Here is a 144,179-nt window from a genome sequence, read left to right as displayed (position 1 = left end):
TCAATGACAACGAAGGCGGAGAAGATGGGCTTCGGTACGGCGGAGCTGGCGGAAGAGGCATCTTTTGTCTTTGGGTACAAAGAGAGTACAAGTTAAAAGTAGTGACTGAACCCTAGAGGGGTGGCTACTGACAGCGTCTGACTCATGGTGAGCGGCTGACTTTAGGCTGGGCATCCTACTGCTTATGTGGAAAGTAACGGGAAACTACCACATTACACTCCCAAGCAGTACATGTTATGTCTCTCCACGTGAAAGATTCTGGAGTTAAAACTTCCCCTCATTCGGGTCTCTGGGAGGGGAACACATTGAGAGTAGACATATTAGAAAGGAAGAAAGGGACAGTGAAAGGAGGAAAGATAGGGTATGGAACATGGAATGTGAGGACACTTCTGCCAGCAGGAAAGCTAGAGAATGCAAAACAGGAGATGAAAAGGAACAGATTAGATGCCCTCGGTTTGTGTGAAATGAAATGGGGAGATAGAAAGTAGAGATTATAAACTCTTTCACTCAGGGGAAATCAAGAGTGGTGAAAACGGAGTAGGAATATTGATAGGGCGAAAGTTGAAAAATAAGGTAATTAAGGTACAATATATTGATGGAAGACTGATGATGATACGATTGAAGAGTAGTTCAAAAGATTTGGTATTAACACAGGTATACATGCCAACCGGCCAGCACAGAGATAAGGAAGTGGAAGAATATTACGAGAAAATACAAGAACTCATCGAGAAAGAAAATTGAAAAGCCTGCATTATCATCATGGGGGACTGGAATGCAGTGGTGGGTGAAGGAAGAGATGAAGATACAGTAGGAAAATTTAGATTAGGAATAAGAAATGAGAGAGGTGAACGACTAGTTTCTGTAAAGAAAATTCATTAGCAGTGGGTAACACACTATTTGGACACCACAAAAGGAGACGTTACACATGTATATCAAATTTGAATAGGGAAAGATATCAGCTGGACTACATTCTGATACAAAAAAGGTTTAGGAACTGTTTGAGGAAAGCTAAAGCTTATCCAGGAGCGGATATAAATTCAGACCACAACCTAGTGATGGGAGAAATACAAGTGAAGTTGAAAAAAGTCTTTAGAGGTAAAACAAAGGAAAGACTAAACATAGAAAGACTCAAAGAGGTGGGAAAGACATAAGATTTGGAGAACAAATTTATGGAAAAATGGCAAAGAGGTAGTGTTGATGAAAGTGTTAATGACAAGTGGATAAAAATGAGAGAACTCATGGACTCCACCAAAGAAGTACTAGGAATTAGAGTATCCCAAAGCACCAGGAAAGAATGGATAACAGAAAACATGTTGAAAAAGGTGGAAGAGTGCAGAAAGTGGAAAAGTGTAGAAACTGAAGAAGGCAAAAAGAGGTACAGGAAACTGAATAATGAATTAAGAAGAGAAACTGAAGAAGCAAGAGAAAAATGGAAGAAACAGAAATGCGGCGAAATAGAGAAAATGGAGAGAGAGGGAAAGTATGAAATGACGTATAGACTGGCTAGTACGATAGTTTTTGAATGTAAAAGAAAGAGGAACAACATGGAAATAGAAAGAACGAATGGTACTCTAGCAGAAGAACCACAGGAGGTTTTGAACAGATGGCAAAAATATGTTGAATGTCTGTATAAGGGGGATGAAATGCAAAGCAAAATTAAGGTTGAAGAGGAGCAATATGTGCTGGAAGATGGAAAGGGATTTACCATCTTGGAAGCAGAAGTAGAAAAGGCGCTGAAGGAGATGAAGAATAGGAAGGCATGTGGAATAGATGATTTGCCAGCAGAACTGTTGAAGAGTCTGGGAAACAAGGCAAGAAAAGAAATGGTCTACATCTGTAACGAGATATATTACAAAGGGGAATGGCCTGAGGACTTTGCTGCAACAGTTATGATACCAATGGAGAAAAAGAGAAATACTAAAAATGTGAAGAGCACTGGACCATCAGTCTAATTTCTCATGCAGCTAAAGTCTTGCTGAGAGTGTTTAATAGAAGTTTATATGGCAAGCTGGATAGAGGGATTGCAGAGGAGCAGTTCGGGTTTAGAAGAGGAAAAGGAACAAGAGATGCTATTGGCCTGCTAAGAACTGTAGGGGAAAGAAGTATGGAAAAGGGTAGGGAAATCTTTGCTGTTTTTATAGATTTAGAAAAGGCTTTTGACAGTGTTCAGTGGAACAAGCTAATGGATATCTTGAAGAGGAAAGGAGTAGATTGGAAAGAGAGATGACTGATACAAAATCTATATTTACACCAGAAAGTAAGGATAAGGATTGGAAATGAAATGTCAGAAGGAAGCAGCATTGGACGAGGTGTTAGACAAGGTTGTTGCCTTTCCCCACTGTTGTTTAAGGTATACCTTAAGGAGATTGTTGCGAAAAGCTTGGACGGGAAAAGAGGAATATGTATTGGTGGAAAGAGAATAGAATGTATAAGATTTGCTGATGACTTGGTATTAGTGGCAGAAAGTGAACAGACAGTGAATAACATGCTCAAAGATCTGAATGTAGCTTGGGTGGAATATGGGATGTAAATAAACACAGCAAAAACAGAGTATGGTCATCAGTACAAGACACAGACTGTCCAATATTGAAATAAGACAATCTACCATCATAGTGAAGGAGGCATTCAACAGAAAGAGGAGACTCTTATGTGGCAAATTAGATAAAGGACTAAGGAAAAGGCTTGGAAAATGTTTTGTCTGGAGTGTGGCACTATATGGGGCAGAAACATGGACACTGAGACGAGAGGATGAAAAAAGGTTAGAAGCATGTGGATGTGGAGGAGAATGGAGAGAATAAGCTGGATGGAAAGAGTGAGTGATGAAAAGGTATTGGGAAGGGTTTGTGAGAGATGTCTGCTGAAGGTTGTAAGAGAAAGGAAAAAGAACTGGTTGGGACATTCATTGAGAAGGGAGTGCTTGCTAGTAGAGGCTTTGGAAGGATTGGTTTGTGGGAGAAGACTGAGAGGAAAAAGGAGATACAAGATGATAGATGACATAAAGGGAAGAGGAAATTATGCAGACCTGAAGAACTACCATGTGAAAACCTGCATTTAGGCAGAACACTGATGATGATGATGATGATGATGATGATGATGATGATGATGATGATGATGATGATGATGATGATGATGATGATGATGATGATGATGATGATGATGATGATGATGTGAAAGATGTGACAAATAAGTCCTGTGACTGACTGGGGGAGGAAGGAGGAGATTAGTATTCAACGTTCCATTAACAAGGTCATTAGAGATGGAGCCGTCCCAGCATTTGCCACCAAAAACCTAAATCTGGATGACTGGATAGATAGGGGATAAAAACCTGAGCCAATGGATCCATCATTTGACCTCTCGGGCACACTGAGAAACCAGAACATTGACAACTACTCAGTTCAGGATAGCTTGTATGTGTCTGATGGTATGGTGGGCACGTGACACACAAAGGGAAGAATATAACTGGAGCAGAGATAAAGGGCAAATCATTCTAGCATTGATACTAACTGCGAATGGGGAAATCTACTGATACAAACTACTTTTAAAAGGGCAGATTGTTATAAACCATCTATGAGCATCTTGGACACATTGAAACAAGTTGGCTATCTGCTTGTTACTGTCATTGGTCATCTATGGAGAGCGGTTGGACAGAGAAACCACAAGTGAATGACAGGGTGTTGGATGTCCACACCTCATTAGAGAATGCGGATGTTGGAGGCTTGCCAATTTGGTAAAGCAGGATCGATAGCAATCTGTGGCAGACCTCATGATGCTCTGCAGCAAATGACCCTTGCATGGTCTCTTGTTGACCCAACAACACTGTCAGTTATGACTGCAGTGGGTATGAGATCACTGAAATTGAACTGTGGGTTAATCAAAAAGTCACCTGGTCAGATGAATCATGTTTCTTGTTACACCAGGTTGATGGTTGTGTCCAAACATACTGTCGTCCAGGGGAACAGCTGTCAAAAGGTGCATGGTTGCATGTGAGTGGGGCAGTATTAAGCTATGGGGCCAGGCTTCCATGGGACCTGTGATTGAAGCCAGCTTGACAGCTGTGGACTATGCGAACATTGTGGACTATCTGCAGCCCTTCATGCTTGATGTATGGAAACCACCAATGACTTGAATCACTGCCAAGCAGAATCAGTCATGTAGTGTTACGAAGGTAGACCAACATGCTGTTAAGTATTTGGCTGTTGTGAGCACCCTCTTGCTTATTATGTCTGGACTACATTTTTGTGGTAATGTGCATCCTGGCTCCTTGCTCATTTACCGTATACGCGGGTGAAACCAAATTAGATACTATGGTTAAAATACTAATAATTAATTACCAAGATGTACTTCATAAGACTGTAGACTGGCAATGGCAAGGAAAGCACTTCTGAAAAAGAGAAATTTGGTTACGCCGAGTATAGATTTAAGTGTCAGGAAATTGTTTGTGAGAGTATTTGTATGGAGTGTAGCCATGTATGCAAGTGAAACATGGACGATAAATAGTTGGGACAAGAAGAGAATAGAAGCTTTCGAAATGTGGTGCTACAGAAGAATACTGAAGATGAGGTGGATAGATCACGTAACTAATGAGGAGGTATTGAATAGGATTGGGGAGAAGAGAAATTTGTGACACAACTTGACTAGAAGAAGGGATCGGTTGGTAGGACATGTTTTGAGGCATCAAGGGATCACAAATTTAGCATTGGAGGGCAGCGTGGAGGGTAAAAATCGTAGAGGGAGACCGAGAGATGAGTACACTAAGCAGATTCAGAAGGATGTAGGTTGCAGTAGATACTGGCAGATGAAGAAGCTTGCACAGGATAGAGTAGCATGGAGAGCTGCATCAAACCAGTCTCGGGACTGAAGACGACGACAACAACAACAACAACAACAACAACAACAACAAGACAAGGTACTGGCAGGATTGAAGCTATGACAGGTTGTGTGTTGTGCTTAGGTAGCTCAGTTGGTAAAGTGCTTGCCCGCGAAAGGCAAAGGTCCCAGGTTCGAGTCATGATCCTGCTCACAGTTTTAATGTGCCAGGAAGTTTCATATCAGTGCACACTCCACTGCAGAGTGAAAACCTTGTTCTGGTAGGTACATTGACCTAGGTTTCGACACTTACTAGGGATGTCTTCATCAGAATAAATGTTCCTAAATCTGACAGGAAATGAGGTATAACCAAAAACTCATTAATCAAGATGACAATTTTCATGACACACACAGGTTACCTAGGGCAAAATTACATTGCTAAATAGCAGTAGTCAGAATATGGAGCAGCAATGCTCCTGTCCAAAGTAAAATATAACGTTGTAGCCTTTGCCGCATAAGCCCAGCTGGGAACAATATCAGACACTAAATAAATATCGTGTGAACAGCCTGGTGTGAGTGTACAAAGGACACAGTATTTTGGCAATCGACCTTGTTGCCATCGTCAGGTGTGCTGATATACTGCCAAAAGACGGCAGGCATGACGTATATATCAAATTTCCCCTCCCTTTATGTAAATCAGGAGTTTACAAAATACCACACCAATGCGGTAGGTTGAAAACTTTACCTTTGGTCTAATGGTCACCATCACCCTCGAAACTGTTCCCATCCGCATGTACACACCAGTCCCAGCGCTTCTGCCACTGGTCAAACGTTTTCTGGAAGTCCTGTTCTTTGAGGGTGTTTATCACCGCCAGCAATGCTTTTTGAATCCTCGCTAGTGTCGAACTGACGGTCTTTCAACTTGAGTTTCAGTTTTGGAAATAGCACAAAGTCGCAAGATGCCAAATCTGGTGAGTATGGTGGGCGGGGTACATCCGCCATGTTGTTTTTTGCCAAAAAGGTTCTGGTGAGCAAGTACGTGTGACAGGGCTCATTGTCATGATGCAGCAGCCAGTTTCCTAGATGCCAAAGTTTGGGCCGTCACAAAACATCACAGTAGTACGCAGAATTCACTGTTTGACTGAGTGGGACAAATTATTTGTCCACTATTCCCTTGATATCCAAGAAAACGATGATCATCCTCTTCACTTTGCGATGATCATGCTCTTCACCTGTGTTGCTTTTCTGGGTCTTGGGAAGCCTGGGCTCTTCCACTGGGATGATTGTTGCTTTTCCTCTGGGTCATAACTGTAAATCCAGCTCTCGTCACCGGTGATAACCTGTGACAAGAAGGTCGGATCATTGGACACACATGCTGTTCTGTTCACAGATCCACCGTAAAATCGCCACACACCAAACATAGCATATTACGGAACTTACTGTGGACACACAACACATTCTCCCGGCTGAATGTCACTCCGCGCACTGACTCATCAGATATGCAGCTCTCACCACTTAGCAGTGCAAAGATCTGCTACTACTTTCCAGATGGCAGCACCAGACCCGAAAATTTTGGATTCACCTCGTATCCTACCCCATCAGAGGCTGAACCACCTGTGAAGGGGATCATGTTATATACCATTTCTGATGCAGTCATTGTTCAGCTTTTTATAATGGTATGACTACCAACCATCTAAATGGCCACCAGTAAAATGTGGCCAAGAGCAAAGTAGACTACCTGGTTGCAGAACATATAGCTGTACATAACATCCTTCATTTCAGTGGCTGCTTCACAACCCAGGCCATCTGGATCCTCATTGTGTGCTGCTCTCTCCTGCTGCATACACTAGTCTCTCCCACTCCACTGCTCCACTCCTCCTCTCCCTCCCCTACAGCCTCCGGACACTATGCCTGTATTATTTGACAGTTACTTGCTTACAGGTTAGCTATAGTCTGTAAACTAATGAGTGAGCAGCAGTCTCTCTGGGGGAAGTGATCATTCCTAGAAGAACCTTGCAACTCTGTTACGGGCACACCCAAAATCAGTTGTCTGTCTCCCATCCAGCAATATAGTGCAGTGAGCAGTGATTGACATTGATTCTGTTGCTGCGATTTTAGTTACCATTGTCAGTCATAACAGTTAATATATTATGTGATATACTTAATTATTCATAAGTGATGGACAAGCATACTACATTGCACATAAATGTACACACTACAAGGCAGTATCTTTGAACTAAAGAGAGTTCAGTCATCTATAATGTAATTACAGCTTTTAATAAAGAGTTGGCACAGAAAGAACAGAGGGCTAATATTACCAGTCCCTCTACAAGGACTGCAGTTTATACAAAAGTCAGCCTAACCACAATAGGATGCATCAGAAGCAAAAATAAACCTAATGGTTTATTAAAATTTCGAAGAACTTTGGGAAGAAATCCATCGTTGTGAAACAGCTTCCCGAAATTGGTAATGATTGGGGACTTATGCATAGATAAAAAAACATAGTGCTGTCATTACACTAATCACTTATTACTGTTGTTGTTGTTGTTGTTGTTGTTGTTGTCTTCAGTCCTGAGACTGGTTTGATGCAGCTCTCCATGCTACTCTATCCTGTGCAAGCTGCTTCATCTCCCAGTACCTACTGCAACCTACATCCTAATCCATTTTCCTAGGCAGAATGATATTTTACAAAAGACATTGCTTGAAATGGGATTTACCTGAAATAGACCTTTGAAGAATTCCGGTAGAGAGAACTAATGTAATTGACTGGTGGTACAGATGCTTGATACAAGTAAGGTAATTAAGAGAGAGAAAGACTGTAACTTATTTTATATAAACTGTTAGGTGGAGAACAAACAACATTACTCTTGGAACATGTTGATAGGATCATGACGTTGCAACCAGTGTGGACAGTGTTAGTGGGAGCAACAGCAGAGAAGAAATGGCAATAAGTTTGTAAGTAATACTACTTATTGATTGTTTCACCTTCCATCAAGATGTTATGATGCACTATACTGTTAAAATCAGAGAACACTATGAGAAGCATAACATTCACATTTGACCACATGTGTTGAACATTCATCAGTCTTGGTGATCCAGAATGCTGTCACTGAGAAAATTGAGAGTTAGTTTCAACTTTGTATCCATTAACTCATGTTTTGTTTCTTGTTATGACATGTTTCAAAACCTTCACCTTCTTTGGAAAGCTTATAGCAGTCATAAACCCTCATTTTACTGATTTTTCTAAAACTATGATGCAGTTTATTCTGTTCTTATAGCAAAACTTAATACAAATGTACTGATCCATTTTTTTACAAAATAAATAATTGCTGATATTCCTAAAACCCTTTTAAAAGCTAACAGCAAACAAAATATTCAATATACCTAAACTTGTTAGTGGAAACACAAAGAAAGAATGGGCCTTAAACTCTACAGTATAATTGGCATATGTTGTCTTCAAAATCCTGTCGGAATATATCAATCCATTTAGGAGGAGGTAGTACACGAACATGTACATAGATGGACAGGTGTTTGCCTCTGTATTTGTAATAGATGTAGGGACTGTAACAATGTTGGAATCCACAGTTGTAATAAACATCACATAAATAGGTGGAGATGGGACAAAGGAAAGGAACTGTTGTGAGCTGCATTGGGACACTTGAAGTGGAATTAGCAGGGGTGAGTGAAAATGTGTATTGGACCGAGATTCGAACTTGGGATCTCCTTCTTACTAGGCAGTTGCATAAACTACTGTGGCACCCAGACAGATTTTTTCAAAATTGGACAGACTATCTGGTCACTTTTCCACTTAGCACCACCCATCTGCAGTCCCCGTCCACGTCCTCCATGCTCGCTACTTTGAGGTCGTTTGTAATTGTGCACCCGCAATTCATTGCCCATTGAGGCATATCAATTATATCATATAATTAATTTGCCTCAATGGGCAATGAATCCATCATCTTCAATGCGGATGTACAATTATGTTCCACCTCCTGTGGGAATCTCAGAGTAGCAACATGGAGGATGTGGATGGGGACTGCCAATAGATGGCGCTAGGTGGGAATGTGGTCAGCCAAGAGGTGTGCCGAGATTGTGCAATTGGGACAAATGCCTTGTGTGGGTGGCACAGTGGTCAATGCACTTGGTTAGTAAGCAGGAGATCCCAGGTTCGAATCCATTTCTGGCACACATTTTTTACTTGTCACTGCTGATTCTGTCTAAAGTCCTGATGCAGCTGACATTAGTAGTTCCTTCCATTTAGTTTCCTTTCTCCCCCTTCACCTACAATTTACATAAGATAGAACATTAACTTATGACTCCTGTTTCAATGTTAATGCAATTTACTCTATAAGGTTGTGTTTCTGAAGAGGGAAATCTTCTTCTGTATTCCAGTAGCATTAGGGCATTTATCTAAAAATAAACGCTGCCTGGATGTGTCAGCACACTGCGTGACCACTGATTTAAAGTGCACGCTGTGGAAGGGCCAGTACAGTGTTCTGAAACAGGCAGTAAAAGCACCTTGTGATGTAGCTGGTAGGCAAAATGGGGACCCACTCGCTCACTCATGAGTTTACTGACAGACTATACCATAGCAACAACCTGTTAGATATACCTTACATTGCTGCCAATTCCATTTCCTGTTGTATGAACATCCAGTTGACAAAGTTATGCTGCGGACACATACATCTGATATTGTAACTGCTATTCATCATTATTGTTTCTCTGCAATTCTACCCCTGGATAGCAACTTTGACACCCTGTGTGTGGTGTTTCTGTCATGAGGATTGTGGAAGGTTAGTGGACCCAAACACACATTGTCAAATTGGAGCAAAGGCAGCTTTTAGCAAGTGCAAGGATGGAGGTGATGTCCTAACAGATGAACATAAGTGAAATTGAAGAAGCAAAGGTAATGGAATGCAACCAAATTAAATCTGGTGGTGTTGAGGAATTATGTTAGGGAATGAGACATTAAATGTAGTAGATATGTTTGTCTGTCTGAGACACAGTAGAGAGGGTATGAAATGCAACTAATTTCAGTTTTACGGAGAGTTTTCTTGCTGTATACATTTGTCTGGAGTGTAGCTTATATAGAAGTGATACATGTACAATAAACAGAACATATTTTAGAAGCTTTTGAAATGTGGTGTTTCAGAACAATGTTGAAAAAAAGTAGATGGATAAATAGAGCAACAAATGAAGAAGTATTGTTCAAGTTGAGGAGAGAAGAGCTCTATAGCATAGTGTCACTAAAAGATGAAATGAGTTGGTAGGACACATCCTGAGATAGTTAATTTGATAATGGAAGGAAGTGATGGGCTTAAACATTGATGAATGAGACCAAGACTTTGCTACAGTAAGCAAGACCAAGTGGATGTAGATTGCAGTAATTTTGCAGAGGTGAAGATACAAGTGCAGAGTAGACAAGCATAAAGAAGAGCATCAAATCAGTGTTCAGTTCATTTAGTTTTTTTTTTTTCTTCTGAAAGATTTTAATGTTTTCATTTATTGGCTGATTTTGTCATACCACAATGTTTTTATTATGACTTCTGCACATCTACTCGCCCCTCAGGAGACACTGCCCGTGTGGGCGAGGGGGTTTGTGCGATCCAATGAAGTGGAGGGCTATACCAGCAGTAGTGTAAATACCAGCAGGGCCTCCCAAGCCGGACAGGTCTCCATAGAGGATCCAGACAAATTGTGTCTCACAATGTCCCGTCTAGTGTCCTGTCCTGTCCTGTCCTATCCTATTCTATTCTATTCTATGCTATGCCAGCCTATACACTCCCTTCCTTTAGTTTTCCTCCCTGTGGCAGCAGACACAGTCCCCTGATGTGGACAGCGGAAGATCCTTGGAAACCAGGACAACATTGATGCACATAGGCCTTACTGCGAAGGGATGGATAGTGTTCTGAAGTCGTGGTAAAGACAAGCTATCTAAGGGGTAAGGCCCTGAGATAAAACCTTGGCAGGTGTCCAGGCCATGAGGTGGCAGCCCCACCAGGACACATGAGGGCTGTGGGCTGATAACCCACACCACCAAAAAAAAAAACACATATCACAGAAACTAAAAGGAGAAAAAGCCGGATGGATCTTAAGGATATGACCTTTGGCCTGAAAGGAAAATCCATATTGGTTTTTGGAATGTAAGGACTTTGAGAGAGAGGCTAAGACAGGCCAAAAAAGAGATGGAGAACTATTGACTAGATATATTGGGACTAAGTGAAATAAGGTGGTCAGAATCTGGGGAATTCCAAACACAAAATGGTGGAGTGTTGCTGTATGTGGGTCAGACAGGTGGGGATGCGATGCATAGGAATGGTGTAGGGCTCTTACTATTTAAAAGCAGCAAGAAGAGCTTACTGGAGTGGAAACCAGTCTCAGAACGGATAATAACCGTACGCTTTAAAACAAACGTGCGATATGTCACCTTAATTTAATGCTATGCACCTACTGAAATAGCTAAAGGGGAATTAAAAGATGCATTTTATACAGAGCTTAAAAGAGTCCTTAGACAAACAAATTCTAGGGACACAAAAATTTAATGGGTGATTTGAACGCAAAAGTTGGCTCAGAAAATCAAGGGCTTGAACATATCATGGGCGTGCATGGCGTGGGGATCAGAAATGTAAATGGTGAACTGTTGATAGATATGTGTGCTGAACATGACCTAGTCATTGGAGGCACATTGTTTCCACATTGTAACTGCCATAAGATAACATGGGTTTCTCCAGACTGCGTTATCAAAAATCAAACAGGCCACATAGCCACAAGCTCCGACACTCTCTGTTAAATGTCAGAAAAATGGAAGAGGGGAAGACATTGGAAATGACCATCACCTAGTTTTGGAGGAATTCAGACTGAAGATAGTGGCAAATAGAACCAAGCTCAATCGCAGGTGAATGAAAATGGATGTGACAAGGTTGAAAGACAGATCAAAGAAACATTTGCCCTTGAACTACAAACAGATTCCAGGTCCTCTCTGAAGAAAACTTTATGGGAGAGGGAATTGAAACATCTTGGCAAAAAATCTTAGGATTTAAGGCACATCAAAGGAAGGAATAGATCTCCAATGTTACATGGAATGAAATCAGCTACAGGAAAGAACTAAAACTTAAGTTAAATTTTTGAAAGACAAGGGCGCAGAAGAGCTATGCGCATAAAGAATACATGGGGGCGAACAAAAAAGCGAAAATATGGCTACGTCGAGATAAAAGGAAATGGATAGATGAGCAAGCAAAATTAGCAGAAGAGATAGCAAGACAAGGATATATGAAAGAGCTCTACAATACTACCAAATGGTTGTCAATGAAGAACTTCAGACATGAAGGACCAGTTAAGAACAAGGATGGGGTGATGCTTACAACTCAACAGGCACAACTACAGAGATGGGAGGAGCACTTCAAGGAACTGTTAAATTGTGAAGACAACCAAGAGGAACAGGTAAGAGATGTTCCAGAGGAAGTCAAAGAAGACCAAGATATAAATTTTCAGTGCCCCACAATGGACGAAATTAGGACTGCCTTGAAAACACAAAAACATAGCAATGGAGCTCTTAAAAGCCGATATTGAAAGTATTGTTAAAATGCTCCATCCCTTGCTGAAACATATTTGGCTTGAAGAGAAATCTCCAAAGGAGTGGAAAAATGATTTGGTGGCAAAACTTCCAAAAAAGGGAAATTTGTCAGACGGTAACAACTGGCGTGGTATTACATTGTTGTCAGTGCCCAGTAAGGTCCTCACCAGAATTATTTTAAACAGAATTAAATAATCTTTTGAAAAGCGACTACGTAAAGAACAGGCCGGTTTTAGGGCACAACACAGTTGCGTTGATCTTATTAACACTCTTAGGATCATTTTAGAACAAAGCAAAGAATTCCAAGTAACCATGTACCTGGCATTCATTGATTTTCTAAAGGCCTTCGGTTCTATGAAACATAAAGTGCTCTGGCAGGTGTTGTGAAAGTATGGCATACCACAGAAGATCTTAAACATCATAGAAGATCTAGATGATGGCTACAAATGTTGTGTACTCCACAAGGAAAATATGATAGAGCCCATAAAAGTAACAACTGGAGTCTGGCAGGGTTGCATTTTATCACCAACACTTTTTCTACTTGTTCTAGACTCAGTTATGAGAAGAGTCACAGCAGGCAGGAGACGAGGAATCCAATGGGGGATCCATGAATGTCTGGAGGATTTGGATTTTGCAGATGACATAGTTTTATTAGTTCAAAGGCTGACTGATATGCAACCTAAATTAAACTTTGCTGAAAGAAGAAGCAGAGACTGCTGGCCTCAAGATAAATACAGGCAAAACAAAGGAAATGAGAGTAAATTCAGGGAATATGGAGGTGCCACTGTTAATAGGTGAGCAATGGGTGGAGGCTGTCAACTCATTCCTGTATCTGGGTAGTATAGTGATGGAAGATGGTGGAGCTGGAGATGACGTGAAAAACCATATTAAAAAGGCAAATGCTGCCTTCATACAATTGTATCCAATATGGAAAAATAGAAATACCGCATACAAAACAAAAATCCATATTTTAATACAAATGTGAAGGCTGTCCTGTACACCAGTGAAAGCTGGAAAATGGATAATAAGAAAACATCCCAGTTACAAAGCTTCATAAATATATGTCTTAGACACATCATCAATATCTGGTGGCCAGAAAAACTATGTAATGAGGAGCTCTGGCAAGTAACAAACCAGATACCTATAGAAGACCAGATACGAGAGAGAAAGTGGGATTGGTTGGGGCACACCTTGAGAAAACCAGATGGAGCCATCAAGAAAAAAAGCATTGGAATGGAATCCCCAGGGAACAAGAAAGAGAGGAAGACCAAGGGGCACATGGAAGAGGGCAGTGGAAGGGGAAGCAAAAAGAGATGGCAAGACCTGGACAGAACTGAGGCAAATGGCCAAAGACAGAGAAGGATGACGAGTTCTCCTGGATGCCCTATGCCCACATGGGGGCCAAAGGCATTAAGTCAAGTAAGTCATGTCTACTCGGCCAGAACATTATGACCACTGATGTACTGTCAATACAAATCTGTCCAGGTGACAGCAGTGTCACCTTGTGAGGCTATGACAGCTAGTCAGACAACTGCACAGTGCATATAATATCAGTGAGCGTGCTGCCAGTGTGTAAAATAGGCAAGGGTAGATTGTGATGGCCTGGAGGCTCAGCATGAGCATTTTGGAAACTGCATTTTCAAAAAGTGCTGTGGTAAGTGTTTTCAACATGTGGTGAAACCAAAGTGAAACCACATCCAGATGTCGTGGGGTTGGGCGGCTACTTCTCATCACTGACACTAGATGTCGTAGGCTGGGCAGACTGGAAAAACAGGTCAGACAGTGAACCGTGGCAGAACTAATATCAGACTTTAACGCTGGGAATAGTAGAAGTCTGTCTGAACACACAGTGCACTGAACACTCCTAACGAAGAGCCTCCGCAGTTGATGGCCCATGCATGTGCCAATGTTAATACCATGACATTGGCAACTACAACTGAAATGGGCACCTGACCCTGGTGCAGTGTCAGAGAGTTCATGATCTAATGACACCTGGTACCTTCTTTTCATGCCAGTAGGAGGGTGCGAATTTGTTGTCTTCCAGCTCCTTGAAAACTGGTCTGTGTGACAGAGACAAGCTGGTGGCAGCTCTATTATGCTCTTGGGAACATTTATGTGGGAATCTGTGGGTTCAGTGGAGCTCATGTAAGGCACCATGATGGCCAAGGAGTATTGTACATTGGTTGTAGACCACATACACCACTTCATGACAGTCATGTTTCCGCAAGATAATGCATTGTGTCACAAGGATAGGAGTGTGATGGGGCAGTTCAAGGAACACAGTTGCAAGTTCCAATTGATGGCTGACCCCCTAACTTTCCAGATCTGAACCCGATTGAATAAAACTGGAACGGGACTGAATGTGACGTCAGAGCTCATCGCCACCTCCCCAGAATTTACAGGAATTAGGTGACTTGTGTGTGCAGATATGGTGCCAACTCCCCCGAGTGACCCACCAAAGTCTCATTACTTCCATGCCAAACATGTTGCTGCCGTTATCTGTGCCAAAGGTGGATGTACCGGCTATTAGGTAGGTGGTCATAATGTTCTGGCTGATCAGTGTATATCTGGTGGTTGTAATTTTTCCTTTCACGTTTCCCAGTTTGAAACTTCCAAAAATATATTGTTATGAGAAATTGTCTACATACTTCTGTATTAACATACTTGTTAAAACATTGCTTTTATTTCTGGAGGCTCATTTGTCATTGTAATCCTTCTTTTAGTAATAACACAATGGAGAAGAGGACATTGATGAGATGATAATATGACATCATTTTGACCTCTGCATAAAAAGTAGTGCTTCTCTTATTTTACATTATACCTTGTAGTTTTCAATATTACATATTAGCACATGGGACAAAGAATTAGTCCCACAGAAAACAGCACATCAGTACCATATAAAACCATCTCTAGCTTTGATGATGGCCTCCATTTGGTAAGGAGCCAGCAAGTTTCTTCAGGTATGCCATATCCAGCTAAAGCCATTCATTGACAATTAGATTGCATAAAGTTACCTCACTGTGGGGATGTTGAGGACCCCACTGTTCCAAATAGCCCCAATGATTTTCTGCAGGATTAGGATCAGGTGATGTAGCAAGTCAGTCAAGGTGCGAATGAGTGCCTGAGTCTTCAAGATGGGAGTATCCACAGCACTAGTCATGAAGAAAGTGCAACTGTTGGTCACTGATAATCTTGATATAAACATACCATTTCATGTTCACTGTAACACGAATGAGTGGGCCCGAAACATTGTAATGATACACTACTGGCCATTAAAATTGCTACACCATGAAGATGACGTGCTACAGACACGCGAAATTTAACTGACAGGAAGAAGATGTTGTGATATGCAAATGATTAGCTTTTCGGATCATTCACACAAGGTTGGCGCCGGTGGCGATACTTACAACATGCTGACATGAGGAAAGTTTCCAACCATTTTCTCATACACAAACAGCAGTTGACTGGCGTTGCCTGGTGAAACGTTGTTGTGATGCCTCATGTAAGGTGGAGAAATGCATACCAACACGTTTCTGACTTTGATAGAGGTGGGACTGTAGCTTATCGCTATTGTGGTTTATCGTATCGCAACATTGCTGCTCGAGTTGGTCGAGATCCAATGACTGTTAGCAAAATATGGAATCGGTGGGTTCAGGAGGGTAATATGGAACGCTGTGCTAGATCCCAATGGCCTCATATCACTAGAAGTCGAGATGACAGACATTCTTATCCACATGGCTGTAATGGATCGTGCAGCCACGTCTCGATCCCTGAGACAACAGATGGGGACATTTGCAAAACAACAACCATCTGCACGAACAGTTCGATGATGTTTACAGCAGCATGGACTATCAGCTCAGAGACCATGGCTGTATTTACTGTTGATGCTGCATCACAGACAGGAGCACTTGTGATGGTGTACTCAATGACGAACCTGGGTGCACAAATGGCAAAACGTCATTTTTTTTTATGAATCCAGGTTCTGTTTACAGCATTATGATGCTCGCATCCGTGTTTGGCAACATCGTGGTGAACGCACATTGGAAGCATGTATTTGTCATCGTCGCCATACTGGCGTATTACCCGGCATGACGGTATGGGGTGCTATTGGTTACACGTCTCGCTCACCTCTTGTTCGCATTGACGGCACTTTGAACAGTGCACGCGATTTCAGATGTGTTACGACCCGTGGTTATACCCTTCATTTGATCCCTGTGAAGCCCTACATTTCAGGAGGATAATGCACGACTGCATGTTGCAGGTCCTGTACGGGGCTTTCTGGATACAGAAAATGTTTGACTGCTGCCTTGGCCAGCACATTCTCCAGATCTCTCACCAATTGAAAACGTCTGGTCAATGGTGGCTAAGCAACTGGCCCATCACAATACAATAGTCACTATTCTTGATGAACTGTGGTATAGTGTTGAAGCTGCATGGGCAGCTGTACCTGTACACGCCATCCAAGCTCTGTTTGACTCAATGTCCAGGCGTATCAAGGCCGTTATTACGGCCAGAGGTGGTGGTTCTGGGTACTGATTTCTCAGGATCTATGCACGCAAATTGTGTGATAATGTAATCACATGTCAGTTCTAGTATAATATATTTGTCCAATGAATACCCATTTATCATCTGCATTTCTTTTTGGTGCAGCAATTTTAATGGCCAGTAGTGTACCATAATCAGTGTCCTTGCCAGTGAACTACCTAGCAGCAAGTGCTAATTGGTGAAACTTAACTTCTAGAACTTTGTGTAGCCTCCCGTCTTTACTGTCGGATACGGCATTGTAATGTCATCACAGTGCGAGTTAATGAGTGTGTGAGGACAGTGTGGGGCAGACTTGGTCAAGTGAAAATGTAGTGAAAGAGCTCTGAATCAGAAATATAATAGTGCACTGACGGAAATATTTGATTGGAATCTAAATACTGTGTGTGTGTGTGTGTGTGTGTGTGTGTGTGTGTGTGTGTGTGTTTTTCTTTTTGTTTTTAATGCGATACATTCAGTTGTGTTTTTCATTGTTTGAAGAAGATGTCATATTTTATTATAAAGGAACCTTATTGTATTTTATGATGGATTTTGTAGTAAACAATTATAGTTATGCCAAGTAAAGTCCAGACGCACTTTGGTTTTTTGTGCAGTGATGGCTGAAGTAAGTCCCTCCCGTCATTGTCTGATTGCAAACTATTGGAATCCACAGTGAGCCAGCTTAAAATTACAGGGGGAAGAACTTACACTATGGTATGAAAAATACTGTAAAATCATCACAAAACTAGCTCTGGCCTGAACTGCTCCTTCCACAGATGTAGGATTTAATGCCTCATTCTGCCATCAATGTACTTCATACTTTGCTTCAGTTGTGACTTGTTGCTCCACACTTGACACTTCCAGCCAGCTACTCTCCAGTTCATGTTGTTTGGACCACTGATGACATGCAGCTTTATGTGGTGCTGTGGGCAATACCCTTTTGCAAGCTTCTCAACACCAAATGTTCATCACATACTGTTTACTTTGCACTGGTTAATATAGACTTGTAATCACTGACAGCAGCAATTCCCGAAGAATCACAATTATCACAATTCCTGTTGGGTCTGTAACTGATTGTCGCTAAAAAGGAATTATACTTGTTCTGGTTCCAGTTAGTTGGGAGTTATTTTATTTTATTTATTTTTACAGCTGCTTTTCTTACACCCTGTTACATCGTTGTGAGTGGTACACAATTGAGTAGTCCAAGTTGATACACCAATAAATCAGGCAAAGCCATTCACAGTGCAGCCATGAACACATCTAAATTTGACAGTTCCTTTCTGCCATTCTGTCACATCAGCCCATTACACCATGCTGCATCCGTACAGCCAACTGACAGAAAATATGACATTTCATTGTGATGACATATCAATTGTGGAGGGTCACATAACAGTTTGGTACCAGTTCTACACCACTCATACTACTCCAAAGTGACCAGCATGCACTTTTAAGATTTTGTCTGGTGAACTTATGTTTTCTCGACTTCTTTAAAAATAATTTTTTATTTATTGCTCTCAGAGGTTTTATTCTTGATATGATTAGAAATTGCAGTATTTTTAATAAATTATTAGTTATTAAAACAAAATAGGTACTTTTTGTTCAAGATATTGTTTTACAGGCATAATTTTTTTGCATTAGGTTATGCCACTGTTGTTCATTTTCTGTTCCACTCACATTTTAGAAATTGGATTTTTATTTTACTTGTAAATTTTCCCCCATACAGTTCTGTCACATTTTTAACAGAAGTCTCTGATCTTATTGCCTTGAAGAGGCTGATTCCGTTTCTTCATTTCCCTTTGTGCAACAACTTCATCTTCAAACTGTAATGTTCCATGGGCTGTCTTTTGTTCAACTTCTTACTAATCATGTGTCAGTTGGTTATTAAGACATAGATCATCCATGAATTTATTGTTACTGTATATAATATACTGTAGTTGACACCACAATATGCAAACTTAGTAGCATATTTACTGGTCATTGGATCAAACATGTCCACCACATGTTATGTACTGTGCAAAATATACTTTTCAGTTTCTTCATTGCTTACCTCATCAAAAGCATGAAAGTGCTCAGAAGAGTGATGTTCTTAATTTTCTTTCCTTGATACAGAATCATGATTGCCAGACGGCCAGAAGGTGAGGAGCAGAGCACAATTCAGGGTTGTGCTCAAACTACTCAGAATTTTCTCAACAAGCCCAATTTGTTGTTACTACAAACAGCATTTACTACCCTTCAGTTTGTTATATGAAGAGACTTGTTCCTTGGTTTAGAAATAGCTCCATTACATACAGTCAGTCAACTCCAAATGTCTGGTTTTTCCATATTTGCTTTCTCCTAACTGTTCATATGAGAATACATTGCAAATTTTTACTGTAGCATTAAGGGTAGAAAATAAGGGAGGATCAAACTGACGTATCTTGTTGAAGATATACAATTTCAGAGAATTGGAATACATCATTGTAAAAGCTCCCCCATGAACCATGGACCTTGCCGTTGGTGGGGAGGCTTGCGTGACTCAGCGATACAGATAGCCGTACCGTACGTGCAACCACAACGGAGGGGTATCTGTTGAGAGGCCAGACAAACGTGTGGTTCCTGAAGAGGGGCAGCAGCCTTTTCAGTAGTTGCAGGGGCAACAGTCTGGATGATTGACTGATCTGACCTTGTAACAATAACCAAAACAGCCTTGCTGTGCTGGTACTGCGAACGGCTGAAAGCAAGGGGAAACTACAGCCGTAATATTTCCGAGGGCATCCAGCTTTACTATATGATTAAATGATGATGGCGTCCTCTTGGGTAAAATATTCTGGAGGTAAAATAGTCCTCCATTTGGATCTCCGGGCGGGGACTACTCAAGAGGATGTCGTTATCAGGAGAAAGAAAACTGGCGTTCTACGGATCGGAGTGTGGAATGTCAGATCCCTTAATCAGGTAGGTAGGTTTGAAAATTTAAAAAGGGAAATGGATAGGTTAAAGTTTGATATAGTGGGAATAAGTGAAGTTTGGTGGCAGGAGGAACAAGACTTCTGGTCAGGTGACTACAGGGTTATAAACACAAAATCAAATATGGGTAATGCAGGAGTAGGTTTAATAATGAATAGGAAAATAGGAATGCGGGTAAGCTACTACAAACAACATAGTGAACGCATTATTGTGGCCAAGATAGATACGAAGCCCACACCTACTACAGTAGTACAAGTTTATATGCCAACTAGCTCTGCAGATGACGAAGAAATTGAAGAAATGTATGATCAAATAAAAGAAATTATTCAGATAGTGAAGGGTGACGAAAATTTAATAGTCATGGGTGACTGGAATTTGCCAGTAGGAGAAGGGAGAGAAGGAAACGTAGTAGGTGAATATGGACTGGGGCAAAGAAATGAAAGAGAAAGCCGCCTGGTAGAATTTTGCACAGAGCACAACTTAATCATAGCTAACACTTGGTTCAAGAATCATAGAAGAAGGCTGTATACATGGAAGAAGCCTGGAGATGCTGACAGGTTTCAGATAGATTATACAATGGTACGACAAAGATTTAGGAACCAGGTTTTAAATTGTAAGACATTTCCAGGGGCAGATGTGGACTCTGACCACAATCTGTTGGTTATGACCTGTAGATTAAAACTGAATAAACTGCAAAAAGGTGGGAATTTAAGGCGATGGAACCTGGATAAACTAAAAGAACCAGAGGTTGTACGGAGTTTCAAGGAGAGCATAAGGAAGCAATTGACAGGAATGGGGGAAAGAAATACAATAGAAGAAGGGATGAAGTAGTGAAGGCAGCAGAGGATCAAGTAGGTAAAAAGACGAGAGCTAGTAGAAATCCTTGGGTAACAGAAGAAATATTGAATTTAATTGATGACAGGAGAAAATATAAAAATGCAGTACAGGCAAAAAGGAATACAAACGTCTCAAAAATGACATCGACAGGAAGTGCAAAATGGCTAAGCAGGGATGGCTAGAGGACAAATGTAAGGATGTAGAGGCTTATCTCACTAGTGGTAAGATAGATACTGCCTACAGGAAAATTAAACAGACCTTTGGAGAAAAGAGGACCACTTGTATGAATATTAAAAGCTCAGATGGAAACTCAGTTCTAACAAAAGAAGGGAAAGCAGAAAGGTGGAAGGAGTATATAGAGGGTCTATACAAGGGCGATGTACTTGAGGACAATATTATGGAAATGGAAGAGCATGTAGGTGAAGATGAAATGGGAGATACAATACTGCGTGAAGAGTTTGACAGAGCACTGAAAGACCTGAGTCGAAACAAGGCCCCCGGAGTAGACAACATTCCATTGGAACTACTGACAGCCTTGGGAGAGCCAGTCCTGACAAAAATCTACCATCTGGTGAGCAAGATGTATGAGACAGGCGAAATACCCTCAAACTTCAAGAAGAATATAATAATTCCAATCCCAAAGAAAGCAGGTGTTGACAGATATGAAAATTACCGAACTATCAGTTTAATGATCACAGCTGCAAAATACTAACGCGAATTATTTACAGATGAATGGAAAAACTGGTACAAGCCGATCTCGGGGAAGATCAGTTTGGTTTCCGTAGAAATGTTGGAACATGTGAGGCAATACTGACCTTACGACTTATCTAGAAGAAGGATTAAGGAAAGGCAAACCTAAGTTTCCAGCATTTGTAGACAGAGAGAAAGCTTTTGACAATGTTGACTGGAATACTCTCTTTCAAATTCTAAAGGTGGCAGGGGTAAAATGCAGGGAGAGAAAGGCTATTTACAATTTGTACAGAAACCAGATGGCAGTTATAAGAGTCGAGGGACATGAAAGGGAAGCAGTGGTTGGGAAGGGAGTGAGGCAGGGCTGTAGTCTCTCCCCGATGTTATTCAATCTGTATATTGAGCAAGCAGTGAAGGAAACAAAAGAGAAATTCGGAGTAGGTATTAAAGTCTATGGGGAAGAAATAAAAACTTCGAGGTTCACTGATGACATCGTAATTCTGTCAGAGACAGCAAATGACTTCGAAGAGCAGTTGAACGGAATGGATAGTGTCTTGAAAGGATATAAGATGACCATCAACAAAAGCAAAATGAGGATAATGGAATGTAGTCGAATTAAGATGGGTGATGCTGAGGGAATTAGATTAGGAAGTGAGACACTTAAAGTAGTAAAGGAGTTTTGCTATTTGGGGAGCAAAATACTGATGATACTCGAAGTAGAGAGGATATAAAACGTAGACTGACAATGGCAAGGAAAGTGTTTCTGAAGAAGAGAAGTTTGTTAGCATCGAGTATAGATTTAAGTGTCAGGAAGTCGTTTCTGAAAGTATTTGTATGGAGTGTAGCCATGTATGGAAGTGAAACATGGACGATAAATAGTTTGGTCAAGAAGAGAATAGAAGCTTTTGAAATGTGGTGCTACAGAAGAATGCTGAAGATTAGATGGGTAGATCACATAACTAATGAGGAAGTATTGAATCGGATTGGGGAGAAGAGAAGTTTGTGGCACTACTTGGCCAGAAGAAGGGATCGGTTGGTAAGACATGTTCTGAGGCATCAAGGGATCACCAATTTCGTATTGGAGGGTGTGGAGGGTAAAAATCGTGGAGGGAGACCAAGAGATGACTACACTAAGCAGATTCAGAAGGATGTAGGTTGCAGTAGGTACTGGGAGATGAAGAAGCTTGTACAGGATAGAGTAGCATGGAGAGCTGCATCAAACCAGTCTCAGGACTGAAGACCACAACAACAACAACAACAACTAGAGGAAAAAACTTGAGAAATAAAACAATGTCATTTAAATAAATAAAAAATTAAGTGTGTCGTATCAAAATAAATTAGAATGCAATCTCCGTAGGACTTCTGTTACCATCTACTATACAATCAACATAGCAGAATTCATTTACTTGATTGTCAGTTTTATTTCATATCTTACAGTTCACTCTTAATTGCCACATCTTCTTTTTATGTTTATGCTTAACTTGTGGTTATCCATGGCACTAGCCAAAATTCTAAACATATAATGTCAACTTCTGAATCAACTAAGATTACATCCCCATCTCCAGATGTGATGTTTTTAGTGTATTCACCAATACCTTTAATTCCTTTTGTGTTATTTATCATATGTTCCATTGCAATTTCTATAAATAACTTGAATGAATAGGTGGAGAGGAGACAATTTTTCGAAATTTGGTTTTACATTCCTATTTCTTATTACAATTTTATTTCAGTTGTCTGTCCCTCCTACACATATACACAGCAAATATTTGGTTGGTGTCTCACACACGTGTGTTTATTTCTTGTATGAAAGTCGTTGCTGCAATTGATTTCATATTTGTTTTTACACACATAAGGACCAAAAATTTATAAACAGTGTAAAAGCAATGATGAAGCAAGAAAATTTTTAGATTCTTTTTGAACCATCAAAGATGTACTGCTTTTTATTTCTGATGGCAGGCTGTTCGTATGGTCAAATACCTCTGTTAATTGGTGAATTTTTAAAGGCAGGTGTATGTATTTTTTGAAAATGGAGTTTCATTTTCTGTCGTGTACTATGATCATGCAGTTCACATTTTTGCTGAATTTTGCCATATTACACGTTTCTAACATGCTGAGGGGTAGAATGAGCTACTTTTGGAAGAGAGCTTTGCAGCTGTCAGTTGGCTTTGCCTTGTACATTACTCTCACAGCTCTCTTATGGGCAAGAAAATCATCTGAACTATGTATGGAGTGTCCCCAGAACATGATACTGTACTGCAGCACACTGCGTACTATGCTTCGATCTCTAGACTTGTGCAGTATGTGTGGATACATAGGGTGTAGCACAACTTAATCTGCTTTGGCTCTAAGCACTATGGGACTTAACTTCGGAAGTCATCAGTCCTCTACTAACTTAGAACTACTTAAACCTAACCAACCTATGGATATCACACACATCCATGCCTGAGGCAGCAGTCGAACCTGTGGCCATAGCGGTTCCAGACTGTAGCGCCTAGAACCGCTCAGCCACTGTGGCCGGCCTTGCTCAGCTTTCTATTAGTTTCGCTGATATAGATTTGTCATTTTAAGTTGTGCTGGATCCACAGGCTTAAAAATATTGTTTCTGATGTGGGGGATATTTCAGAGCCATGTAATTTCATATCAGGCCTAAGTATCTTGGTTCTCAAGTTGAAGTTCTGGAAAGTGGTTTTCTTTGTGTTGACTGTCAGGTTACTTCTGTCAAACCAATTATCCAGTTCACCTGTACTTTCAGTTGTAGTTCATCATCATTTCTGCTGGTAATGAGAATACTAGTATCATCTGCAAAGAGTGCACTTGTAATGGCGCTGATGTTCAACCGTTAGTCATTTATGTAGGGAAGGTGCAGAATTGATCCAAGTATTGAATCTAGGGACACACCTTGTGCAGTATCACCACAGTCTAGAGAAGTCTGTTTGGATATGTCCTTGATCATTGTTGCTTTTTGTTTCCCATTTGTGAGATGAGCAGAATCAGTTTAGAGGGGGTGCCACTGATGCCATAAGATTGCAGTTTATGTAGAATTTTATGAGGTAAGACATCAGACACTTTGACAAATCTAGGGAGATCCCAATTGCTTTCTGTCTTTTGCCTTGAGCATCTAGGATGGAGTGCCTGAACTCATATATAGCAGTTGTGGATTTAGTTCACTCCGAGAAAATTAACTAGTCTCTGATAAATTAATGCCTCCAGAAGTTTACCCAACACAGGTAACAATGATATGGGCCTTTAATTTTCCGCATTATTTTTTTCACCTTTCTTAAAGATTGGGATACTTCTGCCACTTCCAGTCAGAGTATATACACTTGTCATCATTAATGAATTGCACGTTTTAGACAGTGGGACAGCAAATTTGAGTTCCTGATAAAATCTGAAATGTCATCAATTCCAGATGAGAGCTTATTTTTGAGGCTCTTTGTGTTTAATATAATAGTTTCCCTGAAGACTGCAGAGTCTATTGACATTTTTTTTTTTGTCTATTTGGTGTGGGTTTGTTGACGCTTTATAATAGTTTCTTTAAAAATACTTCCATCATAATTGTTGAATATATTTGTAACTTTTTGTGGATTAGTGATTCTAAAGCTGTGGATCAGAGTAGTATTTTCATAATAAGATTTTCACTCTGCAGTAAGAGTGTGCGCTGATATGAAATATTTCATTATGTAAACATCCCCCAGGCTGTGGCTAAGCCATGTCTCCACAATATCCTTTATTTCAGGAGTGCTAGTTCTGCAAGGTTTGCAGGAGAGCTTTTGTAAAGTTTGGAAGGTAGGAGACAAGATACAGGCAGAAGTGAAGCTGTGAGGATGGGGTGTGAGTCATGCTTGGGTAGCTCAGATGGTAGAGCACTTACCCGCGAAAGGCAAAGGTCCCGAGTTTGTCTCGGTCCGGCACACAGTTTTAATCTCCCAGGAAGTTTTAGTATTTTCATGTTCACAAGACAGTTGATTTCTTATGATGCTCAACATTGCCTTCACTTTGTTCAAGAATGTTGCTACATAGTTGTCATTTACTACCTACTTGGCTCACACTGTAACTTTATTTTGACATATTGCTTAAGATACCTCTCTTGAGAAGGGGCGTGATTGTTATTTTTTAAGTACTTAAACAGTGCCTCTCCCGTCTTCAGGAAATCATTATACCAGTGTTACCCATGACTTCCTTTTGGGTTCTTTAGATTGAATATGTTTCAGTTTGAGATGAAAAGCATACTGAATTGGTATAGGAATGTATTTAAGAATAACTCAGTTTTTTTTTGTCCATATCATCTGCTTTGTGTACTTCATTCCATTTTTCTGCTGTTAAGGAATCATTGAGTTTTCATATTTTCACCACTGCAATTCCTCACTTTAGTTGTGTATTTTTCTGTAGCTATATCCTGTCTCCAAAGGTTCTATTGTCTGAACTGAATGAGCTTGTGAGATTCAATAAGAGTGTTTCCTTTTATAGGAAGCCCTTTCGAGTTTTGTAGTTCTTGCTAGTATATCTTTCCTGCATCTTTCTATATCAATTCTACTTCCAAGATACTAAAACTTGTCCATGTCTACAAGGGTCTCTTCTTGTAGTTTAACTTTCAGCCATGTAGCACGTCCATCTGCTTAATACACCATGACCTATTTTCTCTTTTGGTTTCTGTGCATATTGTAGCTATCAGCTAGCACATGTTCTACATCTACATCTACATAAAGGGTTATTACAAATGACTGAAGCGATTTCACAGCTCTACAATAACTTTATTATTTGAGATATTATCACAATGCTTTGCATACATACAAAAACTCAAAAAGTTTTTTTAGGCATTCACAAATGTTCGATATGTGCCCCTTTAGTGATTCAGCAGACATCAAGCCAATAATCAAGTTCCTCCCACACTCAGCGCAGCATGTCCCCATCAATGAGTTCGAAAGCATCGTTGATGCGAGCTCGCAGTTCTGGCACGTTTCTTGGCAGAGGAGGTTTAAACACTGAATCTGTCACATAACCCCACAGAAAGAAATCGCATGGGGTTAAGTCGGGAGAGCGTGGAGGCCATGACATGAATTGCTGATCATGATCTCCACCACGACCGATCCATCGGTTTCCCAAACTCCTGTTTAAAAAATGCCGAACATCATGATGGAAATGTGGTGGAGCACCATCCTGTTGAAAGATGAAGTCGGCGCTGTCGGTCTCCAGTTGTGGCATGAGCCAATTTTCCAGCATGTCCAGATACACGTGTCCTGTAATGTTTTTTTTCGCAGAAGAAAAAGGGGCCGTAAACTTTAAACTGTGAAATTGCACAAAACATGTTAACTTTTGGTGAATTGCGAATTTGCTGCACGAATGCGTGAGGATTCTCTACCGCCCAGATTCGCACATTGTGTCTGTTCACGTCACCATTAAGAAAAAGATGTTGCCCCATCACTGAAAACAAGTTTCACACTGAACGCATCCTCTCCCACGAGCTGTTGCAACTGCGCCGAAAATTCAAAGCGTTCGACATTGTCATCGGGTGTCGGGGCTTGTAGCAATTGTAAATGGTAAGGCTTCTGCTTTAGCCTTTACCGTAAGATTTTCCAAACTGTCGGTTGTGGTACGTTTAGCTCCTTGCTTGCTTTATTCATCGACTTCCGCGGGCTACGCACGAAACTTGCCCACATGTGTTCAACTGTTTCTTCACTCACTGCAGGCCTACCCGTTGATTTCCCCTTACAGAGGCATCCAGAAGCTTTAAACTGTGCATACCATCGCCGAATGGAGTTAGCAGTTGGTGGATCTTCGTTGAACTTCGTCCTGAAGTGTCGTTGCACTGTTATGACTTACTGATGTGAGTGCATTTCAAGCACGACATACGCTTTCTCGGCTCCTGTCACCATTTTGTCTCACTGCACTCTCGAGCGCTCTGGCGGCAGAAACCTGAAGTGCGGCTTCAGCCGAACAAAACTTTATGAGTTTTTCTATGTATCTGTAGTGTGTCGTGACCATATGTCAATGAATGGAGCTACAGTGAATTTATGAAATCGCTTCAATCATTTGTAATAGCCCTGTACATATTCCACAATCCACCATACAGTGCATGGCGGAGGGTACCTCATACCACAACTAGCATCTTCTCTCCCTGTTCCACTCCCAAACAGAACGAAGAAAAATGACTGCCTATATGCCTCTGTACGAGCCCTAATCTCTCTTACCTTATCTTTGTGGTCTTTCCGCGAAATGTAAGTTGGCGGCAGTAAAATTGTACTGCAGTCAGCCTCAAATGCTGGTTCTCTAAATTTCCTCAGTAGCGATTCATGAAAAGAATGCCTCCTTTCCTCTAGAGACTCCTACCCGAGTTCCTGAAGCATTTCCATAACACTCGCATGATGATCAAACCTACCAGTAACAAATCTAGCAGCCCGCCTCTGAATTGCTTCTATGTCCTCCCTCAATCCGATCTGATAGGCATCCCAAATGCTCGAGCAGTACTCAAGAATTGGTCGTATTAGTGTTTTATAAGCAGTCTCCTTTACAGATGAACCACATCTTCCCAAAATTCTATCAATGAAATGAAGACGACTATCCGCCTTCCCCACAACTGCCATTACATGCTTGTCCTACTACATATCGCTGTGCAATGTTACGCCCAAATATTTAATCAACGTGAGTGTGTCAAGTGCTACACTACTAATGGAGTATTCAAACATTATGGGATTCTTTTTCCTATTCATCTGCATTAATTTACATTTATCTATATTTAGAGTTAGCTGCCACTCTTTACACCAATCACAAATCCAGTACAAGTCATCTTGTATCCACCTACAGTCACTCAATGACACCTTCCCATCATCAGCAATTGCCGGACATTGCTATCCATCCTATCCAAAAGATCATTTATGTAGATAGAAAACAACAGCGGACCTACCACACTTCCCTGGGACACTCCAGATGATACCCTCACTTCCAATGAACACTCACCATCAAAGACAACGTACTGGGTTCTATTACTTAAGAAGTCTTTGAGCCACTCACATATTTGGGAACCAATCCCATATGCTCATATCTTAGTTAGGAGTCTCCAGTGGGACACCTAGTCAAACGCTTTCTGGAAGTCAAGGAATATAGCATCCGTGTGATACCCTTCATCCATGGTTCGCAAGATATCATGTGAAAAAATGGCGAGTTGCATTTCGCAGGACTGATGCTTTCTAAAGCCGTGCTGATGCATGGACAGCAACTTCTCTGTCTCAAGGAAATTCATTATATTCAAACTGAGAATATGTTCGAGAATCCTGCAACAAACCGATGTTAAGAATATTGGTCTGAAATTTTGAGGACCCGTCCTTCTACCCTTCTTATGTACAGACATTACCTACGCCTTTTTCCAGTCGCTCGGGACTTTACGTTGGGCAAGAGATTCGCGATAAATGCAAGCTAAGTAAGGGTCCAATGCAGTAGAGTACTCTCTGTAAAACCAAATTGGAATCCCATCAGGACCTGGCCCATGTTCCAGTTAGTTAAGCAGCCAAGTCATTTCCTTATTGCTTTTGGTAACTACTGCTGTGTTATTGTGTTTGTCACAGAATCATATCATTAAATCTCCTTCTCCCCCTCCCCCCCCCCCCCCCTCCACAATTCTTTAAAGAACCAGACTCTCATGAATAAAACATTGTATCTCCTGAATTCTGCAGGTAGATTCTGTGCTGTATGTGCATACTTTCTGCAAAAAGTATTGATCAGTTAGTGGTAAATAAGTAATAAAGTAATATGTGTTACCTGATACTGCAGTTTTACTGGATGAACAATGAATATGCAGAAAGCAATAAGCATTTTTCCCTATCATAATTTTCTGGGGATGTTGGCATGAAAAAGTTTTGCAAATGGTTTGAATATATGTGCAGAGATGTTGGAAGTCACCAACAAGGGATACTCCCCATCACAACCCACTCAGATATAGTGATAAAAGGGCCCAGTGGATAGCCTGTCAAAAACTGACACAGATCAAGCACGAGAAAAGGAAGGAGGTGTAATGGACTAGAAAGAAAATAAAAATAGTGAATGGTTCAAGGACAAGAAGTGCAATATAGAATATCCTAAAATAGCGACATGAAAGCGCGACCCTGTTGTGGTTAAGTGGTCTCGGTGTTGGTCTGTCAGGCAGGTGAGCTGTGTTCAAACCTCACTCGCACCATTCTTTCTTTCTTGTGTGTGTGTGTGTGTGTGTGTGTGTGTGTGTGTGTGTGTGTGTGTGTGTGGTGTGGTGGTGGTGGTGTATCGTCCGTTTGCAACAGTGATGTGTGAGGAAGGGACCCATAATGACAGTTAATTCTGTGCAACTACACTATTAGCAGACGAGAGGAAGTGGACTCTGAATGGAAACCGCAAATGTTTGACAACAAGGTGACAAGTCAACTGAATCCTTCCCCAAAAAACATGTCTGGTGTATCATATACGTCATTAGTGACATTGCAAGTGTCATATGATAGGAATCTCGTAATGTATTAAAAATAAACATTCCATGACTTACCAAGCGGGAAAGCGCCGGTAGATAGGCACAATAAAAAAACACACACACAAAATTTCGAGCTTTCGCAACCGGCGGTTGCTTCGTCAGGAAAGAGGGAACGAGAGGGAAAGATGAAAGGATGTGGGTTTTAAGGGAGAGGGTAAGGAGTCATTCCAATCCCGGGAGTGGAAAGATTTCCCCCTAAGGTAAGTCTTTCCGCTCCCAGGATTGGAATGACTCCTTACCCTCTCCCTTAAAACCCACATCCTTTCATCTTACCCTCTTTCCTGACGAAGCAACCGCCGGTTGCGAAAGCTCGAAATTTTGTGTGTGTGTTTTTTTATTGTGAAACAATTACTAACAAAGAGATAGAGGGGCTGGCCAGTACTTACCTCAGCTCAGTACAGCCGATAGAAACACAAAAAACAACCGAAAATTTAAGTTCCTAGCTTTCGGAATAAATGTTCCTTCATCAGGGAGGAGAGAGGGGAAAGAAAGGGAAGAAGGGAAAGTGGATTTAGTTACTCACAACCCAGGTTATGAAGCAACAGGGAAAGGAAAACAGGGAAGGTAGCAAGGATAGAGGCATGGTTGTCAGAGGGAAGCCAAAGATATTCTACTGTAGGTACTGTGCCAGCTTCAAACCAAAGAGGATGCATACAGAAGTAAAGAGGTGTATAGTATAAAGATGTAGGATTAAAAGATGCATGAATGGCTAAAGAGGAAAGGGAAAGAGGAGAAGACTGAAAAGTAAATGGGAGTGAGGTTGTTTAACGTAGGTTCAGTCCAGGGGGATGGCGGGATGAAAGGATGTGCTGGAGTGCAAGTTCCCATATCCACAGTTCAGAGGGACTGGTGTTGGGTGGGAGAAGCCAAATGGCACATATGCTACACCGTATACATTTATTCCGAAAGCTAGGAACTTAAATTTTCGGTTGTTTTTTGTGTTTCTATCGGCTGTACTGAGCTGAGGTAAGTACTGGCCTGCCCCTCCATCTCTTTGTTAGTAGTTGTTTTTTTATTGTGCCTATCTACCGGCGCTTTCCCGTTTGGTAAGCCATGGAATCTTTGTTTTTAATATATTTTTCCCATGTGGAATGTTTCTTTCTATTTTATTTGAAACTGTTAATGACATACCTAATTTGTATCCCTGGTAAGTGAGTAAGATATGCCTCCTTGTCCAATTAAGTTCTTTGTATGAATGTCATCACTCCCAGGGAAATGATGAAAACATAATAATTTGCCACATAAGTTGCAACAAATAAACTCAACAGTTTCACAGTTTCTGTGTGCTCTGTCAAAATATATGTGTTTAATATTTTTGAAGTTGTGTTCTGGTTTTGAAGTGTTGACTTGCCACATGACTTGTATTCTACAAATAATGTATAGCATGACGACTGTCAAGAGAACAAACATTTCAATGATGGGATGGAGAATTAATAATGTTGTAAAAGATTAAATGGTGTGAGGAAGTTCTGAACATGTCTTGTCTGCCTTGCAATCCAACATTGTGGCCCCTTAACCACATTGCTGTGGTGTTTCGAATTTTCTTTTTTTCACAGTTCAGCACACATTCTCCCTGTGTTCAGGTTTGATTGTGTTCAGCTTTAGATGGGCTATCCACTGGGCCAGTAACCCTTTGCTCTATTGCCATTTTCTGAATTCACTATTATTCGTGCTCTTATTCTGCCATTATCATCCCAAAACTCCCTCTTTTCTGGCCATCACTTCCCACACTCTCCTATGCCCAAAACCCCCCCTCTTCTGGCCGTTACTTCTCACAGTTTCCTATGCCTATCTCCATTCCTTCTATTTCTTAATTTAGGTTTTAATATAACACACTGCCTTAACATTCCAAGAGTACATTTTTGCTGCCACCTTCTTGCTCACATCTTGCTTGTACGGCTCGGTGACAATAAAAACAATCCTACCCAGTCTTACCAATGCATTTAATCATTTAATGTGTGCCACTGCCACTCATTACGACCTCGCCAGGTGAGTATATCAAGGTGGTTTGTGCTTGGTCCAGCAGCCGTTGCTGCACACCCTGAAATAAACTGGAAAATTTATTGTAATATTTATAACTGTCTGAAAAGTCCTCTGGATAATTTTTGAGCTGTTTTGAGAACTAGTGAAAGTCGCAGCAGTGTGGATGGCCGACATTAAAGGATCTACACTACTTCTACTAAAACTATTTTCTCGTTTTCAATAACCACATTTTCTGTGTGAAAGATCTACTATTATTGCCATCATGATGCATAGAACATTGCTTTTGCTTCATGCACTGCAAATAACCTATTCAACTAGCAACATGAATATGGTATCTTACAGAGACCACGTAGCCACACCAAAGTTGACAATGTGAATCGATACCACAGACATTAGCGAGCGCTCACTGCAATCTGCAGTGCTGTGTGGGAGGTGCTCCTAAAGACCACACACCTCCCCTATCAGTAATGCCACACCCTCGCAGTGAGGTCAACATAGTACTCGGCATGCAAGAAGTCGACCTCATTTGGAGACCAGAGCGACAGCAATCAACAGCATTGTCTAGGACCAATGAGTAGCAATAGTTTCAGATTAACTTGAAGTGATGTTAATGTTAAACACTGTCCCTAAGGAGAACTGTTTGTTAATTGGTGAATCAAGTGATGCTTTACTAGCCCACAACAATTGTAAATTATCCAGTACTCATGTAGTAAAGAAGTGTGTCAAGGTTAAGAAAATCTTTTATTCATTTACGTAATAAAGTGAACTAATACCAGGGTGGTTTGAAAAGTTCTCAGAATGGAACAGAAGAAAAGTACTTACACACTGAAACTTTTTTTATTTTTCAATGTAGTCTCCTTGTAGACTAATGCACTTGGGCCAAAGATGTTCCAGTGCCTTGATCCCATCTTGAAAATGAGTTTCCTCTAGGCCTACAAAATAGTTGTCAACTCCAGCTATCAATTCTTCATTTGAAGTGAATCTTTGTCCACCAAGAAAAATTTTCAGTTCTGGGAAGAGATAGGAGTCTGATGGAGCCATTACCATGTGCATAAACAGGTGTGGCAACAATTCATACCTTAGTTAATGTAATTTTGCCATGGCATTTGCACGTTTTTGATCCAGCGTCATGAGTCGCGGCACCCATCTTGCAGATAATTTTTTCATTTCTACTTCTTCAGGTAAAATGTGATATACCCTTTCAGGTGACAACTGTAAAGTGTGAGCAATTTCACACACTTTCAGTTGGTGAGCCCCCATCATCATTTTGTGCATTTTTGCAATGATTTCTGGAGTAGTGACATATCTTGGTGACTACTGCGTAGATCATCATCTAAGCTCCCCCAACCAAATTTAAATTCATTTGTCCATTTGGCAACAGTTGAATATGAAGGAGCAGAGTCCCCCACTGTATTCTGGAAATCGTCATGAATATCCTTTACTTTCATACCTTTCTATACGAAGTACTTCATCACTGCCTGAATCTCGATTTTTTCCATCTTTGCTAATCACTAAGCAGGAACAACAACAGAGCCATGTCACTGCCACAGCTCTCTTCCAAGAGCACTGACGTGGCACAGGCAACAGTCCAATGAATATCACACGAACAACTCATAGTGCTACCACTGACCTCTCGTGGTGAGTTTGAGGACTTTTCATACCACCCTCATATTTCATGTGTTATAGTGAAGCCTTCTCTCACAGCAATCGAAGAACCCACAGTTATGGCCAGACAAAAGTAGTTTTGCCTGGTCACAACAGTGGATATCTGCAGGGTAAAGGTTCCCAGGTAGAGGTGAGATCCCTGCACAACCATTAGCAGGATGTGCCAGCAGCGAGGCTGTGGAGTGGAAGTAATGTAGCTCCTGTTAAGCAGCTAGATACAATTTGTGAGCAGTGAGCCTGCAGCAGAAACATACCTTACCATAAAGTGCTTATTCTAATAAGCATTCCCTGCCTGAAGCTCTGAACTATTTTACCAGTGGAAAATTTTACGCAGAAGGAAGCAATCAGAGGATTCTTAGCAGAGAACTTGATGTACTTAAAAAAGGGATGGTTGTCTCCCATTGCTGTCAACAATGCAGTACTGCAACTGTTAATTATCCCCACCAAATCTGCAGAAAGCATTATAGTAGATATGCCATCTCTTTGATTTCCATAAACTGTGAGTACTGGAGAAACTGCTGTCTTCCTCCAACATACAGATTCTCTATGACTTAACCTCAGCAAAGAGGGCTGCTGCTTCCACTCTGTGAGCCATTTGGTATCCATTAGCCTCATAGCCTCTTACAGGCTTCACTGCAACTCTGGCGAATTTCTGAATGAGAAACCAGCTGCTTAATCTCTCCTAATATGAAGTGTTTTTAAAAAAAAATAATGGGAAATTAGTCATGTTGCACAGTCTATAGGTCTGATTCATGTAGTTTTTGTTGTTGTGTTAGTAAACATGCCTGAAAAGTGACTCCACAATGTTAGCCACATTCGCTATTCAGTCTGTTGTCAGACATCAAAAAGATTATATGTGTATTGGTGATTATTTATTTTCTATAAAAGTAGATCACAGAATTAGTGTTAAATATTAACTTAAGAACAGAAGTTTTAGAAATGAAAAATATTACATTTGCTGACTCTATTACAGTATAACAAGTGTTTACAAGTGGTAAAGCAATTCAAAGAATGCTGTGGAGACGTTGAAGGTGACAAGCACCTTTGACGCGCCAGCTTGTCAACAATGAAATCACGGAAAAAATGAAAGTAATGATTGTGAATGATCAGCAAATCGCAGTTGGAGAAGTTGCTGACAATGCTGGCATATCAACTGGCCAGTTCCATGAATTTTTTTCAGATTTGCTGGATATGAAATGTATAACAGTAAAGTTTGTTACAAAATTGTTGAACTTTGAACAAAAATAGCAGTGAATGCACACTGCTAAGCAGTCACAAAATCAATCAAGAACAATGTAGAACTACTGAAACTTGTCATAAGAGGTGATGAAACATGAGTTTACAGATATTGCATTTAGACTAAGAGACAACTGTTCCAAAGGGAGCATTCTGGATTGCCAAGACCAAAAAAAGATTGACAAGTGCATCCAAATATAAAGGTTCTGCTCACTACATGCTTCGATATTGTTGGCATTAGGTGCCAAGAGTTCTTGTCTCAAATCCATAGGCCAAATAATAAATAAGAAGCACTACTTATACATTTAACGTCATCAGTGTGAAGCAATTTAAAAGAAGGAATTTGAGGTGAATCAATTCATGACTTTACACCACAATAATGTACCTGCTCCCACTTTCTTGCTTGTTCATATATTTTTGGCCAGACATCTTCACCAGTCCAGACATTTTTTGACTAGGATGCCAAGCTGGAACTACTCAATGATACACTTACAAAATAGGTGCAATTCTAGTGCAAAGCCAAGAAGGTCCGAAAGAATGCTTGCTTAAGCCTCCAGTGTTCTCCCAAGTCCAAGAAGAATTCCCCTATGACAAAGTGTGTCTTGCCCTGGTCTGGGTGATTAGCTAGTTCCAACCCTATTTACACAGCAGACCAACCAATATTGTGACTCACCACCAGTCTTCCTGCTCACCGGCATTATTTATTCAGATGAGTCACAAGAGGCCACTGAAGCTTCCCGAACATAACAGCACAGTAGTATACAAAAATGGCCACACTCAAATATGTATCTCCCAGGATTCATTACAACATTACAGTGCTGATAATATTCCTCTCATTACCACACTAATGAACACTGCAACTGAACATACTGAAGACCATAGAGGGCTTACATAGAGGCCAGCTTTACTGAAGTATTTTCATGACACTCCGACATCAAGTCGTCTGAGATTTATGAAGGCCCTGAACTGTGTTAGAAGCAGGTACTGTTCGCCACTTCTCCTCCAATGTGTCATACATTGGATAAGCCACTGTGGAGAACTGAGCAATAGGTCTCTCGGGGGAAATACCAAAGTAAACAAATAGGAATGAATGGATAATTGTGTGCAATCACTACCTAATCCACCACACTGTCATCAATGTTCTAGTAACTGTTGAAGCTCTGACAATTGGCTGGTTTCTTGCACAAGACTTAAGTTTGAAGCCTGGATCACCACTTGTAATAACTGAGGACTTTGGCTAAGTGTTTCAGTCACGACTGGGGTCAAAAGTTATTTCGAAATGCACTGTCACTCTCCGGATGACAGCTGCCAACCAGCTGCATGTGAATGGCCTAACAGAGTTTTCAAAGAGACATTGACTGATACACTGTTAATGTCGAACAAAGGTTTTGGGTACAATACTGCCTGTAATAACATTTAAATACAACACAGAAAACAAAACACTACATGTTTCACGTTGTTCCTGACAGGTTGGGATACTGTATTATGCTTCCATTTCAACCTGAAGATGCTAGAGATGATTACATCAAACAATTCATCACCAAAACTGAAGAAGTGCAGGGCAGCTGGCATACATAAGGACCTTGGATGCACAGAGTAAAGATTGTGAACATTGTAATGCCAAATACTGACCTGTAAGCTATGATCCTGGCACCCCTGTGTTGATTTTAACTCCTATGCAGGGTGGGCTATCAGTGCTACGTTACTCTAAAATAAGTCACTTATCAAGTGCCAGTTACAAAGTGGATGATGGTGGTGATTGCCTCAACAGATGATTAAACCAGATGTCCTTTTGTCAACTAGAAACAGATCAGTGTCATGAGGGGAAGAAATGCTACCTGCTGTGCATCGTCTGGTACGATTTAGCAGTTATATTCAGGATGTGGCTCACTGATTTTCTTCTCACCATCTGCAATTGTTTATTGTTTGGTACCTGCAGTTTGTAGAATGTTCTGAGACAAGCGTGTTTATGGGAACCAGCAATTAGTAAAACATTTTATGCATATATAAATACATGCACACCCTAATAAGGCAAGGATTGCAGTTCCCTCAGTACTTTTGTGTGCTTAATAATTGCACCTTCAGTGTGAAGTGTTAGCTCATGATGACAATCCTGCTCTTGCAGCAAATACTCTATTTCCAATTCTAGGTAACAATGTGTGCTAAATGTATTGCATTTAACAAACATAAAAGACATGGCTTCTAGCCTTGTGCAAGTCTTTTGATTTTGATGTTACTTTCATGGCTTACATTTCAATTTCATCACATAATTTGCCAAACAGCTTTCATTTGACCCCACAGGACCTTTCCATACTTCATCATGGAAGGAAAAAATAGAATCACTTTTGATCAAGTGTGAAACCACAACCTCTCTGCTGGTTGCCAGCGATGCTTTTCATCAGCATAAGAAAGCTATATATTAATCTTTTCTATCATCAATCAAATGAGTAGGCTCAAATGAAATGAATTACTTTAACTTGTGCATTGTATTTTGTTTAAGACCTCTTACATCTTTGTCATTCTTGGTAGTATAACCACAGAGAACAGTAGGTGCTTAATAGAAATGACGATAAGGATTGCATTGGAAAAACAGTTATTTATGACTAAGAAAAGATATTTTAACCACCAAACATATGAATACATGTGTCAGAAAATCCTTCGCGGACTCATTTGTATGGGGTACACAGCTCTATCGACAAGAAAGTTGAACTCAGGGTAAATTGGAGAGGAATTGTCTTAATGGTGTTGAAATGTAGATATGGCAAGAAATACCAAGAAAGAGCTGGTAAAAAAAACTGGACATTTTATTGGAAGTACATGAAGAGAGAAGATTATCAAATGATTTATTGTTCACGTCATCAGACATAACACATTCATTATTAGCTTTCTTGAAAGAAAAGTGTTGAGAATGAAAGTAAGAGTATGGCCTTGGATAAAGACACCAAGAAGAGGATAGGATGTGACTATTATATGGAACTGAAACGAACAGCCAATGACAGAAGAGACTGGTTGCATTGACAAGGCATTAGCCTTTAGAATATGTATGTGTTTGTGTAAATAGAAAGGAAAATCTCATTTTGTCATTCAGCTTTAGCTTCACTTGGCATTGTGTTGCAGTTCTCAGTACATCACATAACTGTGATGCAACATGAATGCTTCTTTTATCAGAAGTCTCATGGGGTATTCTTTATGTGAAAAAAAGCACTGAATGGCTCTCAAGACATTTGCTCCAGTCTCCCTTTCTGTGCTGTATCATCCACTAACCAGATGAATGTAAACAGAACACGAAATAAAGTGACAGAAGACACCTCTTCAATCCCTGAGATGCATAAGAAATAGTAAAGTAGGAATGTTGTACAATGTGAGATTGAAATGAGACAGACATGAAGAACATCAGAGTAAGTTGATTTAAATTCTTTGGTTTCAGGAACTCTTTTTTTATTTTCCATACATGCAAGTGCTTGAGCTATTTGACAGCACAGATGTTACAATCAGAGTAACACGCAAAACAACCACTGGATTGTAACTCAATACATATTCTATAAAATATGCCTGGAATTTTGAGCTGTAGACAGCTTATGATTAACCATTCATCCTTATTACCAGATTTGAATAAGGCAGCTCCATGCAGATAGCTTCAGGTATGTTTGCACGGGAGTTCATGAAAATTTTAACTGTTTTACAGTTTGCAATCCTTAACAGTTATAGGTCTTGTCAATGAATGGATTACTTTTCAATAAGGTCATTAAATCTATGGGTATTTTGTACTTGTAACAAATGTGAAAATGTTTTTTACTGTTTAATGAGACCACTGTGGAAACTGGCTGTTAATGAGAGATAACAATACATGATGTGGCAAATGCTTACGGCTGGGGAGATCCCTATCAGCACAGCACTAAGAGTGAGCATGAGCTGGATGAACACCTGATGTTACCACAGAAATTCATTGCAAATAGTCCATTCTTTTAAAGCCTAATGTTATTCATAAAGAATAATTTATAGATAAAAAATACTATTTGTTACAGTAGGGATATAAATGAAAAATGACAAACAGAGAAATGATATGGAAAAGCTAAGGAACAAGCTATCCTGATGTCATAGTAACAGTATAAACTCAAATATTTTCATGCCTGTATGTTCTGTCTATGCAACTAAATGGAAGACAGCTTTGTTTACTGCCACACGCATTTCGCTTCTTGTACTTGTGAAGCATCTTCAGCGGCCTGTAACACACGTTTCTTTATGTACATTTAATAAATGTATTGTGTTACTATATTAAAGTTTGTCATGTTTTTTAGATTAGCATATACATTTGTAGCACAAATTTCGCGAGGTGAAATTATCTTCAATGGTAGTGCGCCAGCCTTCCAGTCTGAGGGAGAATCCACCGGGGTCCCAACACAGTCATTGTAGATTCAAGATATGACATACTGGGAACAAACCCATCAACAGCTCTTAGTCTGCATACAGAAAGTCTTTTACACAGTCTTTTGTAACTAGGACATTCTTTATTTAAAGCAGGTGCTTGAACTGGCGACCCTCTGACGCGACACAAGATTGGTAACTTTGAATGGCGTTTTGCCAGCCAAACTCTTTCAAAGATTCCTGGCATTGGCCTGATGTGATTAGCGGCATGTTGAATGCAATCCATTAATTCCTCTTCGTTTCTTGGTGGTTTGTGTCTGGGTAGGTGAACTAAAACCTCGAAGAATCCCCACAGGAAAAGATCCAGTGGCGTGAGTCCTGGTGATCGTGGCCATGTCTTATGAGCACCTCTGCCAATTACCCGGCCGTCTAATAGTTCATTTAAATATCCGTGCACAGCAAGACTTATATGCGGGCACCCCATCGTGCTGCAACCACATACATAGCCATAGGTCCAGCAGGCCGGGTGGAGTGAAAGTAATTTGTACTGGTAAATAGAGGAGGTAGATGGACCGATCCAATCAGACGGTCAGCCACAATTCCTGCCCAAATCGTTCCTTGTGTCCCTGCACGTACGTGATGTGAGGACTTCCTCTTGCCCAGTAATGAGCGTTTCAGGTATTGTAAAGGCCATCCCGATGGAAGGTGCATTCGTTGGTAAACTACACAATGGAGGGGATGTTGGAATCTCGTGCAACACATCACAGAAACCACCAGCAAAACCCTAGTATTGTTCATAGTCCACCACACAATTTAGGTCTTGGGCATGGTGGATAATAAATGTAAGCTGGCCGTCATCCCTCAAAACCTCCCAGACTAACTAAAAAGTGACCCCCATGTCATGTCCAACCACTCGAGTAGTTGTAATAGGTGCTTCCTCGAAGTGCTCGAGAACAGTCTCTGCAAATGCAGCATCCTGTTGTGTTTGAGGTCTTCCAGCATCACCATGGTATCCCACTAACGAGCCTGTTTCGCCAAGTCGCTAGTGAATTGCTGTAAATGTTTGCGAGTGTGGGTGGTGTCTCGCTGGGTACTGTTCCTCATACAACTGCTGAGCTTCATGCACATTACCGTTGGCTAGTCCATAAACAAACAGCATATATCATTGTTCATCAAACAAATACTGTGCTGCCATGCTTACTGTATGACTAAATCACAGGTGGTGTGTGTGTGTGTGTGTGTGTGTGTGTGTGTGTGTGTGTGTGTGTGTGTGTGTGTGTATGCGCGCGCGCGCTCACTCTGAAGCAAAGCTTACATGTTTATTTTTGGTTTTTGTTTCACTTTAGAGCGCAAAAACAACTGGAGTCATATGCACCCAAGTCAAAACTATAGAACACGAAGACAGAGAGTAGTTCAAAAACGATTATACATTAGTACCAACTGACATAATAAAAGACAGCTAAAAACAGGTATGTGGAAAAAGGGATAAAAAAAATTACGCCATACAGAATTGGAGGTCCAAAACTAAAAATTAAATGGCATTCACCATATTGTTTTGACGGATAAAAAGTAAGACGCAGTCGACAGCCTGCGCGTCATTTGCTAAAATGGCCAAGAACTCAGACGGCTAACCCAAACAGGAAAGTAAATTGTTAAAAAATGGACATTCCATCAGAAAGTGGCGGACAGTTAAAACTTGGGTGCAACGTGTACGAAGTGGTGGGGTAACGCCACTTAACAAATTACGATGGCTAAAAAAGCAGTGCCCAGTATGCAGCTAAGTTAAAATAACCTCCTCCTGGTGGGAGGGCCAAGAGGTGGTCATCCAAGCTGCTGGGAGAGGCTTAATAAGCTGGAGCTTATTCCCATGAAAGGAGGGCCATTGGTGATGTCAAAGGGACACCACCTCCTGACAGATGGCGACACAGAGATCATCGGACGGAATATAGGTACTTGCGGGCTCACATATGAGCACTGCAGCTTTTGCAGCAGCTTCATTTCCTGGCAGACCAACATGACAAGGAACCCACAGAAACATCAAACTGGCTCCACCAAGAGTGAGCAGTTGAGGACCCACTGCTCTAAGGGATGGGCGGTGTATAGCGAACATAGACTTTGAAGGGCACTGAGTGAGTCTGCGCAGAGGACACAATTGGAAAGGCTGTGTTGCCAGGTGTACCCCATGGCCTGATACAAGGCGAAGAGCTTGGTTGTAAATACTGAGGAGTGTGCCGGAAGCCGGTATCAAAAGACACGGGTGCCAATGACGAAGGCACACCCGACCCCACGGTCAGTCCGACAAGCCATCACTATATAAAATGGTACTATTGTGAGGTTCCATGTGAAGGTCGTGAAACTGAAGGTAATAGATCGAGGCTGGAGTAATGGCCTTAGGAAGCGAAAGAAGGCCCAGGTTAACATAGGCTGCTTCACAAAGCCAAGGTGATGACAGGTTCACACCCACCGGGAAAGCTGCAGGTAGTGTGAAGTTAAGCCACTGTAGCAAGTGCCGAAAGCAGACTCCAGGAGGTAACATAGAAGAGGGATGGCTTCATCAAAGAAGGGAGCATAGGATGGGTGGCCACACATGGCAGAAAAACGGCATACATACCTGCTGAGGAGAAAGTCACGGCGGTAGGACAGTGGTGGTTCAGCAGCTTCAGCATACAGACTCTCAACCGGGCTGGTGTAAAAGGTGCCTGTGGCCCAATGGATTGCCATGATGGAGGATAGTGTTGAGAGGGATGGGCATGCAGATGCCTAAACAAAGCACCCATAATCAAGCTTCGAACGGACAAGGGACCCGTTACAATCGGATGAAGGTGGTTCGATCAGCACCCCGGGAAGTACCATTGAGGAGAAGTAGGAAATTGAGGAACCACATACAATGTGCTGCCAGGCAAGACATATGGGAGGACCGAGAGTGCTTCCTGTTCAACAAACAGAAGGGCAACAGGCCCAAGATAAAGATGGTGGGAGAAACCACTTGGGTCGCCAGAAATTCATACAGACAGTTTTGTCAGTGGAAAAGCGAAAGCTATTGTTGATGCTCCAGAAGTAAAGATGATCAAGACACTACTCGGTGAGACAGGTCCATGGAGAACTGCAATAGATGGCAAAATCGTCAACAAAAAGGGAGCCGGAGATGCCTTGTGGGAGACAGGCCATGATAGGGTTAATGGCGACAACAAAGAGGACGACACTCAGGACAGAACACTGAGGCACACCGTTTTCCTGGGTAAAGGTGTCCGACAAGGCAGAACCCACACACACCTAGCAAACTCTATCTTTTAAAAATGCCTGAAGGAGATAGGGCAGGCGACCACAGAAGCCCTATGTGTAAAGCGTATGGAGGATACCAAGTTCTCGAGCAGGTGTTGCAGGCCTTCTCCAAATTGAAAAACATGGCCACAGTCTGAAATTTCTACAGAAAACCATTCATTACATGGGTGGACAAAGTAAAGAGATGGTCAACCACAGAATGACGGCCTCGAAATCCACACAGTGCATTCGTCAGTAAATTGCGAGACTCCCAGCCACCGTACCGCCCGGGCATGAATCATATGTGCCATCACCTTGCAAACACAGCTGGTGAGAGAGATGAGGCGGTAGCTAGAAGGAAGGTTTTCGTCCTGACCAGGCTTAGGTATGGGTATGATGATGGTTTCACGCCAGTGTCCGGGATGTGTGTCCCCTGCCCAGATGTGGGTGTACTTATTAAGCAGAAAGTGCTTGCTCGCAAGAGGAAGGTGGTGCAACATCTGAATGTGGATGGCATCTGGTCCTGGGGCAGAAGATCAGGATGAAGTGCAGGCTTTAGTGCATTTTACTCTGAAAGGAAAGTGAGATATCTTTGATACCTAATATGCTATGTTAGTTGAAAGTCATTGTTTGTGGCATAAAGTAAAGAATGTGTAGTGGCTCTTCAATTATTGGAAGTGCGTGTAACTTTTTAATCAAGTGCCCTATTTTGGTTCTGTCTGATGGAAAGTATTAAAGGAGGTATGTTGAATATTAGTGTATAAAACGTTTTCATTAATTTATACTACTGTGTGTTAGAAATCAATGTCAAATGATGTGGCTACATAATGGTCTTCCTTATAAAAAGGTATATCATAAATTAGCAAAAAAGTTACTATTTAACGTTATTCATGAATTTCCAACATGAGGAATATAGCTTATAATGTTCTTTAATACAATGTGAAAGAAAATTCTGCCAATCTCTGCCTCTGTACTTTTGAGATTAGAAATACATGGTACTGAGTCACACTGGGCAGCTGTTTTCATAGGTTAGGGTCGGCCACTACAACCACAATATAAAACATGAAAGCATGTTGGTAATGTGGAAACATGTAGCACCTGCCCTCTAGAGTGCTGCACTTCACTGGGGCTAGCAGAAAATAGTTTGAGTAGCTCCTATTTGTCTCAGTACAGAGCAGTTACTAGTATTACATTGCATGGTGTTTGTATTTTAGATTTGCATATTGATAAAATAATCTGCACCAGCTGATAACTATTTAAGGTTATACAGAACAATTTCAACTCCAACTTGTATGTACTAATTAAATGGTTGGATCAATATTTTGCAACCAAGATGAATAAATTGGTGCAACATTTTGCAACAAAGATGAAAAACTGCTGTGAAATGCTTGACAACAATAGACAATCTTGTTGTCCACACTTGAATGGAGACACAAATACATTCAAAGAACAACAGAATGGTTTCTTTAAAACAATAAAGAGTCACATTCTTCTTGCAAGATTACCAATGTGAGTACTGAAATTTGATGCAGAAATAAGGAAACTTCATTGTAACTGGTACAAAAAATTAAAATAGGAGTCAAAATTCCTTGCAATAATTCCATTATGTACACACACATTGTTCAGACGACTAAGCAAATGATTGAAGCAGAAAAGAAAAGGCAGTAATTTATGTTAACACAGTAAGCGAACTAGAATTATCGTTCGCTATTCAAATGAGCCTTCATTCTTCTGATGCCAATAATGGTACAGGGATCATCACAGAAATCATGACTAGTCACAATCACAAGCTGATAAATATAAAGCAGCATCATTAAAATTATCAGCAACTCCCCAGTCATGAAAATTTCTGCAGGTGAGGCATTGTCCAATGTTGTTGAACGAAAGTTATCTACATATAAGCACATGTTTATTATAAATTCAAGAGCGATTGATTTTTATATTTTATAATTTACACATTTTTTTAACTGAACACATATGATAGCTATTACCTTAACAATTTTGAAAATAATTATTTCACAATTGTAATATTATAACTGTCATAACCTGTTTTGAAATTATAATATGTAATTTATGACAGAATGTATAAGTGGGCAAGGAAAAAAAATTCCATGTTTTTTCCTGGTTAAAAAATACACATCCTCCCAGGCAAAAATATGCTTTTTCTGTGTTAAGTGACGATATACTATCCCTCGGGATCGTAAAACTTATTCATCCTTTGAATGGTTAAGGTTTTATACACTGGCGTAGAACATCCCACCACTTTAGGAATTGAACCAAAAACTAGCATTTTGGAAAGATCATTGATTTGCAGCAACATGTATGCTGCATATTTTCATATTACAACAGTATATAGTCTAAGTCCACCAAACACAGAACATTAGTTTCCAAAGCATTGAAATCGGAGATTGCGATGCGCTTTTGTAAGACAGACATAGCTCATGTCACATGATCTCGCTAACCGATGATAGTACATATTCATTGCATTTACATGGAGCTCCCAAAATCGGATTTTGTAAACCGATCTCCCAGTATCGCTCCTGGGTGCTCACGTGAACATTTCAAAATCGATTCTGGAAATCCGCTTCTGGTTGCCAGTTTTCCAGTACTGCGATCTATTTTCGCTCCCATGTAAATCTAGTCGGTATTGAAATGTGCTTTGGTTGTCAGGTTTAGTCTTGTTTATAAAAATTTTGCCTAATATTGACGGAGTGCCTTTTTGTACAGTGGAGGATAAGTATTACATGTGCAAACAAAGTTGACACTTGGCGTGGTGGCTGTTGGGAGCTACCGTAAAGCCATTTCCCATTTACAGTTGCTTCCATCGGCCACCATGCTAAGTGCCAACTTTGTGTGTGCATGTAGTGGAAATACAGGGCGACACAGGAAAGCAGGAACACTTCCATAATCCAATAAAACAAAGTTGATGAAGGAGAGAAACTGCATTCACAGTAATTGAAACCTTACAATTTTGCCATTTACGAACCATTGATGGCATTTTGCATTTTTTTTTAAATTCTGTCCTTTAGATGGCGTCGTCCTCTACGAATACATTTGTGAAATCTGCTGCTTGGAATCCTCATTGACCGCTGCAACATCACAGCTGGGATACTGTGAATTGCATCCCAAATTCTCTGTTTTAACTCGTCCAGCGTTCTTTGTTGAGCCATGTAGACTTTCCTCTTCCCCCCTCCTCCCAAACACACACACACACACACACACACACACACACACGGATAAATCTGGTGATCTAGGGGGGCAGGGAATGTTACTGAATCGTGAGATAACACAGTTGTCAAACAATTCTCACACAAATGCCATTGATTGCCTTGCAGTGTGTGATTTCGTTCCGTTTTGTTGAAACCAGGCTTCTTGAACATTTGGAAAGTTGTTCAGTGCAGGTGTAACAAAAATTCGTAACATCTCTACGTAACGATCAGCACTGACAGTTATTGTGCTTCCCTGTTTATATGCGAAAAAATGCTGTCTGATAATCCTATGTGATGAAACACCACACCATACTGTCACTTCACTAGCGTGTAAAGAGGATTTGTGTTTGCCCAGTAACAGCAGTTCTGTTTAGTCACATAATCTGCAAGATGAAAATGTGCCTCATCTGACATCCACAACTTGTTCAGAAATTCATTGTCATTGATTATTTTTGTTGTTATTTGTAGACAAAATCCTAGTCATAAAAAGTAAACATTGTCCTTCAATTGTTGCACCATCTGTGGTTTGTACGGATGAAATTTTAAATCAAGATGAATTCTGCAAACACTCTCCTGGGACGTTCCAACCACTGCTGCTTGCTTATGAACTGAACGCTGTGGGCTCCGTAAGACAGACTCGTATACATCATCAATGTTCACTGGAGAACGCACACTTCTTTGTCATCCTGTTGGTATCTTCTTCACAGATCCAGTCTCTTCAAAGTTATTAATCCAACATTTTATCATGTGTTTCGATGGAACGCCATCATGATGTCCTAAATTATAAAAACATCAAAACTCCCTCTGCACTGCTACCAAATTATCATTGTTTTTATAAAACATTTTTATGGTTAACGCATGCTGTCGTCCGTTTCACTGATCCATGATTACTGAAATGGCTGACTGTTTACTCGCTGTTACGAATCCACAGTGCTGCCACCCGCCCATGGCTACCACTACTCATTTCAAACATTCCCATTATTCTGTGTCACCCTGTATTAGACTGAAACTGTCTACACCTCGACTAATTGAAGAGAAATAGCGATTGTGCTGACTAAATTGTAAACTATATCCGCTGTTTTCCAGGCACAGTAGTTAAATGGGCTAGCAAATATGCTTCAGACCTTAACATGTGCACACAACAGTGAAAAATAGTTTCAGAAATTTGTGTTTTGTCTTTCAAAACACGTGTCATGTGTAAACTTAGTGATTTTGAGCATAAGACATGTGATGTAGTCAGCCTATAGCAACATCATTGTTAAGCAGTGCGAACACACAAATAGGAAAAGTTAATGGTTTAAATTAATGTACATAGTGCAGCTACAAGAAGCTTTCACATATATTATTTGTCTGTTTTGCGTATGTTTCACTTCAATACATCACAAATGTGCCAGTAAAATTTTAAGTACTTAAGTAAATGTCTGGTCTTATGGGCTCAAAATTCTTCTAAGTGGCTGGCCCTCAAAGAATTAAGCTTTAAACAAAAATCAAACGCTCTGTGAGTTAAGAAATTCAAAGCACCATCGCACACGTAACATAACTCCTATTGCGTAAAATGAAATGTACTTTGAAAGTAATGCTTTTCAAACGACCAACTGCAATAATTCCCGCGACTTGTTAGAATTCGTTTCAGCAGTTGCCAGAGAGCGTCAGGAAACGGCATTGTTATACTGTGCCTGTACCGCTACAATGACGTAGCATCCCACATGTTCATATGTATACGGCATTAAGAGATCTTACACTACGTCATTAACAAAACAGGACATCAGAGGGTACTCCAAGAGCATTGTAATTTCGTAAACCATACTAGGATGCATAATTTGGCTTAAAGGGAAAAATTCGTATGTCCAGATTCACAAAGAAGTATGCCCCAAGCTAATGATAAACTTTTCAGTGTGGTTTTCGGATGCAAATTTTCTTCGAGTACCAGTACTGTATTATCTCATGCTTAGTTCTTTATTATGGCATAATGCCTTACATACCAAAAGATAACAAAGTGCACTTTAAATTCTGCAGACAGTTGACATTAGCCAAAAGTGTTTCAAATAAACTGACAGCTTCTGCGGAAAACATTAAATAAAGCCAAATTTTGTTAGCATATCGACAAAAATAACTTCATTGTCTTGCAAGGCAATTAATAATCAACTACCAAAAACCTTGAAATAAAATCAGAAAATTGAAACTAACAACACATTTTAACTTTCCATAATTATGTGAATATTTTAATTCATTTTATAGCTCCTGACTACAGAAATACATTTTGATCTTGAGAGCAGCAAACCAAGAGGAAACAGCAAACTAATTAAACAAGGTCCACATGGAGACTACCTCCATCCCAACACAACTCGGACTGCTCTGCGCATGTGCGAATCTTGCAACTTGGGTGCGCCAGAAAAATGTTTTCAGGTAGCATCTGGCTACTTGTTGCTACTGCTCATAGAGCTCGAGTCTAGTTACCTTGGATACCGCTAATGGCCGCACTTCAAGTAGCCAGAAGTGGGAGAAGGTACTGCTCATACACAACTCGACTGTGAATGTGCATAACTGCTGAAACAAACCTAATGTTAACTGTTGTAACACCCATCGGAAGCAGTTTGTTGTTATTAAGTAATGCATAGTCTGTATCCCTAAAGCCTTTGACACATTTTGCTGTTGGCAGACTCTTGTGTGTGCGCTGTGTTTTGTTGCTGTAAATTGCGCATTTCTTTTGCAACTTAAGTTTTATTTTTTTCCCTTATTTATGTTTTATTGCTGCTGTGTTATATTGCAGTAATAGGCTTAAGTAAAATCCTTTTTCAGAGTATCAGTTCTTACCAGTCAAACCTACAAAAATTTAACTGAAAACTGAAACAACGAAAAATTCCCAGAATTCTTAAAAATTCCTGGGTTTTTCCCTGAACGTATACACCCTGTATAATGAACAACTTCAAAAACTCTTATACAACAATTTACATTTAAATCTAAAGCTTTTTTTCTACTTTTGGCCAAAATTTCTGAGATCAAGGCCACTGTCCGTTGGTGTATATCAATCTGTAGTAAGATTCATTATTCCACTTGACCTTTTTCCATGTTTCAGTCAGGCGACTGCAGTGTTCCTGCATTCAAGGCAATCTGTGTGTGTCCTTTGACAAGTTGGGGCAGTGACTTCTGTAACCATAGCAAGGTGGTTGTTCAGAACTGTATTGCTGCATTGTGGCCCATATATTCACTGCTGCTATACCTTATAGGCAATGGTGCCTCTGTCATTAACACAACTGCACACTTCCATTGAAACTGGCAGTCTCCATCTACCTCAAATCACAGTATGTACAGTAGACTCTAGACACAGTTGCCCATTAAGTCTAGTGCTGCTCAACCTCGGAGATGGAGTGACCCATGTATCATCCAGCCATGATCTGTCCACAGAGTTATATTTATGTTTTTTATTGTGTGGTCCATTCTAACCCTCGAGCAGGCATGCCAATTTCCATAACAAGAGCGGGTGAGCAGCGTACTTTGTACACATGTAAAGGATAGCTGTCTTTATGTGACCAAAGTAAACATGAATGAGTGAAATCACAGTTTAATCAGACCTCACCCAAATGTTTATTAAATAGCTAACTGTCTCGCAAACAACTGTAGAACTGTGCTGTTAGCTCTGAATCTGGGGCATTTTCTTGCGCAGTGGTAATTTTTTTCCTCACATACCTCAATGTTTATTTTATTAAAAACAAAGATTCCAAGACTTACCAAGCGGGAAAGCGCCGGCAGACAGGCACATGAACAAAACACACAAACACACACACAGAATTACGAGCTTTCGCAACTGGCAGTTGCTTCGTCAGGAAAGAGGGAAGGAGAGGGAAAAATGAAAGGATGTGGGTTTTAAGGGAGAGGGTAAGGAGTCATTCCAATCCCGGGAGCGGAAAGACTTCCCTGTCCTTTTTTTCCCCTAAGGGAAGTCTTTCCGCTCCCGGGATTGGAATGACTCCTTACCCTCTCCCTTAAAACCCACATCCTTTCATTTTCCCCTCTCCTTCCCTCTTTCCTGACGAAGCAACTGCCAGTTGCGAAAGCTCGTAATTCTGTGTGTGTGTTTGTGTGTTTTGTTCATGTGCCTGTCTGCCGGCGCTTTCCCGCTTGGTAAGTCTTGGAATCTTTGTTTTTAATATATTTTTCCCATGTGGAAGTTTCTTTCTATTTTATTTACATCATCAATGTTTATTTTATATGACTGCTGACATATAAACACGTAACTGATCACTATGTTAGCTGAAGCAGTAATGAAGAAATACGTATGGGTCCGCAATTGTGTAACAATGTAATGGGACAAGATAATGTACTTTGTGGCTGGCACACTTTATACATAGCTGCATCCTTCCAAGAGTTAAAGGCAATGGGCAATAAGCAAGGTCTGATCACATCCCTGTCACATGACAAGGAGCTTTTTCTTATTAATAGTAACATTTTGTGATTGCTATCAAACCTGAAACTTTCCACAAGAAAAGCAGAACTGTAAGGCCATTGGTAATAAACCATGATAGAAACTAACTGGCTTTTTTCCCTAATGGTTTAGGAATGATCTGTCAATGGAATCTCATTCAGTCAGTAAGAATATTTTCTTTTATTACAAAAGACATTAGTAGCCACCACATGGGTGACAATGTAAATACATCAAGTAAAAATCAAGCACTCAGTAGTAAATTCTTTCTAAAAAATTCTTATATTAGCCTAGCATTATTATTTCTCATGAATACAATCATTTATTTCTTTGGACCTTAAATACATGGTGGTTGTGCCTCTTCTAAAACACACACACACACACACACACACACACACACGTTTATGAAGATATAAAAGCTGTTCTGTGTACATATAAAAACAATGTTGTCTACTCACTACAGCAAAATTAAGTTTTCCAGTCACAGAAAGAGTTGAAGTGGAGCTCTTTCATCCAGTTCCACATTAGACCGAAATTTCAATCCACAAACACACACTTGCTGTAACAACAATTCACTCCTGTTCATTAGCACCTTATTTGCTAACTCACAAGTACTGCACGCAGCTATTCAAAATGTGATTTCCCAATAATGTTTACAGTAATTAAATGACACAGAGCCTTTTCTTCTATAATGTTAAGTGACAAGTTGCTGCCTGAAATGCTGCCATTTGCTTGCAAAAGGTGTGTATGATGGTTTACATGTCCTCTAGATCATGTCAGACCGGGATACGGTCCCATCTCCATATGGTACCATCATCACACACACACAGCAACACTGAGCCATCACGGCTAAGACTAGTTTGTCGGATTGCAGCAACACATCGAGGATGTGTTAGTGCTGTACAGCGTGACTGGCTAGGATCCGATACATCCAGATCCCAAACAAAAGTTTTCCCTACTTGATTTCCCAGTGCCAGAATCTGCAAAAGTAAGAGACCACAATTAACTATTTTGCCTTGCTATTCCAAAAATGTGGAAATATATTACCTGCAGAAATGATATCTTTACATATTGTATTTTAAAATAACTGCTACACTAATGCCTATTGTACATTTGTGCAAAGTGAACTCCAGTGGTACATTTATTTTTACACATTTGAAAACTCTCACTTATATGTTCGAACTCCTACTCAGTATTAGATTATGTGTAGTGCAATCTTGCAGCTCCAGACAAATTTAAGACACTAAAGCATTTCTTGCAAACAGGGATGAATGCTTAACTAAATGGAGTGTCAATCCAAGAATGATGACATACATGATAAATTAAAATAGAATGAGACAACATATAATATGGAATCTGAAGGGACTCTAGAATACTATGTAATATGGCTGGACATTGAGACAAGCAATAATAATGCAGCGGATAGGAAACCACACTGTTTTATGCATATTTCACCAATGGCCACATAATAATGCTCGGTTAGATTTCCACATCATGTCCAGGTGTCTCTATATGAATGCTGTGTGACACTGTAGTTCAATTTTAACTGATATCAAATATTAATCCTACACACAGAGCCTCAAATGGGGAAAATTTATCTGAGGAATGGTACGCAACAAAAATATGTTATCACAATTTAGAAAGATTTATAAACACAGTAATGGGAAGTTCTCGGTGAAATATACATAATGCAAGGAATAATGGTAACAACTTACCTTGTAGTTGAGGTATTGTAGGGTCGATGGGCACATCGACCCAAGGTTTTGGACAGCATGTCTTTCTTCAGAGCAAATTAGTACATATAACACACACACACACACACACACACACACACACACACACACACACACACACACAAAGGTTGGACAAAATTTTGGGAATTCCATGAGAAATGCAAGCTTAAACATAAATGCAGATGCTGGCCAAGCTTGTAGTTTGAGCTGTTGTATTTAACCACAAACAGCACCTGTGCAATGTCCTTAATGTGTTGCAAGTGTTAGTTGTGGTCATGAGCAGTGCTCTGTGCAATTGTGAGTGCATTATGCCGAAGATAAGTAAATTCGAATGCAGGGAAATTTTTGGTGCTTGTGTGCTGGTGGCTTCCACAACCAATATAGCTGAAGTGTTTGGTGTTTCAAGAGGTGCCATACTGAAGATTCATACCATATACAGGAAAGCAATAAAAACATTATCTGTTAAGTGACAACCCGGATGAAGGTGTGTGGAGAGACAATCGTTGAACAGGACTAAAATGATAATGAGAGGACAACTGCTGCAAAAGTCAATGCACAACTGAATCATGAACCCTGTCAGCACCAAAACAACACATAGTGAGCTCCATGAACATGGAACTGCAAAGCAAGCTGGAATTCCAGAACCACTCATCAGTGATGCAAATGCCTGTAACAGAAAAACATGGTGCCAAAGTCATAAAACCTGAACTATGGAGCAATGGAAGAAAATTATTTGGTCAGATGAGTCTCATTGCACATTGTTTCCAACTTCTGGCAGAGTAGACATCCAAGAGGTTAAACGTGGCAGTTCTGTCATGATTTGGGCAGCCATATCGTTGTATTCCACGGGCCCCATGAGTACTCTGCAAGGTTGCATTACTGCCGAGGATTCTCTGACCATTTTGGCAGGTCAGGTCCATTTCATGGTGTAATGCTTATTCCTTAGTGGTAATGCTGTGTTCCAAGATGACAGGGTGCCTTTTCACAAAACTTGCATCATCCAGGATGGTTTTGTGAGCACAGGGATGAATTGTCGCATCTCTCTTGGCCACCAGTCACCAAGATTAGTGAGCTTTTGTGGCCCGCTTTTGAAAGAAGAGTATGTGATCGCCATTCATCTCCATTATCATTATTTGAATGTACCATTATTTTGCAAGAAGCTGTTTTTAATGCCAATGGTTTTCCTACATCGAAAGAGGCATGTAATGTATTTTTTTCCTGTAATTTCCATACTTTTATCCACCACATGTAAATTGTCCTGGCCAACAGTTGAGCTGTAGTGTTACACTGTAATTGGATGGGACATTGCAGTCAGTGATACTCTCTTAATGGCTCTACCTCTCCAGAGGACAGTGCTTTGTAGAAGCACTATTCACAGAGGCAGAGGAGCTAACAGGGGAGTCTAATACTCCCACTTCTCAGAATATCCAGAAACAGCCGAAATGGGAAATAGGGAACAAACCCATAGCACTGGAGTTTCAGTTTTAAGGATCCAACTGGGACATCCACTGGTCACCACAACCACCACCACCTCACATGATTGGAGGGTAAACAACCAAAAGGTTGTACTGTTCAGCCAAACCCTTACAAGGAAAATCAGCACAAAATCCCTGGCTGCAGAGTGAGAACAGTGCCTGAAACTGTACTTAGAGTTCTCGTAGGTCTGTCAAGATAATAAAAGAAATAGAGTGACAAAGGTGCTAATGCAGGCACTGCAAGTATTACAGATAAACCAGCAACACCATGAAGGGACAATTGCTGTCCTGAATCACCTTCTAGGACAACAGTAGCCGGATGTGGCCCTGATCCACCAACCCTATCTACATAAAGGGAGCATTGCAATCTTTGAAAGAAATGGAAGTAAGTTGATTTATGCTAGAAATCCAAAGAACTCGAGAACATGTATTTCTATTAAGATGGTATTTCATACATGCCAATGGTGGATTTCTGCTCCAGGGAGTTAGTGACCTTCAGTATGAAACAACATGAAGAAGGAAACTGTATTGGCATCAGTTAACTTTCTTTACAAGGACAGTAATACTACTACTCAGCAAATAAGAAGAGTGGTAGTTGGCTAATCACAGTGGGATGAACAACTGCTGATTGGTTCTGATGCCAACACCCACAATCTGCCAACAGCAGAGGTGAGCACCTACTTTATTTTCTACTGAAAAATAATCTGAAAATCTTGAATAGGTACAGGGAACCTATCTTCAGAAACAGAAGAAGGGAAGAATAACTTAGATAACTTTTTGATCCACTCTAATGGGTAGTTATGTCATACAATGGCATATGGTGTTTCTAGCCATCCTTATTCGACCACATGTACACCGATAAGCCAAAATATTATGACCACCTGTTTAATATCGAGAGGGTCCACTTTTCAAACACAGTACAGCAGCGATTCTGCTTGGCATGTGCTCTGCAAGTACTTGATAGATTTCCAGAAGTATGTGGTACCAAATGTCCACTCACTAGTTACTAAATTCCTGCAATTGCAGGACGTGGGTTTTTTGGGCACGCAGCTAGTGCCCGATATGTGTTCCAATGGGTATAGATCAGGGGCATTTGTTAGCTAAAACATACATGTGAGTTCACTATCATGCTACTCAAACCACTGCAGCACTATTCTGGCTTTGTGTTGTGGAGAGCTATCCTGCTGGAATATGTCACTGCCATGAGAGCAGACTTCAACCATGAAGGGATGCAGTCGATTTGCAATAATGTTCATGTAGTTCACTACTGTCGTGGTGCCTTCCGGTACTACCAAAGGTCCCATAGAAACCCAACTCAACGTACCCCATAGCATGATTCTGCTCTCACCAGCCTGAATCTGTGGCATGGTACACATTTCCAGCAATCCTCACCCAGACGACAGTGTTTAAGGACCCGACTGTTGACCTGGTGTAACAATAAATGTGAGTCATTCAACAGGTGACACATTTCTATTGATCCACGGTGAAAACTCAATAAAGCTGTGCCCAATGCTATCATAAACGACAATGTAATTGAAACAACAAATGAACATGTAAGGGTTGTGTGAAATGGAGCTCCATGTTCAACAATGGCCTTTGAACGGTGTGCTCTGAAGCACATGTGCTTGACCAGCCTTGTACTCTGTCGTCAGATTGGCCACAGATCACTGCCTATCTTGGATTGCACAGTGGGGGATCATCCAACCACTACGTTTTGTGATGACACGAGGAAGGCCAATACCATACAGCCTATTCATTATTTCACCATCCTTCAACCACTTTCCTTAGGTCCTCATGACAATAGTACACAAACAGGCAACCTACTTCGCCATTTCGGAGATTCTGTTTCCAGCCGCAGCGTCACAACAATATGCCCTTTGTTAAAACTGCTTATATCAGTGGATTTCTAAATCTAGGGCTTGTATCTCCGCTGTAATGACTGCCCATTTGTCTCTTCTGCTTATATTCTTTCTTTACTGTGTCACGTGCCCACACCACGACCAAGAGGCACTCAACCACGCAGAGGTGTGGTCATAATCTTTCGGCTCATCAGTGTATATTAAACTTTTGTTTGGAATGTATGTTAAACAGACTATGGCCTGTAGGAATCCTACAAAAATAGACTGGATTCATATAGGCAAGACCTAAACACACATTTATCTTAAGTTGGAACTTCAAAAAGGAGCCCGGTAGATTTTGGCGGAATGGCACAGTGACATCTGCCAATAAGACCACTTATTTAAAAAACTGTGCAATCATCAAGAAATGAGCAAATAGAGCAACAATCTTGAAGCATAAAGGAAGCAATTCACAATACTGTTCAACCTTGCAAGGAAGAAAGGAGAATGGGCAAAATATTGGGGGCCCTGGTCAAAGACAACCTTGCGACCAAGCAAGTGAAGCTCTCTTCCTGAAACATATTCTGTGAGGAAGCAGAAGGTACAGCTACTTGCACTAGGCTTTATAAATCTTGGCTGGAATACCAACTAATCTTGGAGGTACTTAAAGAAGGATGGTGAGTATGCCAGGACAGTGAGTGAGATGCTGGATGTGCTGCTCTTCAAGACTTACTTCCCTCAATGGACTCTGGCAGATAAAAAAGATGAGGAGTCAGTCCTGAGAGACACTGGTTTACAGGTGATCAAAGGGAAAAGTGGGACTTAACTAGTTAATGTGCACATTAGAGACAAGAGGTTAACTGTGGTTCCTCTACATTTAAACCAACACGCACAACAACCAGATAAATTAATTTTAAATTAACAGCAGCCTCAGTTGTAATGTATACCTAGATTTACTTACGTTTCGATTGGGATAACCCAACCTTCTTCAGGTTGCTCTCTTCACTTTTGACGTACAACAAATTATTACAAATGTTAAGACAGTCGATATATCTTTGTTCCTTACAGGATAACATATACGTCAATTTTGTTAGCTGCACCTGGTTATTCAAACATTTTAAGTTTAGGAGTACATGTTGGTATCAGTGTTAACAAGCACGCATGCCACACTATCGTGCGTGCGCTCTCAAGGCTACAGCCAGTTCCAATACAACATCAGTTGCTGTCGTACTGCGGTCGCAAAATGGGCCGAGGCTGTTTTCCATGTAAGTTATTGCAAAATGACGATGTATTACTATATTATAGTTTTTAATTTTTTACCTTGTCCATTATGGGCAAATCGTAATTCCTTTTATTCTGAAGAAGGTTGGGTTATCCCAACTGAAACCTAGGTAAATCTAGAGGGTGTTTCAAAAATGACCAGTATATTTGAAACGGCAATACAAACTGAACGAGCAGCGATAGAAATACATCGTTTGTTGCAATATGCTTGGGACAACAGTACATTTTCAGGCAGACAAACTTTCGAAATTACAGTAGTTACAATTGTCAACAACAGATGGCGCTGCGGTCTGGGAAACTCTATAGTACGATATTTTCCTCATATCCACCATGCGTAGCAATAATATGGCGTAATCTCTGAATGAAATTACCCGAAACCTTTGACAACGTGTCTGGCGGAATGGCTTCACATGCAGATGAGATGTACTGCTTCAGCTGTTCACTTGTTTTTGGATTCTGGCAGTACACCTGGTCTTTCAAGTGTCCCCACTGAAAGAAGTCACAGGGGTTCATGTCTGGCGAATAGGGAGGACAATCCACGCCGCCTCCTGTATGTTTCGGATAGCCCAAAGCAATCACACGATCATCGAAATATTCATTCAGGAAATTAAAGACGTCGGCTGTGCTATGTGGCCGGGCACCATCTTGCATAAACCACGAGATGTTCGCAGTGTCGTCTAAGGCAGTTTGTACCACCACAAATTCACGAAGAATGTCCAGATAGCGTGATGCAGTAATCATTTCGGATCTGAAATATGGGCCAATGATTCCTTTGGAAGAAATGGCGGCCCAGACCAGTACTTTTTGAGGATGCAGGGACGATGGGACTGCAACATGGGGCTTTTTGGTTCCCCATATGCGTCAGTTCTGTTTATTGACGAAGCCGTCCAGGTAAAAATAAGCTTCGTCAGTAAACCAAATGCTGCCCACATGCATATCGCCGTCACCAATCCTGTGCACTATATCGTTAGCGAATGTCTCTCGTGCAGCAATGGTAGCGGCGCTGAGGGGTTGCCGCGTTTGAATTTTGTATGGATAGAGGTGTAAACTCTGGCGCATGAGACGATACGTGGACGTTGGCGTCATTTGGACTGCAGCTGCAACATGGCGAACGGAAACCCGAGGCCGCTGTTGGATCAGCTGCTGCACTAGCTGCGCGTTGTCCTCTGTAGTTGCCGTACGCGGTCGCCCTACCTTTCCAGCACGTTCATCCGTCACGTTCCCAGTCCGTTTAAATTTTTCAAACAGATCCTTTATTGTATCGCTTTTCGGTCCTTTGGTTACATTAAACCTCCGTTGAAAACTTTGTCTTGTTGCAACAACACTGTGTTCCAGGCTGTGGAATTCCAACACCAGAAAAATCCTCTGTTCTAAGGAATAAACCATGCTGTCCACAGCACACTTGCACGTTGTGAACAGCACACGGTTACAGCACAAAGACGACGTACAGAATGGCGCACCCACAGACTGCGTTGTCTTCTATATCTTTCACATCACTTGCAGTGCCATCTGTTGTTGAAAATTGTAACTACTGTAATTTCGAAAGTTTGTCCGCCTGAAAATGTACTGTTGTCCCAAGCATATTGCAACAAACGGTGTATTTCTATCGCTGCTTGTTTAGTTTTTATTGCCGTTTCAAATATACCGGTCATTTTTGAAATACCCTGTAGGTAAATATTGCAACTGAGGCTGTTGTTAATTTAAAATTAATATTTACACAGTTGCTGACAGGGCCGCGAAATGTTGAAAATATTAAAACCACATAAATCATCTGAAACAGCAATTCAGCAACTCCTTGCGAAGGCAGGGAGAGCTCTCCACATCTTCCCAGATATCGGTGGTCAGTAGGGTGGGGTGGTGTGGTCGAGAGCTTTTTAGCTGTATGACCTTTGAATCTATGCTTAAAGCTGCAGAAGAGCATGGCACTGAGATCACCACATGCAGGTGGATTAAGACCACACGAAGCAGAAAAAGGTAGAGGCCACTTTGATGGATGAAAAAATGGTGATCAACACCACCAGGGGATGTCCACAAGAACTATGGAACCTGGTGGAAAGTTAAATACTGGAAGCTTTTTTTCTTCTTAAGATACACAGACAATGTGGTCATAGTAATATTTAGCAAACTTGCTAGTACTGTTAAAACAGTGACAAAATGTGCTCTAAACATTATGGAAAACTGTGCAAAAATAGGATCTAAGGGCCAATCCCAAGAAAACTATTGTAGTGCCATTTACAAGGAAGCAAATCTAGCACACACCCTGGAATCTCAAGCACCTTAATGAAACTCTACAACTGGAGGAGGTAGTGAAGTGTCTAGGGACAACCCTGGATGTGAAACTATCATGGACTAATTAAGAATATATGTTCCAAGGCAAAAAGCACTCTTACGAATACTAGGAGAATCTGTGGTAAAAACTAGGGTCTACACCCCAGGAGCACGTAATCGGATATACACCACTCTAATAAGACCTATTTTAATTCATTGGGCTACAGTATGGTGGAATAAAGAACAGCAGAAGGTGGCTGCTAAGGAGCTTGGCAAGTGGCAGAGATTGGCCCACTTAAGTCATACCAGAAAGAATTAGCAGCACACCCAGTGCTGGAACGGAGATCATCCTGGCAGGATGTACCCCCATTACATCTTTGGGTTACAATGGAAGTAGCGGCAGAGGCATATAGGTTAAAAACTGGAAATAACTGGATTCCTTTAAGATATCCAGACTCACAAACCAATACATTGAGTGTGATTGGTGAGGGATATGCTGGCTGACTGCAATAACTTCCAGCTGCTTCAACAAATCTTTCAGTGTCACAGTTGGAAGAAGGGAGCAGTGGAAGAAGAAACACGACACCTTTCAGGAGACAGCCCGGTTTATCAAAAGGTGGAAGAAAGACAAAGGTGCTGGGGCCAGAGTATACAGGTACAGCTACACTAGAGAAAGCAGTCTTGCTAGTGAAGCTGGCCACAGTATTCCTGGCAGAAATATCCACTTGTCAGAGTGGGTGCAGATGAGAATTTTCACTAAGTGATACAAGGCTCCACATTTATTCACAGTGTCAATCAGCTCTGAAATCTTTATCAGACCCTGCAGTGCTATCAAAGATCATTCCAAAATGCCCTTGAGACAAGGGGATAGTAAAAGGATTAATCTGGCTGTGGGTATCCAGTTATCAGAAATTAGTGGCAGCAAACAAACTGTTAAGACCGACCAGGACAGGACTGGAACCTAACCACCTCTAAGACGATGGTAAAATCAAAACTATGTATCTGTAATATGAGGCAGCACATAGAATATTGGACTACATTCCAAAAACAAGTACACGGCAACCTAATGATACTGAAACTACAAAAGAGGTTCTGTAATCCTGAACTTGAACAGGAAACAGCTTAAACTCACGATAGGACTCATGACTGGTCATGGGAATTTTAGAAAACACCTGCACACCATGGTCCAGAGAAAGAAGCCCTTAATTGTAGACCATGTGGTGAGGAGGATGACACCATGCGACACTTAATCTTCCAGTGTGAAGTTCTGGAGGGCAAAAGACACAGCTTATTCAGGTCAGTAGAGCGTGAAGAAATTGTGTCTAATAAGGAACTAGGAAAGAGTCCCCTAGTCCCCTACAGCTTCTTATGGGTACCAGTTGATTTTCCTACAATCAGTGAGTGAAACCAACATTAAATTCAGTTCTGGCATGGAAAATATTGGGCTAAGACCACTGTTATTTTTGTCTCCCTGCATTAACCAAATTAAATCAAATCATGGCGCTAAATTCTTCCTGGACACTTTGGTTTCCAAACTTCATCTGTTGCTAGGATTTAAAAAAATCGAACAATGGAAAAACTAGGTAGGAATATCGACAATGTAGCAAAAAAGAGAGAGAGACACGTGTGCATGTGTGACCCTCAACTCCAGCGTCTCAGGCCAGATGCTTTTTCACACTTCACCTGAGGGTCACAATTTTTAAAAATAGTTCCCTCCAGTAGTTTCTCTGTTTAAATCTTTTGCAGCTCTGTTTGTCTTATAATGATTCTGTGAACTCAGTTTCAGTGCAGTTAATATACCAATAATAACCACCTCTATTGTCAATCAATAAACCTATCCTGCATTCAAATGATGAAGTATTTGGGCAGTTTCCCCACAGATCAAGCATTATCATAATTCTACTTCTACAGAACTGGAAGACTGTCACTGACAAAACAAAGCCCAGAGTTTCTCAGAAACATTTATTCTATTTTGATTATACTGTGGCTGCTGCATACCCTTGGGTTTTGTCATGGAGGATAACGATATTTCTAAAGAAAAATTTGCAGTCAGTTTAGGAACATTGTGGACAGCACAAAACTATTTACTGGTGGGTGAGAAATACGGACATCAACAGTAACACATGTGTCAAGTGTTGAAGTGTACAGAGAACTTAAAGATCTTTAAAAAAGTTGAGTTCCAAATTGCACTATTTCTCAATATATAATTTTGTACAATTTCTCACCAAAAACTTCTTTGATACCATAGGAAGTTCTGAGTTTGTTCAGTTCTACTGAGTGCCTTGACAGTGTGTGTGTGTGTGTGTGTGTGTGTGTGTGTGTGTGTGTGTGTGTGTGTGTTTTCATCATTCTGAGCCATAAACAAAAGATAACCTTGTAACTGAACTTTGACTCAAAGTGTACTCATACAAACAAAGCAAAATTTCACAAACCTTTTGCCAAAAGTCCATGGCGAATCTGACAAACCATATTTCACACTCACGGTACTCAAAACGATGAATAATTGTAACATTTGTGTCATTAGTTTTCAATTCTTTATCTTCTAGCCTCCCAGGTTTCCAACAGACAATACAGTTTTCACATGACTGCAAAGAAAATAAACATACAATTAATTACTTGAAATTCAAATTACAAATCTCTCCCTCTTTTGCACACATGTCCCCACCCCCCTCCCCCATACACACAGTAACAAAAATTATGAAATGTTTGTAGATCTAAGAACTAAAATCATAAAAATTTATAAAAAATAATTTTTCCTATGTCATGAAGATGTGAATGTATATAAAACTTATTTATTTCTCACATTTGATTTAGAAAAGTCACAGAAGTAATAATACTACAAACAAACCATTTCGTTAGGGTTCAACATTTCATGGATCATGAGGTAATTAGAAACTATGAACTAGTTCCAGTTCTGACACGGATTTGGCAAGGAACATGCTTTAGCTTTGTCGAAATAAGGATCCCACATTTACCTGGGGGATCCTAGGAAGTGACACAAAATGCTCGCACGGTCAGGAAGACAGCTTTTAAACAAAAACCATCCAAAATAATGCAAGTCTAAAAACCAGTGTGATGTTTTGTACCCGATATTAAGTGCCACAAAAGCCGGTAGCAAAATTATTTCCTGAAAGAACCATTATGATTGTACGCCTTGTATCTTTCATGGTAACTGACTGATAATTTATTTTTAGGGGTATAATTGTGTTGAACATAATGTAGTAATATGACATTTGGAATGCAAATGGAATTGGTAGCACTTAATTTTCCTTACAATTACAATATCTACGAATATTTAGAAAAGCCAAACTATAACAATTTCAGGTAAAAATCTGCAAGGTACAGTCATTACATCTGCTAACAGTCTAATATGGGAGATTGGGGGGGGGGGGGGGGCAGTCAAAACTTTAATTCCAGTGAGTTGCCAGTTTGCCATTTCAGTATGCAAAGCATTTATAATATGTATTTTACAGATATACAAGTTCCATAACAGACAACAGAGCACCACACAAAAGGCTTGTACAGTGCTGGAAAAAATTTAAGACCACCACTTAATATCACTTACCTCAATGCTATCATTAAGTTTACTTCTAATTTACTTTCACAATAACTGTTATTTTCTGCCTTGTTAGTGAAACACCTTGCAAATAAATAAATACACAAATAAATAAACAAATTCTCTAACTCAAATGATTAAGAAGTGATTATTTTTTTGAATTTTCAAAATTAACTTTCAGGAAGAGGAAAACATCTAACTGACCTCTGTCAATGATACAAAACCAAGCAGTATACTCAAAAGAGGTTGGAAAAGAAGGAAAATCATGAAAAATAGGACATTAAGAAAACAATGCAGATCAAACAAATTGTGTAATTTGTTTTGTAAAGCACAATAATGAACACCTCATGTTGTTGTTGTTTTGCTGCTGTCTTCAGTCCAGAGACTGCTACTCTATCTTGTGCAAGCTTCTTCATCTCAGAGTAACCTACATCCTGTTGCAACCTACATCCTTCTGAATCTGCTTACTGTATTCATCTCTTGGTCTCCCTCTACAACTTTTGCCCTCCACACTGCCCTCCAATACTAAATTGGTGATTCCTGGATGCCTCAGAACATGTCCTACCAACCAATCCCTTCTTCTAGTCAAATTGTGCCACAAATTCCGCTTCTCCCCAATTCTATTCAGTACATCCTCATTAGTTACGTGACTTGCCCATCAAATCTTCAGCATTCTTCTGTAGCACCACATTTCAAAAGCTTCTATTCTCTTCTTATATAAACTATTTATCATCCATGTTTCACTTCCATAAATGGCGACACTCTATACAAATACTTTCAGAAAAGATTTCCTGTCACTTAAATCTATACTTGATATCACCAAATTCCTCTTTTTCAGAAACGCTTTTCTCTCCATTGCCAGTCTACATTTCACATCCTCTCTACTTTGACCATCATCAGTTATTTTGCACCTCAAATAGCAAAAGTGATCTACTACTTTAAGTGCTCATTTCTTAACCAAATTTCCCCACCATCACCTGTTTTAATTTGACTACATTCCATTATCCTCATTTTGCTTTGTTGATGTTCATCTTTTATCCTCCTTTCAAGACACTTTCAAATCCATTCAATTCCTCTTCCAGGCCCTTTGTTGTCTCTTACAGAATTACAATATCATTGGCAAACCTCAAGGTTTTTATTTCTTCTCCATGGATTTTAATTCCTACTATGATTTTTTCTTTTGTTTCCTTTACAGCCTGCTCAATAACAGATTGAATAACATCAAAGATAGGCTACAACCCTGTCTCACTCCCTTCCCAACCACTGCTTCCCTTTCATCCCCCTTGACTCTTATGACTGCCATCTGGTTTCAACATTGTCAAAAGCTTTCTCTAAGTCTACAAATGCTGGAAACGTAAGTCTGCCTTTCCTTAATCTATTTTCTAAGGTAAGTCTGTGGGCAGTATTGCCTCACATGTTTCAGCATTTCTACGGAATCCAAACTGATCTTCCCCAAGGTCGGCTTCTACCAGTTTTCCTATTCGTATGTGAAGAATTTGTGTTGGTATTTTGCAACTGTGACTTATTAAACTGACAGTTCAATAATTTTCATACCTGTCAACACCTGGTTTCTTTGGGATTGGAATTATTATATTCTTCTTGAAGTCTGAGGGTGTTTTGCCAGTCTCATACCTCTTGCTCACCAGATGGTAGAGTTTTGCCAGGGCTAGCTCTCCCAAGGCTATCAGTAGTTCTAATGGAATGTTGTCTACTCCCAAGGCCTTGTTTCAACTTAGGTCTTTCAGTGCTCTTCACGCAGTATCGTATCTCCCATTTCATCTTCATCTACATCCTCTTCCATTTCCATAATATTGTCCTGAAGTACATTGCCCTTGAACAGACCCTCTTCATACTCCTTCCACCTTTCTGCTTTCCCTCCTTTGCTTAGTGCTGTTTTCTATCTGGACTCTTGATATTCATGCAAGTGATTCTGATTCTCTTTACTCCAAAGGTATCTTTGATTTTCGTGCAAGCAGTATCTATCTTACCCCTAATTATATATGCCCCCCGGTCATTACATTTGTCCTCTAGCCATCCCTGCCTAGCCATTTTGCACTTTCTGTTGATTTCATTTTTGAGATGTTTGTATTCATTTTTGCCTGCTTCATTTACCGTATTTTTATATTTTCTCCTTTCATCAATTAAATTCAATGTCTCTTCTGTTACCCAAGAATTTCTACTACCCCTTATCTTTTTACTTACTTCATCTTCTGCCAATCATTAGAGGTCACATCCACACCAAACAAATGCATGGGACCAGAACAAAGATGCTGACATTGTGGGAGGGATCTGGACAAAACATGAATTCGATAGTAGAGAAATAAGAAACTGCAATTACGCATACCATCAGCAACTGGGGTGTTTGCCTCGACAGCTAACACGGAAGTGCAGCCTTCCAGAAAGCCAGCTGACCTTCGTAGGAGCCACTGAGGCAGGGAACCAAAGCCGAAAAAGTGTGGGAAATGAGCTGACTGGTCTGCCTGCTTATGCATGTGTGGTTTACTAGGTCGATAAAAAATAAAACTACAAATATGAAAATAAATGTAATAACACATAAACACAAGTATTAGGCAAAAATGCCTGGAAGTCTGCATGATAGAACACACAACAATGAGAAGATAAAACATAACAATATAATGAAAAGGGAATATGCTACTCACCATACAGCCAAAATGCTGAGTTGCAGATAGGCACAGAAAAGACTGCCACAAATAAATAAAGCTTTTGGCCATTAAGGACTTCGTCAACAAGTCAACAACAACAACACACACACACACACACACACACACACACACACACACACAACCAGTCTCAGGCAACTGAGTGTGGTTTCAGTTCACTGAGGCTGTGTGTGTGTGTGTGTGTGTGTGTGTGTGTGTGTGTGTGTGTGTGTGTGTGTGTGTACACACATGTCTATTGTTGACGAAGGCCTTAATGGCTGAAAGCTTCATTTATTTGTGACAGTCTTTCTGTTGTGCCTACCTGTGACTCAGTGTCTCCACCATATGGTGAGCTGCAGCTTTCCTTCTCAAAATATTGTTACATTCCATCCTGGATTTTCCATTGTTTGAGAAGATAATACAACTAAAACAGGGGTACGAGTAGTATACAGAAACATATTTAAAATTAAGTAATAAGATCATGACTGGTGAAGTGTGGCAGGAAAATGATGCCAACCATTAAGATTGTTAATCATGTCTGGACTCATCGTAAGGAGCCAAAACAATCTTAATATAAAATAAAAACTTAGGATTAAAGTGACATACACAACAAGAATAGCGATGTAATCATACCAAACATCACGGTGCATCTCCACACCATCAGACATCCTTAGGCGCTTGTCTAAGTTTTCAGAGCTTCTATTTTTTAGTAACAAATCAATTGTTTTTAACGTTGGTACTCCCATCTATTTAATACTGCTTATGTAATTTCATCTTAATGACTCACTTACTTCATTAACCATACTGTGCCCAAATTTTAGTGTTCTCTTCCACTATAAATAACCTTCGTTTCTTTACTCACTTTCTCTAGTTCTAGTTTATAGCCTGTTTAACTTCTCACTTATTTGTATTACGTCTGGTAGTGTGTGGATGCACCACGGTATTTTATATGATTACACTGCACTTACTTCTGTATATCATTTTAATCCTGACTAAGCTTTTTATGCTAAAATTTTCTTGTGGTGCTTTAAGACGAATCTATAGACATTTACTGCACTTAAAGATTGGCTTCATTTTCCTGTCATACTTCACCTGTCATCATCTTATTGCTTAATTTTTACATTTTTTTTTCTATACTATCTGTATCCTATTTGAGTTGTATTTTACCTTTTTATCTTTTATTATTATGCATTCCATCACGATGACTTTTAGGCATTTTTGCCACACACTTATGTTTATTTGTTGTTATATTTATTTTTAGATTTGTAGCTTTATTTTTTATACTTGCAAAAGAGGACAAACCAGTCAGCCCATTTCCTCCACTTTTTCAGTTCCCCACCTCATCGGCTCCTACATCAGTTGCTTCTGCTGTCATGATCAGCTGGCTTCCTGACACACTGCACTAGCCACTTACATGTTGGCTGTCCGGGCAGGCATCATGGTTGCTGGTCCTATGATGAGTGCTGTTCTACATCTACATCTACAACCATACTCCGCAAGCCACCTGACGGTGTGTGGCGGAGGGTACCCTGAGTACCTCTATCGGTTCTCCCTTCTATTCCAGTCTCGTATTGTTCGTGGAAAGAAGGATTGTCAGTATGCTTCTGTGTGGGCTCTAATCTCTCTGATTTTATCCTCATGGTCTCTTTGCGAGATATATGTAGAAGGGAGCAATATACTGCTCGACTCTTCTCGAAACTTTAACAAAAGCCCGTACCAATCTACAGAGCGTCTCTCCTTCAGAGTCTTCCACTGGAGTTTATCCATCATCTCCGTAACGCTTTCGCAATTACTAAATGATCCTGTAATGAAGCGCGCTGCTCTCCATTGGATCTTCTCTATCTCTTCTATCAACCCTATCTGGTACGGATCCCACACTGTTGAGCAGTATTCAAGCAGTGGGCGAACAAGCGTACTGTAACCTACTTCCTTTGTATTCGAATTGCATTTCCTTAGGATTCTTCCAATGAATCTCAGACTGTTATTCTTGCATTCATTTTTGTCAAGATCCATCGCTCTATGTGTGTCTTTGTTCCAGTCCCACAAGTTTGTTTGGCATGGGTGTGGCTTCTCGTGACTGACATTTGTTTCCATAATTTTGTGAGTAACAATTTTCATGGCTTTACCTTTCATTTTGCTACGTCAACCTCACAGTTCTTATGCTGGAAGCTCCTCCTCTTGTTTGCAATTGGTGGCACCCAAAAATGAAGCTTCAGTTTTTTAAACGGATCATGTGAAAATAGAAATTACTAGCAACTGAAGTGTCTTTTTATTCTATTAATAATTAGGTGATTAATCATCAATTTTGAAAATGCAACATAATTAAAATTAGTAAACAATATGAGTTAGAGTGTAAAAAAAGTATACTTTCTAACACGATGGAATAAAAAAATCGATATGAGTGTCAATTAGAATTACTTTTAAGGGCATTATTGAGGTACATGATTTTTTTGAGGTGCTTCATGTACGTTTTTCATCTAATACAAGCCTGAGAAACACAGTGACTGTTTACAATACATACCTATGTGATTGATATGATTTCAGGTAATATAAAATTAGAATTAACATGACTGCAATAACCACACACTTACTTCACTCAAGTATCCAACTTACACACACACACACACACACACACACACAAAATTTGTTTAGCTAAATTGGAGTCACAGAATAAGAACTATATTTCTTCATCCTATACAGAATTCCAAAATTTAGCAAACACAGGCATCACTTGCATGGGAAACAGCAACCATTGGGAATTAATGTACAGAGAAACTGCCACATGCTACTTATTATTTGCTTTATTACTAGTTTTGGTTTACAATGAGAGCATCAACTGATATTCAGTTACCTGATGGCAACACATTAACGGTTGAAATCTGCTTGTCACCATTGACAGCATGAAATTCTTGCTCTTAAGATGAGTGCATCTTCAAACACTTAAAGCCATGGTCTATCTGTTGACAATAGTGCCAAGCAGAGTACTGACTAACATGTTACCACTGGATCAATGAATACTTGAAGATGCTATCATCTGAAGTGTGAAACTAGTAACACAAATAATACATTATCTGTGGTGTGTAAATTGGCTCCAAAACTACTAATGATATCATGGAATTATTTATGAAATTAAGAAATGCCTCTCATTATTTTTTTTTTTTCAATAGTATACCAAGTTTTAACTCAAGTAACCTGAAAACTGCCAAGTTGCCGCAGATGTTATCTTAATAAAGCCTTGTAGCACTGTCAGTCTTGTTTATTACAGTTTACATTACTCATTTCACAAAGCTTGACCTAACCTGAAAACTTTAGCATGAGTACATCCATGGCTTGTTGAACTCTACTAGAAATGTTGTCGACCATTATCAACATGACATCTCTGTGTTGGAAAATGGGCTAATGACAGCAAAGCATTCCGTTATTCTTGGCAATCAGTCATTTTGGTGGTTTTCTATTGTGTACAACACTATCAAACATATGAAAATAGATTGGGATCAGATCATGGCAGTGGAGGTTGTCTGCAGTATTCCAATGAATTAGCTCTGTCAGGGCAGGAGAGTATAAACATGAATGAATGTTGAAGAATTACCCCAAAAGCAGAGCTGATGTATGTTGCACGCCCAAAGTTTAGGATACTTATGTCTGACTCCATGAGGCTATCAGTTACCCTACCATTGTGGCAGATGGGAATTTACTGTGTTAAAATCTCTGACAAGCACCTATGGGCAAAGCATACAAATGGAATTTGAAGAGTTTCCTATATCAACAAGACTCTACTGTTACAGCCATAATTCGGGAACACCGAACTGCCTGCTCTCTTATTATGCTTCTACTTAGCAAGATCGTTACGTATTCAAATCTATCATTTCCTGCACAATCTTTTTAAGAAGTTTCCAAATCTCTTCATGCAAAAACTGCAGTTCTCTAGTGCACACATCACCTATTAGACCCAACAAGATTTAATAAATAATTCTGTATTCTTAATTTCCATGATGTATTCAATTCAGATGACAGTCGCCAATACGGTGTCATCTCATTATACAGGCAGTTACTAAGGACTAATTTCAGAAATAATACTTAATTTTAAGAGTGATATTCTGAGAATTAGTTATTGCGGTATTCTGTCAATTTGAAGCCAGATATTTATATTTTATGCAGTCACCCAAAGATATAAATAAAGTTTTCACATTATTAAACTGACAGAAAAATTAAATGTGCACTGTGCTTACCTTTGACAAAACAAAATCTCCCAGCCATCTAACACAATCAACATAATTGCGGTGGATATCTCTAGTTGAGAAATCTGGAAAATGCTCCTTTAGGGAGTCAAATGGTCTCAGGCTCCTTGCAGAATTGAAAAGATATGAATTTCTGACGGCTTCACGCATGCTGTCTTTATCTAAACGCCACAGTTTTAAGGAATGGTCCATACCACATGACATTATGCGCTCACCTAACAAATCAAAATCCTTGAACACACAAAAGATTTAATTAGCACTGTTAAATAATGACAAATATGCTGCATTAATATTCGTACAAATAACCAAAAAACATATTCCAGCTTACCGCACTTAATACTTCATCTCTGTGACCTTCTACGCCCCCAAAAATAGCAATGCACACATCTGTTTTAATATTCCACAATCTTAAGGCATGATCCTTGGATACTGACAACAGGAGATTAGGATCTTTAGGATGAAACTTTAACTCATTTATTGCATGTCCATGACCTGGAAAATAAAAATGGCATTAAGAAATTATATTCTGAGTCCACAGAACTGCATTTTTACTCTTAACTTTATTTCTCAAATAAAAGAGCACTGCACTAATAAAGAGTGGGGGGGGGGGGGGGGGGAGAGAGAGATAATGAGAGTGATAATTGTTAATTTGCAACATATTTCACACTGTTACATAAAATATGGCTTACTGAACAATGGGATCACCAAACATTACAGTTGACACCAACACTGAATTTATATCCTGAAATTTAACCCGTGACATTGAAAACTTAAAATCTCAGCAAATGTTATAAGATTTCAAATGGAAAAAATAAAAAATTGCGTGTTGCTGTTGTGGTCTTCAGTCCAGAGACTGGTTTGATGCAGCTCTCCATGCTACTCTACCCTGTGCAGGCTTCTTCATCTCTCAGTACCTAATGCAACCTACATTCTTGTGAATCTGTTTAGTGTATTCATCTGTTGGTCTCCCTCTACGATGTTTACCCTCCACGCTGCCCTGCAATACTAAATTGGTGATCCCTTCATACCTCAGGACATGTGCTATCAACAGATCCCTTCTTCTAGTCAAGTTGTGCCACAAGCTCCTCTTTTCCCCAATTCTACTCAATACCTCCTCAATAGTTATGTGATCAACTCATCTAATTTTCAGCATTCTTCTGTAGCACCACATTTCGAAAGCTTCTATTCTCTTCTTGTCTAAGCTATTTATCGTCCACGTTTCACTTCCATACATGGCTACACCCCATAAAAATACTTTCAGAAACGACTTCCTGACACTTAAATCAATACTCGATGTTAACAAATTTCTCTTCTTAAGAAACACTTTCCTTGCCATTGCCAGTCTACATTTTATATCCTCTCTACTTTGACCATCATCAGTTATTTGCTTCCCAAACAGCAAAACTCCTTTACTACCTTCAGTGTCTCATTTCCTAATCTAACTCCCTCAGCATCAGCCGACTTAATTCGACTACATACCATTATCCTTGTTTTGCTTTTGTTGATGTTCATCTTATACCCTCCTTTAAAGACACTGGCCATTTAGTTCAACTGCTCTTACAAGTCCTTTGCTGTCTCTGACAGAATTACAATGCCATCGGCGAACCTCAAAGTTATTATTTCTTCTCCATGGATTTTAATTGCTACTCAGAATTTTTCTTTTGTTTCCTTTACTGCTTGCTCAATATACAGATTGAATAACATTGGGAGAGGCTACAACCCTGTCTCACTTCCTTCCCAACCTCTGCTTCCCTTTCATGCCCCCTCGACTCTTATAACTGCCATCTGGTTTCTGTACAAATTGTAAATAGACTTTCGCTCCCTGTATTTTACCCCTGTCACTTTCAAAATTTGAAAGAGTATTCCAGTCAATATTGTCAAAAGTTTTCTCTACAAAAGCTAGAAACTTAGATTTGCCTTTCCTTAATCTATTTTGTAAGATAAGTCGTAGGGTCAGTATTGCCTCACGTGTTCCAACATTTCTACGGAATCCAAACTGATCTTCCCCGAGGTCGGCTTCTACCAGTTTTTCCTTTCATCTGTAAAGAATTGGTGTTAGTATTTTGCACCCATGGCTTATTAAACTGATAATTCGGTAATTTTCACATCTGTCAACACCTGCTTTCTTTGGGATTCAAATTATTATATTCTTCTCTAAGTTTGATGGTATTTCACCTGTCTCGTACAAGATGTACGGTAGAATTTTGCCAGGGCTGGCTCTCCCAAGACTATCAGTAGTTCTAATGGAATGTTGTCTACTCCCGGGGCCTTGTTTCGACTCAGGTCTTTCAGTGCTCTGTCAAACTCTTCACGCAGTATCATATCTCCCATTTCATCTTCATCTACATCCTCTTCCATTTCCATAATATTGTCCTCAAGTACATTGCCCTTGTATAGACCCTCTATATACTCCCACCTTTCTGCTTTCCCTTCTTTGCTTACAACTGTGTTTCCATCTGACCTCTTGATATTCATGCAAGTGGTTCTCTTTTCTCCAAAGGTCTCTTTAATTTTCCTGTAGGTAGTAATTATGTAATCCATAGTGATATATGCCTCTACATCCTCACATTTGTCCTCTAGCCATCCCTTCTTAGCCATTTTGTACTTCCTGCCAATCTCATTTTTGAGACATTTGTATTCCTTTTTGCCTGCTCCATTTACTGCATCTTTGTATTTTCTCCTTTCATCAATTAAATTCAATATCTCTTCTGTTACCCAAGGATTTCTGTTAGCCCTCATCATTTTACCTACTTGATCCTGTACTGCTTTCACTATTTCATCTCTCAAAGCTACCCATTATTCTTCTACTGTATTTCTTTCCCCTATTCTTGTCAATCGTTCCTTACCTGAACTCTTTACAACCTCTGGTTCTTTTAATTTATCCAGGTCCCATCTCCTTAAATTCCCACCTTTTTACTCTTCAGATTTAATCTACAGTGCATAACCAATAGATTGTGGTCAGAATCCACATCTGCACCTGGAAATGTCTTACAATTTAAAACCTAGTTCCTAAATCTCTGTCTTACCATTATATAATCTATCTGACACCTTCCAGTACCTCCAGGCTTCTTCCATGTATACAACCTTCTTTCACGATTCTTGAACAAAATGTTAGCTACGATTAAGTTATGCTCTGTGCAAAATTCTACCAGGCACTTCCTCTTTCATTTCTTACCCCCATTCCATATTCACCTACTATGTTTCCTTCTCTTCCTTTTCCTACTATCGAATTTCAGTCACTCATGACTGTTAAATTTTTGTCTCCCTTCACTATCTGAAAAATTTCTTTTATCTCATCATACATTTCATCAATCTCTTCGTCATCTGCGGAGCTACTGTGATAGGGTTGGGCTTCGTATCTATCTTGAGCACAATAATGCGTTCACTACGCTGTTTGTAGTAGCTTACCCACACTCCTATATTTTTATTCATTATTAAACCTACTCCGGCATTACCCCTATTTGATTTTGTATTTATAACCCTGTATTCACCTGACCAGAAGTATTGTTCCTCCTGCCACTGAACTTCACTAACTCCGACTATATCTAACTTTAATCTACTCATTTCCCTTTTTGAATTTTCAAACCTACCTGCCTGATTATGGGTTCGGACATTCCACGCTCCGACCCGTAGGACGCAAGTTTTCTTTCTCCTGATAACGACGCCCTCCTGAGTAGTCCCCGTCCGGAGATCCGAATGGGGGACTATTTTACCTCTGGAATATTTTACCAAAGAGGACGCCATCATCATTTAACCATACAGTAAAGCTGCAGGCCCTCGGGAAAAATTGCGGCCGTAGGTTCCCCTAGCTTTCAGCTGTTCGCAGTACCAGCACAGCAAGGCCGTTTCGGTTAGTGTTACATGGCCAGATCAGTCAATCGTCCAGACCGTTGCCCCTGCAACTACTGAAAATGCTGCTGTCCCTCTTCAGGAACCACATGTTTGTCTGGCCTCTCAACAACAACAACAACACAACAGATACCCCTCCATTGTAGTTGCATCTATGGTATGGCTATCTGTATCGCTGAGGCATGCAGGCCTCCCCACCAACAGCAAAGTCCATGGTTTATAGGGGGCGGGGAGTATTATTGTGTGTATGAAACAAAAATCATTCAATAATCTGACAATATAATCCTTCACACACATTCCAACAACAGAAGAAAGTTAGAAAACAAGACAGAATGCATATCACACCTACATAACCGTTTATAAAAGTTGCTCAAAAGCATAATCTCAAACAAGACACTCAGCCCTCTACAAATATAACATGCACCTAACAGCACTGGTTACACAGAGTGCATGTTATACTTTTTTTCCATCCCATTACATGTAAAATGTTACTTTACTTACCGATATAATGCCGTATACATGACAGTGTGGCGGGACTAAATATTCTAATAATGCCCCTAGATCCAGCAACTGCAAGTAATGGTTTTCCAGACTCTTCCTCATATGACCAGGCACAAGTGTAATAATTTTCATCAACCTGGATATCAGTTAAGGCCTTTTCATGTAAGCAATTAAGACTCCTATCAAATTCATAAACTGTTATTTTTATAAAATATTCTTTATAATCTTGCCTCAGACGAAATGTCTGCTTGTGTGTGTGTGTGTGTGTGTGTGTGTGTGTGTGTGTGCGCGTGTGCTCCTGTCCTTTTTTCCCCCTAAGGTAAGTCTTTCCACTTCTGGGACTGGAATGACTCCTTACCCTCTCCCTTAAAACCCACATCCTTTCGCCTTTCCCTCTCCTTCCCTCTTTCCTGAAGAAGCAACAGTTGGTTGTGAAAGCTAGAATTTTGTGTGTATGTTTGTGTGTCTATCGACCTGCCAGCGCTTTTGTTTGCCAAGTCCCATCATCTTTGTTTTTAGAAATAATTAATCTGGTACATTAATTTAAGGTTCAAGCACTTATCATAGCTCACAGTTAACTCAAATGATGAACTAAGTTCATAAACCTATTTTTTTAAACTCTTGGTGTCCTTGTTAAAGCAGTTTGAAGAAGTTCTGCCTACAATACATTAGTTCTGTTCAAAAACTAGCTGTACTGGTGTTGGTTGTGTACTGGTGTTGGTTGCAGCGATAATGGAAGCAGCAACAAGTGATCAAACACACACACACACACACACACACACACACACACACACACACACACACCTGTGCAGCAACATTGTGACAGTGGAAAAGAAGGTGGGAGTGGGAGGAGGTGTTGGGAAGTGGAGACTGGTGGCTCGAAGCAGGGTAGGTGTGCAAGATAACAATACAGGAGGGAGAGGTAGAAGGTGCAAGGGATAGGAATGCAACATGTGAGTACCAGACCCAGTGCATTTTTGCAACTCATGGTGTTGTGGGGGTGGAAAACAGAATAAAGGAAGGAAGGAAGGACGGAGGATTTATTGGAAGAATAGCTCCCACTTACACAGTTCAGAAAAGCTGGTCCTGAGGGGAAGAATCCAGATGGCATGAATTGTGAATCACAGAAACAGAGCATGCTCTACTCAGCAGCGTATTCAGCCACTGGATGGTTAACTCTGCAGTGGCTATTCATTCATTTGAATCATTAGTTGATGATAATACACACAAAAAAGCTGTGCATAAATTGCAGCAGAGCAGGTATATACTGTGACTGCTTTCACAGGTGGCCGGCCTCCTTCCTACAGGACTGGAGCGAGGTGTGCTGGATTGATGAACTGGGTCGGTTTTATACCTTGGTCTTCTTTGTTATGACTCTTGTGGCAAAGGAGTTGGGAGTGAGAGTGGCATAGGGATGGAGCAGGATCTTGTGTAGTATGAGTGGGCAGTGCAATACCACTTTAGGGGTGGGGGTGGGGGGGAGAAGGGCTGTGGGTAGGGTGTGTGTCATTTCCACACATGATGACAGTCAAAACCTGTGGAAGATCCAGGTGCAAGATATGCCCAATCCACTCATCCAGCATTTTCTGTTCCAGTCCTGTCACAGGCTTATCGTACTGCATCAGAATATGAGCCACATAAGAAAGCAGACATGTCACATAACAGCTCTGCTGCAATCATTGCACAGTTTTTCATCTGGTATGACTACTAACCAGCTGTCCACCAGGCTGAATCGCCATCACCCAACTGTGACCATCAAGCAAAGTGGACCACCCTGTGGCACAAAATGCAGCTTACCATAAAATGCTTGGTTTCAATGGCTAAAACAAACTATGGAAAATTCAGGATGGAATGTAACAATATTATGGAAAGGTTAGTTGCTGTTCACCATATAGCAGAGATGCTGAGTCACAGATAGGCACAACAGAAAGACTGTCGTCACAAAAAAGCTTTTGGCCAACAAAGCCTTTGTTTAAAAAAAAAAAAAAAAAAAAAAAAAAAAAAAAAAAAAAAAAAAAAAACATAGATCAATCTCTCTCTCTCTCTCTCTCTCACACACACACACACACACACACACACACACACACACACACACACACGGCCATATTCTCTGCAGCTGAAGCCACACTACGAGCAGAGCAGCAACAGTGCATGATGGGAGAGGCAACTGAGTGGGGGTAAGAGGGAGGGTAGGGTGGGGTGGGGAGAGGGAGGTATAGCAGAGTAGGTGTGGGGGACAGTGACGTGCTGCTAGGAAGCGTGCAGGGATGAGGTGCGAAGAGGGTAGGGTACGTAGGTGCAATTGGGAGGTTAAAACAGGGGGCGGGGGGATACCGGAAAAGGAGAGAGATAAAAAGACAGGGTGCATTGGTGGAATAAAGGTCTGTGTAGTGCTGGAATGGGAACAAGGAAGGGGCTAGCTGGGCAACGACAATGACTAACGAAAGTTGAGGCCAGGAGGGTTACGAGAACATAGGATATATTGTAGGGAGGGTTTCCACCTACGCAATTCAGAAAAACTGTTGTTCGTAGGAAGGATCCATATGGCACAGGTTGTGAAGCAATCATTGAAATGAAGAATGTGTTGGATGGTGTGCTCAACAACAGGGTGGTCCAGTTGTTTCTTGGCCACAGTTCATCAGTGACCATTCATGCAGACAGACAGGTTGTTGGTTGTCATGCCCACACACGATGCAGGAATGTCATTGCAGCCTCAGCTTTAGATCACATGACTGGTTTCACAGGTAGCCCTGCCTTTGATGGGATAGGTGATGTTTGTGACCAGACTGGAGTAGGTGGTGGTGGGAGGATGTGGAGGACAGGTCTTTTATCTAGGTCTACTACAGGGATATGAGCCATGAGGTAAGGGGCTGGGAGCAGGGGTTGTGTAGGGATGGACAACCCTTCCACAGTGGTATCCCGCCATCCACAGAACCTACGCACATACTCATCCATCCCTACACAACCTCTGCTCCCAATTCCTTACCTCACGGCTCATATCCTTGTAATAGGCCTAGATGCAAGACCTGTCCCATTCATCCTCCCATCACTACCTGCTGCATTCCGGTCACAGGTATCACCTCTCCCATCAAAGGCAGGGCTGCCTGTGAAACCAGTCATGTGATATACAAGCTAAGCTGCAACAACTGTCCTGCATTCTATGTGGGCATGACAGCCAAAAAGTTGTCTGTCCACACAAAAGGCCACCGACAAACTATGGTCAAGAAACAACTGGATCACCTTGTTCCTGGGCATGTCGCCCAACATGACATTCTCCATTTCAATGACTGCTTCACAGCCTGAAACATATGGAAGCTTCCCACCATCACTAGATTTTCTGAATTGTGCAGGTGGGAACTCTTCTTGCAATAAGTCCTACATTCCTGTACCCCTCCTGACCTCAACCTTTGTTAGTCATTGTCCTCACTCATCTAGCCCCCTTCCCTTTTGCCATTCCAGCACTACACAGCCCTCTATTACACCAACGAACCCTGTCTTTTTACTTCTTTCCTATTCCGATACCCCCCCTCCCTCTCTCTCTCCCACCAACTGTCTAGCCTCCCAATAGCACCTAGCTGCCCTACCCTCTGCCCACCTTATCCCTGCACACTCCCCAACAGCACATCACTGTCCTTCATCCCTATCCTGCCATCCCTACCCCTCCCCACACCAGCCTCCTCCTTACCCCACCCAGTTCTCTCTCACACATGCACTAGTGGTGCTGCTCATAGTTGGCTTCAGCTACCAGAGACTGTTGTGGCCATGTGTGTGTGAGTGTCCTTTTCATAATATTGATTTTAATGACTACTTCACTACCTAGACCATTTGGACCCTTCCCACCACCATCAGCTTTTTTTGAACTGTGCAGATGGGAGTTATCTTTACAACACATTCTCCACTCTTGAAATTATCCCAGCCTCAAATTATGGTCATCTACTGTTCCCACACCCTCCACCCAACAGTTTCAGGCTCCTCTGTCATATGCCTTCTCCCAATTCAAATACCCTCACCCTCATTGTGCCAATGCACCCTCCAATGTTTCCCCTCTCTTATACTCTCCTTTGCTGCTGCCCCCCCCCCCCTTTCCCCACAGCCTCCAAACGCTGCCCTTGGCAGCCTTATCCTACCACCTTCTAGTCCCTACACTCACCACCAGACAGCACTCCTCTCTCCACACACCCATATTCTGCCATCTCTCGCTCTTCTTGTTTCATTTTCCACTGCTGCTTTCGTTCAATGCACCAGTTGTAGTCTCGCTAGAAGGGCTAGAGGGAGGGGTCATGTGTGCATAAGATGTGCCTGCTCGTGTGAATGTGTGTGTGTATTTTCCTTTATTTTCTGAAGAAGGTTTTGGTCGCATGTCATCTATATGGTGAGTAACAATCTATCCTTTTCAATACTGGAATTAAGCTAGAGCAAAAAGCTCATGGTGTGCTGCATGCTTTATGTATGTCCACATTGCTCATTATTGGTCAAAATATCCGATTCTCAAAAGGAAAACTACCCAGAATCTCAATAATAGGAATATAAAATTTATAAAGCTACACTTAGTGTATACACCTGGCAGAAGGTAAAGCAACAAAAGACAAGAATTACATGAACAGGTATGTCAGATTCAGACTGTTCTTTGTGCAATGAGAACACACCACAGTGCAAACTCTAAGGCCACAACACACTTTGATGATAGCATGTGGGGTAAACCAGCACTGGTTGTGTAGGGGGGGGGGGGAGACAGGAAAGTGGGGACAGAGATGTGGGCACCTGATACAATTAAAGAATTGAACTCCCATGTATAAAACAACTTCAAACATCTGATTACTTACAAATAAAGTACAGTATTTAAATGTTTACTTTTAAGCAACCGCCCTCCCCCAACCCAACACACACAAAGCACTTGTGTGGCCACTGTATCTGGCCAGTGTGGCAATATTTATTGGCGCAAGTTGCATCTAGGATAAGAATTTACAATTTTTTGTAAGACAAAATGAAAGCAATGGTGTTCACAGATGACTTTATGATCAGGGGAAACACAGGGGAGTATATTCAGGAACAGCTGAATGCTTGGGAAGAAACTGAACAGTACGGAATGAAATTTAATGTAAACAAATCTGCAATACTAGACAACTAGAAAGAAGGGAAGACCAACAAGTGGAGTACAGACTGGAGATGAACAACTGAAAAACGTGGGAAGTGTGATAGAGGAAAATGAAAGAAATGTGGTAGACAGGCAGAAGCAATCTTGTGAAGTGTCAGGAGCCTGGCTTAGAAGAAAGATGTCTAGCATCCCAATACTGACCTTCACATCTGAAACATGGGTAATTAAGAAGAGAGATGTAAGCAAATTACACGCATGTGAAATGAAGTTTCTCAGAAGTAGGATAGAAGTAACAAGGGGAGAGGGGTTTAGGAGTGAAAGGATAAACAGTATTGTCTTGGTTGTAATTTTAGTTTTTTATTTTTCAACTACACGTTTCACCTTATTTAGGCATCTTCGAGTTATCTTAATTTGGTATTTCTTAGAAGGATCCTTTAGTCAGTGTAGCCAAAGGGCATCGTTGAATATATCAGGCCAACATCACCTTCGTTAAACTCAGTAAAAACTTTTCTAGATGGACGCAAGTGATATCAAGATCTGCATAAAGCATTCCCGTTCACAGGAGCGGGTAACAGAATAAGATGGGGCTCAGATCAAAAGCATAATGTGCCATACTGATACGCATCCAGTGAATAACAGCAATATGAAATGGATAGAGATGTGTGTGTGTGTGTGTGTGTGTGTGTGTGTGTGTGGGGTGTGTGTGTGTGTGTGTGTGTGTGTGTGTGTGTGTTCTCCATCTAACGACTTAGTCTTACAGGTGAATTCTAACAGTGCCCTCCACTACACTGTCAACACCACTACCCATTTCATGTAACTATTTATTTGCTTGGAAAATTCAGGATGGAGTAACAGCAATATTACGAAAAGGATAGATTGCTACTCACCATATAGAGAAGACACTGAGTCGCAGACAGGTAACGAAAAGACTGCCATACATTTGAGCTTTCGGCCAAAAGGCCTTCTTGTAAATACAAAACACACACACACACACACACACACACACACACACACACACACTATTTCTGACAACTAAGGCAAAATTTATTGGCTTTGGTATGCAAACAAGTTGCACAGAGGATAAGAATTTACAGTGTTTTATCCAAAGGATACATCAGGATCAGCGTAACACTGCAACAGCTTAATGCCACTGCCTTCTGGACATTCATAAACTGTCACACGGTTGCTTCCCACAGCTGCAAATATTAAAGGCTGTCCTTCCTTTAAATGATGGTTAAACTGAGCCCCAAATAGAGGCTGACCATGGTCTTCCTTTACACTTGTCCTGTTGGCAAAAACTTGTATTAGGAACATGTGTGATACTAGTTATCTAAATTACACCCTGAAATGAGGTGTCAGACACCATTTTTGAAGTATTAACCCTTTTAGAGCATGAATTCGGAGAACTAATATCATGGACATACAGAAAATTTTTGGAAAACCAACCTCAAAGCCACAAATACACATTTGTGCTTGTACTAGTGACACAAACATTTAGGACTGGGGAGAAGGGGATTCTAATGAATTTAACAATCAAATTACAGTCAATGCCTTTGTCAAGCTGAATAATTATGACAAATGAGTAGTAAAGTTCAGGAGAAAATTATATCAAATAAAACATACTGCACATGTTTAAATAACGCCTTATGAAGAGAAAAAAACCCAACTGGAATAATGATACAAAACAGAACAAAAGCAGAAAAAAAGGCAATGACATGGCTATTCACAATTGGAATAATTATACAAAACAAAACAAAAAAGCTGCTAATAGGTTCACTTATCACTGTTCATGTGTGTTTAAGAACTAACTTATAGACATATACAATACATCCTTTTGAGTCATCAGTTTTCTGACTGGGTTGATGTGGCCCACCACGAATTCCTCTCCTGTGCCAACCTCTTCGTCTCAGAAAACACTTGCAACCTACATGTTCAATTATTCACTGGATGTATTCCAACATCTGCCTTCCTCTACAGCTCTCTCTAGAACCATGGAAGTTATACCCTAATGTCTTGACACATGTCCTATCACCCTGTCCCTTCTTCTTATCAGTGTTCTCCACATATTCCTTTCCTCTCCGGTTCTGCACAGAATCTCTTCATTCCTTATCAGTTCACCTAATTTTAAGCATTCGTCTGCAGCACAATATCTCAAATGTTTCGATTCTCTTCTGTTTCGGTTTTGCCACAGTCCCTATTTTACTATAATACAATGTTCTGATCCAAATGGATATTCATTTCTGCCACTTTTCATTACTTTTGTCTTTCTTCAATTTACTCTCAGTCCTTATTCTGTACTCATCAGACTGTTCATTCCATTCAGCAGATCCTGTAATTCTTCTTCACTTTCACTGAGAATAGCAATGTCATCAGCAAATCTTATCACTGACATTCTTTAACCTCGATTTTTAATTCCACTCATGTACCTTTATTTTATTTCCATCATAGGTTCTTCGATGTATAGATTGAAAACTAGGGGTGAAAGACTACATTCCTGTGTCTCGCCCTTTTTAATCCCAGCACTTTGTCTTGTCTCTCACTCTAGTTATTCCCTCTTGGCTTTTGTATGTGTTGTGTATCACCCATCTCTCCCTAAAGCTTATCCTTATTTTCTTCAGAATTTGTAACATCTTGCACCATTTGACACTGGTGAATGCTTTTTCCAGGTCAACAAATCCTATGAACGTGTCTTGATTTTTTTTGTCTTGCTTCCATTATCAGTTGCAATATCATAACTCCCTTTCTAGTGCCTTTAACTTTCCTAAAGTCAAATTGATCACCATGTAACATATCCGCAATTTTCTTTTCCATTTTTCTGTATGTTATTCTTGTCCACAACTTGGATGCATGAGCTATTAAGCTGACTGTGTGATAATTCTCACACTTATCAGCTCTTGCAGGTTTTGGAATTGTGTGAATATTTTTCAAAAAGTCTACAAACCAACATTAAGTCATTTTGTTGTCACTTCCACCCAGTGATTTTAGAAATTCTCATGAAATATTATCTATCCCTTCCGTCTTATTTAAATTTTGATTCTAATACTGGATCCCCTATCTCTTCTTCTATCACATCATCAGACAGTTTCCCCCTCAAAGAGGCCTTCAATGTCCTCTTTCCACCTATCCACTCTCTCCTCTGGATTTATTGCTTGTAATTTCACCGAAGGTTGCTCTGATTTTATATATGCTTAGTCGTTCTTCCGATGATCATTTCATTTTCAATTTCTTCACTTTTTTATGTAGCAATTTCGCCTTAGCTTCCCTGCACTTCATATTTATTTCACTCCTCCGCAACTTTTATTTCTCTGTTCCTAAATTTCCCTGCACATTTTTGTGCTTCCTTCTTTAATCAGTCAACTGAAGTATTTCTTCTGTCACCCATGGTTTCATTGCAGTTATCTTCTTCCATTTTTTATTTATTTTTTTCCCACTTGAGTGATTGCCCTTTTTAGAAATGTCCATTTCTCTTCAACTGAATGCCTACTAAGCTAGCTCTTACTGCAGTACCTACCACCTTAGAGAACTTCAAACGACTTCTTCATTCCTTAGTACTTCTGTATCCCACTACTTTGTGTATGGATTCTTCCCGACTAATCTCTTAAATATCAGCCTACTCTTCATCACAATGAAATTGTGATCTGAGTCCATATCTGCTCCTGGGTGAACATTAAAACAAGTATCTGATTTCAGAACCTCTGTCTGACCATCTTTTCCAATTACACCTCCTTATCTTGTGAATCTTGAACAGGGTAATTGCTATTACTAGCTGAAATTTACTGCAGAACTCCATTAGTGTTTTTCCTCTCTCATTCCTACTACAAAGCCCATATCATCCCTTAACCTTTTGTTCTACTCCTTCCCCTACGACCGCATTCCAGTCCCCCATGAACTATTAAATTTTCATCTCTCTTCCTACATGCTCTTAAGCCAAGTGTGAAATTCACAAACCTAAGTATTATGTGGATGATCCGTATGTTATTTTAAAAGCACCTGAGAAGTGCATCTCAATATCAACCTTGTAATATAAAAATACATTCCACAACATACTGAATTCACAGATGTTCTTCAACCCATTGATGAAGCATCAAATTAAAAACCTCACATTACATTACAGTAATCTAATAATAGACATGTCAATTCAACAAAAAAGGCAGCATGTTTAAATCTGGAAAGAGGTGGATTGAATGTCTTTTTAATATTCCAACTGCTCCACTCTGGTACAGCTTTCAAACCAGAACACAATGCGGATTGGCAAGACAAAAGCTGTCAGATAATCATGAGGGAGTAGGGCTATCACAGTTTGACAAGCCCTATCTCAACTTAATTTATATATATGCTAGAAGGTAATTAAAGTACTTGTAATAGTGAGTGCCAAATAGACTGAACAACAGAGAGCTGGGAACGCCATCACTCTTCTGAGCAGATAATCTGGCACAGGCTGTTGTATGTCATACATCCTGGTTGTCAACAAGAATCAAAGCACACTGGTTGTAGTTTAGTATGTTATGAGCTGTTGTTAAGTAACCTTTAACTACAGTGGCAGTTACATATGCATGTCAAGGTAAGTTGGGTAACAGAACTTCCTCCCACATTCAACTCACAAAATAACCTTGACAGGAAAATAGTGAGTAACAAAATGACCTTGGCAGGAAAACAGGGAATAATTGGAGCCTTCCTGACAGGCATTCACAAATGGAACAGGAAAGAGGTGAAATTATAATGGTACACCAAGTACTTGACTCGACATCCCTAAAGTGTTTGTACAAGCCATAGATGTGAACACTGCCTCCCATACTGAGCTATATGGCATCGTGTTAGACAGCTGAATGATGTGAGGATATGCACCCAACAGCCTTCCTAATAACCATGAAAAAGAACAACTTAAAGATAAACCTACTGTGGACTGTATTATTAGTAAACTCTCACTGTCATCTAATGTTGTGGCTTTCTTTCACAGAATTCATTTCACACTGGAAATAATAGAATTTTCCTTGGATGTACCAGAACTGGTTCTTTGTTAATCTCTTACAGACATCATTTCCATTTCCACTACTTTACTTGTTGTTCCATTTCCACTACTTTACTTGTTGCTTCTGTTTCTATTGATCACTACAGAGTACTACAATTTTCACAATCATGAGTGTTAATGCATGTAAGATACGAAAGGACAGATTAAGGCTGAATGTTCCATCGATGAAAAACTCTTGAGAGATGGAGAACATACTTTGATGGATTAAGGATGGGGAATGCAGCTGCCTGTGTCCTTTTCAAGGGAACCATCCCAGCATTACATCTCATCTTTAAGATTTATTACTCTGTAAACTACAAGGAAAGATCTGAATATGGCTACAATGCTCCGCTGCCCAAAATCAGCCGATTTGAAATAATAAAAACAGCAGTCAAAAACTGTAAAATAAGTATATTTTCTACACACAAGAATAATGGGCATTTCCCTGTGAGAAGTAAGTTCAGTTCTGATAATTTAGAGAAATTATACAAAACCTAAATCACAACAGCCACTCCTGCCTAATGGGAGTTTAATGCACTAACAATTGTAACTTCACATTTAACTGTAATGAAGAAACATCACTCACACAAATTCTAAATAGTTGGATAGTATACAAAATCACAATACCATCAAAGGAATGGCCACATAAAACAAATAGTGGCCTGAAACTAAATTTGAAAAGAGCTCTTAAAGTCAGTTGCTGTGAATGGGTTTCCTAATGTTAAGCTGTTAGTGGGAAATGTAAAACTGGAGACAGCACACTGAGTACTGCAAGGAGGACATTATCACATGGTGTTTTTTGAGGCACACAATTCAAATGTTTAATTACCTCTAATGAAAATGCAAACTACCAAATTGTTGGCTGGTTGTAAGAAATGAGAGCTGATCAATTACAAATTCATAGACCTATGCAAAGCAAGTACAAGTTGTTAGACACATGACTGCAAAAAGTATAAGCGTATATGCTTACATCAATCTGAATTTTCCAAGTGGACTGTTGATGACCATTCTTATGCAGGTGAAGATAATTAATTATTTCTTTAATGCTGCACATGAAAGTCGGGTAAGAATATTTTAGATGCCGTATCATTACATAATTGGTCATCTAATACACACAACAAAAATAATAGAGCATAGCTAAAGAAAAATGTTGGGAGTATGATCTTACAGATTGCTGAACATGCTACAAGACCTATTCATAGCCCTCAATATTTTATCATAATGCAAGAGTACACATTCCTTCCACTTTCCAACTAACTATAAAGTTGCTTTCATTACACAACAGTTTGAAACTGTTTCACATGCCTTCCTCAAATCAAGTAAGACACTATCAATCTATACATTCTGGGTCTCAGGAACGAACAGAGTAAGCCGAGTTTTGCAAGATCTCTGCTCGCAGACCTCATATTTATTTTTAAAGAGATTTTTCTTCTCCATGAACATTCATAGCGCATCGGCATAAAACAAGTATCATAATTCTACAACAGACTGTTGTCAGCGATCAGGCCTACAGTTATGCGCAACTGTGCAAACATCCTTTCTTGAAAATGGCAAATACCTGCACCTCTTCCCACCCCAAGGCACCCTTCGTTGCTCCAGTGAGAGCTGCCAGGAGAGGAGCATTTTCTGCAACATAATCTCTGTAGAATCTCGCAGGCATATTTCCAGTGTTGAATAGTTTTAGCTGATTTTCTATTTCAGGATTGCTTAGTTCATTATCTCCCATTTCAGCATTTATGTAATGACTGAAAGAGGACCCAAATTATAGTCTTCTCCAGCAAAACAATTTCGGAAGACCGAATTCAGTATTTTGGCCTTCTCTGTCATCATCTGTCTTGGTGTCAGTATGACCTCTATCTGCTTGCTTACTTTACATCGGACTAAAACTTCTTAAGATTTTCAGTTTTATCATTTGGAAAAATTTTACTTCAAAATTCACTGAATAGTTCTTGCTTTTCTCCCTCAATTCTCATTTTGGCTTCATTCAGCTTCTCTCTCTCCACCAGGCTTTGATTGCTTAAATTGGAGATTAAGCTCTCTTTGCTTTTGCAGCAACTCTAACATGACTACTGAACCATGTTGGGTCTTCTCCATCCTTTACAAATCCACTTGGCACATAATTGTCTAACGGATATTGTACAATGATTTGAGTTCTACCCATTCATGCTCCACATCTTTGTCTTCTGACCTGAATATTCAATGTTGAGTACTTAAACACTCTGAAATACTCCGCAATTTCTCTGCTAACCAATAACATTTCCATCCTTTATTAACATTCCTTGTTACACCCCTACTCACTGACCCTGTCCTAGCTTTATGATCACTGATTCTCTCCTCAATGCAAACCGATTTTAGAAGTTCTGTTAGTTACTAGGTCTAAAACACTGGTTCTTTACCGAGCGAGGTGGCGCAGTGGTTAGCACACTGGACTCGGATTCGGGAGGATGGCGGTTCAATCCTGCGTCCGGCCATCCTGATTTAGGTTTTCCATGCTTTCCCTGAATTGCTCCAGGCAAATGCCAGGATGGTTCCTTTGAAAGGGCATGGCCGACTTCCTTCCCTGAAACCGATGACCTTGCAGTTTGGTCTCTTCCCCCAAAACAATCCAACACTGGTTCTTTAACTATCTACATGAAGTAATTATCAGACCAGACATTCGAACAATCTGTTATCTGTACCTGAAGGATGATGGTCAGGGATCAGTGCCTAGTGTTACACTCGTCCCTGTGAGAAGAAAACAGTAGATGGACACTCGATCAGTTGGCTGTGGTAGCTCATGGTCCACACGCTTTGTACACTAAACGGTGAGGATGTATACTTTGTTTTGCGAATGTTAACTCAACTGCGAATAATAAGTGAGTCTCTAACACTGCAATCTGAGTGGATTCGAATCATACAGTACTGAATTCCTGGTCCTCCAGTAACATTTACGTTTTTGTCTGTGGACCAAACATTTTGGTCCTTGCGAGCCTGACGGATGGATCTGACAAAGTGACATGCAGGATCAGCCATCCACTGGTGGAATGGCAGTGACTAGTTTCAATGAAGCAGCATGGACTCCCAGCCAGTAGCATCAACACAGTGCATCTATAAGCTAAGTTCCTGGGTCTGGCTATCCTACTTCCTATAGCACTCATTCTAACTGTTGCTTCTGCTGTTGCCTGATACTACTAGCTTTCCAAGATGGACAAGGTTTTAAGAAAGAACCTTGCTATTACACGACTGTTGGTGAAAGCAAACTTCATGCAGTTAATGTTTGGAAACGAATTCGAAATAACAGGCAAATAGGGCACTTTGGAGATAACAGTCAAGATAGAACAGTTGTGAAAGACTGTGGAGAAGTAAGAGAATGTATAGTCACAGTTCAAACTGTTTTAAGATGTAGATATGCATGCTGAGAAAGACATTATTATGATTTTGTGTTTGAAAGGAATAAAATACTGGGTCATTTGTCTCTCCACTTCACGAGTGAAACACAGAAAAATGTAAAAAGCGAAAAAAGTGGGGACTTGGTTGCTTGAACTATAAAAGCAAGTCAAGGAGTTTGAAAAAGGGCATGACAGTAGTAGTAACATGATAGGTAAAAGAAAATGGAGATAACCCAGGCAGCACCTTGCACAAGAGGGTCCAAAGACACAACAGGATGAGGGAGGAAGGAAGTAATGTGCGGTCACACAGAGGGTACCTGCCACTGGGGGAGGGTATCCCCACTACCCACAACAACCCTTAACACTGAATGTGGAGGAGTATTATAGTTTAGTGTAAAATACACTCTGCCTCAGGAAATGCAACACTTTGGTTGTGGCTGTCTCATCATCCACAAGCACCTGAGGTACGCAAGCTGAGAGTGTGCTGCAGATCATCCAGTAGAGCGCACTCAACAAGAACATGAGCTACTGTCAGTAGACTACTGCAGCTGAAGTGCGGATAATCCTCCCAATTCAGAAGGGACTCGTGGGAGAGTCTTGTTTGGCCAATGTGTAGTCGGCACAACACAATGGCATCTTTCTGAGAGGCCTGGAAAGAGGTATGCCACACTTTAGTGGACTCTTTTAACTGCTTTCAACTTGTTTTGGGTCTTAGTAGCCTGCCATTTCAATTCCCAGAACCGCAAAATGTGGCATCGAAGCTTTAATTGTAAGTGGATCTACTGTAGCTGCGTCTTTAGCTAGATGGTTGACAAGTTCATTTACTGTAATACCCATGTTGCTCAGTGTCCAGCTGAAGGTCACTGTCTTTTCAGAGCTGTAGAGGTCACAATAAGTCCTGGATGTTGTCGACCGAAGAATTTTTGAGATAGCACTGGAATATAAGCAACTCGTAGAATTGCTACAGATTAGAAAAGTTCATCATGGTCATTGATTTGACGTACTACAAAGTCAAGATATGGCAACGACTCTGGAGTGTTTACTTCTGGAGGCACTTGGCATAGAGTGCTTATGGGGTCCCCTTGAATGTCCAAAGGCGTAACCAGCCCTGTCGTTGACTTTTGATCCGTCTGTGTAGATACATACCGAATTAGAATAATCATGGAGGACTGAACGAAACAAGTGTTGGAGAAAGAGAGGACCATCATCCTTCATGAGGCCACAAAAGAGGTCCATCCATATAACAGAAGAGGGGCAGACCGTGGGTTATGTCTGGAGGGAGTTCTAGAAACACAGACTTAAGGAGACTGTTGGAAGTCCTGCAGTATAATACTGAGTTGGATCCCAGTTGGTCTATCCAGTTTGGTGCAATGCGCAAACAGTCTGAAATATTGGTTATGGGGTACAGTTAAGTGACACAGGTGAGTAGGCATCTGACAGATTGAGACTACATAATTTGCCAGAGGCTGCTGTCATTTAACCCACAGCAGTTGGACACCAGCTTCTGCCAGCAGGCTGCCAACCAAACACCAATGTGGTGAACAGGGTACAGCATGTTCATGACGTATGATGCTCCCGATCTAGAGGAAATACATCTGTAGTGCAAATGGGATAAAATTAGTGCTTTGTAAAATCTCAGAAGAACTATGCAGTCCACACTCCACATGGCATTACTAAGAAAATCGAGAACATTTAGCTTCTTCATACAAGTTGCCTTGAGCTGGCAGACATGTGGCAGCAAATTAAGCTCACTGTCAAATAAAGTATACCTAATAACTGAAAAGTTTTAACAACTTAAGAGACTCGCCCCCAAGGTAAATTTCTGGGTGCAGCTGCATAGTCCAGAGTCAGCAAAAATGCACAATTCGTTTTTCTGCAGGAGAAAATTGATAGCCGAGATTCAGGGCTCAGTCATGTACTGCACAGAAAACCCCCTGAAGTTGGTGCTCAGCAGTGGGCAGTGATGCAGAGGCATAATATAGGCAAAGATCATCCACCCAGTGATGGAGAGATTGTGGGACCCACTACATTTACGATACCTTATATGGTGTTGGCAAACAGCATTATGCTTAGAACAGATCCCTGAGGGGCTCCAGCTTCCTGTACATATTGGTTCTTGAGACTCAAGCCCATCCAGACCTGAAAAAGTTGAAGAGGTAGGAAATTTCAGATAAAAATGGGTAAATTGCCCTGAAACCCCACTCGTGGATTGTAGGCAGGATGTGATGTTGGCAGGTGTTATCTTATGTCTTCTGTAGGTCAAAGTACTCAGCAATCAAATGTTGGTGCTGTGCAAAAGCATCATGCACTGCAGATTCCAGATGAATTAGGTGACTTGTGGTTGACCAGAAAGCCTGAAGGCCTCTTTGGAATAGTGATTTATGCCCTCCATCTTAAAGGCAATAACGAAGACAGCAGTTGACCATTCGTTCAAATAGCTTCTCATTCGCCAGAGGGGTTGGCCAGTAGTTGGTTAAAATATGTGAGCCGTTTCCCAGTTTGAGGACAGGAATAATATCTTCCCACCATTGAGAGGGAAATTTGCCTTCCCGCCAAATATGGTTAAAAAGCCTGAGGATATGATTCGTGTTGTTGGCAAAAACATGTCTGAGCATTTGATTGTGGATTTTGTCAGGTCCTCCGTCCTTATCTCGGCACACTGCCAAAGCACTGTGAAGCTCCCATTCACTAAAAGCAATGTTATTCGATAAGAGAGCCGTGTGCATGGAAGGATAGCAGGTGGCGCTCAATAAGGTGTTTCTGCGTCAGGAAATGAAGATGGTAATTACTGCAAGTGAATACTTCAGTGAAGTATGCCACAAAACATTCAGCAATACCACAGGATGAGTGCAGATGTTACCATTGACAAGGGTGCCAGGAACTGCTGTGGGTGATGGATGGCCGCAAATGCAGCAGAGTTTAGTCCATGCTTGGGACAACGGGGTGTGGGATCGCTTAGAAGATACATATTGCTCCCAACACTCCTGCTGCCTTCTATTGATCCCAGAACATGGAACTTGCCGAATATGCAACATGCTGATCCAGAGGTTTTCGTGACAAGATCAACTTATTGCTAGAAGCAAAATTTTGTCTTTACATTTAAAGTAAAGGGCTATCCTCACCAGCTACTCATCATGTGCTTCAAGAAACAGAACTAGGTTAGGTGATATTGGACAACAGAGAACACCAGCTTGTCATGGCATCTGGTCAAGTCTAGCTTTGTAAAAACAAGACTGACATTCAAATATGTTCAATTCTGGGAGACAGAAAACTGAAATCAAGTCATGACAACAAAATAAAAAAGTAATAGTATGAAGCACAATTGGTGGAACACACGACACACAATTCCACAGGTACATTTGTTGTCGGCATTTTCATTTCATGAAAAGCCAAGTCAGTCAGTTGACTCTTTCCACAAGGCAGCTAGAAGTTTCTCTCAAACTTAACAGTGACTAGTGAATGAACAGAAAGTTAAGGGAAGCTGCATTTAGTTCATGAGGCAATATGAAAACATTTGTGGGGAACCACGACTCCGAGATACTGGAAATAACTGCAGCTGTGGCATGGAACCATCTACAGTGGAGAATCTGACAGTTCGAGAAGTATCTCCTGCAGACATGCCATGAAAACCGCCTGTGGTGGGAGGGATCTACTTGGCTTAAAGATGATGACACTTCACTTTCTGTATTAGACACCTCTAATGTTTCTACATTTCAGGAGGTGCCTTGAAAAAGAGGTAAAGTTCTCTGACGTGAGCAGAGCAATCTGAGGCAAGGAACACATCAATCATCACTTTGTTCCTCCAACATCACCAAGTTCTAGCAGAACATGGGAATCAGGAGTGAAGTTCTTCAAATACCACTTGCAGCGGACAATGGAAACCATTTGTCCAACATTCAAAGAGCTGACAACCTGCTGACTTGTCAAATTCAGGCTTGCTTGAACTCTCATTCTCTCATGCCACTGTCTTGCAATCCTACTGATTCTCAACTCCTCATTCGGCTAATTTCCTAATTCGAACATCAATCACAAGAATCCCTCAGCAAGATTTAGGTACACCCCAACTGAGCATGCTTGCAAGGTAGGAACTACTGCAACAAGGACTGCAGATCTTTCGGTGCCGCTGGTCATCTGACTTCCTGCATCACCTGCAGCAGCGAGCCAAGTGATTGTAGTAAGAGAAGATAACTTGCCATTCTTGTGCTGGAAGCTGGCCATCACTGAAGGAGTACATCTTGGTCATGACAGAATGGTGCAAGTGGCCAGTAATCGCACACGAGGGGTTTTCAAGAGAGTAGTCTCAAACTATGTCCTTTACTGAGTGAAGTGATACAAAAGTAAACAGATGCTCAGGTTTTTTACCTTTTACATTTTCTGTTCTGTGTGCCTCTTCACTAAGCAGATTCAGAGTATTTGATCTTTTTTTTCCCAGCGTATTTTTTATTTATGTGATTGTGATTTTCAGGTGTCACTTATAAACTCTGTTGACAGAACTGCTGATTGAAAGCTGCAATGATGTATGTATTTCCACATGTTCTTCTTTAACCTTAAGCAGAACTTTTATTATTTTGGAGAGAAAGTAATATTTCCTTTGCAGCCAGTATGTTTTGTCATTACATCAATATGAGTCCCAGGAGAGTGCTGCCCTTTCTGGCATTATTTGTAACTGAGGGACAATCATGTTCAGCAGCAACCCATCCCAGGGCATCTAACGGTACACTCATCCCTATGAGAGAACAGTGGTGAATGGTGACTCAGTTGGTCGACTGTTGTTGCTAGTAACCCCTGAGACTTTTATGTTAAACAACAAAGATGTATATTTTGTTTTGTGATTGTTAACTCAGTTGTGAATAAAAAATGATGTCCTTTTTGGCAGAATAATATAACTGGCTAGATTAAAAATCTACTTGCCAAGTGGTGGCAGAACACACACATAAGAGGTTATAATTAGGCAAGCTTTTGTAACCTGTGGCTTCTTCTTCAGGTAAATCTCCCCCATCCCATCTAGTAAGTCCCCATCAACCCGCAGTTCTGGGCGACTTTCCTGAAATTTACCCCTTTTTCTAGACCTCTCCAGTCCTCTTGTTTCACCTCTCTTCCTTCCCCTTCAACCCTTCTGCCTGAGTAAGGAGCCACAGCCTCCGAAAGCTTGCCTAGTTATAACTTTCTTTTATGTGTGCGTTCTTCTGCCGCTAGATGAGTAGATTTTTTTACCTATCCAATTATATTACAAGTGATTCTGTAATAGATGTCGTCATTCACTGCAATCTGAATCTGAATCTGTCTGAACCATTCTACAATCTTCCCAGCACTAGGATCTTCTCCCACTACTATCCTTCTACATCTACATCTACATCCATACTCCGCAAGCCACCTGACGGTGTGTGGCGGAGGGTACCCTGAGTACCTCTATCGGTTCTCCCTTCTATTCCAGTCTCGTATTGTACGTGGAAAGAAGGATTGTCGGTATGCTTCTGTGTGGGCTCTAATCTCTCTGATTTTATCCTCATGGTCTCTTCGCGAGATATACGTTGGAGGGAGCAATGTACTGCTTGACTCTTCGGTAAAGGTATGTTCTCGGAACTTTAACAAAAGCCCGTATCGAGCTACTGAGCGTCTCTCCTGCAGAGTCTTCCACTGGAGTTTATCTATCATCTCCGTAACACTTTCGCGATTACTAAATGATCCTGTAACGAAGCACGCTGCTCTCCGTTGGATCTTCTCTCTCTCTCTTCTATCAACCCTATCTCGTGCGGATCCCACACTGCTGAGCAGTATTCAAGCAGTGGGCGAACAAGCGTACTGTAACCTACTTCCTCTGTTGTCGGATTGCATTTGCTTAGGATTCTTCCAATGAATCTCAGTCTGGCATCTGCTTTATCGACGATCAACTTTATATGATCATTCCATTTTAAATCACTCCTAATGCGTACTCCCAGGTAATTTATGGAATTAACTGCTTCCAGTTGCTGACCTGCTATTTTGTAGCTAAATGATAAGGGACCTATCTTTCTATGTATTCACATCACATTACACTTGTCTACATTGAGATTCATTTGCCATTCCGTGCACCATGCGTCAATTCACTGCAGATCCTCCTGCATTTCAGTACAATTTTCCATTGTTGCAACCTCTCGATACACCACAGCATCATCTGCAAAAAGCCTCAGTGAACTTCCGATGTCATCCACCAGGTCATTTATGTATATTGTGAATAGCAACAGTCCTATGACACTCCCCTGCGGCACACCTGAAATCACTCTTACTTCGGAAGACTTCTCTCCATTGAGAATGACATGCTGCGTTCTGTTATCTAGGAACTCCTCAATCCAATCACACAATTGATCTGATAGTCCGTATGCTCTTACTTTGTTCATTAAACGACTGTGGGGAACTGTGTCAAACGCCTTGCGGAAGTCAAGAAATACGGCATCTACCTGTGAACCTGTGTCTAAGGCCCTCTGAGTCTCGTGGACGAATAGCGCGAGCTGGGTTTCACACGACCGTCTTTTTCGAAACCCATGCTGATTCCTACAGAGTAGATTTCTAGTCTCCAGAAAAGACATTATACTCGAACATAATACGTGTTCCAAAATTCTACAACTGATCGATGTTAGAGATATAGGTCTATAGTTCTGCACATCTGTTCGACATCCCTTCTTGAAAACAGGGATGACCTGTGCCCTTTTCCAACCCTTTGGAACGCTTCGCTCTTCTAGAGACCTACGGTACACCGCTGCAAGAAGTACCCCACACACACATCTTTGTTAACTCCACTACCCACCCCACCCCAGCTAGATTGCTGCTAATCTCAGACGTAGCCGCAGTCATGTCTGAGTGCTTGGAAATAGTGACCACGTGTGTGTGTGTGGGGGGGGGGGGGGGGGGGGGGGGGCGCTTGTATTACAAAGAAGGACTTTGTTCAAATGCTGAAATATTTCTAACATTCTTTTTCATTGTCCTCCCCTGTACGTGGTGAACAGCAATCTATCTTTTCCACAGTCAGTAACTTCTGAGGCATAAAAAATTAAAATATGTTGTAGATTTCTTTAATATTAATGGATATGGAGCAAATTAAGTCAAATTCTACTGCAGTTACAAGAGATGCTTTTAGCTTGAATACAGAAGAAGTGTTAAAACTTCCTGGCAGATTAAAACTGTGTGCCCGACTGAAACTCGAACTCGGGACCTTTGCCTTTCGCGGGCAAGTGCTCTACCATCTGAGCTACCAAAGCATGACTCACGCCCGGTCCTCACAGCTTTACTTCTGCCAGTATCTCGTCTCCTACCTTCCAAACTTTACAGAAGCTCTCCTGCGAACCTCGCAGAACTAGCACTCCTGAAAGAAAGGATACTGCGGAGACATGGCTTAGCCACAGCCTGGAGGATGTTTCCAGAAGAAGTGTTGCTTAAATGAAACTTTAGCAGATAAGTTGTTTTATGGTAAACACTTAACAAAAAGTCAATCACTTGCTATGTTAAGTTCTATATTTATCAAGTTCATAGTGTGCTTGTTGCAAGGGTGGCAAAACCTGGTCCACTGTCGAAGAAACTGAACTAAAAGCTTAGTTTTATTAACTGTATAGGTTTGAATGAAACCAGTTGGTTTAATTATTTTCTTCCAGTAATACATTACTCACTTGTGTGTTCATCATCACAAGTGCTGTTTCATAGGAGCACAAGAAACATAAGAGCCTATAAAAATAATGCAGAATGAGTTTTAAGTGAAACACATATTCCATAAACTTCCAGGCAGGCTAAAACAGTGTGCTGGATCGTGACTCAAACGTAGAACTTCGCCTATTGAGGGCAGTACTAGTCCACCAAGGTACACATGAGGGTTGTTGTAAAGTTTGTAAATTAGGGGAAAGGCATGGTCAGAATTGAAAGCAGGAGGGCAGGTCATGAGACGAGACTGGCAAACTCAGTAAGAGCATATAAGACAATATACTGGGTTTGAGCCTTAGCACACCTGTTTCTTTTTCTTTCTTTTTTCTGCCTTCAATTTAACAATGGGTCTAAAAGTTAAATGCACTTTACCACCAAAGACAAAGCAGGCCAAAGATTTGCATTACCCTCTACACATGCTTTTGCCCTTTTTTTTTGGTAGAGGGTGAAGGTGCCAGAGGAGTTAGTTCTAATTCATCTCTAAAAGCACGAGGAAACATTTTTTAACTGGTCTGCCATTATCACATATCTGTCACTACAATGTGGCATAATCGACAAATGTGGCATACTTAACATTATTAATGAAATAAAACATACAATTTAAATTACTGCAATTGCATATTCTAAATAATTCTGCACACCAAGGAATAAAAATACTCTGAAAATTCATTCCTGAGTGCTCTGTGTATTATTAATGGTAGTGAATTCTATATTTCCAGAACCAATCCACAAATGACCAGCAAAACATTTTTCTGGTGCAAAGTACAAAGCCATATAGTACTTAACTTTTAATTTATATGAGACAAATCAGGTAAAGAAAGTAACAAAAGATATCACAGTTGTGGTGTTGTCTATCATTGTGAGACCCACACCTCCCTGGAGTCCCAAGGTGCCACTGCCACACAGTCGTTACGAAATATGGCTGCAACGGACATGTGTTGAGTTCTGTCCAGTTGGAAAGTGTCTGTAACAGCTGCATTTAGAATATCCAGAGACTGAGATCTACAGACCTGCCATACCACACAGCTCCATGGGCTTTGGCTGCTTCTATGTATACTTGGAAATCACGAGACATATCTGTATAAATAATTCCACGTCTGTTTACTTCAGTCACAGCAGTGTCTTTCAGTAGTAAATAAAGAGATGTGCTATTTGACTATATGTGTTAATCAGCTGACTGTTCTTTGTACATCTGAGTGTACAGGGACCCAACAGCAGCGACAGGGTGGGCACTCGCTTTGTTCGCTATGGTAAATTGTACTAAGTCGTCTTTTACAGTACTATTTTTGGGTTTTAGTTACCTAATGCTTGGCTTCTCATCAACTCAAATTGTACAGTTAACAAACACTTCAAGGCATGTTACAAGCAGCAGAAGCAGCAGCAAGCCCCCCTCCCCCATCAATTTGTTCAAGTTCAACCAGCGCAGCAATTGGCATGAGACTTTGCAGGGCATTTTTAGTGGCATCGTTCCCAGTCACTTTATAGAAGGATACATGCAGGGTGATTCTGCACTGTGAGCCACCAAAGCATCAGGTAAATACTCAACTTATGATGACCCTGAGAAAGTTTTTTCACAAAATACTGGTAAAGAACCCACCAAGGGAGATTGTATAAGGAAGTATTTAATCCTGCTATGTGCAGCAGTAAGCAAGGCACTTTGTGTGCTTACTTTGAAAGATACTGAAATAAAACAAATCAACTATTACACTCACAAAATGGCACTGACTGATGTGCCAAAAATATTAAAGGAGAAACTCCTGACATGCATCAGAGAAAAAGCAGTTCTGTCTCCAGGAACAAGTGCAACTGGTGGTGACCAACTCGATCCACGCATCTTAGACATTTGCAGTGCCAATGACTCAGTAACAACCATTGAATATAAAGTATCTGAATCATGTCATATTTACGATCAACCGAGTGTCAATTTGCAAAATATTCTAACCATTACAGAGAGTTTTTTCAAGAGAAGTCTGGCACATAATTAATTGTTATGAATGCAAACTAGAAGATGAACCTCACTAAACCTTCAATTTGTCATCAAACCCCATCCTATAGGCAGAGAGATCTGCCATTTTTTGTAAAGTATATGTTACATGAGGCATTCATTGAACAGTCTATCCATTACACACTATTCTTCCAACAAAACTGCTAAATTTGTACCATAGACATTTAGGGACCTCTCCTACAAGCAAAGACTGGAGCCCACAAAGTGGTAACATTCTATTACAAATTTAGTAAATATTTATAGCTGCATACAGTCTGGAATGAGACAGGTAAATCTCTGATCTGATGCATACAAACTGACTGTTTTGAGAGAATTGGTCAAGCTGGCGTTCTGCTCTAAGACTTTCCAAGTGACAAAAGCAATATTGTCCTAAAGAACAGTGGGATAAAACTAGTTTTAATTCCAAGATATCATCAGGAAGGGAATCCACTTAAAACTTTTCCACAAACTGTCTCGACTTCTGTGTCCATACTTATAATGAGACCAGATGCAAACTAAGAGGATAGAATACATTATCTGTTGAAAAGTATCTGCAATTCCCAGTGTAATCTGAAACTGAGCACTAGACTTCACAACAGGTGGACTCTGCCAGTATAAAAAGAGGCAAGGAGTGCTGTGTTGCAGTAACAGCAGACTGGGTCAGCCAGAAGGGCTCAGGAACATCTTACAGGTACTACTCATTGGGTATCACCTGATTAACAAATCTATCAAGGACATTCCAACCCTTTTAAAGCTGCCCAAGTTGACTGTTGGTGACAAGATTGTTAAGATAAAATGCAGAAGAATAACCACAGCTAAAGAAGACCAAGCAGACCTCGTGTACACTGAGTACAATGGTCGAGTAGCTCCTCATAAATGCGAAACAAGACTTGATATGCTGCAAAGAATGACACTACTGGACAGTGGATGACTGAAACCGAATTATTTGTAGTGAATCATGTTATAACCTGTGGAAATCCAAAGGAAGGGTTTGTGTTTGGCTAATGCAAAGAGAATGTTTCCTGTCATAATCTGTGTGCCAAGAGCGAAGTAAAGAGGAGGTGGTATTACAATGTGGGAGTGTCTTTTGTGATAAGCATGTGGTCTCCTTATTGTGATTAAGAAAATGCCAAATGAATGAAAATGCTTAATGTTAAGGGAATGAACACATTTTTCGGCATTGGGTACCTTATGCAGTACAGAAACAGTAGGGAGACGACAACTGTTTGTATCATGACATGGCACCCTGTGGTAAAGCAGCAACTATAAGGCAATGATCTGCCAAACACACCAACAATTTACTCACCATGTGAGTTGCTGTTTGACAGCATAGAGAGCCACAAAAAGTGCAAACCCATTCCAAACCTCGAATGAGGTAAACCATGCTGAGTGGATAGTCACTCAGACAAACATTGACAAACTTATCTACGAAAGGAAACAAAAAATATCATATTTCGATAAAAAAAAAAAAAAAAAAAAAAAAAGTCACAAAATCTGCACACGTAAAGGTTGGTGTCTTAGTTTTAGTTCACTATCATAAACCTTCCCTAATAGCCAAGAAAATAAAGAAGTATAGTTATAGACTGTGTGCAGCTCAGCTTTCAGAGTTCAGGGAAAGTCAAAGGATTATACACACATGAGGATGTAAAACCATATTAAAATGTATAGAGCATTGCAAATAAATATATTTTGACAATATGAACTATATGATTTATTGTCTAGCATAACCGTATTCCTTATTTGCAATTAAGGTGTTTTTCACATGTTAATATGACAATAATTTGTGATAGCAGATATGGAATCCACATGCTGCTTAGCCGGATAGTATTTTTTCCATATGTAAACTGTACTGTATGTTTAGGATTTAGGGGGGCAAGAAAATTTAAGTGTTTACTGAGCATGATTGTGCCCCGTTTCTTCTTCTTCTTATTTTTGCACTTTCAAGAATAAACTCAGTACCGATTCTACCTCCGAAGAACTAACAATACAAATAAGAACCATGATAGTCCAGGCCGAAATTTCATCCATGTAACAAAATGATTCTAACAGGTCATTTTGATTTGCTATGCTAAAGAAAAGTCAGGTAAACATATAATTCATAGTCTCTTTCGTTGGAGACATAATGTTTGTAATGATAAATGTGTGTCGAGGATTGACACAGTTACTTTAAGAGTGTGCAGTGTGTCCCATGTCATGGGTATGCATGTGTCAATTGTGCTGTCAGTAATAAGAGCTTGTAGCTTACCTTGTATTAGACAATCTGATCTGCCATTCAAGAATTCAGATATCTGAAAATTCACTGCATGTAAACAATTGGTAGTGAACTTACAAACATTCTTCAAGTGCCATAACAACTCACTTGCCACATACCTGCATCCACTGTGCCGCGAAGATAGGTAAACTTTAACAATATGCCTAGAAATACTGTGTGTATTGACTGTTCCAACAAAGTGGTGGATCTGTGTTTATTCAACCGCCATTATACACTAAGCAGAAAAGTGACTGCGAGAAGCCATCTGGTAATACGAAAGCAAAAGTGCCATGGAAATACACTGGCATTTCTGATAAATAAAGGAAACATACAACGCTTTGTAGAAATATTTCCAAGCTTTTTTTACATTTAAAAGTACAAATTGCACTTTTAGGCTAATTGTATTAATTGAAATTGTTGTTTTATCCTGTTTGCCACATCATCTGGGTTTCCCCCCCCCCCCCCCCCCCTCGATGCAAACTACAGTAGACGACAAATACATGTCCCCGTAGAGGTCACTGGGACCATTATGTTGATTGTAATGAATTAAACTAATATTTGTCACTCAATTTATTAAACATGAGCTACGTCACGAAATTGCAAAGCCAGATTCGTGTTGACAATGCATTCTGTCACCCCACATCCTAACTGCCCGATATCGAATTTGTACGGGAAACAATGTATTGACATACGACAAGATTGCCAGATCACACTCTGCTATTGGTTTTTGGGACGGTTTTCCAACAGCTACCAGGATGAATATTAAGACCTACATCTGCATGCAGTTCAATTGGATTGATTCCAGGGTTTGACAATAAAAATCATGTACTACCAAAGTATTTATACAAAAGCAACAAAAATAACATCATATGTACTTGTGAATGTGTTTAAACTAACTACTATCAAAGGAAAGGAATGTATATAAATGTAGGAGGAGATCTGAGTATGTACTTTAAGACAAGATTCATAAGATGCATTTTTTCCACACATTTGTGTTCATAGTCTTATCTAATGCCTGTGAAAAAACCTATTTTAAACAAACAATGGGGGGAAAAAATCTTGAAATAGTGTGTAAAGTAACATGCAGTGAAAAAAACTTTTTTGTTTGCATTTGTTGAACTTCATAGCAAAGCTATGTGGTAAGGATGAAAAACTGATTCTGGTGTACTGTGAGAAGCAATATGTCTTCAACAAACAGTTTTTGGTCTCCTGTCTCCCCCTTCCTTGTACACAATAAGGTGTTTCTCATTTGCCTTTGTCATAGAACAGCTTACAATTTCGTAAGTTTTATTTAAAAGACTGAACAGTAACAGTCAAAGCACTTGAAAATTTGAATAGTAGACTTAGTCTATACTTCTTCGACAGTTAATGAAAAATAATTTTCAATAAGGAAACAAAGACACAAACTTTGGCAGAAATGATTTTGAACTGAATAATTTCTATCTACTAGAGGGCAATGTAGAGTGTATTATTACTATTATTATTAATTATTATTGTTGTTGTTTTTGTTTTAACCTCCAACATAACAACACGTATCATCGATACCTAAAAATTAAATGGATTTTACCACCTCCAACAAAGTAGGCCACAGATCTGCATTGCTCTCTACACATTGGTTTGTCTTCCTCTTGTTGAAGATAGACACAATGCCAAAGAAGTTATTTCTAGTTCATCATGGAAAGCAGGAAGATGAATTTTGTTTTAACATCCCGTCGACAAGGTCATTAGAGACGGAGCACAAGCTCAGGTCAGGTCACGGAAGGATGGGGAAGGAAATCGGCCATGCCCTTTCAAAGGAACCATCCCTGCATTTGCCTGAAACGATTTAGGGAAATCACGGCAAACCTAAATCAGGATGACTGGAGACGGGATTGAACCATCGTCCTCCCGAATGCAAGTCCAGTGTGCTAACCATTGCGCCACCTCACTCAGTGATTTTTGTTAACTGGTTTGCCATTACAGGGTGGTGTAATTAGCATAATGTGGTGTACTTAACATTACTGTGAAAGCAGAATTACAATATACATTATTCCAAGTACATACTTAGAATAATTTTGTGCCCCAAGGAAAATAAAAAAGCAAGATAATTTAAGAAGTAATTCCTGTTTCTTTTGTGTAATATTAACACAAAAGAGTTGTTTTAGTCACACGTCGGAGGCTACATGGTACATAACTATCCAATCTATACGAGAGAAATAAGGTAAAGAAAGTATCAAAGGACACCATAGTAATAAATGGGCAAAAAGAAAAATATAAAGGAGTACCACAGCGCCTCAGTCCAGCACAAAATATTAATCTGCCAGGAAACTTCAAAACGCCACACACTCTAAGCTGTAGAGAGAAAGCTTCATTTTGAAAACATATTCCATACTGCATCTGCTAACAGTTGTTATTTTTTATTATTCAATGCAAATTCTTCACTTTAGAACAATACAATTAGAACACTATTTTATTTACTGAAGAAAGCAGCGAGCAATGTGTAAATATGTCACTCACGAAAATTTGTACTGAAGTTTCATATTGTTAATTTTTTGTTGAATTTTCTTCCTACCACGTCGACCTTTTCTACCTCTATTGGTAGGAGTTTCACTGCGTGATGTGTTATCTGTGGTTGAAGTACTTCCTACACTTGATGTTTCATCCTGAAAAATTAGAAATTAATTGTTAAAAATATTGTAACAATAACCATATTATAGTAAACAGTCAGAATGCACGCCTATGTACTGACAAATTTTAGTAGCTTTTTATTAATGCAAACATTATACTACTAAATGCATAAGAAGCCACAACTGTGCTGGTCCAGAAGTAATGCTGACACCTGCCACTCATCAGCAGTACTCACCTACCAACCAAGCCATCTAAGTAATATGCCTGACAGACAAATTCGAAACTTCAACCTTCCACTGTCTCCTCTCCATTGCTTCCTAATTCCACATTACCATGACACTACGAAATTAGTACCTCCAGAAAAATTAATATAACACATAGTTTAGATACAGCACAGCCTTGGTATTCACCAGATATGAAAACTGCGATTTGGATGGTAGAACAGATTTCAAATCTTGGACAAATACAACTCCATGTTTGTAACTGCAGCCACTTCATTTTAAAGTGTATCAATTCATTACCAGCCAATCCAACAGTTTGAACTTTTCATACATAATCACACAAATATGAACATGTTAGACATGTTGTCCCTTTTAACATCCCATCCAGACATAATAGCAATGTGGGATCATATACAGGCATATGAACACCAATAACGTAACTATATTGTTCAGCCCACAGTGACTTAATACCATTCATGCCACATGCACCCATATCTTAGTTGTACTATTTATAAATTTTTAACAAGTGACACATGCCACAGGTTTTTTTTTTTTTTTTTTTTCCCCCTAATGATACTATATCTGAACCATTATAATAAGGAACAATCAAACAGTAACATCAAGGACATCAGTCCCTTTTTCCTTTCATAATAAAAGCTGAAGGTTTACAAGAGTAGAAAAACTTTAACTTCTGCATCATCTGAGGCACAAAAGAAGGTAAGCTTTAAGGGGGAAAAAAGCCATAAAAACTAATACAATACAGTAGGATGAGGGACAAGCACCAGTTGAAAACAGCCGGAGACCCCTCCCCCTGTTACCTTGTAGCAAGTTGTCAGCTCCTTCATCCAACTGACAGCCCCCCTTTCACTGTCTAATGTAGGCAGAATGTTAATGAAATGGTAAAAAGTAAAATAACTAAAATAAAAGTGAGGATGAATACAAAAGCATAAAACATTGACAAGGGCTTGTGTCAGAATGGTGATCTGTTCCTTACCAACTAGACAACTATCTGAATCTAGTGATCATATAGGAAGTGTGGCAAGAAGAAGAGCAGAATAAAATGGTCACAAAATAAAATATTATCAGGTAAGGAAGGTGCACAGGCAAGAAGCTGCTGGAGATACGCAGGGTCCTGTAACAAGAGGTCAGCTCACTTAACCGAATGGCAAACCTCCAGTTGCTGTAGAATTCTGAAGTCACAGAATGGTAAAACTGAAATGACAAATAACTATGAAAGCACAGACAAGTATAGAAGCACAGACAAGTATAGAAGCACAGACAAGTATAGAAGCACAGACAAGTATAGAAGCACAGACAAGTATAGAAGCACAGACAAGTATAAAAAGACCATGAGACTGGCCCAGGCACTGTTCACAAGTGGCTAGGCAGCCAGTTCAGTCTTCAGTAGTTTCATTTGTGGTGTAGATTAAAACAGAAGGTAAAGTGGAGGCAAAACAACTGTTGAAATGTGATGAAATACTGTGAAGTGACTGAGGAGCACTACACAGAATCAGCCTGAGTCACCTGCGATGAGTCCTCCAGTAGTAGGCCAACTTCTGCTCTCGACTGGCAGTTCGCTGGTCACTGCAGATTCTAGCAGAATGGTAAAAAGAGATGATGGGACCATGATGACAACTGAGGTTATATTAACCAATCTCTTGAATAAAAAATAAAAGCAGATATACTTTTAGGACATTACCACCTACCAGCAGAGGCAACGAGTCTTCAAGTGTTAGTGTTCACCTAAAAGTAGCAAAGTCTGATCACTCTGACAGGGTATACGACACTGATAGCAGGGTGTCACAACAATGGGAAGGTTTGCTCTCACCTGAAGATGTAGCACAAGCCGTACAGGTGTGGCCAAAGTAGATGCCAGCAAAATATAATACATTCCCTTTGGGAAGGACAAAAGGATGATAATTAGGCTGTGGAATCTTTTCTTGCTCATATTGTCCATACAGTGCCATTGCCCATTCCAAGCCTCCAAAAGCTGAAAAAAAAACCACGCTGACTGCAAGCTGGATGCCAGTATTCCCATCTTACCAGCTTCCTTTGTTAACTTATCAGTAAAGCTGGTTTCCTGAAATATCAATGAGAAGGTCTACATGGAAGTAATCAGGTCCCAGTACTGCGAAAGTCACAAAGAAGACGACATGTACTGTTCAAAGTGAAGGCTTCCTGGGGTAGCATCTGTTTATGGTCTGTAGGTAGGGAATTCTCGTGAGCTGAAGTGCAGGAACAACAAAGCACTTTGTCAATGGCCTCAATTTTTGCTGTAAAAATACTACCCCCATATGTTAGAAGTGTTGTTCATGACTCCACGAATGTGTGAAGATATAGCCAGTATCACCATCAACCTTCAGAGCTGTCAGAATACACAGTGGTGACAGAAGCCATGCGATACCTCCCTTTCATCATGTCTGACCTGCTATTGCCAGGTGTTGTGCAACAATGCAACATGGTTTGGACTCAACAATTTGTAAGTCCACCGCACAAATATTTAACCATGCTGTCTCTACTCCACTTCATGGTTAGTCTGGACTGTCTTCGTTCTGACCACCTTCCTCCACTGAACCCTATTATCGAGTCATATTTGCAACTCGCTCCATAATCGCAGAATATTCCCGGTGCAGGATTTTGTGCATGAGCTGACCTATCCATTATGTCCTGTAAATGTTCTATGGGATCACATTGGGTGAGCTTGGTGGCCAAATCATTTGTTTGAATTGTTCAGAATGTTTCCAAACCAAACGTGAACAATTGTGGCAAGGTGACATGGTGCATTGTCATCCATAAAAACACCATTGTTGTTTGAGAACATGATGTCCACAAATGGCTGCAAATGGTAAGCAACTACCCTAACTTACCCATTTTCCCGTCATTTGGACCAGAGGACCTAATACATTCCACGAAAACTTAGCTGACACCATCATGGAGCCACCATCACCTTGCACAATGCCTTAACAACTTGGGTCCAGGGCTTCATGGGGCATGCACCACACTTTAACCCTACTATCAGCTCCTACCCACTGAAATCAGTGCTCATATGATCAGACCGCAGTTTTCCAGTCTATGGTCCAACCCATATGGTTACGAGCCCAGGTGAGAGGCACTGCAGATGACGTCGCATCTGTCGTCTGCTACCATACACCATTAACACCTAATTCCCTATAATGTATGAATGTCTTCACTCTAGATAAAAATTGGGGGAAGGGGGGGGGGGGGGGAGAGGAGGATGTGTTAGTCACCATGCTTGCAAAGTTTATTGTCATTTGAAGTGGATGTGAGTATACATATCTCGTGGTTCAAAATATAAAAAATGGAGTAAGGTTTAGTTCTGCTGTATCTTTCTTTTCTTCTTTAAAATGAGGAGGGGAACATAGCTCTCCACAGTTGATACATATTGACAGTTGGTTGCAGGGAATATTCTCATGCAATTCCCACCACAATCTCCACAAGTCAGTTATTTTGTGTAAGGAGATATACCCAAAACACATTCATTTAAAATGCCAAATGGAGAGCAGAAAATATGGCTCTACATTACATTGGTTTACCACTGCTATTACCTTTCAGGTAATACATCACATCCAGAAGCTAAATTAAAAGCAACAGTATCCAACTTATATTTTGGCCCCATCAGGTATGGCTACAAAAATGGACACCCATTCACTCCAGGTTTGTACGCAGTTCATTTGTCTGCAATGTGAGGTTGCTGTCATGCACTAGACCCTGTGTAAGTGGATGCAGAAACTGTTAGAATTTGCTTAGGTATTAGTGGGTGAAAAATGGTCAGATACAAGATGGCCACTCCCCCTTCTAGGAATTCCACACAATAACACACATACATCTTCCTAGATGGCACATCCACTGAGAGGGGCAGTCATAAAGTTTTAATTATTACCTCAAAAAAGTTAGTTTTTTACACACTGAAAGGTAGCAGCACTGCAACGTTAATAGGCACACACACAAAAGGTACAGTGCTTGGCTATCTTTCAGAATGCACATCCTTTTTCTAACTATACACACACACACACACACACACACACACACACACACACACAATACAGGATGGAAGGTCGCAAGTGACCTTAGTTTAGGCAAGGAAGGTTACAGGAGCAAAGGATATGCTGTAATACAGGAGAAAAGGATGTGCTGTAAGGATAGCTCCAGTCTGCACAGGTCAGAAAAGGTGGTGGTGGTGGCGGGAAGGATCCAGAAGGCACAGGTTGGGAACCAGTCATTGAAATCTCACACACTGTGCTCTGCTGCATGTTGTGCCACTGGCTGGTCAACCTCGTTTTTGGCAAAAGTTTGGTGGTGGCCACTCATTCTAGTTGACAGCTTGTTGGTTGTCATACCAATGTAAAATGCTGTGCAGTGTTTGCAGCAGAGCTGGTATCTAACATGGCTGCTTGCCATTAACAGGCCAGGCCTCTGACAGGGTAGGATAACCCTGTGACAGGACTATAGTAGGTGATGCTAGGTGGGTGGATTGGGCAGGTGCATCTGGGTCTTCCATAGGGCAGGGGAATCCCTGTGAGAGTGTCATAGGGATGGACTAGGAAATTGCAGAAGCTGGGTGAGTAGCACAATGTCACTTTGGGAGGGGTTGGAATTACCTTGGGTAGGATGTCCCTCATTTTAGGGCATGATGATACATAACCAAAGTCTGATGCAGGGCATGATTCAGCCACATCAGTCCAGGGCCTATTGGGTCACAATGGTGGGTGGGGGGAGGCGGGGGGGTGCTTCTCTGTGGTTGGTTCTTTGTAAGGCCTTCAGCGTACTGGGTAAGAGAGTTCTCATGACTACACATGTGCTAGGCTGTATAGGAGGGATCTTTTGGTGTGGAAGGGGTGCCAATGCCAAAGTGCAGGTAATATTGATGATTGGTGGGTTTGGCGTGGACTGAGGTGTGGAGGGAGCTATCTGAGGGGAGGAGACCGACATCTATGAACGTGGGATGACGGGTGGGGGAAGACCAGCTGAAGTGGATGGGAGAGATGGTGTTGAGGAAGAATGAGTATAAGGAATCCTGGCCTTGGGTCCAGACTATAAAGATGTCAGCAATACACTTGAACCAGACCAGGGGTTTTGGGTTTTGGGAAGCTAGGAATGTTTCCTCTAGATGGCCCAGAAGAGGTTGACACAGGAGGGCACCATCCAAGTGCCCACAGCTGTACCACAAATTTGTTTGCATACCTTCCCTTCAAAGGTGACATAGTTATGGGTTAGGAAGTAGTTGGTTAGGTGTACGAGGAACGAAGTGGTGGGTTTGGAATCTGCAGGGCATTGTGAGAGGTAATGTTTAACTGTGGCAAAGCCACGGGCATGAGCGATGTTGGTGTATAGTAAGGTTGCATCAACAGTGACAAGTAGGGATCTGGCAGGTAAGGGTGTGGGGATAGTGGAGAGTTGTCACTAACTAGGCACATTGTGATGCCCATAATTGATAGGTTTCTAGATTTTGGGGAGCATGTAGAAGGTGGGTGTGCGGGTTGTTGTTGGGGCAAGTAGAGAGATGGATTCAGGGGAGAGGTTCTGAAAAGGGCCTAAGGATTTCAGCAGGGATTGGGTATTATGTTGGACTTCTGGGATGGGGTCACTCTGGCATAACTCGCAGGTGGAGCTGTAGGACAAGTGACAGAGGACTTCTGCCAGGTAGTCTCTCTGGTTCATCACAACGGTGGTGGAACCTTTGTCTGCTAGGATGACGATACAGTCAGGATCCATTTTTAAGTTGTGTACAGCAGTCCTTACTTCTGTTGAAAGGTTGTTCTCATTAGGAAGGGAACTGAGGAAGGATGGTGGGGCCATGTTGGAAGTTAAGAATCCTGGAAGGTGACCTTGACTGGTCAGGAGGGACTGTGGGAGTGTCATTGTTGGATGGTGGTCTGAACAGGGACAGGAAGAGTTCAATGTTGTGACTGGATTGGCTTTGGTTAGAGGGGTTAGTGACAAAGACATGCTTCCACTATAGGGAATACGAGGAGTAGGTCTTTCACAAGTTTTAACATGGTTAAACCTGAGTGTAGGACTGAATGTGCGGCCTTTGGATAGAATGGAAACTTCTCTGGGGCTGACGAGTTTGGTGGCGAGGTTAACAACAGTGTTCTGGGATTGTTTCGGCTATAGATTTTGTGGAGTGTTGGCAGGGGGTTTTCGATGATGCTCTAGATCACAAAGGTCAGCTAGGCAGGGTCCTGGTGCAATGAAGGATTAACAAGAAGGAACGCTGCAGGTAGGATAGAGGTAGGACAATGGTGCCCCAAGGTGGGAGTAGGATGTCAGCAGGCTTGTGGATGTGGTATTTGGAATTTCCTTCTAGCTGTTTGAGTCCCATGATTTCAGTTTGGGTGATGAGGTGTATGTAGTTGTGATTGCATAGCAATAGTATTTTGCAGTGCGAGTGGAGGCAGTTGAGGGATGCAAGTGACATAGAGATGTTTTTGTGTAGAACGAGGTTTGTGTAGCAAATGGAGTGGCAGAATCTGAAAAAATAAAGATCATTGTGGAAGGAGGGGTGTAATCCAGGGAGACAGGCGTTTGTGTGTGTGCTTTTGTGTTTGCATGCATGTGCAAGTTATTCCTACAGCAAGAAAAAGCAAGTGCTTTTCGAAAGCTACTCAAGTTCCTCCTTTTTGTTTGCGTGCCTATTGATGACACAGCACTTCTGTCTTTTGGTGTCAGTACCTTTATTTTTAAACAACTTTTAACTTTCAACCAGAACTTTCCATATATTATACTGCCTAGTGGCTTCCTTCCATCCAAACCTCATGTCATCTGTCCTTCATTACTGTTTGCTTTATTCAGCTCCGCTCTATTGTTTGTCGGTTTTCTTCTGTTACTTCTTTTCCCTCTCGCATTTATGACATAAACCATAACGGTCGCGACAAACATGGTCGCACCTGACTTTTGTCACACCCTGTAGTATTGGCCACATCCGTTATGGCAGACACCCCCAAAGGGGCTCAGCATTCGTTTGCTGAGTACAAGCTTGGTGTCCACAGAATTCCTGAGCTGGGGACTTCTAAGAGCTGTCAGTCCCCTGTCACTGTAAGCTCGGGGCATGCTTCAGCGAACACCGTAAGGCACAGTGGTGGAATGTGGTATTGTTGTTGTTGTCTTCAGTCCTGAGACTGGTTTGATGCAGCTCTCCATGCTACTCTATCCTGTGCAAGCTGCTTCATCTCCCAGTACCTACTGCAACCTACATCCTTCTGAATCTGCTTAGTGTACTCATCTCTCGGTCTCCCTCTACGATTTTTACCCTCCACGCTGCCCTCCAATGCTAAATTTGTGATCCCTTGATGCCTCAAAACATGTCCTACCAACCGATCCCTTCTTCTAGTCAAGTTGTGCCACAAACTTCTCTTCTCCCCAATCCTATTCAATACCTCCTCATTAGTTACGTGATCTATCCACCTTATCTTCAGTATTCTTCTGTAGCACCACATTTCGAAAGCTTCTATTCTCTTCTTGTCCAAACTAGTTATCGTCCATGTTTCACTTCCATACATGGCTACACTCCAAACAAATACTTTCAGAAACGACTTCCTGATACATAAATCTATATTCGATGTTAACAAATTTCTCTTCTTCAGAAACGCTTTCCTTGCCATTGCCAGTCTACATTTTATATCCTCTCTACTTCGACCATCATCAGTTATTTTACTTCCTAAATAGCAAAACTCCTTTACTACTTTAAGTGTCTCATTTCCTAATCTAATTCCCTCAGCATCACCCGATTTAATTTGACTACATTCCATTATCCTCGTTTTGCTTTTGTTAATGTTCATCTTATATCCTCCTTTCAAGACACTGTCCATTCCGTTCAACTGCTCTTCCAAGTCCTTTGCCGTCTCTGACAGAATTACAATGTCATCGGCGAACCTCAAAGTTTTTACTTCGTCTCCATGAATTTTAATACCTACTCCAAATTTTTCTTTTGTTTCCTTTACTGCTTGCTCAATACACAGATTGAATAACATCGGGGAGAGGCTACAACCCTGTCTCACTCCTTTCCCAACCACTGCTTCCCTTTCATGCCCCTCGACTCTTATTACTGCCATCTGGTTTCTGTACAAATTATAAATAGCCTTTCGCTCCCTGTATTTTACCCCTGCCACCTTTAGAATTTGAAAAAGAGTATTCCAGTCAACATTGTCAAAAGCTTTCTCTAAGTCTACAAATGCTAGAAACGTAGGTTTGCCTTTTCTTAATCTTTCTTCTAAGATAAGTCGTAAGGTCAGTATTGCCTCACGTGTTCCAACATTTCGACGGAATCCAAACTGATCCTCCCCGAGGTCTGCATCTACCAGTTTTTCCATTCGTCTGTAAAGAATTCGCGTTAGTATTTTGCAGCCGTGGCTTATTAAACTGATAGTTCGGTAATTTTCACATCTGTCAGCACCTGCTTTCTTTGGGATTGGAATTATTATATTCTTCTTGAAGTCTGAGGGTATTTCGCCTGTCTCATACATCTTGCTCACCAGCTGGTAGAGTTTTGTCATGACTGGCTCTCCCAAGGCCGTCAGTAGTTCTAATGGAATGTTGTCTACTCCGGGGGCCTTGTTTCGACTCAGGTCTTTCAGTGCTCTGTCAAACTCTTCACGCAGTATCGTATCTCCCATTTCGTCTTCATCTACATCCTCTTCTATTTCCATAATATTGTCCTCAAGTACATCGCCCTTGTATAAGCCTTCTATATACTCCTTCCACCTTTCTGCCTTCCCTTCTTTGCTTAGAACTGGGCTGCCATCTGAGCTCTTGATATTCATACACGTGGTTCTCTTCTCTCCAAAGGTCTCTTTAATTTTCCTGTAGGCAGTATCTATCTTACCCCTAGTGAGATAAGCTTCTACATCCTTACATTTGTCCTCTAGCCATCCCTGTTTAGCCATTTTGCTCTTCCTGTCGATCTCATTTTTGAGACGTTTGTATTCCTTTTTGCCTGCTTCATTTACTGCATTTTTATATTTTCTCCTTTCATCAATTAAATTCAATATTTCTTCTGTTACCCAAGGATTTCTAGCAGCCCTCGTCTTTGTACCTACTTTATCCTCTGCTGCCTTCACTACTACATCCCTCAGAGCTACCCATTCTTCTTCTACTGTATTTCTTTCCCCTATTCCTGTCAATTGTTCCCTTATGCTCTCTCTGAAACTCTGTACAACCTCTGGTTCTTTCAGTTTATCCAGGTCCCATCTCCTTAATTTCTCACATTTTTGCAGTTTCTTCAGTTTTAATCTACAGGTCATAACCAATAGATTGTGGTCAGAGTCCACATCTGCCCCTGGAAATGTCTTACAACTTAAAACCTGGTTCCTAAATCTCTGTCTTACCATTATATAATCTATCTGATACCTTTTAGTATCTCCAGGGTTCTTCCACGTATACAACCTTCTTTCATGATTCTTAAACCAAGTGTTAGCTATGATTAAGTTGTGCTCTGTGCAAAATTCTACTAGGCGGCTTCCTCTTTCATTTCTTAGCCCCAATCCATATTCACCTACGATGTTTCCTTCTCTCCCTTTTCCTACACTCGAATTCCAGTCACCCATTACTATTAAATTTTCGTCTCCCTTCACTATCTGAATAATTTCTTTTATTTCATCGTACATTTCTTCAATTTCATCATCATCTGCAGAGCTAGTTGGCATATAAACTTGTACTACTGTAGTAGGTGTGGGCTTCGTATCTATCTTGGCCACAATAATGCGTTCACTATGCTGTTTGTAGTAGCTTACCCGCATTCCTATTTTCCTATTCATTATTAAACCTACTCCTGCATTACCCCTATTTGATTTTGTGTTTACAACCCTGTAGTCACCTGACCAGAAGTCTTGTTCCTCCTGCCACCGAACCTCACTAATTCCCACTATATCTAACTTTAACCTATCCATTTCCCTTTTTAAATTTTCTAACCTACCTGCCCGATTAAGGGATCTGACATTCCATGCTCCGATCCGTAGAATGCCAGTTTTCTTTCTCCTGATAACGACATCCTCGTGAGTAGTCCCCGCCCGGAGATCCGAATGGGGGACTATTTTACCTCCGGAATATTTTACCCAAGAGGATGCCATCATCATTTAATCATACAGTAAAGCTGCATGTCTTCGGGAAAAATTACGGCTGTAGTTTCCCCTTGCTTTCAGCCGTTCGCAGTACCAGCACAGCAAGGCCGTTTTGGTTAATGTTGCAAGGCCAGATCAGTCAATCATCCAGACTGTTGCCCCTGCAACTACTGAAAAGGCTGCTGCCCCTCTTCAGGAACCACACGTTTGTCTGGCCTCTCAACAGATACCCCTCCGTTGTGGTTGCACCTACGGTACGGCCATCTGTATCGCTGAGGCACGCAAGCCTCCCCACCAACGGCAAGGTCCATGGTTCATGGGGGTATGTCTCAGGGAAAGTGGGATCTTGGCTTGACTGGCTGGATCGCGAGAATGGAATAAACTCTATTAAAAAAAATAAAAACCTTCAATCTCAAGGTGTGCTGCACACATGATGCATGGCTGCTGGTATAGGGCAGTCATTAGTGGGCAACCTCTGGGGAACATGCTGCACCTCAGCTGTATAAGGCTTACTCAGGCTCTGTCTGAGTGGACCCTTATTTCCCTAGCCGCACATATGATCGAAATGGAACCTTTGAAATCATCATATTCTCTCCTCCCATTCATCCAAGAGAATGAGAGGGGCTAGTCCTCCTGATAATAAGAATACTTTGGACTTCTGTAACAGGGCTCATCAAGTCATGAATAATAACGTGTTTTTGGTGATAAAAAGGAGGGAGAGGAGATTTGAAAATGTGTCCTCCATCTGTATCCATAAGGGTTTTCAGATTCTGCCACTCCATTTGCCACACAAACCTGGTTCTACAAAAAACATCTCCTTGACGCATGCATCCCTCAACTGCCTCCGCCCGCTCCGTAAAATACTGTTACTATGCAACCACAACTACATACACCTCATCACCCAAACTGGAATCATGACACTCAAATAGCTAGAAGAAAATTCCAAATACCACCTCCACAAGTTATCCAGTCTGCTGACTTCCTACTCCTACTTTGGGGCACCACTATATTACCTCCACCCTACCCAAAGGGCTCATCCTCGTCAACCCTTCATAGCACCCAGACCCTGCTAGCTGGCCTCTGCATCCTACCACATCCTCCAAAACCCCCTACAAACAATATGAAACCCGGAGTCCATCAGAAGTTTCAGTCCTATCCAAAGTCCACACTAAGCCCTACTCCCATGTTAAACGATGTTGAACTTGTGACAGACCTAATCTCCTCCTCTCGTTCCCCAAAGTGGAAACACTTTTTTGCCACCAATCCCTCCAACCAAAGCCACTCCAATCCCAACATCGAACCCTGCTTGTCCCAATTCATACTGTCATCCACAGCGATCCAGCCACAATCCCTCCTAACCATCCCCAGGTCACTATCCAGGAATTCCTAACTTTAAAACCTGGCCTCACAATCCTTCCCCAGGTCCCTCCCTAATGACAATAATCTTTCCACATTAGAAGGAACTGCCATACACAACCTAAAATAGGATCTTGACCAGATCACACTCCTGGTAGACAAAGGTTCCATCACTGTTGTGATGAACAGGGAAAAAAATGGAAATGAGGAGGGACTACCTGGCAGAAGGCCTCCGCTAGTTGTCCACCAGCTCCAGCTGTAAGTTCTGTCAAGAGTGACCCCATCCGACATGTATAACATAACCTCCAATTCCTGCTGAAATCATTAGGCCCTTCTCAGAACTTCTCCATTGAATCCATCTCTCTACTCACCCCAACAACAAAGCACACCCACTTTCTATAAGCTCCACTAAATCCACAAACCTAACAGTCCTGCATGTCCCATTGTGGCTGGTTACAGTGTCCCACTGAAAGAATCTCTGTCCTGGTTGATCAACATCCCCAACTAATTTTCCAAAACCAAGCCTCCCACATTAAAGATACCAACCACTTCCTGCGTCAGCTCTCAACCAGTGCCACACTCTTACCTCCCAGATCTCTATTCGTCATTGCTGATGCAACCTCACTATACACCAACATCGCTCATGCCCATGGCTTTGCCTTTACCTCTCCCAATGCCCTGCAGATTCCAAACCCACCACTTCATTCCTCATACACCTAACCAATTACTTCCTAACCCACAACTACGTCACCTTTGAAGGGAAGGTATGCAAACAAATTTGTGGCACAGCCGTGGGCACCTGCATGGTGCCCTCCTATGCCAACATCTTCCAGGTCCTCTAGAGGAAACATTCCTAGCTTCCCAAAACCCCAAACCCCTGATCTAGTTCAAGTGTACTGCTTACATCTTTATAATCTGGACCCAAGGCCATGATACCTTCCACAGCCTCAACACTATCTCCCCCATTCGTTTCACCTGGTGCTCCTCCACCCATCATCCCACATTCCTAAATGTCTATCTCTTTCTCTCAGACAGCTCCATCCACACCTTGGTTCACATCGAAGCCACCAATCACCAACAGTACTTTCATTTCGACAGCTGCCACTCTTTCCACACCAAAAAAATCCCTGCCATACAGCCTGGTCATCCTTGGTAGACACATCTGCAGTGATAAGAACTCCCTCACTCAGTATGCTGAAGGCCTCACAAAGGTCTTCACAGACAGGCAATACCCTTCAGACCTAACTCACAAACAGATTTCCCGCCTCATATACTCATAAATACCCAATTCTCACATCCACTCCTAGAACCAACCCAAACAAGCAGCTTCCTTGTCACCCAATACTACCCTGGACTGGACTGACTGAACCACATCCTTTGTTAAGCTTTGATTATCTATCATCATGCTCTGAAATGAGGGACGTCCTACCCAAAATACTTCCAACCCCATCCAAAATGGTATTCTGCTGCCCATCCAACCTGCATAACATCCTAGACCATCCCTATGCAATTCGATCATATCCCTATGGAAAACTCAGATGCAAGATCTGTCCAATCCACTCACCCAGCACCACTTACTCTATTCCTGTAACAGGCTTGTCATACACCACCACGGGCTGTCCCACCCGTGAAAGCAGCCATGTCGTATACCGGCTCTGCTGCAACCCCATCACAGCAATTTACATTGGTATGACAACCAACCAGCTATCAACTAAGATGAGTGGCCACCTCCAAACTGTTGCCAAAAGCAAGGTGGACCATCCAGTGGCATAATATGCACAATTTCAATGGCCGATTCACGACCAATGTCATCTGGATCCTCCGCACCACCACCAGCTTTTCGACAGCTGTGTAGACAGGAGCTAGCCTTACACCACACCTGTCACTCCTGTAACCTTCCTGGCCTAAACCTAAGGCAACTAGCTGCCCCCACCCTCCCCCCACCACCCAATAGTGTGTACACCATTCCCTGCTCAGTACCCCCAGCTCAATTTGTGTCCCCACATTAGCTAGTTGTGTGCTGTCATCTCACGCCTTAGTCTATGAAATCGCATGCCCCATTATCTGCCACCTGCCTCTTCTACCGACACACCCCTAGCTAGCCCACAGATGGCTCCTCGATCTCCGAAGTGCCACTAAATGCTTCTCCCCCCACCCCTCCTTGCCTCCCGCCTCTCTTCATCCATCCCTCAGCTCACCCCCCCCCCCCTACACATCACCCCAGGACCCTCACTGTGGGCCAGTAAGGAGCTGGCAGTTGACTGAGCACAATGTCAGGAGACCGGTGTGTGTGTGTGTGTGTGTGTGTGTGTGTGTGTGTGTGTAAGTATATTCTGATAGCCGTGCTCTGGACCTTTCTTCTGTATGCCTGTTAGATGATACAGTGCTTCTGCTTTTTGGTGAGTCGTCTCCTTTATTCCCAAACAAGGAACAATGCTGCAACAATCTGTGCAGAGTTGGTGGAAGTGCACAGAACAACTCACCATCATATGACTTAGTGGTTAGGTGGTACAGTGCTTCCAGTGTGGCCAATAAAGTGTGAATGAAGAAAAAACTAGGGGGAAGACCATCTCTCAGTGGAAAACCAAGACTCCCAGGAGAAGTGGAGGAACTGGTGCTGGAAAAATTGAGAAACAGCCATGCGTCAGTTTTCAACGCACTGCAGAACATTTTAAACATGATAAATGTTGCCCCTATGCCTGGTTCCATGAGCACTTGCACCAATTTAAAGATCCTGCCAGACTGAGGCAGCAGCAGAAATATTTCAGCCATTTCTGGACAATCCTGAGGACTTCATTAACCGCCTGTTCAACATGGACAAATCCTGGGTGTATCACTATTCCCTTGGGACAAGGGAGCAAAGCGAACGGTGAAAGTATGTCAATTCACCAGTGCTGAAAAAGGTGAAGACCCAACCACTATTGAGTAAAGTGATGTCTAGCTTTCTTTTTCTCTCTCGCACAGAAGGCTGTCAAGGTGAAGAGTCGTGCAACCCTGCCCAAAGGTGTGGATTTTGTTCCACGAAATCGCCCCAGCTCAAATTTTGCTTCACCTCCTGTATTCTCCTGAAATACCTCCCATAGACTCCTTCCGCTTTCCTTGCATAAAGAAACCATTGCATGGCAAGCATTTTCAAAATTACAATGAGATGATTTCTGAGATGGAAGGTTTTGCAAATAGCTTAAATGCAGCCTTCTACAACCAATGTCTACACCAAATCATCCATTACTGGCAAAAATATAGGACACTGAAAGATGAACATTTGGACAACTAACACTATCACACAGTTTTGTGGTTGCTGCTTGAGTTTTTTGAGGTTATAATTTTATGACTACCCCTTGTAAAAATCATCTGTTTATATAAGAGTAACTGATGTTGATATAAATCTGAAAAATTGCTAACCAGGCTTATGCACTTCTTTTCTATGAAAGGAAGTCCATTATAACACTAGTATACTCTCTCTCCACACACACACACACACACACACACACACACACACACACACAAAAAAAAAAAATAGTCTTGCCAGTGCTACTAAACTGTAGTTCCCTCACATCCATGCCAAACATGATTGTTTCGCCTGCAAAAAAGGGTCATCGTAATAATAAGCGTGTTCTTCGTCTTTCTCCTTTTCTGACCGAGTGATATCGGAATTCATTAGAGCAATTCACTGGTTCTTTCAGGCAGATACCCAGAAGGCCCCAGGAAGAAACTGAACCCTCAAGACCAGTGCTGCGTTGTTTGGCAACTCTATATCTGTTTCACAATTGTTATTTTCAGTTGCGCTTTCACCTTTTATTTAATGCTCTGGTACACAAAACTGTCTTGCTTGACATCCTGCTGAAGCAATATGTTAAATTCCAGATGGCAACATTTGTACGCTTTTCAGACAGCATGGGGCACAGTTTGTGGGCATTCCTGAAGTTGCATTTGTATTCAATGGTGTTATACTTCTCCATAGGTTTTTTAAGAGCATGATAAATTTTGTCACACGGGTGGAGGCTGCAGTGCATTTGTAACACAACAGGGATATTTTTGATGTTTTCTCGAGTTATGGTACTACTCACATTACTCTAGTGCAACTGAATCATATCTGCTAGGTTGGCAACATTGTTTTGTCACAATAAAGCATCTTCTCACAATCTTATATGACAGTGTTATGCAACTGAATCACTGGTATTTAAGATAAAGTTTATTGCGCATACAAATACTAAAAGATTAATGAGGACATCATCAAAGAGGTCATCCCAGAACAGTGCACGAAGTTGCTTTTCTCACCAACACGCTATCTTTTCCTTTAACTACATCTAAAAGGCATCAGATAGATTATATAATGGTAAGACAGAGATTTAGGAACCAGGTTTTAAATTGTAAAACATTACCAGGGGCAGATGTGGACTCTGACCACAATCTATTGGTTATGACCTGTAGATTAAAACTGAAGAAACTGCAAAAAGGTGAGAATTTAAGGAGATGGGACCTGAATAAACTGAAAGAACCAGAGGTTGCATAGAGTTTCAGGGAGAGCATAAGGGAACAATTGATGGGAATGGGGGAAAGAAATACAGTAGAAGAAGAATGGGTAGCTCTGAGGGATGAAGTTGTGAAGGCAGCACAGGATCAAGTAGGTAAAAAGATGAGGGCTAGTAGAAATCCTTGAGTAATAGAAGAAATATTGAATTTAATTGATGAAAGGAGAAAATATAAAAATGCAATAAATGAAGCAGGCAAAAAGGAATACAAACATCTCAAAAATGAGATTGACAGGAAGTGCAAAATGGCTAAGCAGGGATGGCTAGAGGACAAATGTAAGGATGTAGAGGCTTATCTCACTAGGGGTAAGATAGATACTGCCTACAGGAAAATTAAAGAGACCTTTGGAGATAAGAGAACCACTTGTATGAACATCAAGAGCTCAGATGGAAATCCAGTTCTAAGCAAAGAAGGGAAAGCAGAAAGATGGTAGGAGTATATAGAGGGTCTATACAAGGGCGATGTACTGGAGGACAATATTATGGAAATGGAAGAGGATGTAGATGAAGATGAAATGGCAGATACGATACTGCGTGAAGAGTTTGACAGAGCACTGAAAGACCTGAGTCGAAACAAGGTCCCCGGAGTAGACAACATTCCATTGGAACTACTGACGGCCTTGGGAGAGCCAGTCCTCACAAAACTCTACCATCTGGTGAGCAAGATGTATGAAACAGGCGAAATACCCTCAGACTTCAAGAAGAATATAATTATTCCAATTCCAAAGAAAGCAGGTGTTGACAGATGTGAAAATTACCGAACTATCAGTTTAATAAGCCATAGCTGCAAAATACTAACACGAATTCTTTACAGACGAATGGAAAAACTAGTAGAAGCCGACCTGGGGGAAGATCAGTTTGGATTCCGTAGAAATACTGGAACACGTAAGGCAATACTGACCTTACGACATATCTTAGAAGAAAGATTAAGGAAAGGCAAACCTATGTTTCTATCATTTGTAGACTTAGAGAAAGCTTTTGACAACGTTGACTGGAATACTCTCTTTCAAATTCTAAAGGTGGCAGGGGTAAAATACAGGGAGCGAAAGGCTATATACAATTTGTACAGAAACCAGATGGCAGTTATAAAGGTCGAGGGACATGAAAGGGAAGCAGTGGTTGGGAAGGGAGTGAGACAGGGTTGAGCCCTCTCCCCAATGTTATTCAATCTGTATATTGAGCAAGCAGTAAAGGAAACAAAAGAAAAATTCAGAGTAGGTATTAAAATCCATGGAGAAGAAATAAAAACTTTGAGGTTCGCCGATGACATTGTGATTCTGTCAGAGACAGCAAGGGACTTGGAAGAGCAGTTGAATGGAATGGACAGTGTCTTCAGAGGAGTATGTAAGATGAATATCAACAAAAGCAAAACAAGGATAATGGAATGTAGTCGAATTAAGTCAGGTGATGCGGAGGGAATTAGATTAGGAAATGAGACAATTAAAGTAGTAAAGGAGTTTTACTATTTGGGGAGCAAAATAACTGATGATGGTCGAAGTAGATAGGATATAAAATGTAGACTGGCAATGGCAAGGAAAGCGTTTCTGAAGAAGAGAAATTTGTTAACATCTAGTATAGATTTAAGTGTCAGGAAGTCTTTTCTGGAAGTATTTGTATGGAGTGTAGCCATGTATGGAAGTGAAACATGGACGATAACTAGTTTGGACAAGAAGAGAATAGAAGCTTTTGAAATGTGGTGCTACAGAAGAATGCTGAAGATTAGATGGGTAGATCACATAACTAATGAGGAAGTATTGAAAAGGATTGGAGAGAAGAGAAGTTTGTGGCACAACTTGACCAGAAGGAGGGATCGGTTGGTAGGACATGTTCTGAGACATCAAGGGATTACCAATTTAGTATTGGAGGCAGCGAGGAGGGTAAAAATCGTAGAGGAAGACCAAGAGATGAATACACTAAGCAGATTCAGAAGGATGTAGGTTGCAGTAGGTACTGGGAGATGAAGAAGCTTGCACAGGATAGAGTAGCATGGAGAGCTGCATCAAACCAGTCTCGGGACTGAAGACCACAACAACAACACATCTTAATTATCAGTCAGGTACTGAATAGCATTCAGACAAAACCTGTACGTCAAAGACAACTGCCACACATCCTGCTTTCCCTTCCTATTCTTGCCTGTTTCCATGTTATCTTGACAAAAAACAAATGTCTTTAGTGGAATAAGGAGTAATGTGTGCATTCCTTGCTGAGCTATTTTAATGTCGGAAATGTAGCTGGTAGTGTCTGACTCATGTCTGAAGTGTTAGAAAGTAAATGGCCTGTCCAGACAAAGAACAACAAACTAGACTGATTGGTTTGGAACACCGGTGGGATTAACAGTAGTGCAGAATGGAAAGGGAAAGATATACTGAAAAGGGAAAAGGAGGTGGAAATGACCAACAGAAGGTGAACGGAAGTTAAAGAAAGACCAGAAGGGCAGAGCAACTGTGGGATGTTAAAAAACTAGGAACCAGCAACAAGTGGTGAAAATCTGGGAGGGTGAATACGAGTAAGTGGAAAGGAAAAAGGCAGATGGATGCAGAAAATGCAGACTTGTGACAAGACCAAGGACTGAAGTCGTGATAGGCAATGGTAAGGTAGGGTGAATGTACAACATAGCTGGGTCAATCCAAATGAAATGGTCCAATAACAATTAAGTTGGTTACTTCACCATTTTTAAGTAATTTAATTTTTTATGTATGATTATTACCATATAACTGAGAAGTTCAAAACAGTTTTTTAAAAAATTTTACCTTTCACCTTTACTAATGGCAGCCATTTTCGTTTGTAAGTGTGCGTTGATGTTTCAGTTTAGAGATATTAGCAAAAATATAATATCTCTGCCCTAGGTTAAGTTACAACATTGAAATGTTTTTAAAAGACTGTCCCCTACAACATTGTCTATTACACAAAATACCCTAAATTCAAAGACAACCAGTCAAAATGACCTCCAAAGTTTGGTATCCAAATTTTCAAAACTCCATTTTTTAGGCCCAAAAATAACAAACAAGGAGTGATTTATGACAACCAATACAAAAGAGTTACATGTTTGCACCTGTTTCTGTCCTTCAAACTAGTCACCAGCATTGTGTAGAACCCATTGCCAGGCATAGTATACCATCAGCAGAGCCTGTTCTGTTGATGTTGCGAATGGAGCAGTCTAAAGTTATGGTGATTCTCGTGTACGACTGTGATTGTGTTATGCTAATGCATTATTTTCCTTCACAGCAGACCGCCAACGCAAATTATTACTGTTCTTTTTTGGAGCATCACCTGCAACCAGCTTTGCAAAAGAAGTGGTGACACTTTCTGCACAACCCACCCATCATTTTGCATGACATTGCGCATGCGCATACAGCGCAAGCTGTGGCTGCTCTGTTGAGTCGATGGGACTGGGAAGTACTGTACCATCCACCATATTCCCCATACTTCAGTCCTTGTGACTTTGATTTGATTCTGAAGATGAAGGAACCAATTTGTGGCATTCGCTTCAAAACTGTTCCAGAGATTCGACAGGCAGTAGACCGCTCCATTCGCACCATCAACAGAACAGGCTCTGCTAACGGTATACTACACGTTCCACATTCCTGGCAAGAGGTTCTACACAATGCTGGTGACTACTTTGAAGGACTGGTGCAAACATGTAACTTTTTTGTATCGGTTGTGAATAAACAGTTGCCACTATAAGTTCCAACCCTCGTATACACTCAAGGACCAAGTTTTCTGTAAAAATGAATGTATGTTTTGAGTTGATAAAGTATAATCCCTATGTGTTTACACTAAATTTTAGACACACTCAAAAATCCAGTACTTCAGCTAATCGGGCACCCGCATGTGCGAGAAATGGTCGGTTTAGCAAGACTCTAGTGCATTAATTTTTGAAATGCAATCTCCTCCAGACAATTTATAGCACTGACTTGATATTTCACAGCCTGAAAGAGGTTGCTAGGGTAAAAGTTATTAATTTTCACAGTTAATGTTTGATACTGCTAAGAGCCACAACCAAACTATCAGCTGCCACATAACTGTTTATCCCCCTCCCCATCAGTAAAGCAACATACAAAACACAAAGTGTTCACCATAAAACAAGAATCCAAGTGAAACATAGCCTTTTTATGAGCAAGCAGTGGTCTTATTAACATAGGCATCTCCAACAATTCATATACAGTCAGCTAGTTAGTTAGTCACGTGTTCAATTGATCAATAGCACGGAAAACCGTTATGATGTGGAACATGTTTGTAATAAGCCTAATGACATCAGATGACCGAAATGGGCAAGTAATGTGCTGTTTTTAGTGTTTAATGTTCACAAATGCCGAACTTGTTTTTTTAAGTAGAGCGCACATTAACTGGAATTAATAGTTCTAAAAGAAAGAAAATAATGAACTACTTGTTAACACTTGCAATGGTTGTTTTCCACCAGTTAACAATGTTTTCAGAACAGGTCACACAGACTACATAATCGCATTTAAGAAACATCCCCACTTACATCCATGAAAAATAAAAAGATTTGCAGCAAATGTTACCTCACTATAGAGCACCTCTAGGTAGCTGCAAGACGTAATTTGAAAGTTATGACAAAGAACAGTAGTGACAATATGTGTTCCCCCCCCCCCCCCTCCCCCGAAGAGTATTAATCATATTGCAAATGAGTCACCACTATTAACATTTTTTTCTTACACGGAGCCTAATTTTTTTTTTTTTTTACCTTTAGTGACTTACAAGTGATAAGCAGCAATGTTAGTTGGAACACCTATGAAGTGGACTTTCATATATATTTCAACTGTCAAACTATCGAGACACCAGTGTGGATGGCATCAGTTCTGGACGAGGGGTATTCTTTTTATTAACATCTTCAAAGATATTTAAAACATGGGCATATCAGACTACAGTACGGAATTTGAGTTTTCAGTGGTGTCATAAATTTAACTATGGGTTGAACAATACTTTCATGCTGTCACAACACATTCACTGGCTTCATCAAGTCAGAAAAAAATTATCAATTTCCAACTTAGATTAGATTTCAGGCTTTGCTATAGACTGCAGCCAAAAGTTGCTTCTTTTTTTTTTTTCCTAAGAGTATTGTGAACTCACTAAATTCAATTTCCAGCATGTAACATGCTTTAAACATCAGGTAATCCATCACTTAGCTAGCAAGTTGTGCTAAAATATAACTGACTATATTTTATCCAAGAATAAAGAAACTGTTTAGGATGAGGCAGTCATAAACAAGTTAGACTTTCAAAAGACAATAGGGATATTCAGATGCAGATCGAAAGTACATCAAGACTCATCAGGCAAAATATTAGAAACGTACAGTATCAGAATTTACTTAAGAATACAAAGGTTCACTAGATATATTCAAGCAATGAATATAGCATCTACAACATTAAGGATATACAGACATACAAGAAACTGGCAATTATTGAATAAACATACTTAAGGCAACAAATGATGTTACATGTACAAATAAAGCAAAAAGATAATCTCAAACAGACTATGGCAACTACTGATAATAGAGAGACGAGAACTTAAGAAACTGATACTAGGAACATCAAAGAATAATCCGAATTATCCAAAATACTTTGGAAATGTCTTCAAGAGGATGCAAGATGATACACTGAAAATTTTATAAGATTAACTACTCAAAATGATAAAAGTATGAAGAAAAGTAAACAGAAACTTAGGTAGGGCCTAGATCTTAAGTTTCATTGGTCAATATGGCACTAACAGAAAGGAAACAATATAAGTACTTAACTATCTCTGTAAATGTTGGCATAATTTAAGAGAGAATCAGATCAGAGAGAGCTGAAAATGAAAATAATTTTACATAAAGCCATTTGACACATAAATACAAAAACAGCACAAGATGATGGTTCAATACTACCGATAAAAGCTGAAAAAAAGTATGTCAGAACTTGTAATTTATTTTACAAACTATAGATACATCTGCATCCTCTCCACTATTTACAAGATATTCACTAAAATTGTCAATATCACAGAAAAAAACATAGTAACTTAATCAGACAGATGAACCGGCAAGCTTCAAAAGTCGCTTTAGAACAAATTGGCTACAATAACAAGATTGTAATAGTCAGTAATAAATATGAAAATTATCGATTTGAGATTCATAATTTTTGGAAAGTTCTTTAATGAATAACCCTTGAAAAACAGGGCACTGATTCAACATGTGTTGGGAAAATACATAATCTGAGGTTATAGCTCCCATTACACTTTACCAGGATATTGTGGAATTAAGAATTGAGAGAGGTGTCGTCGCCAAAGTGTTCTCAGCAATACAAAAGGAAATTCACATGCCCTTAAATTGGGAAATTTAAGGAGCAGTATGCTTTAATAGAATACTTACAAACCATGTTCATTTTTGTAAAGTCACTACCATTCGTCTCGGCTGAAGATAAACAACAGTTAATTGAAGTACTTAATACGGGCATTTTACTAGCCCTGAAAATCAACTACAATCACACTATAAAAAAATAACACACTGAGTAAAAGATTTTACAAGTTCATAATGAAATCATGTAACTTGTTCATGAGGTATTTGGTGCGTGTGAAGACGACTGGATGGGCAGTAAAGAAAATAATCACAAGATTAAAAAATGGCTTGGAATTTGTATGTAGTGGCGAAAAAAATTGGTGAACTGAGTGTTATTCCGCAAGGTATGAAGATACGAATATTGGCAAGTACTTGAGGTGTGTTGTTTAACAAGGTATGATGATATGTATATCGGCAATCACTTGACATGACAGGAAAACAGTGGATTTGGAAACAGACTAGCAAAAGACATCATTGTGACAGTAATTACAATGAAATGGAGGTGGCCCAAACATTTAGCCTGGGCCTGTACAAGACGTCGAACTGTTAACGAATTAATCACAAATTTTCTTCTTGGTAAATTAACTGTTTTGTACCTCTATTCACTAACAGAAAGTAATTCATGTATCCAAGCAAAAAGTATAATCATACAATGGTAATTTAGGCTGCAAAATTAGGTATTCGACTTCAATCGAGAATCCAAGCAATAAAAATGAAAGCAGTATGCCCACAATACAAGGCTTCTTTGCACATGCATGTAATATCTGCAAAGTTAAACACATGAGTTCATAACAAAACAACACCTGTGTGGGCACAAACAAACGCATGCGTCACTTATGCATGCAATTTACCCAAATCAGGCGATATAATACACACAAACGGCGGTACCGACAGTATGACAGAATCACACACATGCCACTGGTTGTGAATCACGCCAATACGACAAAAACACTACCACTGACTCACTCGCACCGTGTAAAGTTATCCACCTGATGCTCAAAATTAGGTCTTTTATTCCTAAAGCTGTCATGAATGTCATCAAATCGCTGGTTAATGCACGTAGGTAATATTTCTTTTTAATTAATCTCATAATTCGCCTTGATCCACGAATTCAAAGCCACAGCACACAGCGTCAGTTCTTACCGCGTCATCCCCTGAGTCTTCTGTATTTGTGGATTGCTCTGAATGAAAATGAGAGTTTTTCATTACTTTTGATTTAGCTGAACTCGTTACCGGTGACATATTGACTGATCATTGCCCACTATACTTAACATCTATTCCTAAACTTCATACTACATTTCAATCTCATCAGAAACTTTTCTTCAAAATAAACACCACATTACACACACACATAAACCAACACAAAACGTATTAATTTCAAATGTATCCCACACTTGCCCACGCCACACTCCCAGGTCTACCAACATTACACTGGACCGGTAACATGAGTCCACTAGAAGCAAGTAACTTACGCAAGTACTGTCTGCAAGACTTGTTTACAGTAGATCAAAAACTTGCATAAGTGGGTAGGAACTTGCTTCAAGACATTGTGGTAGTGTTTACACTAGAGTCACGTTACGAGATAGGCAAGTGGGAGTGCCACTGTTATTACTGAAGAAAAAATGCGACGAACAAAATTTTAAGAAAAGAAAGAAATGTTTCCGTTAAGAAGCGGATACAAAGGCGTACCTTTTTTTCCGGAATAGATCATCGAACGAGCTAAAACCAGAGGACTCTGCTGAGTTTAAAACTGCCTGAGAATGTCTTATGCAAGTTTTGAACAACTATTGTCTATAAAAGTATGAAATAATAGAAAACAATATACGAAAATGTATCACGCTCTTCCGCCAAGAGACCGTTTTTCAATTGCCCTTCGATTTTTAGCAAACAGGTAAGAGGCTAAAAACACTTGAATATAAAAACGGAGTATTTATTTAGAATTACTACATACACTGATTTATTTAATATATTTTCAGCAGAGTCCTACCACTCCTTCACGTATCTTTGGTGTGCCTGTCTGTAGGATTTCTCGAGTCGTACTGGACTGCTGTGAGGCTCTATAAAGATGTTTGAAAAGAGAATATTTAAAGGTTAGTATTTTGACACTTCACAAGCTCACTCAAATAATTCCGTTAAGCAGAACATTTTGAATGACTCACTTCGACGGCATAAGATAAAATAACATCATACTATGTAGTGCACACTGTAGCAATAAAATTTCTGTCGTCAGATATTCAAATGTTGCAACTACTAACCTCAACCAAAATTTCCAAAATAACTTTCTGGATTCTATAATTTAACTTTTTTTTTATTTGCTCTTGTTTCGGTGCTCGACTCTCTGAAGCAACGTAATCTCCAAATACTTGTAATTCATCATTTGGTTTCTGCAGCATTTCCAAGATATTTTTCAAAATAGCATCAGGAACAGACTGTGCCAGTCTCTTCTTTTTGCATGTTGTCCTTTTGGATTCTATTTCTACGTATCTTTCCTCTGAAATAATAGGTCTGTTTGTGTGAAATTCAGTTTCTTTGTTATCTGTATCCGCTATCTGAAATACAAGGGCTATTCGGAAAGTAAGTTCTGATCGATCGCGAAAGTGAAAATCCGATGAAGTTCCACATGTGTTGGACAGTGTGTCTTAATATATCAATCGATCGCATCACGTTGCTCTTTGCACTACTGAGCGCACAGTGAGCGCGTAAAGCTGCCTACTAAATAGCGTCTCCCGCCAAGTATGAGTGACTGTGACAGATTTCGCCTGATTTCATTCAAACACACACAATGTAAATGTCATACAGACCCTTCTTCATGACAATTCTCTCCCGCACACTGCAGGGGCTCCCTCTGATTGTCATCTGTGCTCAAATGAACCGCTGGATTTGAAGACATTTTGTTACAACCAACACATAGCAGGTCAGTGTAGAGAATTGGCAGAAAGTAAGGTTGGCTGCCTTATATGATGAGAGTATTGAAACAATGCCACAATACATATCTTAATGGAAATGGAGACCCTGTAGAGAAGTAGCTGGAAGGTGTAGCTAACTGTTGCAAATAAAACATTTTTGATTTTCACTGTGGTTCCTATTTCACAACCAATCAGAACTTACTTTCCAAATAGTCCTCGTAAATAGGATAGAGTAATTCGTTTCTTAGTATTCATATGAAGTATTTTAGATAAATTTCCTGATTTCTATATTTTTAGGTACCTTCAGGAGAAGAAGAATGGTTAGAAAGTTGCCAATGTTTTTTTTAAGCAGATGGGATTTATCAGACTGTATTGCTGCTATGGATGGCAAACATGTAGTCATAAAGGCTGCCAAGAAAGAAGGCAAAGTGAACTTTAATTATAAATGCACACTATTGAGCTATTAACACAGCTGGACCTGACTATGGAGTTGTATACTTTGATGTTACCAGTAATATCTAATGATGGCATTTTTAATAAATGTAAACTGTCAGAATATCTTGGAACAAAGCTTTGAATTTAGCAGTTCCTCGAATTTTTAAAGGCAGAACTATTCAGGCAACACATGTTATTCTTGCTGATGGTGCATTTGATTTAAAAAAAATATGTCATAAAGGCTTATCCTTTTAGGGGTCAAAAAGTTCAAAATCAAGTGTTTAGGTATCAGCTCTCTAGAACAAGAAATGCGTTTGAAACCCTTTTTGGACTTATCTGCACACAATTTAAATTATTACAAACTGCAATTCTATTGACTCAAAAAAATCAAGGAAAATTATGAAGAAAATTTGTGCTGTCTACAAATTCTTAATGACAGAGGAATGCGGCAAGTCCCTTATGCATCACTTGACGCATCTGACACTCAAGATTCACAAACTCAAAGAGACTGGTATAAAGACAGATGGGCAGAAACAAATGTACCACTGGCCCCCTAAATGTACATTCCCAAAAGGGAAGAAGACTGGCAACACTGATGTCTTTAAATTTGGGCTGAGGTTTTCCATGTAAGCATGCATATACATTTGTAATGAAAGTAATAAATACTACTTGTAAAATATAAAATTTGTTTCACTTAGCAAATTATCCTGTTTCCTTGCGTGAGCAGAAATGAAACATAATTTCAGTGAATCGAAGTACTCTGAGTTAGTGATGTACTTATCATCCACACTCTGTCCAATTTTTGGTTTAATCATTTTGTTCACTTCTTGTCTGTATTGAGGGGGTAAATTATGATTTTGATGCGCATTCGGCGTCCGTTGTGCCAAAATCTGTCGCAATATTTTTGAAAGCGTATTGTTTTTTCATTCTACACTGTAAAAAAATGAGCAGCTCGAAAGACGAGTTCGGTTTTGATCTCATGATGCCATATGGCACCTGAGATATAGTAGATGTCTCAATAATGGATTCAAAATTGTTCTCCAACAGATACCGCAGTGGTAAAGCTATCAGAACGCCACCTGTGCCTACCCTTTACTAGGGAATGCTCACAGCCAGAAAGCTCAATTTGGTGCAAAACGTATGAAGCGAGCAGACAACCATGCCACAGAGACACACTCGTGCATCCTACAGCCAACCGATCGAGTTTGAAAGGGGTCAAATTGTGGCCTTATGAGTGGTGGTTTTTTTCCTTTTGGAGAACTGCCACACAAGTTGAACATGCCGTGCCAGTTGTGCAACAATGCTGGGACAGCTGTGTCAACATCAACTGTTGCAAACTAGTTATTAGCAGTGGAACTACAGGCACAAACATCTCTAGCCCGTCTCTCTGACACAAGAGCATCAATGTGCATGGCTCAATTGGTGCCATGAGAGGATCACTTGGAATATGTAACGGCATACTGCGGTCTTTGGTGATGAAAACAGATTCTGCTGTATGCAGGTGATGGTCGTTTGTGCATATGATGTAGAACTGATGAGCCCTGTCGCGTAGAGAGCAATCACCTAAGACACACTGTCTCCATCCAAAGTCTTATTATCTGGGTGCAATAAGCTACAACTCTCATTCGCATTTTCTGTTTCTAGTGGGGACACTTTCCAGTGCTTGGTACGTCCAGAGTGTTTTTAGATCTGCTCAATTGGCGTTCTTGCAACAGTAAAGTGACGTGTCGTTCCATCAGAATAACGCTTACCCACATACTGCCTGTGAAACTCAACATGCTCTGCAACAAGTACAGCAACTTCCCTGGTCAGTACGATCTCTGGACTTGTCTCCAATCGAGCATCTGTGGGATATGTCGAGCTTCCATACGTTTAAGAAAACTTCTGGCAGCTGGCAAGTTCAGCAGGTAGTTGCTGCAAGTTGCACTACATTGAAGCCAATTACTTGCGGAAGCTTCTTCTAGAAGTCGATGAAACTTCTGGACATCGACTTGCAGTGAATGTTTTTCATCACAGAACTTCCAGAAATACCTCCTGCAAAAGACTTGCACAAGTTTACTTGCTGGTGCACACAAGCATTAACACTGAATGAGCTAAACGCCTCAATGTTCAAAGCGCCAAAGCATCACAACTCATAGATAAAAAATAATTACATTGCAGTTTAATGTCTGCATTTATCCAACAATAGGTGGATCATGCTTGAAGAAAACGCAACTGTAACACAGCTTCAGATCTCAACTTACAGGGCTCTGTACTGTTGTACTGGTAGTACGATACAGTTCAGTTCGATGAGCAATCCTCTGTGTTGGAGGTAGCTCTCTTTTGAAGGCAATAGTATCTGAGAGGTATAGTCATTTCAGATATGAAAGAAATTCGCTTCCCTACTTTTGAGATCGATTTAGCAAGATGCACGCAGTCTGTGTGCTACTGCATCTTTCAGATCTTGGTTGGTTTGTTTGGGTGTTAAATGGACCAGACTGCTACGGTCATTGGTCCCTTTCAGATCTCTCACAAGAATTTTCATCTAAAAAATGTTAGCTATCAGTAGATATCACACCATCAAGCAAAGGAACTGAAAACACAAAATTTGGACTTTTGTAAAAAGATGTTTGAAACATTTAATTCTGACAGATCAAACTATATTCTAAACGATAAGTGGTAACAAAACATTGCTGTTTCAATTTGACCAGCAGACTAAATTGCAGTAATGCATTTAAATAATCGACAATAATGCTCCTTCAACAAAAAATAATACTCGATGGAGATCTGGAAGAACAATGATGAGAATTCCCTTTGCTGCTAGAGCATGTACAGCTGCATTAGCATTCATTTCAAGATTTATATTATTTGGATGAATTACTTATGCCAACCACATATTTACAAATATGGTACCTCATGACAATCTCTTTCTTTAGTAACATTCATGGATTTAATTGAAACAATTAGAAATGTTATTCAGCCTGAAACATTAACAATTTGGCTGGCTAGATATATACTTGAAGGACACTCACTACTAACATTATTAGGAAACACATGACCCTCTATATTAATAAATTTAATCTCACTATTAATTAATATATAAATATTGTTATTAACCATAGAGTAAGCAGCAGCAATTATTCAATCCTATGTATTTTTAGTTTCAAAAACTCTGTAATCTATGTAAGTATACTAAACTTAAACCAACAACTAACTAAAATCCCCCATTTCACCTAGTGGATTGTAGACCTTGATCATTAACAGGAGCATACAGAGCAATAGTCTAGTATCAGAACTAGCTAAATGATTTCACTTATTTAATATTAATCTTTTCATAAATGGATCTGAAATTACTTACAGTAATGCAATGTTGATGAGATGTAGTTTGGAAAGGGGAATATCGAGAATTATATACAGGAATTATTTCAACTGGAATATGATGAGGGATAACCTATACAGGTGCCATTGTTTAATACAGCAATTCTTCTTGCATCAGGAGTAGCTGTAACATGAGCTCATTACAGATTTTTTTTAAATCTAATCACATACAAATATTAGAAGGTCTGTTCTTCAGAGTAGTACTAATATTATATATCAATACACTACAAGCTTATAAACACTGAGAAGCAACTTTCATCGTCTTCCTAGTTGCTTATAATAAGTTAACAACAAATATTATAAACAATATATGTATATATACCACTTCCATCAATATTACAAAAATTGGACAGGGTCAAAAACATGATCCATTCTGCCTCCTACCTGGCTGCGGCATATAAAATGGAATTATCCGACATTAAAATGCAATTTCTAATGGAAGAGCTGCCTGGGATATTGCAACATCTCTGTCTAGACTATTATTAGATTTTGAATTTAGACATAACGCAAGATATTTCAGGAATTTTTAATAAAATGGAAAAGTGTGACTATCTACTATTAAACCATGACTTGTGCATTGAAGCAGAATGCTAGGGAAACAACAATATGATTGTGAACAACTGTATGACAGTTGGGATAGACTGCTTAGTGTGGATGACCTCCAATTATAGAGTAAAGGTATTTAATAAATTTATATGCCAAACCCCAAGTCTGAGTGGACGAAGATATTGGTAACCACATTATAAATTTTTTAAACTGCCCAGGCACGGGTCTATGAGAAACATTTAGGGCCAAAATGTGAATTTATTACCTTCTTTTATGTAGGGCAATACATCTTAATCAGATGGGGATGATGGGACAGAAAAATCCCATGACTCATCAATGATGTCATCAGTGAAACAAGCACACCAGGAAATCATAACCATTCTCTCCTTACCTTATTACTGTCATCTACGTACTGTTTGTATAAGGTTGGTTGTAATGAACCCCTTTACATAACCGATTCTTGGGAAAATATATTTGACCTTGTTAGTGTATGCCTGACAGATAGTAAAATTTGGCAAGGCTATCGTTTTCCAAAGTAAAATGTGACATCAATTAATGGGGGAGAAGATTACAACAAGTGATCTCTGAGGACAATTTATTCAACCAACTATACTTCCAGTTAAATTTAGTTCAATTATCAAAAATTATGAAGCCATTCAAGTATTGTTCCAACAAAAAGTGGTACTATGGAACTACTAAACAATATATTTTTCTAACACCTTTGGAAAAAATGAAAAGAATGGTCGCTAGCCCAACTGGGCACTGTCTGTTCAGTAAGTAATTAAAATTGCGAAGAGCAATGAATAATAAATAATTTGAATACATGTGACAACAGAAAGGTACACACACATCTGAGTAACAAAACACCTCACAAAACAATGATGAGAAAGAATTTCAGTTATTTCTACACTTGTTATTAAACACCTTGAAACGATTTTGAAATAAATAAATCTCATGCTAACTGGAGGCTGCCTACTGTTATGCTAAATAGTTGCATAACCTCAGAGTAGTGTTCACTCTTTTTTCGAACTTGGGAATTGACAGAAAAACATGGGAGAAAACTTCAATTGACTTGAGAATTATTTAAATAAAGAACCATGACTAAATATCAGCATGAGTGCAATGCCGAAATACGAACAAGGATAACACCCAAAACAGCATCACAAGTTTACATTAAATTAACAAGTATGAGTAATTACTTTCTTTTAAATAAAATCTTTAGTTTTAAGTCCCAGGAATTAATTGACTTTCAGATAAGTGATTTTGCTTTTGATCTGTAAAAAGAACTTTGCCTCTACACAACATTTATCTCAACAGTGATGATACTGAGGAGCATTAAAAATACTTTTACTTCTGTTTTCAAGTTTATTAAAAATGTGGACTGAACTACCACTGAAGTTAATTTAGATGTATTTCTTTCTTTTCAAATAAATGAAACTCAGATTGTTTCAGTAATAACAAATGGACATGGGAACGCCTGATTTGGGATGATTATCAAGTTAAAGTTTCTAAGCTTTTGCAGTAATTGTTACTAAAACTAAAAGTTAAACGGTATCACTGGGTTTTGTCGTTACAGTTCTAAAAAAACGTGTTGCTGTTGAAGAGATGAAGCTGTTGACATAACTGACAATGCTGAAGTAGTTACAGATAAACTTTGCAAACACAGATTTACTTTGCAATGGATCTTGATGTAAATGGAGCTACCTTTTCAACTTCCTACACTCATCAATTGTTATCATACCACTTATTAAAACTTCTCACTTTAAATTAGTACACAACTTGCACATCTGATAACATCAGAATCTGCAGCCAAGTGTCTGTGCAGTGCACCCATTCTGACATCACATCACTGACATCGAGAGACACCACTACACATGTACCTAACATTTCCCAAACCAGCACTGAGCCAGTATACGAGTAGATTATAATTGTTGACATTATTATTTACACATATCAATGACCATTATTTAAATAAAAATACCTTTAAATGTTCACAAGAAAATCGAAATATAATGTTTATGGTACACAAAGGAATTTTTCTAAAAGTGTACATCTATATTAAAGTGTTATACTTAGGATTATTAAAAAAGCAACTGTAATGCAGATGTGCAATTAAACTCATGCATTGTTCTACCTGTAAAGCTGTTTACATAATCTTACTTACTATTCATCACGTAAAGGCAAAACAGTCCACAATATAAATACAGCAACATCATACAATTGAAGGCACCCAGTCTTCAATTTCAGAAGAAAATGTACATTGTGTAAATAAATGAGCACAAATATCTTCAGCATCAGTGGTAATATAACAACATCAGCTTAACATTGGTAGCTTTATGTTTCATACCTGAGGTAAGAAATTTACAATAAATTAATTAATTACTTTTACTAAAAATTATTAATTCAAACAAAGTCAGCATAATTCACAAGTCACATTGAAAAAAAATCTAAGCCGGAAAGGCGACGTCATGAAAAGTTGTAAATAAGATAATATCTTAGATTTTTTTAGAATGTGTCTTGTAAGTATTGCATCTCTTTCCAGTCTGTACACAATTTAGTTTATAAATGTCTTATATACCTATTATGTTTTAGAACAGTTAGTTTAATTCTGAAGACGATGCTCATAGTAATGTCGAAACCTGGGCAATTTTGACTTAATGTTTGTCACCGAGGCTTATTTGTTCTAATATAATTCCGAAACGGTCACTGAACCTTAGCAGCTATGTTCGCAGTGTTTTTATATTTTTCATAAAGCTACCAGGGACCGACTGCATGTCGGCAAACGTCGTAGTTAAGGCAGAGGGCACGTTGCCATTAACTTTGTTTGTGATTTAAATCTAATTTCTTTTAATGTGTGGTATAGTATAACAAAGAAAATTTCCAGCTCTGTCTGGTCCCTTAAGTTACTCTGTTCATAGTTCCTAAGCCTAATATCCAGTCGTGACCAAACATGATCACGACACATATAAATTAAGTGGTAATGCAAACGCAGTTCTTAATCTTGAAAACGCTACGCCTTCTGCAAACGATTTCAGGTGTCATATAAACAATCACCCCCCCCCATGAACCATGGACCTTGTCGTAAGTGGGGAGGCTTGTGTGCCTCAGCGATACAGATAGCTGTACCGTAGGTACAACCACAACGGAGGGGTACCTGTCGAGAGGCCAGACAAACGTTTGGTTCCTGAAGAAGGGCAGCAGCCTTTTCAGTAGTTGCAAGGGCAACAGTCTGGATGATTGACTGATCTGGCCTTGTAACAATAACCAAAACGGCCTTGCTGTGCTGGTACTGCGAATGGCTAAAAGCAAGGGGAAACTAAGGCCGTAATTTTTCCCGAGGGCATGCAGCTCTACTGTATGATTAAATAATGATGGCGTCCTCTTGGGTAAAATATTCCGGAGGTAAAATAGTCCCCCATTCGGATCTCTGGGCGGGGACTACTCAAGAGGATGCCGTTATCAGGAGAAAGAAAGCTGGCATTCTATGGATCGGTGTGTGGAATGTCAGATCCCTTAATCGGTCAGGTAGGTTAGAAAATTTAAAAAGGGAAATGGATAGGTTAAAGTTAGATATAGTGGGAATTAATGAAGTTCGGTGGCAGGAGGAACAAGACTTCTGGTCAGGTGACTACAGGGTTATAAATACAAAATCAAATAGGGGTAATGCAGGAGTAGGTTTGATAATGAATTGGGAAATAGGAATGCAGGTAAGCTACTACAAACAGCATAGTGAACGCATTATTGTGGCCAAGATAGATACGAAGCCCACACCTACTACAGTAGTACAAGTTTATATGCCAACTAGCTCTGCAGATGACGAAGAAATTGAAGAAATGTATGATGAAACAAAAGAAATTATTCAGATAGTGAAGGGAGACGAAAATTTAATAGTCATGGGTGACTGGAATTTGGTAGTAGGAAAAGGGAGAGAAGGAAATGTAGTAGGTGAATATGGATTGGGGCTAAGAAATGAAAGAGGAGGCCGCATGGTAGAATTTTGCACAGAGCACAACTTAATCATAGCTAACACTTGGTTTCAGAATCATGAAAGGAGGTTGTAAACATGGAAAAAGCCTGGAGATACTAAAAGGTATCAGATAGATTATATAATGGTAAGACACAGATTTAGGAACCAGGTTTTAAATTGTAAGACATTTCCAGGGGCAGATGTGGACTCTGACCACAATCTATTGGTTATGACTGTAGATTAAAACTGAAGAAACTGCAAAAAGGTGGGAATTTAAGGAGATGGGACCTGAAAGAACCAGAGGTTGTACAGAGTTTCAGGGAGAGCATAAGGGAACAATTGGCAGAAACAGGGGAAAGAAAAACAGTAGAAGAAGAATGGGTAGCTTTGAGGGATGAAGTAGTGAAGGAAGCAGAGGATCAAGTAGGTAAAAAGACGAGGGCTAGTAGAAATCCTTGGGTAACAGAAGAAATATTGAACTTAATTGATGAAAGGAGAAAATATAAAAATGCAATAAATGAAGCAGGCAAAAAAGAAAACAGACATCTCAAAAATGAGATCGACAGGAGGTGCAAAATGGCTAAGCAGGGATGGCTAGAGGACAAATGCAAGGATGTAGAGGCTTATCTCACTAGGGGTAAGATAGATACTGCCTACAGGAAAATTAATGAGACCTTTGGAGAAAAGAGAGCCACTTGTATGAATATCAAGAGCTCAGATGGAAACCCAGTTCTAAGCAAAGAAGGGAAAGCAGAAAGGTGGAAGGAGTACATAGAGGGTCTATACAAGGGCGATGTACTCCAGGACAATATTATGGAAATGGAAGAGAATGTAGATGAAGATGAAATGGGAGATACGATACTGCGGGAAGAGTTTGACACAGCACTGAAAGACCTGAGTCGAAACAAGGCCCCTGGAGTAGACAACATTCCATTGGAACTACTGACGGCCTTGGGAGAGCCAGTCCTGACGGAACTATACCATCTGGTGAGCAAGACATACGAAACAGGCGAAATACCCTCAGACTTCAAGAAGAATATAATAATTCCAATCCCAAAGAAAGCAGGTGTTGACAGATGTGAAAATTACCGAACTATCAGTTTAATAAGCCATAGCTGCAAAATACTAACTCAAATTCTTTACAGACGAATGGAAAAACTAGTAGAAGCCGACCGCGGAGAAGATCAGTTTGGATTCCGTAGAAATACTGGAACACGTGAGGCAATACTGACCTTACGACTTATCTTAGAAGAAAGATTAAGGAAAGGCCAACCTACGTTTCTAGCATTTGTAGACCTAGAGAAAGCTTTTGAAAATGTTGACTGGAATACTCTCTTTCAAATTCTAAAGGTGGCAGGGGTAAAATACAGGGAGCGAAAGGCTATTTACAATTTGTACAGAAACCAGATGGCAGTTATAAAGGTCGAGGGACATGAAAGGGAAGCAGTGGTTGGGAAGGGAGTGAGACAGGGTTGTAGCCTCTCCCCGATGTTATTCAATCTGTATATTGAGCAAGCAGTAAAGGAAACAAAAGAAAAATTCGGAGTAGGTATTAAAATCCATGGAGAAGAAATAAAAACTTTGAGGTTCGCCGATGACATTGTAATTCTGTCAGAGACAGCAAAGGACTTGTAAGAGCAGTTGAATGGAATGGACAGTGTCTTGAAAGGAGTATGTAAGATGAACATCAACAAAAGCAAAACGAGAATAATGGAATGTAGTCGAATTAAGTCGGGTGATGCTGAGGGAATTAGATTAGGAAATGAGACTCTTAAAGTAGTAAAGGAGTTTTGCTATTTGGGGAGCAAAGTAACTGATGATGGTCGAAGTAGAGAGGATATAAAATGTAGACTGGCAATGGCAAGGAAAGCGTTTCTGAAGAAGAGAAATTTGTTAACATCGAGTATAGATTTAAGTGTCAGGAAGTCTTTTCTGAAAGTATTTGTATGGAGTGTAGCCATATATGGAAGTGAAACATGGACGATCACTAGTTTGGACAAGAAGAGAATAGAAGCTTTCGAAATGTGGTGCTACAGAAGAATGTTGAAGATTAGATGGATAGATCACATAACTAATGAGGAAGTATTGAATAGGATTGGGGAGAAGAGAAGTTTATGGCACAACTTGACCAGAAGAAGGGATCGGTTGGTAGGACATGTTCTGAGGCATCAAGGGATCACCAATTTAGTATTGGAGGGCAGCGTGGAGGGTAAAAATCGTAGAGGAAGACCAAGAGATGAATACACTAAGCAGATTCAGAAGGATGTAGGTTGCAGCAGGTACTGGGAGATGAAGAAGCTTAAACAAGATAGAGTAGCATGGAGAGCTGCATCAAACCAGTCTCAGGACTGAAGACAACAACAACAACAACAACATAAACAATCGCGTACAGAACTTAAGTTTTGAAAAGTCTTTGCTCTTCCCGCCTAGAAGTGGTGCAAAACTCACAACAGATTTCTGAATCTTCACAAGAGAATAATAATTTAATCAAAATATGAATTTTTTTAAGAAAAAACACCAGAATTGGCGCCTGGACAATGACTCGACTGAAATCACGGAAATCCGTCCTCTTGTGTTTGCTGCTAATATAGATGTATCTAACAATACATTTATTTTTCATGTGCACGTTATGTGCTTAAAAAATTGTGGAAAAAAATTTCAAAGACGAAAGACGAGCAGACGGCGGAATACGGAGAAATTTAATATTCAGTTGTCGATCTTCAAGACATCATACGTAAGTTACGAAAACATTTTCATAAGCACTTGTGACACTTCAGTAGTACAATTGTCTTTCGAGCTACATTACCATTCTTCCTTTTATTTCCATCTGCACATTTAAAAAACAGCTTAAAATTATTTTTTTAGTCAAAATTTAGTAGGATTTGCAACGTAGTGTCTAAATCCCATTGTTGAGTCTTGATTTCAATGTGTAAATCTGGCGTCATGTTACACTTAAAATGCTAGCACAGTGTGCGAATTTAGTTGTTTAATGTACCCGTCTTCCATCTTGTCTTCTCCGCCTCAATTCACTGTCATTTGTTAGGTGAGTGCAACTCCCATACTTGACAGACAGCACATCACCTGACGACACAAGCAAAGGACAGACAAACCACGTTGCAGACCACATGTGGCTGACGTAATACTGTTGACAAACAGACACCATGAGTTAGCAGAGGGTAAACCCGACAACAGGTGACAGTGACGATATGAACACCACTCAATATTCGTTGCACTCAGGTGCAATTAGCATGCGAGTGGAGGCAGAGGCTAACGCTGGTGATATGATTGCCACAGATCAAAACAGTTCAAACGATTCCCGTGGGCAAAAACCTAACTGTAGATACGAATACAATGCTCCTGCAAATCCAAAATTGGATGACAAATAATGATAGAAAAATGAACAATTGCGGTTAGAAAAGGAAGAAAAAGAAAGAGAGAGAACTGAACGAGAGTAAGAAAACAAAAAAGATCTAATGCAAGCTTTTAGCGATTAAAATAAACAATTTGATGCGGTAAATGAAAAATTTGAAGTGGTAAATGAAAAATTGGACACAGTAAAAACTGAAATAACTACAGACTTGAAAACTAATATGAATACCGAAATGGGCGAGGTCAAGTCGTAAATAAGTGGGCAAATTGAAACAGTAAAAACTGAGATCTGTAAACAGGTTGAGGCTGAGATGAAGCGGGAATTTAGTAAATTTGATGCAGCAATAGGAGCTGCCAAGGGTGAAATTAATGCCACGATAGAAGCATACCATAGCGAAGCTGTAGCATTAAAGGGTAATTGTGATACCATGTCAATAGTAAGTGGGTAGATTGAGCACATTTGAAGATAATTTACTAATGTTTTTAATTTTCTTATAAATAGCTGGGCTGTACATACTAGCAACTTATATGCTAAAAATTAAAATTTAAAAAAAATTTCAACTAAAATTCTGCAGCCACATAAACTCCAAATCATGAAAATCGTTATCATTACTTTTAGTTATTTTCATTCCTTTATATTTTAGTTTAATTTCACCATCTTTAAAAAAATTCGATATCCCAGTCATCTATTATTTCATTGAACATTTCTGGCAAAATAATTTTAAATTTACTATCGAACTCGAGAGTAACTTTATCACCATATCTAGTTTTTAAAAGTTCACAATCAGTAATGCAATAACACTCATTTACCTCTGGCTCACTAATCTTTTTAAACAGATTAGAATTGCTCGCATTATTGAGCTTCTTCACTAGAGTATCCATTTATATAGAACTGTAGAGGACAAGGCGCTATTTTTCGGAAATATGGTGCGAAATTGTGATTTAGTGTGTTTCAGTGAACGATGCACCAGCCTCATGGCAGACGGCGGACGAAGGCTGGCCGGCGCATTATACACATGATACAGTTTTGCAACGAGTGTCGGTCTGTATTTACGTGCTCAGCAGCCATCAACAGCCAGAACGCAACATTAGCAGAATTACGAAGGCACAGGCCGTGTGTGGCGCGGTTGCACTAGTCAACTCATTGAAAACATTCTAATATATACGGCGCCTCGTAACCGGCGGAATCAGCAATATTTAAGGGCATCAGAGGTGGGCATCAGCATCGGTTCGACCGATTGGGCGTTCGGCCGCTCTTACGTCGTCGTCATCATTGATGCTGTCCGCAAGGACCGGCCGGCGGAGGGCGTTGCCCGCTGCTGCACCAGCGACTCCCGGCGTCGTCACGAGCCGCAGCGTCTGCAGGAGGCGAGCTAGGCCGGGCCTCTTGCTGCTAACCTCCTACCACCTATGCGACCACTGACCGAGCAAAGTGTCGCGGTCCCCGGGCTGCGAGCATCAGCACATCTCCACCGTAACACGAGCGGTAGGGCTGAGCTACCGGAAAATGTATTGGAAGAACCAACCATAAAGAGGAAGATTGCTTAAAACAGCCACCTTCTTCTACCAAGCCAAGCCCTACAACCCCTACCACGTCATCCAATCCAGTCATCCTACTACAAGTGGTGTCAGTCGTGCAACCTGCGCATTACACACCTCTGTTACAATTGGTGACAGTAGCGGTCTTCTCTATGGATTTGGAGGAAATTGTGGCTGGTAATCGACGAGGATATGTGGCACCTGCGAAGGGCAACAATGGATCAGCAACTAATGCAACATGACAAGTAAGTGCCAATTTTTCGTTTGGTGGTTTGTCTGAACCTGTAGCATAGTCCATCTTCCCTTCCTGTTCTTCTTTCTGGGCTTACTGTAGTCTTGATTCGAGAACTGGTAATGATGGAGCAGTCTGTGTCAGCCAAGGTGGCTATTCAGCAGCTACGTGACTGAGTGTCGGCATTAGAGATTGAGCTTGCTCGATCTAAAGAAGATTTCTGGGTTGTGTATCACGCAAAAGCTTACTTGGAACAGCGTACATTAGAACTGTATGGAATACAATGTCACCTAGGTTCTGTGGTCGAAAAAACATTACTGTTGCCAGGAACCGCCCAGAAGCTAGGTGGGCCACCTAAACTGCGTACAAGTTCCCTTAGGATTAACTCGCGGGATACTATACTGAAGGGTACAGGGAAAATAAGCTGGGCAGATGTTGGAGCTAGCGTGCCGGTAAATTCGTTGTGTGTCGTTAAACCGTTGTCTGAGAATGAGCGGCAGGATACAATGAAATGTTTTAGGCGCCGTAGCGTGTCCTACGTGGGGGAGATAGAAGGAAAACAGGTTGTGCCTGTCAGTATTTATAATTTTGGCCTTGAAGAGGTGCAGTTACCACGGGGTACCATAATAGCGAATCTGAAGATAATAGGGGAAGATGAACTGGATAAGGATTTCGCAGCAGATTACATAATGCTGGGAGAGTCTGTAAGCTGGTACACACTGAGGGGTAAAGTAGCACATTTAGAAGACAGAGAAGTCATGGAGAACCTTTTATCATCTTTTGTTGCAAGAAATCTGTTATTTAGGTCACATTATAGGACAGGAGGGTGTCCGCACAGATCCAAAACTTGTAGGGTGGTAAAGATTTGCAGTCTTATTTAGGTATTGCCAATTTTTACAGGAGATATATTCCAAAATTTTCGGAAATTGCAAGGACCCTCATGCATATATTGAAGAAGGGAGCAAAATTTCACTGGTCAGCAGAATGCAGAGAGGCTTTTCAAAAGTTAAAAAATTTGTTAACATCTAGTCTGGTTTTGGCTTTTCCAGATTTTAGTAAACAGTTTATATTATCTTGTAACTTTAGTAATTTTGCTTTGGGTATTGTATTACCTTAGGAAATAGATGAGCAGGAACACCCAACAGCATATGCTTCCAGACAGCTATACAATGCAGAAAGAAATTACTCAACAACTGATAAGGAGTTATTGGCATTAATTTTCGGACTAACCTATTTCTGGTGTTATTTGTATGGACGAAGTTTCAAGGTGATTGCTGACCATGCAGCAGCTAAGTGGTTGTTAGGGCTTAAAGACCCAAAGAGTAGATTAACCAAGTGAGCTATGCATATTAGTGAGTACGATTTTGAAGTGAATCATCGACCAGGTAAATCGCATGGAAACTCGGATGGTCTGAGTCGTAAAGTATGCGCCATTGAAAGCACAGGAATAAATGACAACAAATGGGTGGAGGCACAAACCACAGACACAGATTGTCAACGATTTACCTCGCAGCGACAGATTGTCATGGAATATGGACTATTGTACCATAAAAGTAGGAACAGTCCACGCATAGTCGTAACAGAAAAGTTGCGAAGCGAAATTCTAAGGCAAGCACATGATTGAATGTTTTCTGGTCATTCAGGTCGAAGAGCAATGGAAAAGAGGTTAGCACAGAGTTATTGGTGGTCAACGCGTAGGGAAGATGCCGATCAGTACGTAAAGAATTGCATTCCGTGTGCTCAAGGGACGGAATTGAGTCATCAGAAAATTGTGTTGCAACGACTACTGGAACCGGATAGACCTTTTCCATTACTTGGCTTAAACGTCTAGGGACCGTTTGTTCAAACACAATTAACAATAATAAATCATTTTTCGCGCTATGTGTCTATGACAGCTATTCCAGACCAGTGAGCCCAAACAGTGGCTCACGCTATGGTACATCAATGGAGAGTGAAATTCGGAACACCGGAAACTATAATTACCGATCAAGGGACAAAATTTACGTCCGATTTGATGAAACAGCTATGTAAGTTATTGCATGTAAAGAAATTGAGAACTGTGGGGAATTTTGAGGAACTTCCTTCATTGTCTGCAGAAAATTCTACTGGAGAGAACGATGAATCTAAGAAAAAGAATAAGCAAGGAGTAGATAAACAAGAGAACTAAGTTAATTGTGGAAGCGATCAAACATCCTATTATGCTCTTAGTCCAGGCGTAAAAATGAAGAGCTAATGTGAGTTGTTTTTCTTTTGTTTCTCAGGAGGGGTGAGACCAGCAGTTCCAGATTCATTGTACGCTCAATAAGTTATTCTGTTTTGCTGTTGCAATTCAGCTGAAGCCTTGAAGGTACTTTCTATATCAAGTGGTGTTTTGTTCTGGCGACAAGCGGACGTAATTATGTCCGGACATCAATGGACCTTAATGGCGGACTGTAATATTTGGGCAGTTCAAGACGGATTCTGTAAATTAGAGGATACATTTAATGAACTTCATTCCATGGTGGCTAATCAATCAAGGTTTAATGACATACGGGGAATATCAGCTACTAGGATCAGCTTTTGCACGCTTGCAAGATCAGTTGTGGCAAACTGCAGGATTAATCCCGCACATCCGTAGGAAAAGAGGATGGTTAGACACAGATGGCCGTATCCTAAAAACTGTTTTTGGCACCGCTGACGTGGAAGATATTAAGAGTGTTAATGAAACGCTGTGGCAGGTACAGGATAATGTGAATAGCAACCAGGGAGTACTAGATCTTCCCACAACCTAATTAGAGAGCTTGGAGAAAGAAGTGGTTAATAATAAGTGCCAATTGCGAACTTTGCCCGCGACCTTCTACATCTACATCTACATCTACATCCATACTCCGCAAGCCACCTGACGATGTGTGGCGGAGGGTACCCTGAGTACCTCTATCGGTTCTCCCTTCTATTCCAGTCTCGTATTGTACATGGAAAGAAGGATTGTCAGTATGCTTCTGTGTGGGCTCTAATCTCTCTGATTTTATCCTCGTGGTCTCTTCGCGACATATACGTAGGTGGGAGCAATATACTGCTTGACTCTTCGGTGAAGGTATGTTCTCGAAACTTTAACAAAAGCCCGTACCGAGCTACTGAGTGTCTCTCCTGCAGAGTCTTCCACTGGAGTTTATTTATCATATCCGTTACGCTTTCGCGATTACTAAATGATCCTGTAACGAAGCGCGCTGCTCTCCATTGGATCTTCTCTATCTCTTCTATCAACCCTATCTGGTGCAGATCCCACACTGCTGAGCAGTATTCAAGCAGTGGGCGAACAAGCGTACTGTAACCTACTTCCTTTGTTGTCGGATTGCATTTCCTTAGGATTCTTCCAATGAATCTCAGTCTGGCATCTGCTTTACCGATGATTAACTTTATATGATCATTCCATTTTAAATCACTCCTAATGCGTACTCCCAGATAATTTATGGAATTAACTGCTTCCAGTTGCTGACCTGCTATTTTGTAGCTAAATGATAAGGGACCTATCTTTCTATGTATTCGCATCACATTACACTTGTCTACACTGAGATTCATTTGCCATTCCGTGCACCATGCGTCAATTCACTGCAGATCCTCCTGCATTTCAGTACAATTTTCCATTGTTGCAACCTCTCGATACACCACAGCCTCAGTGAACTTCCGATGTCATCCACCAGGTCATTTATGTATATTGTGAATAGCAACAGTCCTATGACACTCCCCTGCGGCACACCTGAAATCACTCTTACTTCGGAAGACTTCTCTCCATTGAGAATGACATGCTGCGTTCTGTTATCTAGGAACTCCTCAATCCAATCACACAATTGATCTGATAGTCCGTATGCTCTTACTTTGTTCATTAAACGATTGTGGGGAACTGTGTCAAACGCCTTGCGGAAGTCAAGAAACACGGCATCTACCTGTGAACCTGT

At 40.4% G+C, this 144,179-nt stretch overlaps 1 protein-coding gene across 2 annotated transcripts; it reads right to left on the bottom strand.

The window, feature by feature from the left end:
- Positions 1-50,160: 50,160 nt before the first annotated feature.
- On the bottom strand, positions 50,161-125,353 carry LOC126266630 (polycomb protein eed-like). 2 transcript variants are annotated; one of them, XM_049970992.1, is made up of 9 exons: positions 125,037-125,332; positions 103,427-103,588; positions 101,267-101,412; positions 79,605-79,776; positions 73,397-73,532; positions 69,375-69,538; positions 69,038-69,277; positions 61,025-61,177; positions 50,161-50,977 (listed from the first exon to the last, which is right to left on the bottom strand). In XM_049970992.1, exons 1-9 carry the CDS (start codon positions 125,133-125,135, stop codon positions 50,774-50,776), a joined length of 1,476 nt encoding a protein of 491 aa, XP_049826949.1. In that variant the 5' UTR covers positions 125,136-125,332; the 3' UTR covers positions 50,161-50,773. The 2 variants fall into 2 exon arrangements, with proteins under 2 accessions (XP_049826949.1, XP_049826959.1); XM_049971002.1 differs by lacking the exon at positions 103,427-103,588 and having other exon boundaries at positions 125,037-125,353.
- Positions 125,354-144,179: the final 18,826 nt, after the last annotated feature.

Source organism: Schistocerca gregaria, chromosome 1 (genome assembly GCF_023897955.1).
Source record: "Schistocerca gregaria isolate iqSchGreg1 chromosome 1, iqSchGreg1.2, whole genome shotgun sequence".
Lineage (NCBI taxonomy): Eukaryota > Metazoa > Arthropoda > Insecta > Orthoptera > Acrididae > Schistocerca > Schistocerca gregaria.
Note: the sequence above shows the minus strand (reverse complement) of the source record. Positions and strands in the feature narration are given on the sequence as shown.

Coding starts and splice junctions, on each gene's coding strand:
- LOC126266630 (XM_049970992.1), bottom strand. CDS start 125,135: ATGTCACCGGTAACGAGTTCAGCTAAATCAAAAGTAATGAAAAACTCT. Junction 69,539..73,396: donor ATGTATACGGCATTATATCG/GTAAGTAAAGTA, acceptor TTTATTTTCCAG/GTCATGGACATGCAATAAAT. Junction 61,178..69,037: donor GAGATTTTGTTTTGTCAAAG/GTAAGCACAGTG, acceptor TTTTCTTTGCAG/TCATGTGAAAACTGTATTGT.